General features: G+C 33.2%; 8 protein-coding genes, 1 long non-coding RNA gene and 1 pseudogene across 9 annotated transcripts; 5 read left to right on the top strand and 5 right to left on the bottom strand.

Annotated features, from left to right (window-relative positions):
* LOC134261642 (vitamin D3 hydroxylase-associated protein-like) overlaps nucleotides 1-9,394 on the bottom strand; it is a 16,267-nt pseudogene extending 6,873 nt beyond the window's left edge.
* A 5,624-nt stretch (nucleotides 9,395-15,018) lies between these two features.
* LOC134261230 (angiopoietin-related protein 2-like) lies at nucleotides 15,019-22,192 on the bottom strand. The gene is made up of 6 exons (XM_062743689.1): nucleotides 21,930-22,192; nucleotides 18,186-19,020; nucleotides 17,850-17,968; nucleotides 17,239-17,335; nucleotides 16,419-16,589; nucleotides 15,019-15,652 (listed from the first exon to the last, which is right to left on the bottom strand). The coding sequence occupies exons 2-6, from the start codon at nucleotides 18,979-18,981 to the stop codon at nucleotides 15,384-15,386; spliced, it is 1,452 nt and encodes a 483-aa protein (XP_062599673.1). The 5' UTR covers nucleotides 18,982-19,020; nucleotides 21,930-22,192; the 3' UTR covers nucleotides 15,019-15,383.
* A 7,177-nt stretch (nucleotides 22,193-29,369) lies between these two features.
* Nucleotides 29,370-36,093, bottom strand: LOC134261219 (mucin-2-like). The gene is made up of 11 exons (XM_062743681.1): nucleotides 36,008-36,093; nucleotides 35,607-35,683; nucleotides 35,282-35,350; nucleotides 34,867-34,984; nucleotides 34,241-34,585; nucleotides 33,902-34,087; nucleotides 31,849-32,040; nucleotides 30,306-30,425; nucleotides 29,818-29,895; nucleotides 29,639-29,701; nucleotides 29,370-29,444 (listed from the first exon to the last, which is right to left on the bottom strand). Exons 1-11 carry the CDS (start codon nucleotides 36,030-36,032, stop codon nucleotides 29,371-29,373), a joined length of 1,347 nt encoding a protein of 448 aa, XP_062599665.1. The 5' UTR covers nucleotides 36,033-36,093; the 3' UTR covers nucleotide 29,370.
* A 6,040-nt stretch (nucleotides 36,094-42,133) lies between these two features.
* Nucleotides 42,134-46,152, top strand: LOC134261474 (perlucin-like). The gene is made up of 4 exons (XM_062743913.1): nucleotides 42,134-42,247; nucleotides 45,252-45,351; nucleotides 45,642-45,858; nucleotides 46,128-46,152. Exons 1-4 carry the CDS (start codon nucleotides 42,134-42,136, stop codon nucleotides 46,150-46,152), a joined length of 456 nt encoding a protein of 151 aa, XP_062599897.1.
* Nucleotides 46,153-48,801: 2,649 nt separating this feature from the next.
* Nucleotides 48,802-50,120, bottom strand: LOC134261212 (uncharacterized). The gene is made up of 3 exons (XR_009990766.1): nucleotides 50,066-50,120; nucleotides 49,631-49,766; nucleotides 48,802-48,907 (listed from the first exon to the last, which is right to left on the bottom strand). It is a non-coding gene; the product is annotated as an uncharacterized LOC134261212 (long non-coding RNA).
* Nucleotides 50,121-58,648: 8,528 nt separating this feature from the next.
* Nucleotides 58,649-65,162, top strand: LOC134261464 (amino acid transporter heavy chain SLC3A1-like). The gene is made up of 8 exons (XM_062743904.1): nucleotides 58,649-59,117; nucleotides 61,459-61,638; nucleotides 61,858-62,003; nucleotides 62,140-62,265; nucleotides 63,003-63,122; nucleotides 63,217-63,501; nucleotides 64,373-64,627; nucleotides 64,750-65,162. Exons 1-8 carry the CDS (start codon nucleotides 58,688-58,690, stop codon nucleotides 65,086-65,088), a joined length of 1,881 nt encoding a protein of 626 aa, XP_062599888.1. The 5' UTR covers nucleotides 58,649-58,687; the 3' UTR covers nucleotides 65,089-65,162.
* A 316-nt stretch (nucleotides 65,163-65,478) lies between these two features.
* LOC134261160 (uncharacterized) lies at nucleotides 65,479-71,734 on the top strand. Its single transcript, XM_062743615.1, has 6 exons — nucleotides 65,479-65,518; nucleotides 69,402-69,421; nucleotides 69,743-69,766; nucleotides 70,161-70,287; nucleotides 70,672-70,767; nucleotides 71,549-71,734. Exons 1-6 carry the CDS (start codon nucleotides 65,479-65,481, stop codon nucleotides 71,680-71,682), a joined length of 441 nt encoding a protein of 146 aa, XP_062599599.1. The 3' UTR covers nucleotides 71,683-71,734.
* A 14,389-nt stretch (nucleotides 71,735-86,123) lies between these two features.
* Nucleotides 86,124-93,116, top strand: LOC134261209 (uncharacterized). The gene is made up of 4 exons (XM_062743661.1): nucleotides 86,124-86,263; nucleotides 87,424-87,593; nucleotides 88,066-88,158; nucleotides 92,608-93,116. Exons 1-4 carry the CDS (start codon nucleotides 86,224-86,226, stop codon nucleotides 92,908-92,910), a joined length of 606 nt encoding a protein of 201 aa, XP_062599645.1. The 5' UTR covers nucleotides 86,124-86,223; the 3' UTR covers nucleotides 92,911-93,116.
* Nucleotides 93,117-104,174: 11,058 nt separating this feature from the next.
* Nucleotides 104,175-124,694, top strand: LOC134261633 (putative sodium-coupled neutral amino acid transporter 11). Its single transcript, XM_062744056.1, has 15 exons — nucleotides 104,175-104,293; nucleotides 105,863-106,204; nucleotides 106,803-106,946; nucleotides 110,686-110,833; nucleotides 113,559-113,633; nucleotides 114,081-114,139; nucleotides 114,362-114,437; nucleotides 114,785-114,853; nucleotides 115,349-115,458; nucleotides 117,904-117,983; nucleotides 120,897-120,967; nucleotides 121,077-121,238; nucleotides 121,960-122,072; nucleotides 122,219-122,356; nucleotides 122,602-124,694. The coding sequence occupies exons 3-15, from the start codon at nucleotides 106,878-106,880 to the stop codon at nucleotides 122,890-122,892; spliced, it is 1,461 nt and encodes a 486-aa protein (XP_062600040.1). The 5' UTR covers nucleotides 104,175-104,293; nucleotides 105,863-106,204; nucleotides 106,803-106,877; the 3' UTR covers nucleotides 122,893-124,694.
* A 965-nt stretch (nucleotides 124,695-125,659) lies between these two features.
* Nucleotides 125,660-133,353, bottom strand: LOC134261621 (uncharacterized). The gene is made up of 3 exons (XM_062744046.1): nucleotides 133,085-133,353; nucleotides 129,146-131,049; nucleotides 125,660-128,970 (listed from the first exon to the last, which is right to left on the bottom strand). Exons 1-3 carry the CDS (start codon nucleotides 133,122-133,124, stop codon nucleotides 127,309-127,311), a joined length of 3,606 nt encoding a protein of 1,201 aa, XP_062600030.1. The 5' UTR covers nucleotides 133,125-133,353; the 3' UTR covers nucleotides 125,660-127,308.
* Between the last annotated feature and the right edge of the window lie 10,826 nt (nucleotides 133,354-144,179).

Below are 144,179 nucleotides of genomic sequence, written 5' to 3'. Positions count from 1 at the left end.
CTACAGTGATATTGAGTGATACACATTAGGTATATAATAATAACTGTGATCAGGCAAAATGATGCGTTAGTTTAAACACCAGGATGTGGGATCAAGTGCCTATGAGGAATAAGCATCCCCTGTCAATGGGTCACACACACTGTGGGGCCTATGCTTTTATCATGGTCACACACACTGTGGGGCCTATGCTTTTATCATGCAGAACTCCATATTAATTAAAGGGAAAGATAGACTAAGAGCCCTTTTTAGCCCCTGGTTTGGGACGTTTCGTGGAAAGGTGCATTAATTAGTTCATAATAAAAAATTTGTTGTCATCAATATCCCTGTAACTAAATGAGTATTTATTCCAAATCAATAGATACATGTACAAAGAAAATACAGAAATATTTTTGAAAATATCATCTTTCTTTTTTTTCTCATTTTCACTCAAATTGTCATTTTCATCTATTTCTTTTTTCCACAGTTGAAAAGTGTCTCAATTTTGAAGAAATTTCAAAAGATTGAAAAAAATTGATAAGAAGTTTGACAATGTCACCTTTTGATGGCCTCAATGTAAGCAATAAAAATGTTTCTTTTAAAGTTCTTGCAAACTGTCATAATTTATTTATCTTTGTTTTGATTTCCTTATCAAATAAGAAGCATATGCATTCTATTCAGAATTTAAAACATTTGCAGCTAAAACATGACACTCTTATTATAAGTTTAATTAAAAGTCATTCTTACCTCTTCTCTAAACTGTATTGGAGGGACTGTGGGGTCAAGGTCAAACATATACTGACATAAAAGTGCCCTCATCGCTATGACAACCCCATCAACATCTCTAGCTAGCACCCCAGCAGCTGACCTTACTGAAAAATATTCAATATCAATGAATCAAAAATATTTTGTTACTAAGCATTTTGGTTGATTTTAAAACATTGATACATGTACCTGTTAAATAAGTTAAATTACTAACCACTTTTCTTTGTGAGTTTTGTTTCTTTATGTCTTTTTTTTAAATCAGATTTCTCAAACTTATATTAGGTCCCACTGAGTTTGAGTTAACAATGTTTGACTGTATTTCAGATTTACCTAAAGTTTGGCCTTTTGTGAGCTTGTGAGTACCATTTGAACTGGAAGTAAAACAGAATTTTTTTTTTCTATAAATTATGAAATTTTCATATTTCTTTCATATATTGCTGCATGAGAGATAAATAATTAAATATTATTGAGGTTTTGTTTAGCATTACACATAAATTTCCCCAAGCATTAAAAAAATGAATCAAGAAATGTTTGATAAACATCTAAAGCCACTTTTCTTCTAAAACGTAAACTGGGATGCTAATGCTTTGGTTGAAGTTTAACCTCTTTTCAACTTCACTGAGGTGAGCTAACATTTATTTTTGTTATAAAAAGTCATTCTCTCTTTCTATAAAACTGGAATTATTGTTTGATAGTTTTTTTGCGATTTCCATTTGACAAAGAATTCACATGGTGGTTATCCCCCATCTAAAGTTTAAGAATTCACAAACACATGCCATACCTGCATTGTAGTACCTCTTTTTCATACCAAAGGTGATGCCATTTTATATCTGTATTCCCAAGATTCAACCCCCACCAAACATTTCAGCATTTACAGTACATGTACCTCCGGCCCTACCTGAGTCTTCCTACAGTGGGTTTGAGACCACAGATCCCACACATGTTGGCGGGTATCCTGATGCTTCAAAAACCGATGCACTATATGTCAGTCCCCAAGTTATTTTGAAATCCCTAAAATGGACCCTTTCACAGAAAATTCTAGGGCCCCCTCCAACGTTCATTGAAATCAAAAACCGATGACCCCCCAGGGCCTCGGTCCTCATCCAGAGGGTTAAGAGTCCTGCCGTATATTGGATTGGAACACTCAAAGGTCATCATGGTTTGTGGGACATTGGTACGAACAAAAGGCACTGCTCCCTGTTTCTTCAGAACCTGAAATAAAAATTTGTAAAATTTTGCATGGAAGTATATTTTTATTTCAATAAATTAATCACTAAATGTCATGAACATGTTTGTATATAAGTTTATTTCAATATGAAATAGTATTTTTTGTAACCATGGCAACATTTAAAATCAAAAACCGTGTCACCAATCACTAAAAATGATATACATTTACATGTGTAATGGTTTGGGCCGTGTGTGCCTGGATAGTTATATTGAAATACAGGGGTCCTGGAAAACTGTAGAAAGCCATACGTTTTAAAGGAATTTCCTGTTAGAGATTTGGTGCCATACCACCCCTGGAATTGCAGGTGAAAGTCCTGCCAAAATTAAAGAACTTGGGTTGTGTCTTCGAGGGCAAAGACAATTTAAGGAGGGAGGAATGTAATGGCTTGGGCCATGTATTGGCCTGGATAGTTATTGGTTCAGCACCAAAACTGTAGATAGAGTAGCGTTTTAAAGAAATTTCATAGAAAATTCTATTTTTAGTAACCTGTTACACATGTATCTGCATTAATCAAAAACCGATGCATATAGGTCTATGTATCAAAAGTTTACCATACCTGTGTGCCAAGATAATATTGAAATCAAAAAATGTAGCCAACTTAAAACCAAACCTTGACAATAACAGCATCTTCTGTCACTGGCTCACCTATACACTTCTGCATACCAGCAGTGCAGTCATAGCCCTGTTACATACAAAAAAATACTTACAGGTACATGTAATAGAAATAATAATTATAAAATTATCAATTATATTTCAACTATATGCACTCCCTGCAAATGTACATTGTTTGATTATATAACGCAGGCAGCACATGCATTTTTTGAAACAATACAAGACCCCTATACTATATTCCTTTATACAGACTAGTAATTTTATATGACGTTTGCTACAAAGTCTTGTACAATACCTTGATATGAAACAATGTAGTATAATCTTTCTTTTGTCTATGTACACCTGTGCTCTGATCTAAGTTACAAACACTTGTACAATACTTATATATACATGTACAAATACAATGTAGTATTAATATTAATCTTTCTTTTGTCTGTATACACCTGTGCTTTACCTTGATATAGTAGTTTTCTTTGATACTGACAGGAACCCCGTGGAGTGGCCCCTTCGTCCCTGACCTTTGATCCCTCTCTATGGCCATTTCCTGCATAATTACATAATTTAAAAAGATACATTAAAGATATCCTGATAAAACAAAGTAAGATTTAATTTTCTTCAAAAACATTTTTTCCAATACAGTCCAACTTCTTTATCTCATATCTGATTGCGCTGAGGAAAAACTTCAAGATATCCAAGGATTTGAGATATCAAGGGTAAAATACTTTAAGAATATGTGGTTGCAGGACTTCTAAATTAATTAACATATCTATGGTATTTGAGATATCAGTGTTCAAGATACCGAAGTTCAACTGTATATTTCATGTCACAAATAAACCATATTAATACATCTACATGTAGAGTAACAATGTGTAAATGTTTATTAGACTAAAAAATAATTAAAAAGTTCTCCTTCAAAATGAAATTATCTTTTGAGCAGAAATTTTCTCTCAATATTTGCAAATATTGATCATTATGCAGTTTCCACATGGAAAGTCTAAAAAAGAAAATATTCCGGACATATTTCACAATAAATATACATAGATACCTCATGACCTTAATTGGATAATAATATGAATATATGTATGTATTAAGGAATAAATATACTTCAATCAGATACAGAGTATTTCAATATAGAGATATTTTTTCACCATTCCTTAACTTGTCTGAGGGATTTTTTAAGTTCAATTAGTAGTAAATAATTTTTGTTTAGATTTATTTTGGTAAATTAACAAATGTAAATATACAGATATAAATATATGTATGTATTTTTTGATATTTTTCACAATTGGAATTGAAATATACATGTGTAATTTCTTAGGTTTTCCCTTTGCCTACGTCTTTTTTGTTATGCAGTTTTAGGCTACATGAAGTATTTCAATGAAAAACATAAACATGAATTTCAGCAACATATTTGGGGAACATCCGCAGTTTTATTTTATGACAAAATGGTTTATGAACTCGTTTATTATCTTATAACAGATCAAGTTTTTTACAACACTTAGTAGTAAATAATTTTTGTTTAGATTAATTTTGGTAAATTAAAAAATGTAAATATTTTGTGACATCACACACACATATATAGGACAAAAAGAACCCAGTTCCTTATTTGTTAGGTGAAAGATTAGTAGAGGGCTTTTTCACTGCAATGGATTTAAGAGTGAATCATTTTTATAAATGATATTATTTGATACTACCATCAAACATTTCTACATGAGTGTTAAAATTCTGGAAAAGAAAAGTAAAAACTTTGTGAAAACATTGAAAAGCATTAAAATCTAAGGTACCTTTTTCAAAGTCCAGGAAAGCTTAATAAATTCAGGCTATTAAAAGAATTCATTCTGCTTTATAATTTTAAAAATATACATGATATATGATGCATGTAGGTTAATAGTAGATTTACTGATCAGAATTATTTCACACACAAAACAAGGAAAACAACTAATAAAAAAAATGCAAAAGATTAGAGGATCTAATACATGTCATAAGCAGCTTGTATTAAAATAAGCAAATTAAGCTCTAATTAAAAAATATTGTAGTTCAGCAGTTCTAATAAAAGTAGCATTCATCAGCTAAACATGTATAATTCTGCATAAAATATCATATGCTTTTAACCATTATCATTCTCTCGTCTAAATATTCTATCCAAAATTGAAAGGCAATGAAAAGTATGCTACAAATTAAACTTATAAGAGTTCTCTCCCTTTGACATTCAGTATATGCCCTTAATGTACATGTATTACAAATAAAGGAAAAAAAATACAGATACAGACAACTTAAGGTCCTGACCTCTGCTTCCCAGATGGGCTCCACCACACAGTTAAGTCGTCGATTGACGTCGAGGGCGGCGGCCTGATAACACTCGTAGACGTCCACGGCCTTAAGCTCCCCTGATTGGAGCTTCTCAATGAGCTCCGTGATTGACAGCCTCGTTATGGCATCCTTCTTCTCCTGGGTTATCTGTGTAGAAGGAGAAATCATTTAAATGTGAGGGGAAAAATATCAGTTTTTAAACCTGTAGAGAATAACTTAAAGATAAATACATGGATTATTTGTTTGTGAGGGAAAAAAATCAACTTTAAAAAAAATCTGAAGAGACAGAAAAAAATCATAATTCTGTGAAGGAAAATAAATTAACTAAAAAAAAATTGTAGACACAAAAATCTTTTTTGCAAGGAAAAAATCAGATGAGTTTGAAAAAAATCTGTACAGAAAAAATATGACTCATCTTTATAAATCTTTCAGAATTCCATTGTTATTTTACCTTTGAATTTTTCTTAATGAAGTTTGATATATTTTATTTTCAAAGAAGTACTATTTTCCACGTTATTAATTTATGTTTAAAATTTGATGTATTAAATATACATGTAGTGAATTACAAATCCGCATTTTCTAGTAACAGAAATTTGATCAAATTATGACCCCGGAAAAAACTTATACAAATTATTATTTTAATCATTAGTGAAACTCGTACATGCATATAAGTAACTGATTTGTTCAAATATGAAATTATCAAATTAATTTCAAAATGTAATAGTACATAATCAATATAGTGAAATATTTGAATTGGATATAATTCTTGCATGGCTATAAGGTACATTATATATAAATTAGTTACAAAATTTAAAATACTGTATGCATGATTTCTTCATAATCATGATTAATAATGTTGAATACATACTGCTGCACCTGATATTTCAATAATAGTTTTACTTATTGTAGTGTTTTAACTATACATTTAGTTGAATAAGTTTCTTTATGTTTTTGATTATAAATATACTGTACATTGTCAAAAGAAATCAACCATACTACAAGAAATTACAATAAGAGACTTTATTATTTTAGTTTATTGGTGAATGTTTGGAATCATACATACTAGTACATCATGAGAATTTAACCAGTCCTGTTTCTTGAAAATAAATTCCCTTAATTCTATTAGATAATTAAAAAAAATTAAAATGATTGTACTTAATAAACGGTTTGATATTTCATAAACAGTCTCAATAAAAAAAATATTCATTATGTAAAATACATGAAAGATATTGGACAAACTAGGTTACCAATTAAGAACCTTCTCTTTGAGAATTCAAGAAAAAAAAAATTCTACCCCTTTTTGATTCAGATGTTCTGCTAACTTTTCACATGCTGCTACGCATTCTTCCCTCTTGGCCCTGACCTTTGACTTTGCCCTATAATATTTGTAGATGGCGTGCGAAGCTTTCACAGTTACAAGACTCACAAAAACTACAGAGATATTTCTCGGAGTGATCCATTCCAGACTTATGTCCAATCTTTTCAATCTATCCATGGCTCAGCTTCCTGTAAAATAAATCTGACACTAATAATTATGCAGTATATACTATAAATCACTTTTTAATCACAAGAATTTTATTGTTGGCTATTGGGAAAGACTCTCTGCTTACGCAAGTCATGCATTCACAACTAGTCTCTGTTAGGGCTGCAGGTTTTTTTTCTTTTTTGCTTATGTGTGATATCTCACATATTGACACATTAATAAAGACAAGACATTCATATTCACTCTCCATATAAACTGCCAATATAAATTTGGCATCAAATGGGCATCCCGAACTGATTTTATCTGCAGGTATATTATATGTATTTTTTTACAGCAGAAACTCAACCTGGCTGTCTAGCAATAAAAAACAAAGTTGATCAACAAGATATAAAGGGAAATTTTGCTAGATGATATAATGATGGACATACCTCTTCATATCTAAGGTAAATGTTTACTGATCGAGGCAACATATTTCATCTACAAATGTCAATGGGTCGCTGTGTCATTGGGCTGAGATGTCTGACATTCAAATACCGTAAATCTGGAAATTTTTGCTGTAGATAAATTTTTAGCAAATTTGCATTCGCAAAAATATTTTTCTTAAAAATAAATTACCAATAAGAAAATGTCAACAAAGCAGTGGTCATTCGCAAAATTTTGAAACGTAAAAATTAATCAACAGCATTTTGACCCGAATTCGCAAAATAAAATCGACGTAAAATTTCCAGATTTACGGTAGTCATTAATGCTACAATCAATCTATTTGGTTAAAAAAAGCACCAGCTGAATAATATTAAACACAGCTTAGCAGGAAAAAAAATCCACCAGCTGCAATTTACATCTTTATCTATCTATCTATCTATCTCAAACTGAGTGCTCTGATCATGCTGATAAAGTAAATAGGTCAGTCCAGCTACCAGTCACAAAAATCAATCCAAATTATTATTATTTTTAAAGGCCTGTACTGAAGTTTCGTATTTTGTGGCCCAATGGTTTTTGAAGAAGTTTTTTGAAAGACGAAAAGTGAAAGCCTGACCACTTCTCTTAAAGTGAATCGTGTACATCCAGTTGAGCTAAATCATAAGTATTGCATGTAAATCAAACTTGTCAAATGCACCAAGATGGTAGGGGTGGGACGATACACAGATCTTGCGATACGATACGTATCTCGATATATTAGTACGATACGATACGTATCTCGATATAATGATAAATTATAAATTTATTTTTAAAAAATTGTTATTTATTTCTGTTTTTTGTTTTGACATTAAATCAACATGATAAATTATAAAACTTTTCAAAAGAGTAAGTATTTTATTTCATTTTTGGCCTTGACATTAAATCAAATAATTCTACATCAAATCATGTGTGCTTTGAAATAAATACTTGAAGTTCATTAATATCATTCAATAAAACTTTACAAAAACAATAATACATGTACATAGTATTATTACCGAATTTCTGTTAAACAAGTTGTTTACAAATACTTGCGTAGATCATCAAAGTACACTGACTAAAAATTCACTTAAAAATCATCACATTAACATTATTATCAATTGCTGAAAGTCTGTAGCAAAGTTGCGATTACCAAAAAAGTACGAGATGGACTAACAATTAATAATATCAAATGTTCTGGAAACGATAATTTCTGTGTATAGCACGCTTTAAATACTGGACTTTTCTTGTCCAATCTTCCGAGGCTGCTTAAAAGTGAAAACGTTGTACCTATAATCATTGTCTGATTAGTTCTACAGTGTATTTTCAACATCAACATCATCTCTTCGCTTCGTACAAGCCGCCATTTTCCAAGGACATGTACTTTCATTTTCAATTTTTTGATAGGTCGTTCGTGTATCGTTTCCTACCGATATTTGAATGCTTGTATCGTAAACGGTATCTTAGAGGAAAATATCGGTATGTATCGGTGTATCGGTATATCGTCCCACCCCTACAAGATGGTCTACTCCTTTTTAAAAAATAATCTTAAGCATGTTTAAGTGCAAATGTGAGATTAAAGTATAGAGACATTTCCAACTATTCAGCCAATCAGGTTAGGCCTAACGTATAAGTTTCAAGTTCAGGTGCAATCTCTACCTAGTCTCGTTCAACCAGACCCTCGGCTGTCTCCGTAAATCTCCGACCACCCAGAGGGTCTGGTAAAGATACGTATTATCGTTTGTGACGCCAAAACGATGCTAACCGAAATTCTGGTAAAGTTTTTGATTGGCTGAAAAGAACACACCTACAAGATTTAAACAAATACATGATAAATCAACAGAAAAATAACTTAAAGATGTGAAAGTTATATGTCTTAAAGTTAAAACCGTTAGAGAGGAATTGTTTACGATAATGCCCTTCAGTTATAGGTAAGCGTGTTTTATTATGTCTTGCAAATATTCTGTACGAAAGCAAAAGTGAAAGTAGTGTAGCCCTACCTGCGTAATAAACATTCCTTCGATTGATATTGTAATTTCTCATTTGGTATCCCTAATTAAAGACCAATTTATTAATATAAAGTCACAATCAAGCAGAAGAAACGTCTTGAACGTTTGATTACAAAAAGGATTTTTAAAATGAAAACAAGATAGCGCCCTCTGACGGTTACAAACGCTTACGTGATTCTTTACCAGACTCTCTGCTGGTCGGAGTTCACGGAGACAGCCGAGCGTCTGGTTGAACGAGACTAATCTCTACCCAGAGTTATCGTTCCACTTATTGTTGTAGCGAAGCGAAAGACAACTCTGGGTAGAGATTTGGTTCAGGTCATCAAAAGTGAAAGTACAAAGTCTATTTCATTTTGAACTTCACTAAAATTGCAATGCAATAAAAGTTATCTAGTTAAATTCAAAACCTCGGATAAAAATATACACTAACCTGCACATACATACATGGGGCAAATTGACCGTAGTAGACGCCTCATTGACATAAACACGTACTAATAAATAACACAAAATCGGAGCCGGAAAAGAAAGTACAAAGTAAAATTAGAACCTTCACTCCTTCGACCCACGTCCCGGAAATGATCTATTCAGCAGTGTTCAATGAACAGCCGGTGTGACAAACCTTTTTTCTTATCCATTATATGATTTCATAAGTATGTCGTGAAAGGGATGTATTTCATTGAAAAACACTCTTTAAAGGATGGATTAATGTCGACATAAGCATTATTTATTTTACATTTACGAGGAAATATTTGTGTTATAAGAGAACGCTTGTAGATCATAGGCGTTTGATTACAGAATGGTGTATTTTGTGTATTATGTGTTTTTCTGTGTGTCTGAATACTCTCATTAAAATAAAAAAAAAAATTCGCCGAAATAAACACGTTTTAAAATTTGTCATATTTACTGTATGTATAAAAAGAGTAAAAACACATAATACACAAAATACAGCATCATGTAACCAAGCGCCTATGATAAAACTAGCCTTTTGTAAAAAATCGTACTCTCTGATAGAGTGAATTTTTATAAAAGGCTAGTTTTAATTTAGCTTAAATTGAACAGTTTTGATAGTTGTATTGTTTTAGAAAGATTCATATTAACGTAGTATATTCAAAGAAGGAATTCATATTGGGATCATTTGAGAAATTAGACAAAACTAGGCCTAAATACTAGTAAAGTTGCGTTCCTTTCTGTCAACAAAGGTTCATCCAGGAAATAAATCATCATGCTTGTAAACAAAGGGAGTGGGAAACAAACTATAGATAATCATAGCTTGTGTTCGTCCTAATGGAGCTAACAACGGGGAGCACAACGAAGGTCAAGAGTCGAACACTCCCTTCTGTAAGAGAATCAATACATGCCCTAATGGCCTACTGTATGTATATGTAATTTATTAAAACTCCAATTTAAATTCACATTAAAAAGTCTGTTGAATACTTCTTCCATTAGTCTGAATGAGTTTATAGATTTAAAAGATTTTCAAAGGTTATTTACGCAGAATTTTTTTTAAAAAACGCATTAATTTGCTTTTTAAAAAATGGCCTTTCACCTTATTTGCGATTTAAAAGAGTATACTTTGTGCAATGGTTCAACAGAATGTTCCCAGAAATTCGTATTTCAATCAACAACTGATGTTGTGTTTTTCAGAATTTTCTTATCCACATTTACATTTTTAGTAGCCTAGAATGTTTATGCTTTAATTCACATATATCTTATCATAAGAAAAAAAAGATCCAAAGTTTTTATTGAATATCTCCTAATCCCTAAATAAGTTGTTAGAACTTGTGTTCAAACCATTTGTATAGTATTTATACAATAAAATATGTTCAAACCAATCCCTAAATAATAAAGCATCAATTGAAGGCACGGGCACCTGATGTTACTTATTATTCTTTTGATAAAAAAAATAAGTACATGCACTAATGATTTATTAGTATGGTATATGTAATTTTTAAAAAGAAAAATTTAAATGTGTGTGATTAAAAAGATTGAATATTGAATATACCTTTTGATTGGCTCCTACTAATGAAAACATTAACACATTTTTGTATATGATGATTTGATCTCCGGTATATTTTTGCGCTTGTGTTAAAATAGAAAGTTTGAAATATGCATTAACTCAGCATAAGGTAAGGACTTCAACAAAATCCGAATTTGTAATGGCTTTTCACTTCAACTAAATGCAATTTAAAAAAATATACTCTTTAATAGATCTTAGTATTTGAATGATATACTCTATAGGAATTCAACTAGAACCTAGTATCTGAATGATATCCTCTTTCAAGTTCAACTAATTCGTAATATTTGATGTTCCTCTTTTGGAGTTAAGCTTATTCCTAGTATTTAAAAAAATTAGTCTTTACTAGGTCTTAATTAGTATTTGAATAATATCCTCTTTAGGGGTTCAACTAATTCGTATTATTTGAATGATATCCTCTTAAGGAATTCAAACAGGTCCTAGTATCTAAAAAGTATACTCTTTAATAGATGTTAGTATCTAAATGATATCCTATTTAGGAATGCAACTAGATATCCTAGTATTTGAATGATATCCTCTTTAGGAGTTCAACTACATCCTTGTATTTGAATGATATCCTCTTTAGGAGTTCAACTTATTCCTTGTATTTAAAAATTATACTCTTTACTAGATCTCAGTATTTGAATGATATCCTCTTTAGGAATTCAACTAAATCCTAGTATTTAAAAAATATACTATTTACTAGATCTTAGTATTTGAATAATATCCTCTTTCGGAGTTTAACTAATTCGTATTATTTGAATGATATCCTCTTTAGGAGTTCAACTAAATCTTGGTATTTGATTGATATCCTCCTTTGGACTTTAACTAATTCCTATTATTTAAGAAATATACTCTTTACTAGATCTTAGTATTTGAATGATATCCTCTTTAGGAGTTCAACTAATTCCTAGTATTTGAATGATATCCTCTTTAGGAGTTCAACTAATTCTTAGTATTTGAATGATATCTTCTTTAGAAGTTCAACTAGATCCTACTATTTAAATGATATCCTCTTTAGGAATTCAACTAGATCCTATAGCATTTGAATGATATCCTCTTTAGGGGTTCAACTAAATCGTAATATTTGAATAATATCCTTTTGAGGAATTCACGTAAATCCTATACTTGAAAAATACACTCTTTAGGAGTTCAAGAAAATCCTAGTATTTAAAAAATATACTCTTTAGGAGTTCAAGAAAATCCTAGTTTATGAATAATATCCTCATTAGGGGTTCAACTAATTCTAGATCCTAGTATTTGAATAATATCCTCTTTAGGGGTTCAACTTATTCGACTTATTTGAATAATATCCTCTCTAGGAATTTAAATAAATCCTAGTATATGTATTTGAAAAATATACTCTTTAGGATTTCACATAAATCCTAGTTTTGAATGGTATCCTATTTAGGAATTCAACTAAATCCAAGTATTTGAATAATAACCTTTTAGGAGTTCAACTATAAATCTTAGTATTTGAATAGCACTAATTTCCTCTTTAGGATTCAACTAAATCCTAGTAGGCCTATTTGAATACTTTCCTCTTTAGGAATTTCTCTAATTTCTAGTATTGGTATAGCATGGTATCCTTTTTATGATAATTATCATCGTATAATTGAGTACACATACTGATACACAAGCCAGTTAAGTATTGAATTGTATTAACATCTTAATTATTAGAATGTTTGTTTATCATTGAGTCAAATGCATATGCTAACTGATGTTTTTCATACTAATTATTGTCCATTATTTATACACTGAATTTAAGACGGGTTTTTCAGTTATTTCCCGATCATGACAAGGAGCACACGGCATGTGTGACCGGTCGGCAGGGGATGCTTACTTCTCCATTGCACCTGATCCCACCTCTGATGTTTTGGAGGTGCGCCGTGTTTGCTTTGCTCCTGTTTTGCATTGTTTTATGGACTTCTGATTTTGAATACTGTTCATTATCTCCATAATTCATTTGATGTTTCAAGTCCCATTCCAAAACTTTTTACTCGTGAAGAGGCGTCATGCACCAAATTCCACTGTAGCTGCAAGTCTTCAAATTTGGACTTAGAGCCATTGAGGTTTTAGGTACTTTATCATGCCAAAGCGTCCTCGAAAAGAGATTTTTATAACTAAGGTTTCATCCCCAATACCCAAGACTTTCACTTCTTATGCCAGATGCTTTGCAAAGTAACAGTGAGTACATTTGTTAAAATTTTATAATTCAATATCGACTCGACCAAGAAATTAAAGGGAATAGTACTCTATAACGACTGTGGATATGATTTAAGGGGGTCGACTATAGTTTCCATTGCGCAACATTTCGCGCATCATAGTAAAATGAAGCGTATTTACTGTTTTAATGCAACTTTTTTCGCTAAATTATTAAAATTAAAAAAAATTAAGAAATTATAGGTATAAAAATGTCATAAGAATTTGATATAACTGTTTTTTTAACCGAATTTGCAATTGATAGGTAGGTTGGCGTCGTTGCAGTGTGTTTTTGACGTTATTATAATCTGTAGCTCTTAAAGATAGGGGTATTAAAAATATTATTAAAGAAAAAGTAATAGACATACGCTCTTGAAATTTAAAACATAGAAATTTGAGAACATCTCCAATATTTTTATTATGTTTATATGTGAATCCATTGTGTACGTCATATTTTGTAATACCCTATAAAAATTGTAAAATTTGCTAATTTTTTGCATTTTGAGATGTCCCCTCTTGTAACAAGACGGTAGAATTTTGTGTTTCTTACATATTTTGTATAATTTAGTATTACTCATCAAATATTATAGTTTGAACAAAATGTCTATTGTAGTATTTGTATAATTTGCTTTAAACTGCTAAAATTTGGCATTTTCCTATATACTCCTATAGTAAATGTACCTGTATTTTGAGACGGTCCCTCAAAAATACCTGGACGGTAGATTTCCTCCAAACTTTGCATGTACGCTGAAGTTAATGTAAGTTATATATGGTATAAAAATGAAGAGTTTCGCGATTGTAGTTTTCACACAATAAAACTATAGTCGGCCCCCTTAAGTCGAGAACAAGTTTTCTTTTTACATCTATTGAAGATTTTCAATGAAGTACCGATATTGTAACTGGTGCAAAAATGTCCGTACTTTCCCTTTCGTGCTGTATATGTTGTTTTATCTGCAACTTTTTTTCTGCGGCTTTCCAGTTTTCGTATTTAGAATTACTTGTCTTAGACTTGCAAAACGTCAGACATGCAGAATTTCAACATAGTGAAATCTTCATTGTTAAGACCTTAAGCTTCTGGGTCTGCCGTCACAAAATGTAATCAAGTCTGAGAAAGATAGATTAGTTTCTTCTCATTAGCATAAAAAATATGAATCGGTCTTTCTAAAACCTTTTAGTTTTGCTTCATCATCTATGATTTATCATTTGGAGCTTTTTTCAAATTCTGGGTAAAATCCACCCTTACAAAAAAATTGACACAAATGTGACTTTTTATGATTTAATTAACAAAAAAAAAAAACCAAAAAAAAAAAACAACCATGCAATGGAATATATATTTTAATCATATATATATATTATTATAACTCCCCAGAACACTACATGTAGCAAGGAAGTGTCATTATTAAAGATGGTTCCAGTTTCCAAGAAACTGAAGTGGCAGGCCTCCCAATTCATACATATACATAGGTAAGTATAAAGTCTTTGAAAATAACATAGTTGACGAATTATGGGATAGATAAATATGTAAGTATATTTTTTAAGCAAGTCAATTTTAAGCTTTTGGCTATTGACTTTTTTTAAATCAAACATATATCCTTTCTGATTCTCTTTTGCGAAAAAACACAATCACCTTGGTCTTATCCTATGACAGAAAAAAATAATTATAGGAAAATATTTTTTCAATGTTTTTTTTAAGTTCAGTTGGTGTTTTACTTGTAAAGACTAGATAAATTGTTAATATGTTATCGTAAAGGGATATTTATTTGTTACGTTGAAAGTCATATGACTAGATTTCCGGTAGGTCAGTCTCCAGATTCTCCGGTAATTAAGAAAAAAAAGCTTTGGTGATAAAATTTCTCCTTGTAGCACACCACGTTAACAAAAAAGATGCTAAATAGTATCGAGTGTACACAATTCATATTCTCTAACAAAAATGATAACTATGAATATTTGATAAGAATTATAACCATCAATATCGAGCCTAAATAGTTTATAGAACAATATTTTCTGTATAACGATATCAGTAATTAAATTGTCATGCTAAAAAGTCGAAAAGTTGGTCCATTTGTTTTTAATTTCCTGATGCATTTTAGTATAAAGGCAATATGTTAAAAGCTATAAACGAAAAGTAAAAAAACTACTTTTTAATCCAAGAATAGAGGATCATAAAAAAGGTATTTACATTTACAAGAAAGCTTAAATTAAGGTTCCGTGCCCGGCCGAAAAAGAAAGAAACGATACATCTGATAATTTCTACTAACAAATTAAGTGTGAACCAGTTTCCTCTTCACAGCAGAATTCTCTGATGAGTCCGATGATCAAAAATGGAATTCAACGTGTATTACCCACTAGTTAAGGTTTCCGAATTTTCATTGTGACCTCTTTCAAGGATTCTTGGAATCCTCCATAATCTTTCCAGTACACCCTGTCGTCAGGAGGGTACCGTTCGTGGCTATACTCCCCGTTGAGATTGCAGTCCCCACAATTTTTGTACCACCACCCTCCTCTGAGTATGATTGCGCAATTTCCATTATTTTTTGCCTTGTTTTCATCATTATCTGCATCATATGTTGTAAAAAGCATACCGTTATGATTCGCCATACTGTCGCCTATATCCCATTCTGTGTAAAAAAAATGAAAATGAAATATATGGAGATAATGAACAGTATCCGAGCTCAAAGACCACTAAAAATACAAAATAAGAGCAGAGCAATCACGGACCTCTAAAACATCAGAGGTGGGATCAGGTGCTATGAAGGAGTGAGCATCCCCTGCCGACCGGTCACACCCACTGTGTGCTCCTTGTCATGATTGGGAAATAATGGAAAATTCTGTGTGTTATATTTATAATGAATATTTAGTGTGTAAATAATGGCATAACAATAAGTATGAAAAACTAAGTCAGCATTTGACTCAATGATAAATTGTATTTACTGACAAGGTCATTGTATTGAACATAGAACTTACGAAATGATGACTTTAAACGAGACTGCTGATATTCTCGTTTCATCAACAAGTTTGTCAGAAATTTATCTCGTTTTATAAATTGTTCATACGTAGAGCATGGTCTTGCATATTGAATCAACTATAAAACCCGCATGAAGATCATGATGGTATATTGCTGCATAAGTAAGGGAATTTGACGATTGAAAAGTTTAGAGCTCGGTTGTTAGATTACCATTAATTTCATTTTTCAAGTAAAATATCCAAATATGAAACAAATGTGTCAGACTCTGTAGCGCCTTCTTATCTTTATAAACAGTAAAAAACATATCAAGATACCATGACGAATTAAAATTTGTATTCTCAAAATCCAAATTAATTCTATGAGCATAAAAAACAGGTTCTCAGTCAATGTACTGAATAGTAAAACACTTATATATGTACCTGGAGTGGAAGTATAAACTGGATTCCCCACTTCCAGTATATACTTAGTTGATGAGTTTCCCACTCTGAAGGTGGCATATTCTATAGAAAGAAGTCTTCCTTCAAATGTTAGTAGATCTATACCCAGGTATGTATGTCCCAGCCTCGTCAGCTCGTGAATATATTTGTTACCTATCAAAAATGAATACTAGTATTCATCATTATTCTTATTCTATGTAAGACAATACATGTGCACTATCTCAAAGTATAAATAATTAGCATAAACAACTTCTTTAACGCTCGTGATAATATCTTGATTTTAAGAAAATTATAAGATTTGCCAGTATCAAGTTATTAAAATAACTTTGTGATAATTTCCATCGCCTTTGTTAATATAATTTTCATAATTCTAAACTATAAACTGATTTTAATGCTTATATCGCTTTATACAGTCTTAAGAGTAATTGAGAAAGATTCTTTGATTGATTGAACATTGTTGTTTAACTTTGTTATACATATGTGACTTCACCATATACTGGTGAAAGGCTTCTAGACCTTTATTTGGCACTGTCATCGAGCAGGTAGGGTCTTCAATCTACCAGCGCCTACTGTGACATAAAATTTGTGTTTTGAAGGTCATAAACGAAAGAACCCTTACTTTCACAATTCATATTTTGCGCTTTACAAAGAAACAGTCACTACCTATGTCAAAATCATAGGTTTGACGAGAAACAAACTAATGGCACCCTTTCAAAAAGCTGCATTAAAAAAGGAATATTTTTCATATGAAATGAAATGGTTGCTTGATTATACAATGAAAAAAGCATTAGGTATAGCATACCTAACCAAAATTCATCGTCAATTGACCCGAATCCGTTTTCATAGTCTGACCAATTTCTGTAAAAATTGACAGTGCCATTGATTCTTCTCTGAAAAGTCTACAAGAAATTTGCATAAAGACACATATCAATAAGTTATCAATAGATTTTAGTTTGCCTCAAATATTTATTGTGTTTACCGCTAAGCAAAAATGAATGAGACAGTTTTAATAAGCCGCTTATTAAAACTGTCTCATTCAATTTACTATTTCATAAGATTACGCTCATTGCAATTCCACTGAAATCTAGTCTTTCTCTTTTCATATTGATAATTTCAAGTTCCAATTAAGGAGGCTGGGGGGGTGTTCAAAAAATTAACCAGCAGATATAACTTAACTTTTAATAATAATATCTTAAGCTGTCAACTATCATTTGGCAAAGAAAAATTTCATACATTTTAGTTTAAAAATTTGTTCATTTTTGTATGTCTTTATATGGAGCTCTTCTTCTTAGAGAGTAATACTCTGAAAATGACAACAACCATCCAGTCGTCTTAACTGAGAAAAAATAAGCGTACTTTTAACGGAAAGGAAGGATATTTTTATATCATTTTTATTATCTCTTGTTCAGATACCGTCCAATGATAAAGAGTTCCATCTTCTGTACAGTTGACTTCAATAAATTGGCCCGCCAAAAAAATTGTAAGTTTTCCCGTCATTCCTCTCAGGCTCCAGCAATCACAATCCATACAATCTATGAAATAAGACCAAATATATTAATTAATCATTCATCTATCGAGCACTTTTATTTCGTTTTGACAATTGCATTGAGTGAAATGTCAAGGATAGATAGGTTGTACATCTATTATATGTATCGTAAAATAACATGATTAAAATAACTTTAACAAAACGTAAGATGTAAAATTAAAGTCAGAAAAGAAATTATAAAATTACAGTCCATTCATTCTTACTTGGTTCTGTTGATTCCGGAGTGCTTTGAACAGTGGATAAGTACTTGGTCGTAGAATTCGGTACTGTATTAACCCCTGTTGTTGACTCCGCTAACACAGTTGTCTCCAAGTTTGTTGTTTGATTTGTCGGTAATATACTAAAATTATCTAGAGTTGTCAATGTTGATTGGTTATTACTTATACTCTGAATTGTAACTGTGTCAGTATATAGAGCGGCCTCGGTGCTCTGTATTTCTGAAACATTTTCCATCGCTAGTTCTGTAGTTGTGGATTGGTTTAGAAGAATTCCTTGTGAAGTTGTGCTTGAATTATCCAGAGTTGTCAATGCTGTTTGGTTGTTGTTACTCGTAATGTTATCAGTTGGTTGAATTGTACTCATCATAGTAGCCGTGTCATTATATGGCGCTCCCTCGGTGCTATGTGTTTCTGAAACATTTTCTGTCGCTAGTTCTGAAGTTGTGGATTGATTCAGAAGTATTCCTTCGGAAGTTGTACTAAGATGACCCAGGGTAGTCAATGCTGTTTGGTTGTTATTACTTGAACTGTTGTCGGTTGGCGGAATTGTACTCTGAATAGTAACTGTGTCACTGTATAGAGCGTCCTCGGTGCTCTGTATTTCGGAAACATTTTCCATTACTAGTTGCGTAGTTGTGGATTGATTCATCAGAATTCCTTCGGAAGATGTACTTGTGCTTTGCACTGAAGATGTAAGCGCTTCTACATACATTGTTGAATTCTGGGAGTTTGCAGAGGTGTTACTACTCGACGAGGTTGAATTTTGTGCAAAGGTTGTCATAGAAGGACTTGCTTCCGTGACGTCAGGTGCCCATGTATACTGTCCAATTATAATTAGAATTACTTACATGAAAACAGTATGTCAACAGTAAATAAATAAGCTTGATTCAAAATCTGAACACTTTACAGAATATGATGAGAGAAAATCAGTTTTCTTAAACTCATTTTTCTTTTATGAGAAATCCATTCCGTTTTATTTTCTGTAAACGATCAAGCTCATAGAATTATAACATGGAATGGAAAGCAAAATAAATGATAAATGGGAATAACGAACAGTAATCAAACTAAAAACAATAAAAATCAGGAGCAGAGCAAACAAAATAAACTGAAAACATAAGAGGAAAGATCAGGAGCCATGGAGGAGCGAGCATCCCCCGCCGACTTGTAGCTGCCGCAATGCGCCCCTTGTAAAGTTGGACAAATTGGAAAATTCGTAAAAATGTAATTTGTAACTGATGGCCTAAATACCATGAAAAATGCATTCAGCATTAGATTTATTGATAGATTGTATTTACCGACAACATTATTTTATTGATCATAGTTTATGCAAAATGAGAGAGGGTTACTAGTATTTAATATCCTTGTTTTATCAACCTGTACATGTACGTCTAAAGCATGCCTCTTAACTTTTAACATCATTGTTCGTATGTAGAACACGGTCTTGCATTTCGAAAAAAAATGGAGATAAAAATGCTATAACTATGTAGGTGAAAAACTGCTCTATGAAAATTATAAGCATATGAAGGTAGAATTTTTTTAATTGCCTAAATATTTATGAGTACATGTGAGTGAAAAGTGAAAATAAAAAGAATGTAAAAGTTTGAAAGAACCATACAGACTTTCCGGATATAGATTCTCCTTAAATTTAAGTAAGCTGTGCTTCGCCACAAATACATATAATCTATCTGATATACATAATAATTAAAAACTCAAATACAATTATTCTATTTCTCTATTGTCTTCCTAGCTTATATTTAATACGGTTTGCAAGAGGTATGCAATGTTTCTTTAATTAATAGTTTTAATAATTCAGAATATTGCCAGAGAATAAAAGACCAGAATATACAATGAATTCAGATGAAACGAAGTCCACACATTATTTGATATTGGTTTTTCTCAACACCTATTCAAGGTACTGAATTTCAATCAAGTATTTAATATGAAACTATATATAATCTGCATGTTTTTGATAATCAGATAATCTCATTCTTTGATTAATATATGATCTGCGCATTTGAGAGCAATTATCAGTCACAGTCTTAACGATTGTATGCAAGGCAGTGTAAACCGTAGGTAAGAATACAAAATATATTTGCGGTCTAAAGGGGATGCATATATTAAAGAGTGCAAATGTCCTGCATTAAACTCCCTTACAAAAATACGATTAATACTGACTAATTTTTTAGTAAAGTAATTCGAAGTATTATTACTATGCATTTCATATATGTATATTTTTATATTAAGTTTATATTCACATATTATTTCATAGGTTTACATTAAAGCTGTTATCGATTTTAAGAGATTTTAAGTTTTCATACCGGGTATGTCGAAAATTTTCCATAGTAAAGCATCATAGTCAAAACTAATATCAGACTTGCATTTTGGTGCTTGATCTATTATGACGTCAAAATCATTTTAAGATAAGATATTTATTTAAAGTCAGGTACATCAACAAAAACATTAGCTCTGAAGAGCTATTTTCCGACTGCATCTTTCTTTTCCCCATACTTTAGGGCTCAAATAAGATTATGTTGAAAATATGTTATTTCCATGGCATTCAATTTGAAATCGTATGACCAAGAACATGCAAATTACCGTTTTATGAAAGAGTGAATGAAAACTGGATACATTTCCTTTGCCTGAATTAGTAAATGAAACATATGGAGATGACGAACAGTATTCCAGAACAAGAGTTCATAAAACAATACAAAATAAGAGCAGAGCAAACACGGACCTCCGAAACAGAGGTGGGATCAGGTGCTATGAAGGAGTGAGCATCCCCTGCTGACCGGTCACACCCGCCGTGATCTCCTTGTCATGATCGGGAAATAACGGAAAAATCCGGAATTCGGTGTATAAATAATGGACTAACAATTAGTATGAAAAACGTCAGTCGGCATGTGCCTCAATGACAAATTGTATTTGTTGACAAAGTCATTGTATCGACCATAGAACTTACGAAATGATGACTTTAAATGAGACTGCTGATATTCTTGTTTCATCAAATTGTTTGTCAATAATTTACCTCGTTCTAGAAATTGTTCATACATAGAGTATGCTCTTGAGTATCTCATCAACTGAGATATGTGAACCCCGTATGCTGATATTCTTGTTTCATCAAATTGTTTGTTAATAATTTACCTCATTTTAGAAATTGTTCATACATAGAACACGAGAGAAACAGTAATCTATCGTTAATTGACAATACGTCGTCGAAATATCTAATATCTAAAATATATCTTAAATATCTAAAAACTCCCATATTCATTAATGGTTTTGATTGAAAATGATAGTTTAAATTATGCCCCGAAACGCCTTATTTGAGTTATAAAGAGCATCATTAAAGGAATTTATTTCTCCAATTTTAATAAATCTGTAGACACCTTTCATTGACAAGATTTTGACCTTAACTTTAATTACCTGGTACATTTGGTAAATTTTTGATAGGGCTAGTTTATGGAAACTCAGATATCACAGATAATTGAATTAGACCTCTTAACATATTTCAATCATAACATTGTATACCAACAGTGTTAAAATTGTTGCTAGCTTAAAAATATTTAATCAAATATATTTAAAATGAAAGTAATAATAAAATGCAAATAATTTCAAAAAGAAAATTGAAAAATTGAAAAAAATAAAATCCATACCTTTTCAAAAGTAATAAGATTAAACAAATTTGAATGTTAAAAGAATTAGTTCTAGTACTGATTTGACTATATGTCCTACCTTTTTAAACTGGTCACAGATATTTAAGTTTGGATCAGAAGATGACACTGGCTCAAAAGGATCATTCCATATTCTGCACAATCTTTTGTCATCGTGGCAGATTTCAAAGCCTTGACAGTTTGATTTTCCACATAAAATACCGCACAACAATTTAGAAAATTGCGCATTTGTTTCTACAAATTCTTCTACTGCATGTAGACTTTTGTTCAAAACATATTTTCCTTGAAACCTGAAATTATATTCTCGGATTTCAGACAGTGCTCTCGATAAAGAAAATAGCACTATACAAAATATGTTGACAGGAACACTAACAAACAGATATTTCATCTCGAATTCACATTAAAATAAAAAAAAAAAACGATAAAATGTAGTCACAGGTTATATATAATGTCAATTTAAATTTGCTCTCATCAAATTCCTACCAACGTAAAGAACGTCCCTTCACATTTAAAGCCACGATCTATGAAACAACTGTGGAAGGCTGTAATCTTTTTTCTGTTTATCATTTTTTTAAAAAATTTTAGTTTGAATGCTTTAGAGACCGCTTCAATTGTAATTTGGTTGTTAAGAAAACATTTTATTAGGATTTGTCTTTATACTCTATACTCAGTTTTAAAAATAAATGCGAAATCAAGGTTCTTCATCAATTTAAATTCAACTGTGGCACAAGACTTACGCGAAGTGCTTATGTTTGCTCTTATTTTGCAACCAAATTCGCGAGGGAACCATGAAAAGCATACGATTCCTGAATCAGTAGTTAAATACATGATAATAATGTTTTTTGGCAAAATGATTGATAAAAATTCAATTTATATATCAATTTAATTTCGCATACACGTCACTGTGTGTTGATATAGGGTAATTGTAAGTTTATTTTAAAATATTTGAACTAGTTGGATGTACAAAAGCAGTAGCTTGCGAATGCATCTGAACAATCAACAAATGCCAATTTTCACGAATAAAAGTTCAATTAACTCTGTAAAATGATGACTTCAAACAAAACTGTTCATATCCATGTTTCAACAACTTTTCGTCAAAAGCTTGCCTCTATTTAGAAATTGTTCCTGCAAATCAGCTGAGAGACATTAACTCCATATGCAGGTGGTATTGTTACATAAGTAATGAGAAGTTGACGACTTAAAACTTCTCTTGACATGTTTATCTTTAACTTTGCCATTAAAATACCGGTAACGTTTTTTTTCGAGTAAATTATCCTCATATGAAACAGTTATGTCAGACTCTGTGGTATCTTTTATTTCAAGCTCTCTGTAACAAATCGAGTCGACATACGAATGGTTTATAATTGTTAATTAAGAACACGTCGTCGATATATTTAAGTGTAAAGCTGAAGGCCACAGCAAGTGTTGTCAAAATTTCTTCATTTGATAACAAAAAATAGTTTATCATTACCCTGTGCAAATGATAAGAATTCCAACAGATTATTGGAAGACCTGATCTCCGAAAACTACATAGATATTGTCAATTAGGAACTGCATCATCTTTTTACTATCAACGTCTGAGTATTATTGTTTTGCTAACTGTAAAGTTTCACGTTACGTCACGATCTTTTTCGTCAGATGCATCCAGCGTAAACAACTAACGTGATTGGTCAACTCAAATTATCAACATTGACACGGAAATAGTGTGTTGCACGAGCAACCAATCAGGGATAAGAAGAAAGTTTCAGTCGTAAAGCTTGCGGTTAGGAGGCGTGTACAATTTACCTTGAGTGCAGCTGTCAACTAGATCGTGACGTAACGTGAAACTTTACAGTTAGCTGCAAACGATAATATGCAATCAGTGCAATCCGATTTTTTAAACAGAATACTTTTTGAAAACGACCAGTGATAACGTAAGTATATTTACAAATTCAACTTTATTTAAAACAGCTGACTATGCTGTCAAAAATCATGGACTTTAATAAATCGTGTGAAAAGTTTAAAAAAAGGTTACATAGTCGTATATTTTAATATTATTGATTTTTGAAAAATGTTTTGATTTCAAATTTTTTAAAGGTTCATAGGAGTTTCAAGTATCCACATCTTATTCACACTACTTCTCGAGTGTATTGAAGTTCTTCGACAATTCACTGTTTTGAATATTTTAGTGAGATGTGAAGAAAGAGGCGTGGTTGAACATTTTCTGGAACCTGCTGTGCATCTTTGCTTGTATGGAGTTTTATTGAATCCAGTTTATGTATGGAAATTAAATTATTATATCTATCCTAAATTAACCTACATAATGATACACACGATTTTTTTTTCAATCTATACTTTGATTTTAAAAACAGACGCCCTATTTCCTTTATTCAAAAATTGTAGGGCTAAAATATGTATTGATACGATGATATATCTTTAAATAAATATGAGATTTTACAGCAAATTATACTTGACTATTAGTATGTCTCGTAATAGATGTAGAAGGTATTATTTAGGCAATTTAAATAATTTCCTTTTCTTTAAATATCAATACATATATTGGAATCAAATTATCATTAAAAAGCAAATTTGCATTTCAATAAACGCGATTTCCTTTTTTTTTTAAATTCCATTATGCTTGTCTAGGAACAAAAATTTGGAAAAAAAATCTAACGAGAACTGGTAATGGCACATCATACAAAGATGAGAATAGTTTTTGGTAAACTGAACAGGGCGCTGAAGAACTTACTTATCCCATTAGAATGAACGTCCCTGGTGATATACTTCGTAGATCTGTCGAAAGAAAATACAGCCATGCGTATACATGTAAAATGTTCAAAGAATAAAGTTGTTGACACAGATAAACTATACCATCATTTTACCCAATCATGACAAGTTTCACACGACGAGTGTGATCTGTCGACAGGGGATGCTTACTTCTCTTTGGCTCCTGATCCCTCCTCTGATGTTTTAGAGGCCCGTGGGTTTTGTGCTCGAGTTGTATTGTTCAATAGACTTGCAACGGTTTGTTATTTCTAGACCCTCCATAAATGTTTGCTCTCATGTGGCTTGGACAGTACACGCTATAAGGGTCACAGTTTCAGAATAGGTGCTGCTACTCTGGCTGCACAAAAGGGTTGCACCGATGCACAAATCAGATCAATGGACGGTGGAATTCGAATGCATTTCAGAAATATATCCGATTAAATCAAGTACCTAGCAATATTTAATTGATAGATATGGCTTTTCACCCTTGCTTGGCCATTTCTGTTTATACTTGTTAGGTTTAGTGTATATTGGGTTTACAGTCAAACATTATGACTTGTTTTGCTTGCCATTTACATGGGCTACTTGCTGGGGCCAGTAGTTCAAAGTCTCCATATATTTGTATAAGTGTTACCTGCTGGGGCTGGTAAAACATTAGATGTTTAGATAGTTTGACGTCATAATGCACATATGCTTAATGTTACCTGCTTGGGCCGGTAATATTATTGAATAATGATAATCTGTATGTATATATGTAACCAAACTTACACATGCTTACCTGCTGGGGCCGGTAATGCATTTGAAATTGATTGTACATGTATAAACTATAGTTCACGATTGTTAAGATCAAACTCCGCTGGGTTATCTTACCTGCTTTGACCAGTACCCTTGTTTAAATAAACTATATATATATAGCCAAGTTTCACTCATTGTTACTTGCTGGGGCCGGTAACAGTCATATCCTTGCCGTTTAAGCAATTCTACATTTCATACTATATCACAATGAACAAGCATAAGATAAAATTGTTATATTCAGTGCTATTTGTACCCCCTTTTGAGTTTGATGTGCATGCACTGGCTTTGCTGGGGTCGTCTCAAAGATCATTTTGGGCATGATCTTTTCAACTTATGGGTAATGGACCCCACCTTTGCCCATTATTTGATTATTAACATTTGAACTTATCTGTTAGTCCCATACATGTTACTTTTTAAGTTTACGTATATGTATTTATGTGTGTAAATTTGTGTGTATGTCTGTCTGGTTTTTCGAGACAGATTCAAAGTCAATTTTTAACTTAGCTATGTTCATTGTATGAAAAAGTAAACTCTTGAGTGTTTGGTTTTGAAGTACTGATTGCATTTTGTACATTCTTTTGTATTTGTTTGTTTTTGTGAACCGTATAATTGCATGTAGTTTTTTGGAATATTTTGTTTGATATTTTTATTTGTTTCTACTACATGTTTGGATTGTTGATCAAGATTTATTTGATCAATAAATTACAATTTCAACATATATGGTATTTATGTTATGTTGAGGTAAAGGAACGAGGAGTCATAAATGTCACTATAGGCATAAACTAATTGGAGAGAGGACCTTCGAAAAACAGCTAGATAGAATCGTCGTAGATGTAACCATCTAATCAGTTTCAGTTACATAATGTTATAAAGACGGAAGAAGAATTGCGCGGGAATGATGATTTAATGCAGTCAGGGTAAATTTACATTAAAAGTTTGCCGTGTCATTTCAGTACATTGAAATAATCTTTGAGATGTATAAGATCAGAACTGAACACTCCATTAATACTGTTAAAAGGTTTAACCCCAAATTAAAAAGCTAAGAACAAAGAAGGAAATAACTATAAATCTTTTTGATTTATTCTACCGTACATTGTAGACAAAAGGAATGTAACATTAAGTAATGTAAAACAAATCAGACAGATATGGGTTGGCATTTGATCCATTATATTTATTTTTGTCTGTTTATTCAATCGATAGATAAAATAAATAAAAGAAGCAAAAAGTTGTTTTAGTACTTTTGACGTTACATTCATAATATAAGTTATATTAAGAATTGATCTAACAAGAAAAATTGATCTAACTAGTCCTGATTTTTAGTAGATGAATATTGAACAGTTATCTGGGGAAAAGTTATTGTACGAGGGCTGTTCAATAATGTCCTCGGTGCTCGGAAAGAAACAAAAAAACCTTTTCCAATGATTTAGTCTAAATGATTTCACTTTAATATTCTCATTTAATTAAAACATTACCATACCATTTTTATTCAATTTCTGATTGTTTTTAGAACATATTTTTGAGTATAACCCTTTGTATACTGGAATATGGCAGATCCTATGATTTTATGTACTTGTGTTTTCTTTCTGAAAGGTGTTTTTTTCAAGTTTGGAAAATGAAACAAGTTAAAGGGTGAAAGATCTGGCGAATATTGTTGGTGTGATAAAACATTAACTTTCTGTTTATCCCCAGAAACTCCTTTCCTCTTCATGGCCTGTGGGTTTGGACGCTGTCATGAAGAAATTTAATGTAGTGAATTCCTTATTCTGGTTCCTTCCTCTCAAAAACCTTTCGATTATTTTTTGCGACAAATTTGCTTTCTAGACTTCTCCAGAAATTGAACTGCCTTCCCGAATAAGAATTTGAACAAGACCACTTATATCTAATAAAATGGCATATGAAACTGCCTTTTTGCTCTTGCAATTCTTTGCTCTTCTCAGACCTTTGCTGTTTTTGTCAAGTGCATCTTATTGTACATGTATATTTGTTTTAATTATTTAAAGCAATGGATTCAAGTTTCATAATCTGTATGGATTTCATACAAACATGGATATTGCACTTTTTGATTTTTTAAAAATAATTGTGTGGACATTTTTAAAACGCTCTCGTTTTCACTCATTTTTCAAAACATAGGTTGAACCTTGAGTACTAAGCTTTTTTTTTTTACTGTCAAATGTTTCTATAAAACAGTATGAACTATCCCCAAAATAATGCCTATCAAATTTGCTATGATTTATAAAGTCAATCAAACATCATAAGTAATAATTTGTTGAATTTTGGCCAAAAGTACATTGGTTGTTGTAAGTTTTTGTCGCTAAGGACGGTACCCATTTTTGATACCCATTATATCATTTTTGTTCATTGAAGTCCACCCATGTATCTATAACAGACATTGTTTGTTTTAAATTTCACAATTTCATTTAATTTTTTTTATTCTTAACAACCAGCAGCTTTTCAAAAGCGTTTAATTTCACTATAGTTTACTGATTCTTTACTATTCATTTTTAATGAAGTGTCTCGAATAGCCCTTATTTTCCAGCTTCTAACAATGAAACTATGTGATGAAAAGTGATCACATAAACTGTTATCAATTCATTAAAGATTCAATCACGGGAGAAAATCAAGCTTAATGGCATATGATTTCTATGTTGTATGTCATAGAGCTCAGGACATTATTTATTGAACAGCCCTCGTATGAGCTTTTAAATCTGTAGACACAGACTTACATTATGTCACTTTTGATTTTTGATACAGCAGCGAGATTTGTCCAATGATCAATTTTAAATATTAAATATACATTATAATTGAAAATGTTAAAAGTACGTTAACATGAAGATGTCGTTAAAAATCTTTATGTTTATGTTTACATACAATTAGGATTTTTAACAAAGTGTAAACAAGTTTGCCTTGAAACCTTAAAGTAAAATAATTCTGTCTTTATTAATTAAATTTAAACGATCTGATGAATCAACTGATCTAAAAAGTTATTATTGCGATACCTGTGTTAAAAGATATGTACACATATTTCATAAACATCAATCATCCGCCTAGTGCAGTGTTTAAAGCTTTTGTTCTAGAGTCGAGTAGTAAGAATCGAAGTTGATCCTTACGTTGCGGATTTGTGGGGACGTGGAAACAGATCTTTCGGAGTAAATCGTATTTAAAAGGAAGTTCCTTTGCCTGTAGGTGCTGGCATGAAAAAGATGCCTCATTGCTCAAAGACTGCATATACGGATTATAGGTCTAAGTTTGCAGTCCTCCACCGGAAATTGATGTCATCTCACTCTGAGTCAAACATTCTTTAAATACATTAAACACAAACACAGACAAGCAAATAATCTTAATGGAAATCACATTAATGATAGCCTTCGATATTTATTTTCCTTTTAAATTAAACGATCTCTACAAAATAAAGAAACATATTATTGGAATTTATTGTATTCCCCAATTCCTCATTAATTTCTATTTAAACAATTGATTTTCTTAACGTATATATGTTTTACAAAATACCCAAAACCTTATAACATCTTAAACTGCATTAAAGAAGAATAATTTTAATTTTGCACACTTTGTGCAATGTGAAACTTAGTGCTAATTATAAGTTCGAGGATGAATTAAAATATTTTGAATTCTCACTATAAAAGAATGTAGTTAAGGGTAACATTGAAAATTTTACACCAAGAAAACCATTGTCAACTGAGTTTCAGCCAAGTTTGACAATAGTTTAAGAGGCATGAAAATTTTCATTGTTACCCTAACTACATGCAGTAGAGTGACTAGAACGGATATTATACAGAAAGGGGAATCGAAATCATCTTGGCTCTTATTAAAACATTAATTTTTAGATATATCTTGTAGAATAACATATTCATCATACGTATAGGCAAATCTTATTTTATTAGATACAAACATATATATTTATGATGTCTGCATGGTTATCCATGTTCATTTAACTTTTTTGCATGTTAGCCTACCACCACGACACCGACTTCAGAAGCCGTAGTTCTCCTTGTTGTACGCAAAGTTGTTGTAATGGGTTCTATAAAATTAAAAAAAAATGAATTATTTGACAAAGTGTAATGTAAATTATGAAGTCACAAAGGATATAACAACTATTATTCATAAATATATTCCATAATATTAATGAAATCATACGCTATAGCTAGAGTGTTTCAACACAAATACCGGTATATTAATTTTCCCTCAAAATGTCATGATATGAAATCATCTTACGAGTTGTTATTTTTGAAGTAGTTGGTTTTGTTCCAGTTGTTTCTGTGGTGCCTTGGGAGTTTTCTGAATTAAACGAAATTTGTAATAATCCTCCACAAAGACAAAAATGTTATGGAAAAATTAACCATTTTTGCAAATTACTTGGAAAACTAATTTTGATAAAAATTGTTTAATCATACGAGTTGATGAAGTCGTTGCCTCAAGAGATGATACGGCGACTGGTGTATTGATGGAGGAAACTGCTATAGTATTTCCGTCTAAAAATAAAGAATATATATCTTGAATATATATACAATTGGAAAGCTCGAAATAATCACGAAATCAATTTAATGAGGTAATTGGTATATCAATTGTGAACGAGTAGGTTCAGTTTTCATATTTTATTGATACAAAAAAGGTGGCAGTGTACATGGACACCTAACATGTGCTTAAACAGGCAGTAAAGATTTTTCCATGTGAGGGGAACTATTTAACCATGCCTAAAATTAAAACCCGGGCTGACGGAAAAATAAGTTCCGGTGCACTCTACCATACAACCAATATACAAGCAATCTAAAGGATTGCAACTGGAATGTTTTCAATAAAACTATCCAAGCTATAAAAGGACTGAGAAAAGAAAAAGCTTCTTCAGATTATAAACATTAAACAAGCAAAAAAGAATACAAACCACACAAGTTGCACGTGACTTTACACACTGTCCGTGTGCCTGTCTGTGAGCAGGCGGTAGCAGTTTCAGTAAGTATCCGTTGACAGTCTGCGCTTGGGAGGGTATCTCGACAGGGTTTTTCTTCAAAACAAGCACTGTTTATTTTCATAAATGTTCTGTATTAGAAATGCAGTGTAGCATATTGTGCCAATTTTTTTACCTGCATAACCGAGAATTGCGAAAACTGGTCAGATGAGAATCTGTATGTATGACGTCACCTAAGGAAAGTGTTCAAAAGCCCAAAACGCATCCAAATTGATGACAAGTTTGTCAACACATTTTGTTGTATTTCTTGCACTTGAGGTATACACAATATTTACAGTCGATATGAATTTCTTGCAACCTTGGTACAGCGGACAGAAGTTCAGTAAGGTGTGGTTTATAAACTGCCTAACTAAGGACAAAGGCAACAACAGCCGGGTTGCTGTGGGCGTTTGTGCAACTTTCCCCCCATAAAAAGTCTTAACTGTCATCAGAGAGGACCTGGAATGGTTTTCAACCGACCGTGACGATAACATTGAAGCCTAACAGAGCCATGTTAAGATCAGGCTATTCAGCCTACCACCTGTTCAATCGCCATCTTACTACGAACGTGTACCACAAATACTGATATTAATTCAGAAAACTAAAATCACCCTAAAACTGAAAGAAACCGACTGCTCGATATGGGTTTTTGAGCCGGTCACCTCTACGTTGGTATTCCTCTCTCTGGCGCATATGCCCTTCGTTTCCCTTATCTTTTCGGCGTAGTTACTCCCGGCCCAATGTAGCCTGGTTTTTTAACACTTTCTCGCAAACAATCACATTTACAATCTCGACCGACTGGTCTACGTACATGTAAACTCCATCTTTCTCTCATTGAACATCTTGTGAGACTAAGTGCATGATCGAGTTTGAAAATCTAAGTGCTGCCTTGTTGAAATGCTTGAATAATATCCCTATTTGAAGGATAAACACTCTAATAAACGCCAGGCAACGGATAAAGGATAATCAAAGTTGTGTGAGATGCACAAGGAGACATTCAAGAAAGTTAGATTTTTTTGTTTTCACTTTTGGGTGGTATCGTTATATGAGTTTCAATAACTCATGAATTATAAGGCAAAATCAAATTGAATTTCGGTAACAATTTCATTATGAATCAAAACGACTACTGAGAAATACAAAAGAAAAAAAATTAGCCTGGAAAATTTACCTGCGTTTTTGTTCCTTTCAGTATATAAATGTGCGTAACACACAGACTGTCCTCTTGGGTCCTTAAAGGTTTTGAATAAGGCATTGTTTTTAATTCTTAAAGATTAATGCTCCAATTTCTTAGCATGGTACTGAGAGAAACAAATCGCATAAAGCAACTTTACAATATATAAAGTAGATATACATGTATATAATGAGCAGTATTGATAAGTTTACATCCTAGGATATATTAAAATGAATTAGTAAAAGAATCATTGGAGGGGTATGAAAGCAAATTCAGAGAGAGGATATCACATGTTTTAGCTGCACTCACCTGTTGTAGCTGGCATGGTAGTTGTTGCCTTTGTTGTTAGTTTTGTTGTTTGTTTTGCTGTCTGTGTTGTAGTTTGTGTTGTTATTTGAGTGGAAATTTGCGATGCTGTTCCTAATTCAGTTGTTTGTATAGTTGATTCTTCGGAGGATGTAAGTGTTGATTCCGTTTGTTGCGAAAATGTAGAAAATTCTGCTGGAAAAAACGCAGAATACAAAATGACCAAATGCATCATGGCTTATAGTTAAAATAATCGTACATATGAGGTTTTATGAATGTGTGTAGTTTTTCTATATATAGGCATTCCTAGAGAAGAAAGACACTGCAATAGATGCAATAACAAAACAGTTGATGATGAGAAACATTTTCTCTTTTCATGTAATCACATTAAGGATGAAAGAAAAGTCTTGTATGAATTAATAAACAATTCCTGTAAGAATTTCCACAACTTGGACAGTGAAAATAAGTTAAATTGGCTCATGACTAATGAGGATGTGCAAATACTGATTCAAGTCAGTAAAATGATTATGAGAGCTGAAGTATGAAAAGTATTAGTAAACCTGGTTTTTTTTTTTTTTTTTTTTTTTTGTTTTTGTTTTTTGTTTTGTTTTGTTTTGTTTTTTGTTTTTTTTTTTGAAATTTAATGTGTCCCCTCATTCCCTTCTTAAATGTACAGAATCAGTCAGAATGGGTGTCTTGAATACTTAGAGTACGGGTTTGCCAGTATAATCGGCTGTGCAGAGGCATCGTCCCCTGGTACCCTCTGTATCCAAGTTACCTTTTCTTTACATTAATTGTATGCTACCTTCAAGATCACAGATTTACATTTATACAGGATAGTACCATTTGTTTATATATATACATATATTTGTGTGTAAATTATTATTTTTGTATGCATGGATATGTGTAACAATAAGTGTATGTTTATAATATATACTATACATACATATATTTGTATATAAATTATTATTTTTGTATGCATGGATTTGTGTAACAGTAAGTGTGTGTTTGTGTAAGTGGGTATGCATATGTCAAATATCTATTGAACTAACTCCAAGAGATTAGTTTGCATTAAGTTTCTAATTATATGCTAAGTACTTATTAATTGAAATTACTATTTCTGTTAATACTTAAATGATTTTTTTTTTTTTTTTTTTTTTTTTGAATGACCATCTTCAATACTTAGGGTACAGGTTTGCCAGACTGGCTGTGTAGAGGTATCATCCCCTGGTGCCCTTTGTATTCAAGATGCACTAGTTTTATATTAGAGTACTGCCATTACTACAAGATTTTTTTTTTTTTTTTTTAATTTACCTTATATCTATCATTTTTATTTAATTGTGTTTTCTTTTATCATTCTATGGTTTCTATGCTTTTGATCCAGTGTGGTGATGCACTTCTCAATGTCAAACTTAATCACAAGTCATGTTACATTATCCTTAATATAGAATTGTAATCAATGTTATCATTCTGTAATAATTGTTCATGCCCCCTGTGGGCCCTTGATTGGTGAATAAACATAGCGTCTATTGTTTGATATTTTGTATACTAGTATGTGTTTTTCTAACAATTGTGAATTTGATTTGATTAAAAAAACATATGGATATTGCTAGAGGAACGTGAGGTTTGTTAAAAGAGCAAATATGACAAAAACGATTGTAGTCTCTTCTAAACGTAGTAGTGTAAATTTTTCAAGACGTTTATGTAGAGAAGTACATGACTACTGGACTTTTACGAGAGCGCTGACTTTTACGGTTGACGAATTACTCTCACACTAGGACAGTGTACGGAAGCTCTTTTACGATATAATAATTTAGCTCAACATTTAATTCAACGAAAATAACGGGCTATTTCAAGGCACAGACAAGTTGTCCTTGAAGAAAACGACAACCATCCTGCCCTCAAATCCAGACCTTCACATTCAAATGCCCCTAACACCAATACCATGACCACCAGAAAGGTTTTCTTTTCCATTATCAATCTGTACCTTCGTAGATGTGAATGTTTAAATGTCCAAGTAAACAGTCAGTGCTTCTTGTAGAAGTCCATTACTTACTTGTTGAACTTCCAGTGTTATTTTGACAAATGCCACAGTAAACAGGACATAGTTGTGCTGTCATTGGGTTTTTGCAGATGTTTAGCTCTTTCAATAGCACGCAGTCATGCCCATCCACACACACTCCGGATTGTTGTTGAGTTGTTGAACTTAATGTCGTAAATGTGGTGGAAGAAGAATGGGAATCTACAAACAACATACTTGTATAATCATGGTTTCTGTATTTCAGTTTGAATAAGTGAAACTTAAAATTTATTTAAAAGGGTAACTTTTTTGGCAAATTACTGCAAGGAATTAATAGAATGCCATATATTTAACAAAAAAGGGCCATCATTTTACCGCATAAACCACAAGTCCAAGGACATCTTGTTCTCGCAAAATTATCATCCGCACAAACATTTAAATGATCTGATAAGATCTGGCAATCTGGGTGTGCATCCCTACAGACTGGTTTAGTTGTAGTGACGTCACACATGCCACATGACTTCCGGCACACGATGAGCGCAATATCACTATCGTTACAGGCATGGAAGCCCTGGGTGAGAACGTCACAGTCCGGGTGGTCTGTACATGAGTCTGGTGTGCTTGTCGTGACTTCTGGTGTAGTTGAAGGAAAAATCGTAACCGTTGTTAAAAGCTCGGTCGATGAATTCGCGGGAATCGCCGTAGTTGTTCCTTGTTCAGCTGGAACACAAAAATGCAAATGTCAAATTATGTCTTAATGGTAGAATTTTGAAGGGGACCCCCCCCCCCCAAGCTTCTTTCCAGAGCCAAGACATACTTTTTTTTTTGTCAGAAATAGATATTTTTAATCATTTAGCCTCAAGACTTAATAGCATTAAACCCTACCTGTAAGGTATACGTATGTTTAACTGTTTAATAAGGTTAAACTTCGAGTTTTTATTACTTTCATAACTCGTTTTGCATTGGAGGTAATAATACGAGATATCTAAGGTGTTGCTTACCTGGATTAGACAAATATTTGTTGCATAGATCTGTATGACAACAAACCACGTCCGAATTTGTTCCTCGTCTCCCGAAGATTTGTACTGTCTCTTGTGTTTGATCTGCATTTGAACAAATCTGTAAAAGTGACAAATGAAAAAAGTTACAATTTACTCCACATACATTCAACAGTTAACCCAAAGGAAAACAACAACACCAACAGGAAGATAACTTTGTCTCAAGGATAATGATGCATACTCACATGGAAAACTGTTTTTGAAATCGAAAAAAATCTTGATAACACTGTTAGTTTGGTATAAATACGATATACTATAAAGAAAGATAAATTGGAATTCAAGCAATTTAAAGGATATCAGCTGGATTTTCATTAGTACATTAAACAGTGTATAGATGAATGTAGTTGCTAGAACTTACAGAAGTATCGACACAGTCAAGGTCATAGTGAGAGCCAGTGAAATCTTCATACTTCAGTTTCCCACATGACTGTCAGGAAGATAATGAAAAAAAATCAGAATTACTCTAAATAATCCCAAGGAATTCCAATTTGGAGAAAAAAATCCGTAGCTATATTCATCATTTCTTTTTTCTAATGCTACATACATGCATCTACATGGCTAGTCCTACAATGTACAAACCGAAAACTCTCATCCCAACAACATATTGTACGAAAGGAAAAAGAAATCTTCAGAAAAGATAAAAAAAAACAATGTTTCTTTTAAACATTGCTAAGATAGATAACCTGTCCAGGATTGCACGTGACATGGTGTTGACAAAGAGCTGGATCCTTTGCAAAGTAACATAAATGGCATTCTAGACCTGTAAATTAAGGCTCAGATTAAAATAAAATGTCAGAAAAGAATGCATTTTGCTTTTATAGTTAGAACTTTTATCAATGATGAAAAATATACTAGTAATTTATTTCGCTCCGATGGCTTTACAATTGTTTAATTGTTATTCAGAAATTTTTACTGTTTCTCTCAGTTAAATATTTGGCATGCATACAATAGAAGCAGAAAAACTTTTAGTGGGTTAATTCTAGTGGGTTATTAAATAAAAACAATATTATTAAATCAACAAAATTTTATATATAAAATGTCAATTTACTAAGAAATTACTATCACAAGTAAGTGGCATACTTACAAAGAGCACTAGACAATAGACTCATAAGGACAACGACCTGATAGTCTGAAAACCCAGATAAGAGAAATTCCTTATTGAATACTTATTCAATAACCTTATTTGATCTGATGGTACTTAAATGACATACTTGTTAATATTAACGTACGCATCGACGAAACTTCAAAGGGTTTCAAATTTTGAATCTTAGAGAGTAAAATGAATGCTAACTCTATCATTAAATACATGAAATGTCGGTATATATTTATAAAATAAAGAAAAAAATATTACAAGAAAACTTGCAACCGCATAAACCGAACGGATTTTATAGAATAATGTTTTGACGTGAATAAAAGTAAATAAATAGAGTAATAGAACCCTACCATACATGATTTTGTTCTGGTATGCAGGAATATATCACAGCCACAATTTTAGTTTCTACTTCCGTTCAAGTCACAAGAGATTAAGAAAGAACCAACGTTCACCAGTTGGCATGATAACGTGTAACTGGAAATGGACTAATACTAGCGATTCTTTATTCAAATTTGTGTTTAACTACTTAAAATAACAACAATAATAGTACTTGTAAATACTATATTTTCTCTAAATGATTACAAAATCTGTCTTTCAATAAATGACAAAGAAAAACATTTTCTTTCAAAGATCATGGTTGGATATAGTTTTCTGTCTAAGAATATATAACAGGGTTAAAGTGTAAATATAAAGGTAGTTTTTTTTAATTTAAAATCAAAATACCAAAGTAATTATTATCTCATGGTATACCTAGAGGCATTTTGCTCTAGGATCAAAATAATTTTGATTTCTGATTTCTGAAAATTTAAGCTCATTTATGTGAATTGATAGGGATGTTATTTAATCATAAAAATGTTGTAAGTGAAAAGCGAAAGATATCTAACAGTAATTAATATTTGATGGAAAAAACGATACTTCAGGAATCCAATCTAATTTGCATTTTAAATGAAAAGTGGAGATAATGAACAGCATTCAAGATCAATAAATACAAAGCAAGAGCAGAGCAAACATATCTTCCAATACATCAGAGGTGGGATCAGATTTCATGCCAACGGTTACATCCGCCGTGTGCTCCTTGTCATGATCAGGGAAAACGAAAAAGTCAGTAGACAAATCAGTATGTAAAATAATGGCCTATCAATTAGTATGAAAAACGTTAGCATTTGACTTGATGATATATTGTTGTTTTTGCTGACAAAGTCATTGAATTGACCACACAACCTGCGAAATGTTTTTTAAAGAGACTGTTGACTATATTCTTGTCTCATCAACTTGTATGTCAATACCTTCCTCGTTTTACATGTAGATATTGTGAATCGTACATAAAACATTCTCTTGCTTACCGAATCAACCGAAGGACATAATACCTATCTGCATGTGATAAGGGAACATAAGTTGGGGATGTTGACGATTGAAAAGTTGAAGTCATCACGATTAATATGAAACTTTCTTGATACACGTAGGTTAATTACCATTTATGTCTATTTCAAATGAGTTTATCCAAATATTAAACAGATGTATCAGACTCTGTGGTATCTTTTATTTTTAGGTACACTGGGAAATATCGAGTTGACATATAATTGGACGTAACTTTTGTTAATTGATGTTGCATTGTAGTTATATCTAAATGTCGAGTAAAAGACACAGTCACTCGTAACGACGTATCCAACGTTATTATACCCCCGCTTGAAAAGCCGGAGGGTATATAGTAATCGTTTTGTCCGTCTTTCTGTTACGCTTTGGGGTACCCATCTCTTAATTATCCGCAACTCCTCTCATACCACTGAATGAAATTTGATGAAACTTTCTTAGAATCTTTATTACATATTGCCATTGTGCACCTCCTATTTTACTTTTTGATCTGACACATTTTTGGGGTTTCCCGCAACAAAACATGCACACTCCCATTATATTCATATGGGAGGCGGGGGTATCATTTAGTGAGCTCATTGCTCACCGTACCTCTAGTTGATTATTAATTTCATCTGATTTCATTTTATAAATAGCGTATACAAAGATGTACTTTTGATTTGAATCAAACATCGACTTTACTCGGCAAGAAGTATTTATAAATGTTATATCTTATCTAGTTATAACGTTTCCCTATCTTCCATTCTTGCAGCGAAGGACATGCGTCATTCATTATCTCTGTTTCTCTTTTTTATAGGTAAGTGTGCAGAACTCAAATTATGGTTATGGTATGTAGCATTCTTTGACTTTCGTATGTTATGAAGATTTTTTTTGTAAGTTGACCATCAATGTCTACAGTCAGGTAAACATCAAAGTTAGAATTGGACATATTACTCAATTGTATACCAAAGGAAAAGACTTCAGTACTGTAAACGCTTTCTTTCCATATATATGTAGCAATTTTTCTAAATCATCTACATACATTATAGTGTATTTGGTTTCTATATGATTCTTTACTTAAGATTCATAAAACATTAATATATTTTTTTTTACGCTAAATTATTATCCCTTGAAAACGTAAAAAAATTTTGACTGGATGTTTTTTTTTAATTTTATAAATTATATATAAATTTCTATTTCACGTCATGAAATAAACAAGACCAAATAAACAGAATATGTGTTTGTATGTTGTTTAATGTCCCTCTCGACAATTGTGTCATTCATATGGAGTCGCCAACACTTGTCGGTGGAGAGTTGCAAATTTTGTCCTATACTCGGCACTAAGAGCAGTTGAGCAGGGAGGGATCTTTTTTCCTGCAAGCACCTACTGCGACACGGGACCTCAGTTTATACAGTCTCATCCGAAGGACCAGTCTCCATGTCCTACATTGGGATTCGAAACCGTGACGTACGGATAACTCCTTACTTCGCGGATCTAGAGCAGGCACTATAACTACTGCACCATGCGGGCGACAAACAGAATTTAAAAATAGGTACTGTAATATTTAAATGATAAAAGAAACCTTTACGCAGAAAATTTTCTTTTACCGCAGGAACCCCAGATAGCATGCTAACATTGGGCCAACGTTGGGCCAATGTCATCGGTTACATTGGGCCAATGTTGGCAAATGATATTGGCCCAACGTAAGTTTGCTCATCGGCCCAATGTTGGCCCGATATGTTGGGCCAACGTTGGCCCAATGTAGAGTGTTATTTCTGCAGATATTGGCCGAAGCGGAGTCCAACATTGCGCCAACATTGGCCCAATGAATGCGACATTGGGCCAATGTTGGCCCAACGTCATCAAGAACATTGGGCCGATGTTGGCAAATGACGTTGGCCCAATGTCATTTTGCTCATTGGCCCAATGTTGGCCCGATATATTGGACCAACATTGGCCCAATGTGTATAAACATTTAATTGTTACAAACTTGTATATTAACAAATCCGATCGTCTCTAAAGTCAGAAAAAAAAATCTACCACCAATCCTACTTAATAAATACAAGTTAGCTAAAATAAATTTACAAGGCTTGTTAAACTTCTTTACAATTTATCATAACAAAATACATTATCAGTGATTAAATTTATTGTTTCTATACAAGAAAAGTAAGTGAAAGTATAAAATAACAAATGTGTTTTGATACAGTTAAAACAATAAATAATTTGCCCCTGATTTAGATTGAAATTTGTATCTAGTAGAATAAATTTCAAAAGTTTTCCACTCATTTAACTTATATACACTTTTTGTTAACAGGTTTATAACCAATCACTGTCCTCCATTGTATTTTTGAACGCATTTTCTTCTTTCTTGTCCTGCTTGTTCTTATTTTTCCTTCATGGTCGTACTCAGTGAAATTCCAAAGAAATTGATTCGTCATACAAGCGATAAGTCCGAACAGCTCCTTTAAATAAAAAATTAAATCCATTTTATTAGGCAAATCTCAAAAAAAAAGAAAGACAAATGCTGAAAAATAAATTTAAGCCGTACTTAATTAACACAATTGCAAGTTTATAGTATTTTTAATTGATTCTGTGTATTGGAAACTATTACTACATAGGATATACGATTATTTGTAGATTTAACATGTTTAAATTTGGGTGTTTTTTTTCTTTTAATTTAGATATATTATTTACAATTTTTTCTGCATTTATCATGTTTATTATAATGTATAAATATATCATTTGTAAGGGGAACAGAGCACGTATTTTAATACTTACTTTTTAAATCCTCATCATCTTTGAAAAAGCCGGATATCTTCAATTGCCTTTCAATGAAATTTTTTAAAACATGGCAGCAAATACATGTACTCTCCTCTTCATTCACCAAGTTATTTTCACTAATTAAATAAAATGAGAACTTTAATCATAAGAAATTTGATTTCCCTGAAACATGTGAAACACAAAGTAACAATTCCAGAATTTGTTTTCTTAATGGTAGAAATATAGTAGAAATTTATGAAACGAAACTGACCCAGGCAAAAATTCAAAGATATTCAAAAATAAAATTTACAAATTAGATTTTTATTAAGATAATAATAATTGACATAGATCAATGATACATTTTATTTTATAAGTTTTAAACAGAAAGGATAAAGTGATAGCGACTGATCTAGTTACATATTTAATTTAAAACTAAATCAAGCTTAGAAAAAGATAAAGATGCTGATCAGATCGCATGAAACAAACTTTGCATTTTGTGTTCTAAAATCTGAAATACATGTTATTTGAGGTAAATATAGTACTTACATTTCGATCCGTATGTAAAATGTCTGGACATAGCTCTAAATATTAATCCACATTAAAGAACACACATTCCAAAGCTTTGTTTTTAACATAAAATCTTCAACGTTCTGCTGTAGGAAACATCCGAGATTAAAATGTTAGGCGTGCTAAAAGGATGCAGATTTGACCATCCTGTCCTATCAGATATCACGATTACCATAGAAACTGGCCAGTCTCACGCTGTGAAAAACCCTGGCCTAATTGTTTGGTCAGAAAATGTTCTCTTATCTTAGAATATGCCCCCTAAATGCAACACTTAAATCAGAAAGTGTGTGTCTTGTTCATGTTGTTAGTCTTGTATTTTATATAAAAGCTATATAACTTGATACATCGTCATGCATGTTTTTAGGTATTCATGGTTGGTGATACATATGTATATGTAACATTAAATGTACATAATTTACTATTTCTTTTTCTTTCACTTTTCCATCTTCTTATCCGATTTTATAACAAACATGCAGTTCGCATGTTTCCTGAATTTTGGTTCAACGTTGTCTATACAAAACATTGTATCGAAATAAGGTCGTGACTTACCAACGTTGGCCTAACGTTGGGCCAATGTTGTACTCCCAACAAAATCTGTCGGCTTAGTGGTGAAAAGCTAACAACAGTGGTCCAACGTTGGGTCAACGTTGTGTCCCCAACCAACCTCGGCCGCTGAGTAAAATATTGTAATGTTGACATTGACCCGACATTGGGCCAACGTTGTAAACCCAACATTGTAAACAGTGGTCCTACGTTAGGCCATTGTAGTGTCCTCACCTCAGCTTCTGAGTAAAATAGTGTTATGTTGACATTGACCCAACATTGGGCCAACGTTGTATGCCCAACAAACTACAACAAAATAAGAACATGATTCACCAATGTTGGCCCAACGTTGGGCCAATGTTATACTCCCATCAAAATCTGTCAACTTAGTGGTGACAAGCCAACAACAGTGGCCCAACGTTGGGCCAACGTTGTGTCCCCAACCAACCTCGGCCGCTGAGTAAAATATTGTAATGTTGACATTGACCCGACATTGGGCCAACGTTGTAAACCCAACATTGTAAACAGTGGTCCTACGTTAGGCCATTGTAGTGTCCTCACCTCAGCTTCTGAGTAAAATAGTGTTATGTTGACATTGACCCAACATTGGGCCAACGTTGTATGCCCAACAAACTACAACAAAATAAGAACATGATTCACCAATGTTGGCCCAACGTTGGGCCAATGTTATACTCCCATCAAAATCTGTCAACTTAGTGGTGACAAGCCAACAACAGTGGCCCAACGTTGGGCCAACGTTGTGTCCCCAACCAACCTCGGCCTCTGAGTAAAAAGTGTAATGTTGACATTGGCCCAACATTGGGCCAACGTTGTAAACCCAACGCCAACCATTGGCCAACGGTCCAACCATTAGCCAACGTTGGGCCAACGTAGTCATGCTCTCTGGGACTGTCCTTGTTAATGCAGATTGTCCAAGTAACTGGATCCGCCACGAAGAATCCTGTTATCTGTTTGTAAATCACCATGCTACCGACTGGAATGGAGCCATGGTTGTAATTTTCTCTGAAAACGAATAAATCCCATAAATGTCTACTACTACATATTTTATTCGCCAAAACGATTTTTGCAATCGTATGCGAGAAAGACAACTCTTAGACTAGAAAATCAAATGCAGAAATAGTCCATAATTGTATAGTACGGGACGGGGCATGTCAATATGTTATTCAAAACAACTTATATGGGTACAGTTTCCAATATCAATTAATTCCTCATAAAATATAGAACTTAATAATACAAAATACATGATATCTTAGTGGGTCCGAAGTCTTTTTTCTGAAATATTAAACATTTAAATTTATTTAAGAAATAAAGTCCGCGTTTTCGTGAATGTTGCAGGATAACCTCCGAGGTCGAGAAATGTTGTTTGAAAGATAAAAGCCGAGGCGTTATCCGAGGCTTTTATTGTCATCTCCCTCGGGAGATGACACATTAAGATTGTATGCCGGAAGTGAAGTCCTAGTGTAAGCCTCCATTAATCTTTCGGGAGTCCTCGATGTTTTACAGAGTTCCAAGTAGCCTGTACACTGGTTTTCTTTTAGAAGAACTAGCTTAGGAGTGTGTGATCTACTTTCGGTTTAGGCCTATTTGAAAGCCAAGGAAAATTTAGAAAAGAAGTACAATGCTTATAAATATCTATAGTTTCGGTGTGTCGTATATATATATTGATCCTCAATACTATGCCTTATTAAATTGGTAAGCCACACAAAGAGAATTGACAATGACGTGATTTCTATAAATAGATTTGTTGACGCGAAGGGAAAACTGGTTCTCGCACAAAAGAACAAGCTTACAATAAATGAACGAAGAGTGGTCAACGCTAATTTAATGTTAATTTTTTAGTCTGTAATTAGATTTATTAAATTAATTCCTGTCAAACTATAATGATTAGCTGCTTTTAAATGAATGATAATTATTGTTGATAATTCCGTATTGTGTTAAGAAAATATAGTTCAAGGAATTTAAGTAAATTGTAAACACCCAGAAACACAAAGACCGCTAGAATGAAATTTCACCAAAAATCGCCTTGGGTGCTCTCGCAGACGTCCATGCTTTCCATATATCTACTGCGGCCAAAAGAAACTGCGTACTTTACTGTGGAGTTTGCTGAATAATTAAGTCATTTGGGAACTTCAGGTGTAATAATCCATATATTCATTGCATTAAAATATTTCCCTTTCTGTTTTATCTCTTTGACATTATTGATACCAAAGAGATGACATTTCAGGCTTTCTGGAAAGCCAAACTTGTCATGTTTATATTTCAAACAACTTTTCGAGACCGAGGAGGTTATCCTGCAACATTCACGACAACAAGGACTTTATTTCTATTCTACAAAGATCACGAAGAGCTCTAAAATACGCCTGATAGTTTCCTCTATAGAGAAACGAAATAGGTCACCATGTCTCGATAACGCTGTTCCCTTTAACACCAGAGGGAAAATTTGTTTGCTTACCTGTGTATGGAATGCAGACAATATGAGCTTTCGTTGCATCAGAAATAGCCTTTTTAAATTTCAAATTTGTTCGTTATATGTATTGATTGATTTTAATGAATATACAATAACAAAATCAGGTTCCTGTTTAACTGCTTTATTGGTGTTTAAATATGTAGGGAGGTCCGTGGAATAGCTCCGCATGACTATAAAAACCGACATTCCTTCATCAGCAACTTGATGCAATTTAGTGTTCAGACTGCAAAAGACGACTCATCGATGTGGTCTAAACAAGTGTTTCATTTTAGAGTCAAATATTTATTCAACTGTACAGGTTTGATAAGTGTTTCTGATCTGATAATTTTTGACGATTTATGGAGAAATTTGGCACACATAGATCATACAGATGTTCCATTTTATGTATGGAAATGTTTTTCTCCCTGTTTATGACTTTATTGGAGAAATTTGGCACACATAGAGTCATACAGATGTTCCATAAATAGTGTATGTAAGGAAATGTTTTTCTCCCTGTTTATGACTTCATAATGTATAAATGACGTCAATATGTTGATCACTTGTGACCAAAAATTGTTGACTCCGTCAAAGTCGAGCAATGAACGGCTGTAAAGTTTAACATATATCTTGATATTTCTTGGCAGTAGTTTATGATAATTTGTACAAGGTTTATGAAGGCAAAAGGCTTTCCAGAAGTTAATTCATTAATTGGATTGTTAGTTTTTGTGTAAAGGAAGAGAGGTGTTTAAAAGTAATGTTTGTTCTATTGCCCAGTAAAACCAAGTTAAGGAGGAAATGTATTCTTTGTTAAGCAATTTGATATGAAAAATCGCCAAATTACAGTTAAAATATTAGTTGAATATCTTACCAATAACATAATTATTAAGATCGCAAAATATCCTTTACTTTAGACTTTAAACAAATCAGATATGATAAAAAAGGAGGCACCTATACTTTATCCACAATGAATAAACGACGCTCCGGAGACAAAGGACTCGGGTTATGATGGTCACCATGCTCATTCTGGAAAAGTATATCCTTATCTATACATACTACATGTACTGCCCTGATTTGGCCATTAATGACAGATGAACTGTTTTTGTTATGAAAAATAACTTGCACAATAAGATATTAGAGTTGAAAAATAGTTTAGCTTAGAACTGTGAAACATTGAACGCTACAGAGCATGTCACGTGACCGCCTAGATCGCGTGATTCCCGCACGAGCTGAACAGTTGCAGATGTGCGTTTAAGTTGGAGGACTAACGCTTTTAAAAATTCAACACTAAGCTCGATAATTATCATTTCTTTTATGGAAGTTATTCAATTAGTTCGCCAACTTTTCGATCACCCTTTGTATGTTGAAATGTTGAAATTTTCTGAGAAGAAAGAATTTGTCACCTACCTGTCGACCCAATATTTTAACCTTGTTTCACTCTTAAAATGGCCTAACACATAAAAGGATATATTCACTCATTTTTTTCTCAAATTAACATAACACTTAAATGTAAGCAGTAATAGTTTACTGCTTTCTTTACTAATTTTTAGTTCTTTTGCGCAAACTTGGGCTCAAAATTGGTTGAAATCGAGACACGATCAGAGGACACATTTCTTAATGCGCATGCCCATGACTTAGGAAGAGATCAAAGTAAGATTTTTAAAAATTATATTCAAGATACATTAAATTAATGACGGTTAATACTTATGCATGGGTATTTTTGAAACAGTCAACCGCAAAGCCAAAAATAGTGCATTATACCTGCAGTTTTCAACTCAGTTTATATCACTATAAAGCAAAAGAATGCAGTCAGTAAAAATTTCAAACATTGTGTTTTTATGCATGGTAAAACTCCTGGACTATTTGAAATACGCATGTTGAGATGTAAATGTATGTTCTTCTAGTACACTTACATTTATATGTACATATGCTGTGTACAGAACCATTTTGGATTGGTGGATCTGACATCGTACTAGAGGGAGAATGGATGTGGATGACGAGTAAAACAATCATTGATTACCGTACTTACACTAATTGGCACCCTGGACAGCCCAGTAACTCAGGAGGAAACGAGAACTGCCTCGATCTTGTACCCCCAACTTTCCTTTGGAACGACAATACCTGTTCTAAACAGGAACATTTTATCTGTGAAAAATTGTAAGTATTTAACTACAAAGGCATCTTATCCATTCTGTTCTCTACGTATTTATAACATAGAGAACAAAGTGGGTTTGATGACCCTGTGAATTAACTATAGCTATTAGGTTACCTCTCATAAGTCAAATGCTTTAAATACTATAATTCACTTTCTTATGATACATGTGTATTTTAAGGAGAAGAGGGATTATTTGATGTCAAAATTTTAACATTATAATGAGTTAAATATCGAAATCATCAAGATCATGTCATTTTTCTTTCCTTTTTAGAGCTGGTGACCCAGTTGTTGGATAGATAGTATGAAATATTTATAAAAAATAAACAATTATTTCTGTGTATGCATGAAAGATTTAAATCAAAAATTTTTCTTGTAATTTTACAATATTCTTGAATTTTCGTCGTTTTCGCGATTTTCCATTTTATATGTACATTGTAAGTTGATTTAGGTATAAAATGAACGATTTCATGGGAAATAAGTTTACTTATACAGCAGGTACAGAGTAAGCATTTATAAATAATATCAACATAATGCATTTATATGCGTTAAGAATATCTAAAAAAGTTAAGGAGATGGAGACAGATTACTAATATCCCTTTTAGTTAGTAACTATAAGAGTACAAATCTTTCTGGTATGCATGTTAGCTCCATTTCCTTTTCCTATTTTGATATCAAGATTATGATACAAGTACAGTATTTCACGTACTACACGTTAATCTCTCTGATTTAAAATAGGCCAAGTTGGCTTGGTCAGGCAAAGTTATTATTTGGTCAGTTTAAAGGTCCGTATATCATCATTTTGCCCTTAAAAGGGGTACTAGTAATTACGTATACATTTTATAATGATAACAGTTGAAATCGCTGTTTGATTGATTGATTGATTTTATATTGTTTAACGCCGAGTCGGCAATATTTCAGCCATATTTCGGCGGAGAAATCGCTTTTTTATATGTTTCATCTGGACGCAGAATTACGTTTCATATCTTCTATTATATATATCTTGTTTATAAATGAAAACCTTAACACAAATAAATCCTTTTTCCCACAGGAAGTTAAATCTTTGAAATGAATTTATCTTGCGAATACTTATTCGTAATAAGTATATCAATAAATATTTTAAAATGTTTTTTAAGTCAAAATGTCAACAATAGGAAAAAACTCTTTTATACTTAAAAAAAAACTTTTTAACCAAAATGCACAAACCAAACACTTTTGTTAGTTTACCCAGTGCCACCATGCCCTTCTCAAATAAAGCTGTCAGAACATAAATGACAAAAATTTTTGCTGATTTAATAACAATTTCATAGAATACTTACATAGAAAATCGAACATATTCTAAATTTTGATCATTTTAACTTATACAAAATCATTAAATCACTACACATATTTACAAAAAAAAATAATAATTGCATCTCTTTCGAATAAGAGCTTAAAAATTAAGGCTTTGTAAAACAGCATGCGTTGGCAATTTATCCCCCAATGTTCAGCCACCGAATAAATGTTTGAAATGCTTTTGAAGCCCTTCTTCACTATTTTGTGATGTCATTATATGGGTGAAAATTTTTTTCGAACTGGAGCATTCAATCAATCAAGAAATGGTTAAATCAAGTAAATAATTGAAGAATGCAGAGAGAGAGAGAGAGAGAGAGAGAGAGAGTATAAGGCCAAATTATTTTGTTCCTTACAGTTTGCACACATCTTACCTTCTACTATCAGACATGCTTTTGATTTAAAATTAAAAAGATTAAATAATTTAAAAAATCCTTTGTAAATAGAAGTAAGTATGAAATAAATATACATTTATTTACAATCACCGAAACATGGCTGAAAAATTGCCGACTCGGCGTTAAACAATATTCAATCAATCAATTTACAATCTCTTTGTATATCAGAAAAATGTAAATAATCAAAAAATAAGCCCAAAACAAACATATTTACATTTATGAGATGAGATACATACTCACTAACATGTTTCGGGCTTCTTGACATGAGGAGTTTTTTAAAATAATTTTTCTTATAGTCTATTCATTAATTAGCTATATTAAATCAAGCAAGTTATTGAAATTCACTCACTGGGATTACGTTAGTAATGCAATGAAACAAATGGATATAACGAACAGTATTCAAGATCAAAAGTCCATACAAATTGGAGCAGAGCAAACACGGACCTCCAAAACATAGGAGGTGCCATGGAAGAGTGAGCATCCCCTGCTGAAACAGTGAATTTCAAGTTCTGAACATGAACATCCTTTAGTATTTTTATTCAATTTTATACAGTCTGTTGACTTTGAAAGAAATACGGTGATTACGACAGCTGAAGAGTATATATTAATATTCAATGAACCCTGTCTCTATTCGTTCCTTCGGTTCTATGCGCCAAAAGGCAAGTATAATGTATAGCCAAACCGTTACACAGGGCCCCTATTCCAGCAAGAATAACAGAATAAGGAACCTTTACTTCTCTGTGTGCTTTTATTTCATCGTATGAAACGTAGTTTAACGTTGTTTTTAAATCTTCTTTCAATTTAAAAGTTTTTATAGACACTCCAAAAATAAGGAAAAGTTCGATTAGTTCTGGAATGAATAAAAAATGTTTATTAGTCATTTGGAATATCATAATGAACTGCTTTAGAAATAACAAAGAATGGTGAGAGAGAGAGAGAGGTGGATAGATGAAAAATAAAGCCCAATGATTTTGTTTCATATCTTACCGGCTACGATTAGACATGCTTTTGCGGCGCGAACAAGACGTGGTTTCACCAGAAACATGATCAAACTCACTAGACATAAAACCACAGGTTTAATAACTCCTATTTGCTTCAAAATGATTACAGCTGTAATAGATTACACATATGAGACTTAAATTAAAAAATATCATATTTTGCTCACAAATAATACTTTATTTATAATTACATGTAAATAAAACTTACAGATAAATGGCCAGTCCTTGGAAAACACGTGATTATAATTGTAATTTTCCAAGACACATTCATCTTCTGTACACAATAAGAAGTAAAATATACCCCCGCGAAACGTCCTAGAAACTCTCTCCTGTAATAATTTTATCAAGAAAACAACAATGTTATTCCTCTAGTAGACAATGTCAAAGGAAATCTACGACTGCATTTGTCGCTTATTATGAAATAAATTAAGTCAGATAGTCAAACGTTTATAAATTATTTTGATGAGATTGCCCGAAGCTTCCTAGTGCACTAAACCCACGATTAAGATTTTTAAAATCTTTTAATTTGCTTGATATAATTAGGATAACATGTATTGATGCGATAATTATCACAGAGACTTGTCAAGTAGGTACGGAAGCCGATTTGTGCCAGGTAGGATGTACAAATATTTTATCTGGCGGCCGCCACATAAATATATAACTGGCGGTCGCTAGATAAAAACATATGGCGGCCGCCAGATAAAGTTTTTTTTCTACCTGCTGGGACCAATCGGCTTCCGTATGTAGGCATATACGTATAATTATTTACATATGTGTATGACTTACACTCTGATGATACTAATATCAAAAATCATACAATTTACGTGTTAAAACAAACAAACAATCGTTGACATCATTTTATCATTATAATTACGAATAATTATTTTTTTTATTGCCCGTTTTCCTTTTTTTTTTTTAGATTAGAATCTCAGTTGCCACATCGATATCGTTGCATCAGTTTTACGATTTCATGGTGACTATGCACGAAAATGGAACTCAAATCAAACAGACCGAAAATTGAAATTCATATTGTTTAAATTTACAAGGCTTACCTCTTTTATTTCTTTGAGCGATATAATAACCCATCCGGGTGATACAAGTGACGCGAGCCACAACACCAAGGTCAAAATCATCAAGGACACTGCCTTCCTTTTAGTTGTAATTTGCATATTTTTATCCTAAAATAGACTGTAACGCAGAATTCGCAAATTCTTATGATTGTTTTTAATTGTAAATTTTAATCTTTAGGAATATTAACTTCTAGCTATATAAACAATACATAAGCAATTAGTCATAGTGACTAGCAAGTTAAACAAGTACACATTTTTACATTTTCAAAACCGTCTTATGAAAAATCTTTACACATAAGCTGAAAAAAATTAAAGCTAAAAAAAAGACATATAGATACGACAAGTGTAATAATAGGGCAAAATGTAAATTGTAAAACAATATATAAGATAAATGCTCAGTAATGTTCAAATACGTACTTTCTGTTAAAAAATATGCTCACTAAATCCTCTGTATGCTGATAAATGTTTTGATTGATATGGCTATCATCTCAGTTGTATTTTTAAATGTACTTTAAAATATGATTAGGATATTCCATAGCGTGGCATGCATATGTTTTTATCAGTTATACACACACACACAAATAACCAATCAAAATCTTTTTTGCAAAATAAATACGAATACTAAGTAATTCCGCAACAAAGTCATTTGCATTTATACATGTAGAGTGTCATTTCATAAACTGAAGTATATCTCTGGATTTGTTGTCGCCTAGATTTATGGAACAAAGTGGGACTCGCTAATAGCGTACATTTCAAGCTTTTTAATATATTCAAATTAGCATTAGCTGTTTATATATACATACAGTTTATGTAATTGTTCTTATACCTGCACTTTCCATTGAGTTGAGTATAAATGTTATCCTCTTATCCTCTTCCGTCCGCCAGATCATGCAGATTTGTTTCCTGTAAGTTTTTCTGCAAATATATAATAACCAATTCATCTTTTTGATCATAAAATTTTTTGTCCTGTAGATGTACATATAAAGTTTAGGATAAATATGCATTTTTCCTCTTGGAATAAATGGGTGTCGAAAAACGATGAATTCAGAATTTACAACAATTTTGTTCAACTAGTCAATACATTATAAGCCATTTCATATTAAGATGATTCGAGTTGTCCTGCAAAAAATTAATAAGATTTCAGAACATGGACTTGAAATGCAGCATTTTTATGTTCATGTTTTTTTTTACATGATGAAATTCACTGAAAAATTTCAATTTTTTCCTTTAAATATTAAGAAAAAAGTTTTATTTATAATTTAAAAAAGCAAAATTACCTATCCTATATTCCAACTTGTGTTCATTAATCACTGTTTATACAGTATCTATATGTTTATATAGTTAATTATTTGTTTACACAAAAATTCCATCTATTCCCACATAAAATCTTAACTTTTCTACCTAATTTTTAAAAAGTGGGAATAGGTAGAATAATATGACGATACCCCCCACCCCCCAAGTGAAAATTCTCATTATATCTTCAATGTTTCCTTCGCGCATCTGTCACAGACTTGTTTCTCCTTTGCATGGAGTTCATCAGTGTGTTTATCTTACTAATAGGGATATTTTTCAACAAGATGACCCTTAGTTGAAAGGGACCCTCTTCGGCATTTCGAACTTTATCTCTCACTCAGTCCAACAGAAGTTCAATGAGAAAAAGATGGATTTTACGGAGACTTGTCGAGTGGGTAAATGTAAATGTGTGCTAAAAAGTATTGATAAACCCAGGCTACAATGGGCTGGAGGTAAACATGCCGAAAAAATGAGGCAAACGGCGCGCGCATGCGCCAGTGAGAGGAACCCCAGAGTAAAGTTTACCAACTCAAAGATCCAAATCACACCTGTTACGTCATCGTCACGGTTGATTTAAAACCATTCAACGCCCTCTCTGACGACGGTTAAGACGTTCTATGGGGAAAAAATTAAAAGCTACTGCAAAGCAAGCTGTTGCTGCCTTTGTCCTTACTTTGGCAACCTAAAAGCCAGACCCCATGGAACTTTCGTCAACTGTTACAAGATTGCAAGAAATGCATTTCGTCTACAAATACTGAAAATCAATTTGTATACCTCAAGTGCATTAAATGGTACAAAACGATCGTTGAAAAAGTTGCACGTGTTTTTTTTTTTTTTTTTTTTTTTTTTTTTTTGCTATTTAGCACTTTTCTGACGTGACGTCATACATTTCACGATTGAGTAATTCTGAACACTGATTTTAATGCAAAGTAACCAAAATTCTCATCTTACCAATTTTCGTAATGTAATGGTTAAGGAGCGTTTATTTAAACGCACAGAAGACCCAAAATAATGGAATGACCTGACTACCCTTGGAATAGACCAGTCCAAGGGTATATAAAGCGATGCTTTAATGAAATCAGGCATTCAGAAGTTAGCAGAAGAAGCCGACAGCTAGATCAGAAGTTGAGAGGAAAGAATAAAGTAGTAGGGCTAAGAATAGAATAAGCACCAGTGGCAAGTATTCCTAGGGAATTGACGTTAAGTTCTGGGTGTAGTAAATCTGAAGAAGATTGAGACACCCAGTTCTTATCAATCAAAAGGAACTTAGGAGGAGAAACACGATGCAAATAGTCCCCGTCTCTAGATAAAGAAAAATTATTTATACAGTGTGAATTTCTCTCAGATAGAGCGGTCCTAGAGTTATAAGTCCAATCATTAACTCAGACAGAGTAAGAGAAAAAGCTATATACTGTACATATATCCCTTGTAGAACCCATACACGTTTCATACACGTTTCATACACGTTTCAGTAATTTTTGGTCATGCGGTAAAAAATTTTCGCATATTATGTTACCTTGCTTTTTTTTCCCTTTCAGTATAAAACTTCCTGTCAATCACATATATCGTTTTATGTAGGCAGACTGTACTTTTTCTCATTGACGTAATGCATAATTTAAATTTTTTATCATTAAGACTTTTTGTTATACATGCATGAGTTTAAAATGGGTTATAAAATAAAATTGAGTTTGTTATCTTTTCTTTTGTTAGACCTTTGTTTTCATACTGAATTTGATCACGGAAAGTTTCGTCTATCTGGTCGATACAATGGCTTCTCGGGGGTGACCGGTCGACAGGGGATGCTCACTCTTTCCTCTGGAATTTCCAGGGTACGTATTTAATGCCCTCTTAACAAATTTGTATTCTTTATAGATTTGTTGAGATAGATCGCTTTTTGCTATCTTATATTTTTAAGTATGATAATTAATTCATATAATATATTTGGATTACATATAATGACGCTTAAAATATATTTATATCGAAAATGTATAAAGTATTTAAAATAAGGTATAACGAGTTATTTTAAGTGCCGTGCTTCAACACGGATCTAAATAAAGTGAATTTATAGAATTATGTTTTTTTTTAAAGTGTGCCCTTCTATATATTTTTCCTGTCTTAATTGAACCAATATTGATATAAAATTTCAAAATTTATGTATAATTTTTCGTCTATTTAATATCAAAAACGGATATTTTTCATGTTAAAGTATCTTAAAAGCCATTATAGTCTGGTCCTGATTTTAAAAAAAGGCTAAAAATAAGTTCTAGCGACAAATGAATATTATTTGCTCCAGCATAGTTTTTTTAACCTATTTCGAGTATGCTGAATCCGAAAAAGTATGCTGACCATCATGAAAATGGCGTTAAAAAGGTCAAAATGGCGATTCAAAATGGCGGCACCCAATTTTCCTAATTTTTTTTTTCGTAATGTTGTTCAAACAGGAAAAAGAAAGTGTGAATATCTCAGTGAATGTAATGCAACTAAAAATGATAAAAGAATGCTAATATTATTAATTTAATTTAGAAAATGTACTCGTTTCAACACTTAATTCGAATTTTCTCTGATCTACAAGCATTTGTTTATCGTTTCTCTATTCTGCTTTGTTCAGAATTTTACATTTGCAAATACCCATACACTGCAGATTGGTATTTTGTCCTCCGCTTCTCACTATTCTACAACTGAATGATGGTGAAGCTCTAAGTTATAAGTCAAAATGGCGATTCAAAATGGTGGATATCCATTTTTCCTAAATATTTCTTAAGGGGGATGTACAAGCCATATTGGATCTAGTCTGGTGTAAACTAAGAAATACCAAGAATGCGCTTAATACTCTACTAAACTAGCTCAAATTACTAAAGTGCTAATACACTAATTACCTACTGTTAGAACCAAAATTAGTAAACAATTTAGTAACTTTATTTTGTCTTAAAATTAGAAGAAAATTAATCATGTTAGAACCGCAGCTACAGCATTCATGTATAAAAATGCATTGAAAATGGAGTTAGTTTGATTCATATAATATGGCTACAACTTTGTTTAGCTTTTTTCTTGTCATTATCCATAATTCTAGAAAATTTGATTTTTCATATGGGTGTCTTCCTGAGGCCATGTGTTTATTTCGTCCGCCATTCCTCTGTCACACAGAGTTCGAATAACAATGATTTTAGAATAAATGCGACCATAATAACACCAAGACAAGAAATTACTAAGTAATAATCATTAGGTTATATTACTTACTATTTTTATTTGTTGCATCGCATCGTCTGATTAATGAAAAAACGCGATTTTAACCTCAATCCAGCAAATCGGGAAAAACTGTTTGTTTACAACTCGAAATTCCTCGCTAATATTATTCCACTAAGCACATGGTTGGCATACTTATATATCTGCTAGTAGATAGATGCGTTTATTACCATGATTATATTTAATTTTTCGTGAAACAAGTCTTGAAAATTTGTTGGTTTCTTTAAAACTCAAGAAAAAAAGATAAAAATGTCCTAAACATATGTGTTTATGGTGGGTCTTTTTTCTGTGGCGATAGAAGTTATTTTCAAATGGGGCACTGCAAGGAGGATGCTTAGCATTTAATTTGAATGTTATACAATTACGTTTTTGCATGAAAAATAAATTGTAATTACATGTCTTACATTCGAAAAGTTGATACAAATGTCTTTTTTGTTTATAAGTTAGATGATAAAAAATAGGCAGTTAAGGATTTTTTCATGCACCTCACATAAATAGCTAGAATGTTTGCAATGACCAAACATTGTATGGGGTCATGTTTGGACACAAAAACGCATCATGTCTCATTATGTTGACAACGTTGTAATCTCGCTCATTGAACATACGAAGCTTGATAAAATATAATGAGTTGTTTCTATGAAATTTAGAAGCGAGCACAATGTTTGCAATGAAAGTTCCATTGCATGTGCTAAATCTATCATCGCAAAAAAGTGATGCTAACCCCACCCCCCCCCCCATCCCCCGAAAATTACTTTTTTGTTTTTCAAAATAGTGTCAAATTATAAAAAAAAAATTGCATTACTAAGTATCTGATGGAACATGTACTAGCCTTATAATACCACTTGTTATAAAAATATTTGGTTGCCCTCTCTCCCGATCTAAAAAACCTAGAAATGGTTAAACTCATTTTTTTTAACATTTCATTACACGATATTTATTTCTTTTTCTTCCAAACAATTCTGTTTAAATTTTAAGGATTTTTTGTTCTCACCTATAAATACGGACCCAATAATTTTTCCCATGAGTTGGAAACCACCAAACATCATTTTAAAGATGTTTATAGGTTGATTTTTTCTCTTTACTCTCTACTGATTGTAATTATGAAAATATGGGCAAATAGAAAAAAAATTATGTTCAAACTAAATAAATTACTTCAAGCCACACTGTAACACCTTTCCTCTTTTAAAAGTGTTCATATTATTTGAAATATTTTGCAACTGTAATTATCTTCTACATTTAATGATTGTTATGCCCCTCCGTATTAAAAAGGTCTGTGATAACAAGATTTGTGCTTAAAATAGCCACGTGCTGCTATCCATGAACTACTTTCATGGTTCTTTATAAAAACTCTTTTTGAAGACAATGGTACAAAAACTTGTTTTGAACTTGAAATTATAATTTAAAAGTGCAATATTTAGGCAATTTCTCAAAATATGGTTGTAGAGAGAACATTAATGCACAGTTTGCATATTTTTTTGGATCATAATGCTCTGCTCAATTCTGTAGCTGCGCAGTTCTAAGCAGCATATAAAAACCATATTTCTGCAAAATTATAGATTATATATGCACAACATTCATTCGGTGATGAATATTTATTGTATCTTTATCAAAAAGACTTAAAATTTGATCAAAATATAATGTATTTTAGCCATTTGAAGAAATGTTTACATTTTGCTCTCACTGCACTAAAGGTGGCCATACATCCCCCTTAATGTCGTTTAAATAGGAGAAAGGTTGTGTTAATCTTATGTATACTGAGCGTAATGCAACTATGAAAATGATAATAGAACACTAATATTAAAACTTGAATTTGGGAAATTTAATCATATAATTTCTATAAAATACTTGATTCTGATTGGTTAAAAAAATCTTTTGATAACTTCATCAATAAAATATAGAGTTCGCTTGCACTAAGCAGCCGGAACTACTTTGGCTGTCTTTTCATGTATATTTCCCACGTTCCAGGACTTTTTGAAGGAATAATTAAATACTTTTACTTTAATAATATTTTCCAGAATTTCGAAAAGACTCTTTACCTTTCTTACTTATTTTCACTTTCGGTTCGTTTTGAATTATCCCTTTTGCTTTACAAATCAAATCGTTGCATAACAATGAAATTCAGATGAAAATATGTGCAAATGAAATCCAAAATTTCTGTGACCTAACGTAAGAAGTGTTAAGATATTTGTGTAGCTTCCCCTGACATTTACGGACTTAGATAACTTACGGGGGAAAATATACCCATTGGGATAACACAACAGGTAAGTTTTTTGTGTTAAAGAACTATAAATGATTTCAGAGAATGTTGGTAATGACACGACAATATTTGAGAACTTTTCTTCGTTTGAGGCCTTTTGAATTTCTGCAACGTTAACGTTGTTGTGAAGAATTCGTGCGCACTGTTTTTGATGCGTAAATTTAATAGAAAAGTGAAAGAAAGTTTCATTTTATTAATTTAAAATCATAGTTAAATGATAAGAAATGATTGTAATATTTTTATGCGTGGCGCATTGATGAAGTTTTCCGTCCAATTTTTCTTTAATACATCGATCAAAGGAAAAAATATTACATTTATTTCTTAAGTCTTTTACTTTTGAAAGTTGTGTTAATTAGCTCAAAGTGGCAATTCAATATGGCGAACGCTCAAATTTTATAAAATAATCAAACTGCTTAATTCTGGGTCGTTTTGCATAAAATAAAAGGAAATTAATTACAGATTGCATTTTTAAATCGATAATATTTGAAATAAAAATGAACTTCCCCTTTTCTCTTTTTAAAATTACTTTTAATTCGTATTTAGATTTAATTGACCAATTATATTTCTAAAATCTTATTTGTTTCTGTGAAAAACATGTGATTTCTGAGACGTAAATCAAACTGTTTGCCTGCATTAAGTGTTCTTAAATCTAAAAAACCCAGAAATTGTTAAACGTTTGCTTTTTTACTGTCCATTAAATATTATCCTTATAAATACAAAGAAAGCTTTTAAGATATAAAGCAGGTTACATTAATTGTTCTACCGAGCTTCCTTCTTTACTCATCAATAAAATATTAACAACAGTAAATGGGAACTTCAAGAGTACTCTCTCTCTCTTTTTCTCTTTCTCTCTCTCTCTCTGATTATAATTAAAATATAATTAAAAAAAATAAGTAAAAGAGATAATGAAAATTAGTGTTGACCACAGTCGTTGTATTTGTGTGGTACCATGAGGGCACATGACGTATTTGTATTTTCATCATTATTTTGTTTTTTTTTTAATTATTCCTCTTGTGATAAATTTCCTGTACTGAAAATTTGATGTGATACTTCCGATTTTTTAAAATAGCTATTGAAAAAGCTTTCAACAACCTGGCACGAATATTTTTTATTGATTAAATTACATAAAAACATCATCAATAACAACAAACCAAAAAAAAAAAAAAAAAAAAACCCACAAAAACTAGCAATCATTTGCTGAGGAAATAAACACTCTTACAAAGCATTTATTGGAATACTGGTATGAAACAAGTCACAAGTCAAAAGCTGGTATGAAATTAATCTATCATTTGATATCGTACTAAGTGAATTTTTATTTCTTTCACCATTTAACTGATCAGCAACCCTGAAGCACCAATGTTTTTTTTTTCATGACGTTCCAACTTTTTAAAGTTTTTGTTTAGATTTTATCAGATAAACCGTTTCTTCACAGATTGTCCTCGTCCGATACAGAGTCTCTGTCACTCAAAAACCGCCTGTACCATTTATAAACACATGCACAATTTACTTGTGACATATTGTTTGATTCCTTTAACATTTTTAGAATTTATTCAGGATTTTCCCCTAGTATAACACAAAATTTTTTCAATATCTGCTGCTCCGTGACGTTCAACAACGTAATAATATTTGTCGCTTTCAATTAGGACTACCTCTCTTCTCAAACTGATTTCTTTTCATCGAAGCAAAATATTAAACCATAATTTGGGATGTGAATCAATGTAACAGTTCTTCATATAAAAGAGTAGACTTTATTTTCGTTTTTGTTCCATTTTACAGATAATACGGCAACAGACATTATCATGTTTATTAAGTGTGCTGTTTGCGGATTACTAAATTTAGACCTTCTCCGCGGTCCGTTTTATGCAGTTTTTAATTGTGGACAGGTTTGAAATAAATCCTGATGATTTTAAAATTTTTAATACAAATCATTTGAATTTTTAAAAATATTTCTACAAAATTTTTATAGCATATGACTTAAAAAAAATATGACAGGAGTCCACGAATTTATCGAACAACCCTCGTATAAGCATCTTTTTAAATTTTGTTTTATTTATTCATTATTTTTTTTATTTGACACAAAACATCTAAAAGTTAGCAGGGGTTGCAAAGTATAAGAACTAAAAGCTCATAAAACAAAGACTTTTAAAGGAAACACCACAATGTTCATGCACTAATGATGCACTTTTTTTGTAGCGGAGCCTCTCGATTCCGTTTTAATCTTTCATCTTTGATACGAAAGGAAAACAATGGAGGAAACCAACGCATATATCGAAGAAGAACCCAAATTAAACGGTGCTGCAGTTGAGACAGAATTTCATACCGAGCCAATTTGTGTAAATATAAAAGACCCTGATTCAAGCGCCGCCATAGAATGTTTATCTGGTGGATTCGCGAATTTCGGAGCATTGGGAAAGGAAGAGTTGATGAAGTATGCCAATGATCCTTTCTGGAAAAGGTTGCGTCTTATGCTCCACATTCTCTTTTGGGTGGGATGGAATGCGATGTTGGTAGCGGCTGCTATTATTATTGCTTTGGCACCAAGATGTCCATCAAGAGCTAAACAGAAATGGTATGACAGACAGGTCGTCTATGAAATACTCACAGAATCTTTCCAGGACACGGACCCTGAATCACAAGGCGTGGGGAAGGAAGGTGCAGGAATCGGAGATATTAAAGGTAAAATGGTATATAATTGTCTTGATTATGGTAATTTTTTACTATTCAGGCTTGCATGTCCATTGATTTTTCGCAACTGAATGCAATTAAGGAAGCAACAGATATGCTATGAAAATGAGAATGTGTCCGGAAGTGTACCAGGTATAAACAGTGTACAGTTTTGTCAAAGAAATTATATATTCGCTAAACAGGAATTAACTCCGACAAACTCTTAAAGATATTAGTAAAAAAAAAAACATTGTAATCGAACTAATCATAGAGATTTTTAAAGAAGACCGAAATCTGCGTAGGACAAATGAAACAAACAAAAATGGATTAAAACATTTTTTTTAATCTATTTTGGTTGTATAGTCAGAAAATATAAACTTTCTATCACGTTTAAAATTATACCTTTTTAATCTATACGTCAAGGTCAAGTCTTCTTTTCCTTGACCATCCCATTTTTGTAAAACTTTGGATAAAAAATTAAAGTAAATGTGGTTATAAGGTATTCGGATCCTCTAGTTCCGAAATCAGGAATTGACTTATTGAAAATGCTTACAAAAATGTCTCTGAATTATCAGAGTAATGTTTTTTACCCACGATAATTCTTCAAACTTCAATGTTAAGGTTAGTCATATTATAAAAGAAAAATTAGTAAATTTCAAATAAATTATCGAGGACTGCAAAAAAAAAAACCCACCTACTATGCATTTTCCAAATCAAAGTAATAAAAAACACCAAACTTTTATATTCAATATGACCAAAATTCTAATTGTGACGTCATAAACTCGTGCATTTTCCTGTATTTTCTTGAAAAGTTGCAGAAGACACCAATTTTCAATGGAATTTTCTTTAAGAAAACACACAGCATATGCATTGCCCAAAACAATTTTCAAGTCATTTTACACAATAAATCCGTACATTGAAGATGGTGGCGGTAGTAAACATTTTCGAAAGGAAAATAACCACAGAAATGGTCATTTTGAGGCTCTTCTACAAAAGACTCAGAATTGTACTATATTAATGACGTCATATTTCTACAATGGTCCTCTTTCAGGCCATAATTTTTAATGATTTATCATAATCATCAACTCAACTCATTTTAAAGGCAATTTCATACCTTTTAAAGAGTTTTAAATTTCTAGGGCACAATAAATTTCAAACCACACATTCTTCTTTAATACTTACTGGATCAGTAAGAATTAGTTTGCAATTTTATTGGAATTTCATAGACACTTTAATGAATATCAACTCTATACACACCATAAATTAAAGTCCAGGCTTACAAACAAAGATACGTAGCGGGTTCCAGTAAATGTTCAACCAAGCCTGTTTCGTTACTCCTCACTAAGATATTGACAGTAGTGAAGAAAAAACATCAAGAGTACTGTGCAACAATATATTCAAGTATGTGTGAATCAGATGTGGATACTCAAAAATTCCTCAGAACTTTAGGACAATTTGAAATCACAACATTTTACCTAAATCAACAGCTTAAGAAACTTCCGACTTTTCAACTTTATACGCAACCATTCCCCACGATAAATTAAAGTCCAGGCTTTTTGATATCATTGGCAGCTGCTTTTTCAATAAAAATGGAACTCGTATATTTACTTACTTGGTCATTGGTCATTTGCGAAATTATTTTGTTAAAACACACTCTGATTGCACACACAAGTACTCTAAAGTTGACATCAAAGAGGTGCTTGAATGAGTTTCTTCTTGACAATATCTATGTGGTTTTTGGAGACCAGGTCTTCCAACAATCTATTGGAATTCCCACGGGTACCAATTGCACTCCGTTATAAGCAGACCTATTTTTGTATTCATATAAAGTAGAATTTGTGCAAAATTTTACGCGTAATAGAAGAAAACACTTGCTGTGGCCTTCAACTCGACATTTAGATATATCGACGACTTATTTTCAACTAACAATGGAAATTTCCATTCCTACGTCGATACGATATATCCTTGTGAGCTTGAGATAAACATATACCACAGAGTCTGACACATCTGGTTCATTCTTGGTTATTTTACTTGAAAAAGACGTTAATGGTAATCTAACAACCAAGGTTTATGATAAATGTGATGACTTTAACTTTTCAATCGTTTTTGCAGCAATACACCTTCATCACCTGCATACGGAGTATATATATCTCAGTTGATTCGATACTCAAGTGTGACTCTACGTATGAACAATGTCTAAAACGCTCTGCACCTATTTTTTATTGTTTAATTGAGTTTTGAGCTTGAATACTGTTCGTTATCGCCATATGTTTAAATATTTATTGAGTATGTATTGATGTAATTGATGGATTAATGTATTGAGTTTTTTATGATGTTTTTCGATATTTGGCAGGTATCACTGCTCGGGTGAACTACTTTTTGGAACTTAAGAGTAATGTTCTCTATATAAATTCAATTTATCGAAGTGATGATAATGATCATATGGCAGTTGTTGACCACAAGAGCATCGACAGTGCATTAGGAACGATGGAAGACTTTGATCAGCTCCGTAAAGTCACCAAGAAGAAACAGAGTAAATTGACCTCTCTCCATTACATAAAAAATACAATAGCAAGTAGTTTTACCTGAAAAAAGAAATTCAATTTCAATATCAATTAAAAGTGCCTTGAGTACGATACATGTACGTGTTGCTTTTGGTTCTTGTGTCATGAAAGCACTGACGCTCTTGATCATGCGTTGTGAGTATTCTATTTGTAAGTATTTTATAAAATCCGTTTTGCCCTTGTTACAGTGCGCATTATTATGGACTTCATCCCTAATCATACTGGGAAGACCAGTGAATGGTTTAAGAAGAGTCAGAGGAAAGAAGGAAAATACACCGAGTATTATGTCTGGGCTCAATGTGATACCAAATCGGATATATATCCAAACAACTGGGTAAATTTCAGTTATAATAACAATCAAAAGTATCTATACTTAGTTTCTCTGTATGTTATTTTAAATCCTCGTGTCCCTTTAAGGCTTTTGAATAATGAGAGATTTTATATATCCTTTTTTAAAAAATTGTCTTTAGATGAGTCTGAAAGGCGGTAGGGCATGGACATATGACGACATCCGAGAAGAATGTTACCTCCATCAACTAGAGAACGACAAACCGGATCTTAACCTCTGGAATACTAATGTCCGGCAAGAATTGGAGGTAAGAAGAGCATTCAAATATGAGAAAGAAGTTAATCTTTTTTGAAATTAAGGATATCCGATCCTCAGCCAGGAAGGATAACTCCAAAAATTAATATTTAATTTGAAATGATTCAAAATGAAGCTTGAAAATGAAATTTTTTTCATGCAACAATTTTCATTTTATTCATCTTTACAAGATTCAAGGTTTTTGGAAGTCTTAGAAAAGGTCTTATAAAATTTGACTTTTGTACCCTATAAAAGGGGACAAAATAATACAGTTTTAGAGAAATAAGATTTTCTTAAATCCAGCCTTAGATAACAATGCTTATTAGCATGATATGAAATAAGAAGTGATTTGTGGTGTCTTGCAATGATAGCAAAAGCCTTTTACACTGTGTATTATAGAATACATGTTGGAAAAAAGAGAAAAAATACCAAATATGTATAAAAATCATGACAATTTCTCTGAATGCCTGGATACCTATCGTTTTTTAACCTGAAATATATTTGTTGATCAATTTGCAATTAAAAAATGCATTGCTGATATTCCAATTCGCTTTTTCTGCAAAAATATTGGAGATTTGACAATTTTCCCTATATAATATGATTAAGTTTAATCTTGAACTTTAAGAAATACTGTGGATAAATTTCCATAACTTTGTGGATTCAGAGATACTTTTATGAGTATTTTTGATTGCTTAACTGCTAATTTTATAAACCTGAGGATCGGACTACCTTAATATTTGTTTTCAACAGGACATCCTGCGTTTCTGGTTGAACAAAGGAGTAGATGGCTTCCATATTTTGAATCCTGAGTATTTGTATGAAGATCAGAATTTCGGCGACGAAATACTGATGTCTGGGAAAGAAGGAAATGTATAAATTTGAAGTATATATACTAGTATACAAAATGTTTTTGAAATTCCACAGTTCAAAATAATTACTACTAGTAGTAAAATATATTTTTAAGGCTTATGATGACTTTAAGCACAACCAGACCTCACATCATTCAGAAAATCTGAAGCTGTTGAGCGTGTGGAAGTCCATACTTGATGCATACAGTACCAAGCCAGGTAGAGAAAAGGTTCTTGTAGTAACAGCTAAAGATGATGTAAACTCTACGATGAAGTACTTTGAGGCCGGAGCCACCATTGTACGTGTCACCCCCTTTTCAGACACCGGCTTCTCACTGACTGAACGAATCGAAGCTAAACTGAGTCATATGGATATTGAATCAAACAGATTTGGATGGATGGTTTGTTTGTTAGCTTTTTACGCCCCTTAGCTGACTGACGTTTTTCATGCTAATTGTTATCCATTATTTATACATTGAATTGACGACGGATTTTTCCGTTATTGCACGATCATGACAAGGAGCACACCGCAGGTGTGACCAATCAGCAGGGGATGCTCACTCCTCCATGACGCCTGATCCCACCTCTGATGTTTTGGAAGTTGGTGTTTGTTCTGCTCCTGTTTTGTATTTTTTTTTTATGAACTTTTGATCTTGAATACTGTTTGTTATCTCCATATGTTTCATTAGAGATATGTTTTACTATATTGAGTTGCCACCAATAGCCGGCCGTAAAGGGATGCACCTTTTTAGCTCACCTGAGCTGAAAGCCCAAGTGAGCTATTGCGTTCACAATTTGTCTGCAGTTTGGCTGTCTGTCTGACCGTCCATCTAGCCGTCCTTCCGTCCGTCCGTAAACTTTTCACATTTTCGACTTCTTCTCCAGAACCACTGGGCCAATTTCAACCAAACGTGTCACGAAGTATCCTTAGATGAAGGGATTCAAATTTGTTAAAATGAAAAAATTACATTGAATTAAAAAAAACAGTTTCATTCAAGGGGTAACAAAGAAATAGTGAAAATTCGATGGTTTTAAAAAATCTTCTTCTCGAGAACTACAGGACCAGGAAGGATGCTAAGAGAGATTATCTCTTATAATGTGTAGTGGGGTATTTTTCATGAAACGATTATTTTGGGGTTTTCACGATTTCTGTCTATGGTACACAAGGTGAATAAGCGTGGTAAGTATCATTTGTGAAATGGGGGTCCTGTCAACAAGTATCTTTGACCTGTAATTATTTTCATATGTAAAAGCCAATTCAATGAATTTTAGTACAGTAACAAGGATTCCAGTCGTCTAGCAAGTTTGAAACCCGAACAAGTAAAAGCTTTGATGACTCTTCAAGCTACTTTACCTGGAGTTCCTTTTGTTTACTACGGAAATGAAATAGGAATGACTGATCATCCTTCACTACCAGAGCCGTTGAAGTACAGAACCCCCATGCAGTGGAACATGAACGGAACGGGGTTTTCAAAGAATACAAAGTGGCTTGCACAGAATCCTAACTATGTGGAAATCAATGTTGAGGTAATGACAATATTGATGTAAATTTAAACTTGGCTAAAGATGATAAAAGGAATAATATTGTGAGATTCAATAGAGTAAAGAATTTTTGAATTAATCTATACCTAAAATTTTGTTATTTAAAGGAGGAAAACGCTGTCGGAAATGACTTCACCATCTTGAAGGTGTTTCGAAAACTATCATTTCTTACAGAAAACGAGTCCTTCCAGTGGGGGCACATGAATTTGTTTAGAGAAAAGGATCTTCTAATGTTCACTAGAAAGACCGAGGGATTTCCTGGGTACCTTGTGGCCATGAATCTTGGATCTAAGAGGGAAATGGAGTCCTTTCATGGGGACACTGGAATCCCTAAGAATGTTAAGGTGGTGTTCCATACCCACACGGACAATAACACTGTCATCAATCTGTCTGATAACTCTTCTGTTCTGGAAGCTAATCACGCAATTATTTTGGAATATGAATAAATTTGAATTTCAATGGCAATTTTTAAGAAACCATTTATTTCATTCATACTTTTATACTGTACATATTTTTAAAAAAATCTAGTGACATTATCTTTCTTTTCAATTCTTGTACATTGCAAAAAGAAAAGTAATAGAATTAATATTCATAAAGCTTAGATCAACTGCTGGAAATGAATATTTCGTAATAATGTTTTGTTCTGTTTTTTTAAGTATTGACGCATTTGTAAGAAAGAGGGAAATGCTATATGTTTTTAAGTCACCCGAATCACTCTTGGGTAAAGGGAAACAAAATTATGAATTTCATGCTCTCTATCTTTTCCTGAAAGAATGGGCTAAAAAACAATACAAGCAATCTGTGTTGTTTTGTGTATTTTTGTTCCTAGGAAAAATATGAGTTTAGAAAGCATCATCAAGCCCAATGCAAATCAAGGTACTGAAAGCACTCATGGGAGTTGAACATGGTGTAAAATAAAATCTTTGATCGGGAGGTTAAGTAAGTGAACAATATTATTATTTCAAATACACACAATTGTTTCAGATTTTTTGAGTTGCAAAAATCTTGTGAAAGACATTCAGAGACATTGAATAGCAAAAAAATACATGGGCCATAATGCTTGCCTGCCTACATTAGTCCTTTTTTTATACCCCCTGCTTGAAAAGCGGGAGGGTATTTATTAATCGGGCTTTCCGTCCATCTGTTTGTTACGCTTTAGGTACACCCATATCTTATCCGCAACTCCTCTTACACCACTGAACGAAATTTTCATAGAATCTTAAAGTTTATTACATATTGTCGTTGTGCTTCTTCTATTACTTTTTCATCCTACACATATTTTGGGTTTCTCATTGCAAAACATGGACACTGCCATTATATTCATATTAGAGACGGTTGATCATTTATATAATTCACTGCTCACAGTCTTCAGATTTGTAATATATTTTTCCTTTGCACCTTTACCCATGTGTTATGAAAATTTCAGTTTCGCGGAAATAATATCAATGTTAATAAAATGTGGATTTTAAGACAGCATCTTTTTAAGAGCTAACAGGTTTGTTATATAAAACTTCTCTGTGAATATAAATGTATTTCAATTACACGAACATTATACATGGAGTACGTCAGAACTTAATCTTTTTTAATATTGTGAAAAAAGCAATACCATGTTAAAAACAAATATTTATTGACCAAACATAAAAACAGTGGTATATGTGAGTTTTGTGCGTACAGATTATCTGGTATGTAAATGAGGTTTTCCTTTTATTAAAAAAAAATACTTCATTTTGTTGTTTTTAATCGCGATTTTACGAAAACATCCGTGACCGTTTTTGGTTTTTATATTTATAACAGAGTACTAGTTTTACCGCTTTTGGCAGGTGACACTGCTGATTTAGTAATAAATACGAATGTTTCCTAAAGTTTTTATGCATTAATGAATTCACTAAAAACAAGAAAATGTTCACGAAAAATTTGAATAAATTCTGTGCACCGGTAAAAAAGAAATTGCTAAAGATCCGGGACCGTCGGGCGTCTGGAAGACTAGTCTAGGATTTACCGCTGGCCGTCAGTATGCAGAGTTGTCGTTCGTATCTCTTTCAGTGTATGACGCTACACTTAAAATGAGTTCCATTACGAAAAACTTTTGAGGTTCTTTATAATTTAGTTTTACTTTGAACGAAATCTTGTATTCAAAATAAGATTTCTTTATCATTACATTTACTTACATTATGAAAATTAGATCAATTCAGGAGAAAATGACATGAACTATTTGTGGCGGATGTTTATGCATGTTTTCTGTTGAATATCATCGGAGTAAATCGGTCGAGCAGTAGCCTCGCTTTCGGCTCTATATAATCAACACAAATTACTGCGCATGTTAAATGCATGATGTCCATGGGAGATTGAACATAGTTCAACTCCCAAAAATGTTTAATCCATGAGTCCAGGATTACGAAGTAGAATCACAATCTGACTATATAATGAAAGTTCAAATAATATAAAAGCTTCTCTCACTCAATAGTTTTGCTTTTAAACTACTCGCACATGTATGGAACTATGAAAATGTCGATGTTGAGTTAAGACAATACACTGTATAAATAAATGTTTTAGATTCCGGGAATAGAATGTTGAAGAATAATTTAGTGATGATTTGTATTATACTTAGATTTTAAGATTTCTTAAATTACTGGTAACAGTCGGAACGGGCTGTTGCAGTTAAATAATTATAATGTCAATGTTAAGGTAGCAGAATGTGAATTTTAATGTTATTGATTTCGGAAATACTTGATAGAATGTTGAAAAACTATTTAATGAAGATTTGTAAATATAGTTGACTACACCACATTGAAGGTGTTTAGAAGACTACATGTATATCTTAAAGAAAACGAGTCCTTCCAGTGGGGACACATGGAAGTTTTTAGTGATAGGGATCTTCTAATGCCCACTAGAAAGGCCGAGGGATGTCAAGACACCTTGTGGTCATGATTTTGGTTCAAAGAGGGTTACAGAGTCCTTTCATGAGGGCGCAGGAATGCCGAAGGATGTCAACTTGATTTTCCATACCCACAGGGATGATAACGTTACTTAACATATCCATCAACCTGGTTAACAATTCCAGAATTTTGAAATCAAATCACACACTAGTTTGGAAAACATAAACTTTTAACAAACGATACATTTATTTGCAGTATTTGTTTTAATTTATAATTGGAACCATTTTCACTAAAAAGTTTAGATGTTCCGAAATTCATATTCATGTAATTGATTTTTTTTAAATCACTGATAAAAATGTTGATAATTCAAATTAATTTTTAATGTATTATAGAAAATTTGAATAATATCTCAAAACTACAAGTGTTTCATAATAATTTTATATGAAGATCGTAAAACAAATACAATTATGTAAAAAAAAAAAAAAAAAAAAAAAAAAAAAAATCATTTTTTGATTTAAAATGGGGCAGGTCAAGTCACCTCAGTAGTCAGGTATCGAGTCTAAACTTCAATATCGTGACTTTAAAAGGGAAACTAATAATTAATCTAAAAAGTTGGAATTGTCATACATGTATCTTTCTCATTAATACGCAGGATTATATTTTTATGTTCGTGTATGAAAATGATTGCATTAATTTAATCCTATAGTACATTAAAAAGAGAGCCTGGGGGAGTAACGCTTAAGTTTAAAGTAGAAAATTTCTGTTATCAATAAAACGTATACACGACTGCTAAAAAGGGCTACACTGTATTTAAAAACGTTTCTTTCTTCCTTTAAAATTTTGAAATAAAAAATACGAAATACGATTTTTTAAAATAAAAAGTCAATTTAAGATAATTTTAGGATGTAATTCGAATCCGATTTAATCAGAATGCCTCTGATGTACATATGTAATTATTTTTTGACTTTGAACATCTTATAAATAAAAAATTTGCACATGGTATGGATTTTGGTTAAAATAAGATCACAGGAATGAATAAATACATGTAACTGAAAGCAAATAATAGCTATATAATGCACTTATTTATTGATTTTGCTGACCACAAACAAGGGAAAAATCTCCTTCGTATTATATACTGTCCAGCGCAGTATGACCACTCATGCGCGACGTCATAAAAACGTCAATGCGCATAGCCATTTCATGCGTCAGAAAACTGCCTTTTATTGCACAGGTGTATATTTGATATAACTTGGTAAAATAATATGGAAGTTCTTCCGTATTTCGTAAGTATCTATTTTGTTTTCAAGGAATTGTTAAAATCAAATTCATTTAAATACAAGGAGATTCTTTTCTATCATAGATTTAAAATAATAATAAAAAAAAATAACATGCATATGGATTCAATGCGTTGTCTAGTTGCCGAATCCGTTGTTAGAAATGAGTATTGGTTATTGTTGGGGGGCATGATAATCAATACATCTTCTGATAAATGCATATCTTAGTTTAAACGTCTGGTTTTTTTTTTGTACTCATTATGCTAATATGCCATAAAGTTTCAACAAATACATTTACTAGTATTTATTTCTTGTTTACATGCACATTGTATAACATATAATTTTTCATGAAAAAAAAAAGAAAGTTCTCAGTTGGGAGGGGGGGGGGGTACGTGTCCTTTACAAAAATTTGAATTTTTCAATTAAAATTTTAATTTTCATATACAAATTTTAATTTAAAAATTCAAATTTTTGTAAAGGATAGTAGGACTGACTTGTAACGTACAATTATAATGCGGTACAAATTCTTCTTTTCCAGTCTGTGAGAAAAAAGTACAAGTGTTTTAGCACATAAAAGAAAATTGTGATATTCTCTGTAATTTGTTTCAGGGCAAATAACTACTGTCAAAGTAAATAAGGGAATAAATATTTGATAATTAATATAAGTTAATAATGAGTTCTTTCATGATTAGGCGTGTTTTCACGCTTTAATTTTGTATTGTTGAAGTATTTTTATGATCATCGTAACAGTATGTGCTCACAAAGATGGATTATGCATTGTATCTATTATGGCTATTTGAAAACAAATATTTGCGTTAATGTGCAGTAATTCATCATAAAAACTGTTACCTATTGACAATCTGATGGTAAACAAAAATTATTTTGTTATCAAATGTTTAAATAAATGAAAATAAAATATAATTTTATGCATATGTTTATTTATTTTGCAGGCAGTGATTTGTATCCTAACATTGGTACGTACATGTACTTACCAATTTTTTTACCTTTAAAATATAATGGAAATAGGCCTATATATGATTTATCAAATAAGACGGCAAAAAGTTCTTTTTTTCATAAATACATGTACAATACTTCCTGCAATTTACATACCATTGTGGTACACAAAATGATTTTCATTCACGTCATGAAAAAGAAAGATGTTCCTGCATAAAATCCTTTGATCATAATACTTTTAAACAAGGTTTTTTTTTTTACAAAAAAATTAAAGAAGGCATACATGTTCTATACTCTTGCCAATAATGAACATAATTTTTTATGCCAGAAAATTGAAACTTGCGAAAAAATGCAATAATTTGTTGTCTTTTCTAAACTCGACAACAGTACATAAAAATTCTTTTGCTTCTTTAGACCGAGGGTAAGACAATACCAGACAAAGATAAGACCTGTCATTCCTCCTCAGAATGCGCCAAAGATAGCTGCTGTCGTGACGAGCAGGGAACGCTGGTAGATCCATCCGGGTTATTTGATCACGTGGGTAGGTGTCGCTCTCTTTCCATCACAAATTAGTTTTACATGTCTAAAGATGACTGCTGTTTTGGTACCGACAAACGTAACTATTATGTTTTCCTTTTATCTTCAATAAAAAAATGCGTTTAAAAACAGTGGTTAATTTAACTTCCAGGTCAGTGTTTAATATGTTGTTTTTTGTTCTTCCCGAAAAACATCCTTGCAATTAAATGGTATTAGCAAAATCAAAACTTTTCAAAGTCTGCATGACAAGCAATTCGCATTTTTAACCACATGTAACTGTCTGCGGAAATATTTTTTTTAATACCCCTTATTGGTAAAAATACCCTTTATAATAACATAATCATTCATTTTTTTATGATATAAAGTCTTTAAATAATATTTTCTATAGGACCTGTGACGGAGGTACTCAATGGTACCTGTGTTCCTCTTCACGCCCAGTTTGACGAGAACTGTGGAGATGCGTGCCCATGTGATCTGACACAAGGTAAGTACTGCGTCAAAGTTGAATAAAAAATGTCTTTACCCATAATGTGCTTTTCATAATACTAGATTAAAATATGAATAACACTAACAGAACAAGGATACCGCAAAGTGTAGTGTCCCTTCGCAAAAAAGCATGTCTACATGTCTATCAATCAAAGCAGTATTCTACATCGACTCGATAAAATTTTGTCACTTCAGTTATGCAAATGAGGAGACAAACTAACCCTTTCACACACGATCCATTCTAACCCCGTGGTAAGGAGATTAATATAAATTAGAACTCTTGACAATATCATGTCATGAAAATGTTCTTCGAGTAATTGATCCGTCGGGTCCCAAACAACGATTTTCCACAAAAAGGGAGAGCGAGCAATGAAAAAAAAAACGCGGAGGCTTCAAAATTCTATTCCGTTGGAAGTTTGAGGACACCTTTTTCGATTTTCGAAATGTTTTATCCTTTTTTGTATGGGCAATACTTGTTTCAGAACTTTAATTTTAATGCAACATGATACTACAATTCAATGAACAAGTTTGGTTATACCCAATTTTAATAATATAGTAGCATACCAACTCTTGAAGAGGGAATTATCAGGTACATCCTCCTTACCGATGCACAATTTTTTTAAAATATTGACCCACATTATTTTAAAAAATAAAAAATGAAAAAAATATGTTAAAAACCTCATTCAAGGTTTTGATACAAAAGTTAAAATTAAGAATATTTTTGAGGTGCTTGAAATGTCGTTTACTTCTAAATGATTTTGCCCCTCTCTATGTTTTAGGTCTGGTGTGTGACAGAGTCGTCTCCGACAACAAGTTTACCCCTTCCATCTGCAGACCGAAGGATGTGGTCAGTAAATGGACCAATGATTTCCTGGACTGTTGGAACGATGCCAACTGTGTGCTCCCTTTGTAACTTATAAAATATGCAATATTGAAAAGTACCTCTAATGAAACTACGAATGTTAAGCTGATGATATAAATGATAAACAAACTTTATATCTGTTAGTATTCTAGTAATATTTATTTTATGTAAAATACAGAATTTATTGAGAAAAAAAAGTTGTTTCATCTTTGTTGTAGTAGTGCTAAGAAGGTTTCCATAAAAAAAGCGACAGGATTTTTTTTTAATAATTCTCATGACAACCATTGAATCATTGTGTAAGTTGAATGAAATACATGTATATGGAGATAACGAACAGTTTTCAAGTTCAAAAGTCCACAATAAAATACAAAATAGGAGCTGAACAAACATGGACCTACAAAACATCAGAGGTAGGATCAGGTGCCATGGAGGAGTGAGCATCCTCTGCCGACCGGTCACACCCACCCTGTGCTTCTTGTCATGACCGGGAAACAGTATGACAAAAAGAATGAAAAACGTCAGGCAACATTCGACTCAGTGATAAATTGTATTTGATGACAAGGTCATTGTATCGACATGCAATAGAACTCACGAAATGATGATTTTAAACGAGACTGCTGATATTCATGTTTCATTACCTTTTCATAAAAAAATAACATTGTTTTAAAAATTTTACATACAAAAAACATGCTCTTGTTTATCGAATAAACTGAGATATACAAAATCCATATGCAGGTGATGAAGGTTTTTGGCTGCATAAGTAAGGGAAGCTGACGGTTGTAAAGTCAAAGTCATCATGTTTTTCATAGAGCTTGGGTGTTAAATTACCATTAACGTCTTTTTCAAGTAAAATATCCAAATATGAAACAGATGTCTCAGACTCTGTGGTATCTTTTATCGCAAGCTCACTAGGAAATATTGTATCGATATAAGACTTGAAAAACCCGTAAAAGATTGTTAATTGACAATACGTCGTCGTCGATATGTCTTAATGAATATTTAGATTAATCAGTTAAAAATTCTTGCGGAAAATTTTCTTTGTCTCCCCCTTTAAAAATTTATATACAACGCGTCAGATATATTTCATTTATGTTTTGTGGAAAGAAAAACTAATTAACACTGTTACCATGCTCCGAGTCCATATAATTAAGATATAATTGAGATGAGCTCACTTTTGATATCAGTCTCACTTTTACAAATTAAAGAAATATATGGTGGAGAAGTGAGATTTAGATAAAAAGTGAGCTAATCTAAGTTTAATAGTCCAAGAGCCAAGTCAAGGGTCAAATGACAACTAAAATTAGTTGTGTTTATTGAGCAGGCGAAATGTATCTAATTAAAAAGTATGTATACGATATTTTTGGGTTTGAAAAGATTATGAAAAATGTCCTTATAACTCTTCATTTGGGCACTGATAATGGAATTGTCACTCATTACCAAAATATTTACAACTGTGATGGAATTATTTGTTTAGACATGTTGTGCTTCATTATTCTGAAGAAATGGTGTCTATCAAAATTAAATTCTCAAAAAAAATCTGAAAAGAACTTCTGGAAAAATAAATCTTTTTTATACCCAGGTGTTTTTGGAATGTTCATCTACAAAATGAATCTAAAAAACATTCCAGTTCCGCGTGCAAAAGCTCTGAAGTTTATATCAAGAAGATGCGTGAGATTTCTACATATTTTCTTATTATAAGAAGATCGACCAGATCTTGCAACCATAGTTAGGAATTTTCAAGGGGAACTAATTGTTGCCTTGTATTAGACGACAATATAGATTCATATGAAGCAGCATTTGTAAATTAAGTAAAACAAAAGAAGAAAATATTGTCTTTAAACAGCGTTAAGATTCCGGTATGTCGGTGAATATTGCTACAGTATAAAACACTTTTATTCAACATCGTTTCGATGTATCCCTGGTCAGTGTACTCGACATAAAAGACTGCAGAATTTTTCACTTATGTTATATTTACTACATGTAGCAGTTGTTTTACTGACTTAAGCTTTGGGCGATAATAGCAAACTAATAACGATATTGCACGCGAATAATTCCTTTTGAATATATCTGTATCAAAGACCTCTAGATCAATTAGAGTTTTTGAGAAATATTCTGCATTTAGCATCAAGGTTTTTGAATACATTCCGATATTGTTTTATACGAAGAATATTACTAATGCAAAAATGATTGAATTAAAGCTTTTTTTTCAAAACAATAAAATTAGACTCTTTCAATTCAAAATTTTGCTCGGGAAATTTATACACTTGTAATATATACATTTAAAACAACACAAAAGTATGGTAAAAATTTCAGTATACAATTTTACTATGGGTTTATAAGATTTCTATAACCAGTTAGATTTTGGTCATAAGTTGTAAAAATAATTCCTGGACTATATCCGTTGTTGAATGTAAACGGGGAAGAAGGATTGTTGGCAGGTATAACAAAGTAGTGGCGCTGTGGGGCCGTAATAAAACGTAAAGGGTAAAGGTGCCGTATTCCTTATGGTCTTCCAATATAAAGTCCAAGAATTGGTAAAATCAGGTTTTCGATTTTATTATAGACGATGGTGAATAACAAACATGAATTTTAACAATATCTTACGAGACTTAATCGAGTTGGATGTGGCCGGTAAAACGTCGGACCTCCAAACTGAAGAGATTATAATGGAAATAGATATTTGTAAGATTAAGATTAAACAATAATTGACTTTTGACACTAGTTGAGTTAATTGATGGACAGGTGTGGTTATAAAGAAATTGTACAAATAAAGTTATTGGTAAAGGATTAACAAATCCCGAGGCATTAACACCTAACGAGCAACAATTATTTTGACAGAGTCACAGAGTGTCAAATGAATTGTCTCAATCCTATTTCAAAGGGAATGAGATAAATAAGACACAATTAACTACAAAAAAAAAAACACATATTAAAAACAGATAAAGAATTTCACAAATAAACGTCCGAATTTGGTATAAAATATTAAAAAGTTATATTAATTCAAAAATGTTAATTTTGCTCGGTGATATTTCCATCAAAGTGCATTTCAAACAGATAAAATATTTATTTATTGGACCGTAAAGATTTTGGCCAATATGAAGTCATTTAAACAATAAAATGTTTTCTTTGTTTGTTATTACTGGAATTAACGGAAGCAGCTGTTGCAGAAAAAATACATAACCCGCGTTTTCTTTAATTGCATTGTTATAATAGAATTTTCTTTTTATCTCAGGTCCTCTGATTACTAGACTTGTTTTTACGATTACTTTTAAATTTCATTGACTGTTCACGGTGGCTCAGTCAGTAGAGAGCTTGCTTCGTGATCGGCAGATCGTGAGTTTGAATCTCGGCTGCGACTGACCTAAGTCGATAAAATGGATAGCTACTGTCCCTTCGCCAGCCATGCGCTCGGCACTTTGAGGTGAAACTTGCGGGTCTTCTAGATTATACTGTACCCTTAAAAACCGTGTCCCCGTGTCAAGTCAGGCCTTGGCACGATTAAGATCACTCACTGCTCAATGGCTCTGAGTGCCAATAAAGGGTCAAAATTAAAATATCCCGTCACCGGTATTTGATGGCGTCTCTGGAAAGGATTTAAAACAACATACAGTCAATCAATCATTTATTTAATCAAATTTCATCGTGAAGAATACATCTGAAATTCGTTAAGTGCCTTTTGCTATTCATCTGAAGAGTAAGCTTCAAAAAATTGTGATTTTTGCATTAACAATTCAGCAGTTAAGAACATACACTTACAGTAAGTCATTCTCAATGGTATACTTGTAAAACTTTAAAAAACAACTACATTGTTCAATTAAAATTAGCAAGATATTCTCGTGGAGTCAAATTTTCGTGGTTTGAATTAAAACTTGGTTCGTGGGGATTTGAATTCGTGGATGAAGAATTGTTAAGTAGTATGTACTTAACATTTTACATTTCGTGGTGGACATGAGCTCGGGGGTTTCTTCATACCTCGAAAACAACGAAAATAAACCCCCACAAAAATGTGTGATTTCACAGTATTGAAATTGAGAAATGAATAATGAACATTAAAGAGAATTGTATTTACATTAACCTTCGATTGTGTGTTATTCCTATGCATTATTCTTATAGCTGTCAAGAGTATAAAATATATAGAGAGCATGAGACAAGGGACAACAGAGAAATACATACTGATAGAGTAAACAGAAATTTTATTGTCTTATAGAACTGAAAAAATACGCCACGTCATACACTATTAGATAAAAATATTACCTCATGTCCTAAACAACAATGTTTGGAGCTGCATTCTTGTGCTTATTTCTAATGTTTACATTGCAAGCAAATAGTGAAAAAAAGGATTTTACTCAATGATCCGGACCTGATACACACTCAGGTTCAAGCCTTGGAGAGAAAAGTTCAGGACATGATGACGAAATATACTGAGCTGACAACGAAGTACAACACTTTGCTGACCAAAACGAATGGTTTGAATTTACAATATAAAAATTAATATGTGCAGTATGTTAATATTTCATGAAATTTAATGAAAGTGAAGATAAGTTGATAAATCTCATCAATCACAAATATATATATCACAAAAAGCAAAACACAGGGGCATTTGGAAATACAACAGGTGCCAAGAAGGAGCAACCATCCCCTGCACGAAATGGAGTATTCTGTAGTCAAATAAATATAAATCGAACGCTTAAAAGTTGGCATGTAATATTTCAGTCAAAATACGGCTACATAATTGGCAGTTGTTGCAAACAAGTATTTGATAACAATAAAATAATTTGCGAAATAACCGCCTTAAACGAGATGATGAAAAATTCTTCCACATTAGCTTATCATTTGTAGTAGCTTACATGTACCATGATTATAAAATTTTAGCGTTTTCGAGACTTGCTCTTGCGGATCGAATCAATTTGGCGAGGTTAACATGCAATTTTATCACTATGATGTTTTTCTTTTTTCTGTGTTGCAGCTGGCGGAACATTTGTTCGATGGGGAAGGAAAGATTGTCCAGGAAATAACACTGAACTTGTTTACTCAGGTAAAAAAAATAATGACCATATATTGAGTCTTTTTATAAGTTTGATTTTAATGTTTCCTTTAGGATATTGATATATATAAATCCATTTTATATCATAGATCACTGCAAAAATGAGCGCTAGTATATAAATGCATACATTTTGACGGGAAACTTTTTTATCCTGTGAGGGCTGTTTGTGGTACTCTAGCTTGCCCTCCCTATAACAACAACAGATATCTTACATGTGTTGTCTGCACTAAATAAACAGAAAGGATAAACCGCATTTTCGTGTATGACGACATGTACTATTAATCAAAAAAATATTTTGCATATTATTACTTAAGTCACAAAAATCATTTAAATTTTACCATTTTTATACCGGTAGATATGCACAATGAACGATGAATAAATGTCCATTACTGGTTAAGGATCCAGGGTGGGCTAAAATGAATTGATCCTGCTGCCCAATCCCATTTACGTCAAATTTTTATGGACGTATTCATTTTCTTTGTTAAACCATATTATATTATCACAGAGAATTTTCTTCGGCGTTTCATTTCTTTCCCTATCATGACATTGAGCATACGACAGATGCGACCGGGTCGATAGGGAAGTAATCCTCCATGGCACCTGACCCAGGAGCCATAAAACTTAGACGAGCTTACTTTTAATTTCAGTCTCACTTTTATTAAAGTAATTAATAGTGAAAAAGTGAGACAGATATCAGATTTTGAGCTCATCTAAGTTTTATGACCCTCATGCCTGATCCTAACTCCTTTGCTATAGAAATCCCTGTTTGCGTTGCTCCTGATTTGCATTGTCTGAATGGATTTATAAGCTTGAATTCTGTTCGAGATCATTATCTCAAAATTTCTTTAAAAAAAAAAATAGACACCAATGGTTAAGGAGGACATTTTCATTTCAGGCCAAACTGCTCAGAAGAACTTTCATCCTCATGCCTTATCAATGCTATTAAAGTAACCATGATTATTTAACACGTACGAGTAATAGCCACTTGGTCAGTATAGATGGCACAGTATAGATTCACATTTGTTTAATTACTGATCGATCCCTGAGGAGTGGATGGGACCACATTTGGGATCAAGAGTACACAATTTAATAATATCCTCATGAAAACTCTACAGAAACAATACAGGATATAAATTATAACTTCAGACATTGTGTATCTTTTTGCTGTTACAATTTTCATCTACAAAACATTTAAGAATTACTCATGATTAGTTTTACACAGCTTCCTCCACACAAAGTCAACATATTATCAATTTGCTTGCCTTAAGAAAATTGATTAAAAGTGAATGTTAAGAGTACTTGAGCTGCTACCCCTACGATAATTTTCAATGGTACATATCTTAATAACCTGAACATCCTAAATCCTTATTATTAAACATTTTTACTTCAAATAATATACTACTTGCATGTTACTTTTTCAGATATTAAATTCCTAAAATTAAATCAACAAATAATTGTTCAATTGATAAATTTATTTTTAGAAGCTAGTGGAGCAATCTTATAATTGAAATCTCTTATCGTCAAAATATGGACTGGATGCGCCTTCGTGGGGTTGATTTTTTTGTCGCATTTAACAACTGTGATTTGGAGGGAAATTAAACTCTAACCAAAAATAGAGATCTTAATGACAGTCATATGTTACTATTCTTTTAAAAAATAATAAAATTGATCAAATAACAAAGAATGAAATGTTTCATTGCGAAAAAAATATTCGATACAAACTTTAAAGTAAACATAAAACATACTGAAATATTCTTTAAACACTTATGAAAATACCGAATTTCCGATCTAGTTTATTATTATTAAATTAATCGTTAATTTACATGTAAATATTAATAAAGTGAATATTTTGAATAATTGAAAAAATGAGAACAATATAGAGACGTAACAACATTAGTGAAAAATTGCTATAACATGTATTTGAAGAAATGTTCAATTACAGATTACATTCAATTACTTAGTAAACTATAGTTATCTACAGTCAATAACAATTACTTTTTTCAGTTACCCCATCCCTGTTTCTATCACATCCAATTCTATTCGAATTGGAGGCTTTTATCGAAGAAAGTGTTAATTTCCCATATAATAAAATCTATAGATCCGCCTATAATCCCTATAATCAATAAGAGTTATTCCCCATGAGTCAACTTCCGTTAATCCCTTTTCATTCAAAGACTCTATGAATGAGGTTGGTGCAATTTTAAAGGGCATTTTTTTTTTTTTTGCAAAATTAAGATATTTAGAAAAATAGTTAATGGTTATTATACATATGGATGTTTTTGTTATCTAATCGGTAGTTATTTGCTGCAATCAATTTAGGAGCATTTATTCATGATTTCCCGATGATCCTTGATTTTATAATGCCAATTTTTTCTAGCGTCTGTTGTGGCCATTTTGTATTAGCCGACCACTTAATAAAAAATAAGTTTTTATTAAAACAGATTATATCATGTAAGTATGTGATACGATATAATAATTATTAAGTCAATTATCTCGATCGTTAGGATTTATATCATATTGCCTTGGCTTAATTAATTTTTCTTTGTTTTAAAGAATTTATCTGACACGTTTCTATATACCAAGGGGAGATAATTAAAAAAAAAAGAATTACCCAATAGGCTAACTTTATAAAAATAGATTAGCATATAAGAATGAACAGATTCTTTTCTAAGAAATGAACAAAATAAGATATATATATATATTTATAAAATTAATTGATTTTCTTTTTTTTTTTAACACGATGCCACTGAGAGCTAAGAAGCGTAGAATGGCCCAACCATCAGCGACTGTATCACAGGAGCCACCAAGTGGTAGTCAGGCTACAGGGAATTCCCAGACGTACTCGTCGACGGCGTCGGCAGGATGTCCAGTACCAATACCACCGACTCAGGCTCCATCAACTTCTGTTGTGGCGGAAGCTCAACCCATGTTGACAAGAAGTGCAGGGCAATACTTTGCACCGCCCACGCCTGGAGCATCAATTTCAACTTCAACAGATGTTGGCACTACCCCTGCTCCTGTCCCATCAATACATATGATTGGCACGAATGTTTCTAGCACAGTCAAGCAACGTATTATTAGTGGGCAGTATATTGATTTGGCCACATTGGTAACACCAAAATCGGGGTCTGTTGAAAAGAAGTTAGTTATAAATAGTATGGGTGAGATAATTTCTAAAAATGTCAACGCAAAAAAGGTAGAAAATATAGAGCAATGGACTGACCTTATGTTCATATTTGCAAGTGTGTACTTGAGTGCACATCCCGCCAAGACTCTTGGCCTGCTTAAGTACATACATACCTAAGAATGGGTGTTAGCAGGGGGCTATATCTTGGAAAGAATATGACACGCAGTTTAGGCTGCGCAAAGAGCAAAATCCTGTATCTTCCTGGCGCAAAATCGACTCGGAATTATGGTTAATGTATATGCATTCTGGGCCTACTTATAACGTAACAAATGTACCCAAAACCAACAATGATAAATGCTACAATTTTAATTTCAAGGGATCTTGCGATAAATTCCCACGCATGTATAAGCACAACTGTCTTCCTTGCGGTAGTAACCATCCACTGATACATGGCATTACACAAGTCTCAAACACTGGGTCCGCACAAACATTTCGCCCAAAAAATTCAAGCGGTCAATTCTATGGACAGTCAAGTTTTCGTCCACAAACCACCAATGTAAATACCAACTATAGGGGGTATTCCATCAATGCAAATACCAACTATAAGGGGTATTCCAATAGCAACATCCAGCGCTCAACCTACTCAAGACCAAGATTCCGCACCCCGCAATCTATGGCGTCTAGGTTCTACACCTATTAATGTACACGCCCTTAAAAAATGTCTCGTCAACTATCCTAACAGAATCGTAGCAAATCGGCTAATTCAAGGTTTCTCTCAAGGGTTTAAACTTCATTATCATGGGCCTAGATTACCAATTCAGTGTAATAATTTGAAATCCGCGGACGATCATCCTAATGAACTTAAAGAGAAAATCAACAAAGAAATTGAAATGGGGAGGATACAGGGTCCTTTCACGCAAATACCATTTTCAAATCTTAGGTTATCTCCAATTGGGTTAGTGCCGAAGGGGGATAATGCGGGCTGGCGTCTAATAACGCACCTCTCTTTTCCGAAGTTTAGTAGTGTGAATTCCTACATAGGTCCTTGTGAAACTGCTGTACAATATTCATTCTTTGATTCAGTAATTCAGATGATTGCTAAATTAGGAAAGGGGGCTTTCATAGGTAAGCGGGACATAAAGTCGGCATTTCGACTTCTCCCAATTTTCCCCGGCGATTTTGATCTCCTTGGTTTTAAGTTTCAGGGTAATTATTTCATAGACAAATGTTTACCTATGGGGTGCTCCATTTCGTGTAAGGTTTTCGAGGAATTTTCTACATTTTTGCAGTGGGCTACGATACAGCGCTCTGAAACATCAACAATTGATCACTATCTTCATGATTTTATATTTGCAGGGAGGGATGCCCATTCTTGTCAAGACCTTATGTCAAATTTTCAAGGCGTCTGCGATGAAATAGGTGTTCCTATTGCCGAGGACATATCTGAAGGCCCTACCATGGTTATGACGTTTTTAGGTTTTGAGATAGATACTTATCATATGCTAGTTAAGATCCCCTATTCAAAATGCATAGAGCTACAGGGTATTTTACACCATCTCGTTGTTCAACGCAAGACAACACTCCAACAAATACTATCTGTTTTAGGTAAATTGAATTTCTTTACAAGAGCCATAAGACCAGGTAGGGCATTTCTGCGTCGGCTTTATAATGCTACAACAGGAGTTTCAGAATTACATTATCGCATAAGGATAACTCAGTCAATGCGGCAGGACTTGTACATGTGGATTAGTTTTCTTGAGTCATTTAATGGGACTGTATATTTTTTAGATATTGAGTGGACGTCAGACAACATTAATTTTTACACAGATAGTTCCGGTTCGTCTTACTTAGGTTGTGGTGCTTATTTCAATGGGGAATGGTGTTTTTACCCTTGGCCAGAAACTTGGGTGTCCAATGAAGTACTTAGAGACATGACCCTTCTAGAGTTAGTTCCGATGGTCTTGGCCGTCTATTTATGGGGTTTCAAACTAGCTAATAAAAAGATAATTCTCCATATAGATAATCAAGCTGTAGTCGCTATAATAAATAAGCTCACTTCCAAATCAGAGCGGGTCATGGCCCTACTTAGATCATTTGTACTTGTTTCTATGAAATATAATATTCTGTTTCGTGCAATTTACATACCAAGTAAAGACAATGTAGTAGCTGACTCAATTTCTCGTAAGCAGTGGGCCAGATTCCGACAAGCAGCTCCACATGCCAGGACACACCCTTGCCCAGTACCCTTATCATTCCGCAACATCATCTCCAGCCTGAGCTTGCTAAACTTTTAGACGCCTCAGTATCTGAAAACACACATAAATCCCATCGTGCTGGAATGGCAGCTTATTACAAAGTATGTAGACTCCTTGATTGCACGCCGTGCCCCCCTACATTAAACTCAGTCGTGCAATTTGTTTTGCATTCATCATCATCCGACCTTGCATATGGTACCGTGAGGTCTTACTTGTCTGCCATTTCATTTCATTGTAAATTGCAAAGTGTTCACGATCCAACCCCGGAGTTCTTGGTTACAAAGTTATTGCAGGGCATGAAACGTTTGAAACATAAAGCAGATACTAGATTGCCAATAACGAAAACAATTTTGCTAAATATTATTCAAGTTCTGCCCATTATATGTACCAATGCTTTTGAAACAGCTCTTTTCTCGGCTGCATTCTCCCTGGTATTTCATGGATTTTTAAGAGTTGGTGAATTAACAGTTAATACAAGCAAAGGTGATCAACAAAACACAATTCAAACCGACAATTTGTCCATAAATCACGAAACGCAATCTCTCTTACTGACTATCCAGTATTCGAAAACTGACCAGTTAGGTAAAGGCACAGTACTACAAATATATAAGCAGGTAGGTGTAGCATGTCCATTTCAGCTCATTACCAAATATGTCAGCATCCGTCCAGAGGGTTCAGGTCCATTATTTCGACACTTCGATTTATCTCCACTCACTCGATATCAATTTACGTGGGTAATTTGTAAGGCAGTTAAGCACCTAAATTTGCCTGGTATCTCAGGATACAAATCTCACTCTTTTCTTATCGGAGCGAGTACTGATCTCGCGATGAAAGGATTTTCAACCCATGACATTCAGAGATCTGGTCGTTGGATATCTTATTCTTACAAATCCTACATTCGCATACCAAAGTTTTAATTTAATTTTAGATACACAAACTATATGGTTGGTGGGTTCATCAATTATCAAACACGCCTTTTTGGAAGCTGTATTAAGACCAGGTGGTACAAATTTGACACTAGAAAGAAAACACATCTCCCTGTGGTGGCAGGGTTATAGTGGCCTCCAGTTAAGTAAAACTTAACAAAAGATTACAACTCTTGAAAAGGTGGGCCCTGTACCTAATTTCATTCTTATACATTGTGGGGGAATGATTTGGGCAATGTATCGATCAGAAAAATAAGGGTTGTTGCAAAGCAGTTGGTTTTATTTTTAAAGAATCACTTTCGAAACATTAGGATTATATGGTCATTTATATTTCCGCGTCTTCAATGGCGCTATTCAGCAAATTTAAAAGCAATGAAAAATGCACGCAAACGGGTTAATTCTGGTATAGCTGCAATTGTCTTGCAATCTGGGGGCGCAATAAGTATTATTTAGAGACCTCGACAGGTTCTGTATCGTAGATACAAATTTGGGGGCAGACGAGTGCGAAAGCACGAGTCTCCGCCCCCAAATTTGTATCTACGATACAGAACCTGTCGAGTTCTCTAAATGATTTGTGACACGATCAATCAAAAATAGCTCCGCCCACTTTATAACTTTGCAGCGTCCAAACTTCCGCCAGAGTTCTGTAGATGAGGCCCCGACGGGGAGTACGCATCCGCAGTATATATATATTTCCACGGAAAACGTAAAATTCGGTCAGATTTGTTTTGACAATTTAACGGGGTAGACGTAATCGAGTGATAGTCAGTCTTAATGGATAAATTGGAGGATTTAACCGTAATTGTTGGGATCTATTGTTATGATTGTAGATGGAGATTTATCATAATTTATTTCAGGGATCTTAAAATCCCGGTTTAACTAGATTTACATAAACAGGATTTACAGAAAATTCTTCGATGGACTTTGATGTCACGGATTTTTATTTTCAAATTGAATTGCCACATTAAAAACGAAGTGAAAGAGACGTGTGGCTGTCGTCAGCGAGAAGGATTTTTTCCGTGGTAGCGAATTTTCCGTTTCGTGTGGATTGTTCAAAATTAGGTACAGAGGATGTTTTCCGTTATTGCGATTTTTCTTTTTACTTTCGATCGAAATTACGTGTAGATTCTGTGTGGAATAAGTTTTTAAAAAGTGATTTAGAAATTTTGACATTCTGCATTCTCAGGAAAATACCGGGTATTTCTTAAAAATTAATAATAGGAAAACATCAGTATTTATTATGTGTACGTGCTAGCTTTGCTAAATTGAATCAGATTTATTTTTAGACCGTGCTGTATTTTAGATACAGAATAGTTGGCAAATGCAATACTGTAAACAAGGCTAATGCAGAACGGAAAGTAGCTCCGCCCACCACAGTCCCGTTCTGTATTGCTAATACAGAACAGTAAACTTCAAAGAAAAACACCGCTATCGTGTCACAATCCGCCATACAGACATTAAACCTGATCCAGCTTTGTTTTTACAGGATGGGGTACACTTGTCCTCGTTGGGGAATAACATTTTTCTAAACTCTCTCCAGGGGTGAATTGAGGCTATCGTTGCGAATGGTCAATCCTGCTTTCTCAATTAGCATGGGTCCTGGGTACTGCTGTTCGTATATGCCGCTCTACCCTCACCATGGTGGCGGAATTCCCTGGATGAGTTTCATTCTGATCCTCATCTCAGGGAACTTTTGGCGTATAAGCGGCATTTTGGTAATTATACTGTAAGCGTTGACTTCTGCACCTCCCAGGGTCAATGCTCCCTATATATATGTATGGTGAACTTTGATGTTGTGAACTTTGATCTTATTTGATTGCACTAAAATGTTAACTTTGAACTTTGATGTTGTATGAACTTTGACCTACCCTATATGAACTTTGACCTTTGGTAATGACCTTGCTATATGATTTGCTTTGATGTTGAATGTTGTATGTGCTATTGATTTGGGGCATGCTCGTTGTTGGCTGCCCATTGCCCATATTGTTTGTTTTGTATTTGAAAGCAAAGTTATGCATAACAGCCGTGCCCATAATATCGCCACACTTAATAAAGTTAATTTCAAGTTACCATTTGTTTGAGTTACACTTTTCTGAGATAAAACAATATAAATCAGGAGCAGAGCAAACTTAGACCTCTAAAACTTCTGAGGTGGATTCAAGGGCCAAGGAGGTGTGAGAATCCCCTGCCGACCAGTTACACCCGCCGTGTGCTCCTCATCATGATCGGGAAATAACAGGAAAAGCTGTACACAATTTAGTGGATAAATAATTGTCTAACAATTATGATGATGAAAAATGTCTATCAGAATTTGACTGAAGAACAGATTGCATTCCTGACAAGAGCATTGTATCGACCATAAAACTTGCAAATTGATGACTTTAAAGGAGACTGTTGATATTCTTGTTTCATGAAATTCTTTGTCAAAAATTAACTTCGTTTTAGGAATTGTTCGTCCGTTGAATATGATCTTGTGTATATAAAGGTGAAAACCGTATATTACTTCATAAGTTAGGAAAGTTGGCATCTGAAAAATAAAAGTCGTGATCAAGTTTTTCATAAAGTGTTGCTATTAAGTTACCGTTACTGTCTTTTTCTGGTAAATAACCAAATATGAAACAGATGTGTCAGCAAATCTAATTTTACCTTTAAACGCAAAATTTATTGCCTTTATTCCTTAACTTTTGCGATTGAACGCATTTTTTTTTTGCATTTAAAAGCAATGTACATTTCGATAATTAAAGCAAATCATTTGCATTTAAATGCAAATATAGTTTGCAGTTTGCACATTTCTGTTCGAATCTTTATTCTCCACCCTTTAAAAAAATTAACAGTCGGTGGGCCTAATGTGGTCCTAAAGCTTTAAAGAAAAATACATGTATTTATTTTACTGAAATATATTTGTTTTTCTAAATTGTGAAAATTTTATTCAAATAAATTAACTTCGCTTTCTCGAAATCTTTTTGTTAAGAACATCATATATACATACGTGTATCTACTGTGAGCTCGCCACTCGGTTTATTGGAAAGACAGTTGTTTTTATATTCACAATCGATCTTGTTCCAAGATCCGCCACCAAACCCGTTTTCCTTTAAGTTATTAAAAGCCAATGGCCTTGAACAGCTGTTGAAATGAATGTCGAGAAGACAGCTACATGTAGTATGGCATCTAGCGTCGCAGATTATTTCAATTCAAGCAACTTTTAAATGACAAAGTTGAAGTTAATACTATGTGCTGAAAATGCAGATTACGGAAACAGCCACGTCACCTGAAGAAAAAGGTAAGAAAATCGATTCAAACGTACAGGTTTAACATTGGAATGTGACCAGGTGACGCTAATGTTTACATATGTTGAAATTTCTGATGTACATGTGTACACATTTTCTTCACGTTTTCGAACATAGGGTTTTTGACAAATGGGATATAGCATAAACTAACACGTATTACAAAATAATTATACAATAAAGGGTTTGAATAGGTGATTGCTCATGTAAGAAGTGACCTAATTTATCCCCGGGTATGTAAACATTCCGAAGGCGAGTTATCATTTAAATCCTCATTCTTTAGTTTTCTTAAAAGACTGTTTACATAAAATCTTTAAAGTAAAATATGATTTTAAAGCAATTTAATCGGTCTCTCTACCTCTCTCTCTCTCTCTCTCTCTCTCTCTCTCTCTCTCTCTCTCTCTCTCTCTCTCTCTCAGTTAATTATGTAATAAATAGCAAATATTAAGTGGGTATATTCAAAATTGGTTTTTCGGTATTGATTTTTGTTTTAAATGTAAATAGAAGTGCTAAATTCATACGCAGTAAAATATACATTTAATGGAGATATCTATGGATTAGGTCCAAAGTTATTTTAAAACAAATATTCTCTATTAAGTTTTAGATGCAGCTAAAAGGCTACTGCAATCGTATGAATAACCTTAGTTAAAAGAAAACGCATTCGAATATATAGACGTCAGAAAAAAGAAAAGCGCTACAACGTACTATTAAAAGTTACGCACTTAAAAAAAATTTTTTTTTTCAAAGTGCGTATTTTTTTTTTCAAAGTTCGTCGCCCCAAAGCGCCCATTGAGAAAGAAGAATGAATATTTAACCAAAGAACAGAACTAAATATATACACCTGTAGTTTTTATCTTTCTTTGAACTGTTATAATTGTCTGTTGATCTGACTGCAATAAGATGTATGTCTTTTATAATTGCAAAGTCTAAACATACTTCACATGATTTTCTCACTTTATATTTAATCAGTAGGATTTGGAGCTATAACATAAACGTATTTTTACATTGTTACATTCATAAAGATATCAACTTTAATTGGAATCATATCTTTCATACCTATTTTTTGTATGAAGGTAGACAAAAATGCCATTACAAGAAGTTTTTTTTTGTTCACATGTGAGATGAATACTGAATGGACCTTGTTCTTTTGTCGTAGAGGCACTAAGAAATCGCCGGAATGATTCCTTGACCAAGTTCTTCAGACATTCTGCAGTATCTGGAGTCCTGGCTTTCGTGGGGATCGCTGTGGGTATTGCCAGTATTGTGGTGGGAGTGGATAATGGACCATTTCATCTGGCGGGCGGATCTCTAATTCCAGGAATATTGGTTAATTATGTTTTCTTTTATCTTTTAACATATTGTCGATCCTTTGTTTTACTCGAGTACTTTATTCACTGATTTATTAAGTAATGATTATTTAACGTAAAATTTCGAAAATACACATGTATGTGATTGTCAAAGTGGACTGTTCATTTAGAGAGTTTGAAGTTTTTCAGTGGCGCCTATCGTGAAATTATGCGATATTATATCTTGTATATTTGGAAAAATATTTTCAAGCATTAAATATGTAACAACAGACGATCAAATTCTACAGAAACTGATTTGTCTAAAATCAAAATTCACTTAATTATTTAAAAAAATGCATCTCGACTCCTCAATTATAGTTCAGCTGAAATGCGAAAAGACAGCAGACAATATGACGTCATTTTGTCATTCATGCTCAACTTCAAATTGAATGGAATTTTATAGAATTATGCACTTTTTTCACACATAATTGCGAAGCTTCTTTTCTTTTCAGATCTGCATTTGTGCCAATCTTGGATATCAGATATATCTAGCAGGACAAACTCACCAGCGTGACGAGAATGTCGGAACCAAGGCCAAATGTTTGGTAAATTTGCTAAAAGGGTTTGTAGTGAAAAGGGGGAATGTACGTTATATGTATCTGAAGTTATGCTTTATGGACCTGTAATGACATTGGTCAATATTTGACATTTTCATTCCTTAATTGTTTTAAAACATTTATATAAATACTCAAATTTATGAAAATGTGAATTTTTTCATTCACATTCCAATCTTTGTTTTCACGATGTATTAGATAGTAAAGGGTGTTAACGAAGTTCGTTCTTCGAGATTACCTTTCAGTCCACAATATTTATGACCTTAAGTAAAAGAAATTGACCCTTTTCGAAAGAACAGTCTTGTCATATTGAAATTCTTTACTGACTTGATTAATTTTGCATAGGTACAGTGTATTTGAACAGACATATTGACCTGTGTGCATAGTATATGTCACAAATATGTTGCATCCGTAATTTTACTATACAACTATCATCTAGACTAGTTCAATACATACCGTTCTCCCTTTTTCTTTCAAGAACACAAAGTTAAAACCTTTTCAGTCAATGTCAGTAGCAAGAATGGACTCTGCGAACATGAAATGTAACAAATTTTAAGTATCTTCTCATTCATTTGTAAATGAAAAAAAGATATGGAACTAGAGCAGAGCTCGTTGCAAAGCAACGAGTAGGTCTTCCGTCCTGTTTGACCGGAAGTAGCTTTCATTTTTAACAAAAATGAGAAATAACGCCCAAAAATGCTTTGAATCCTCTAAAGCTATGTCAATTAATGCAAAAAAGCCATTTTTTGCTACTTCCGGTTTGACCGGAAGTGACGACGACGCACCAAAATTTAATTTTTAAGCTCCCAGAGACATATGTTGCCAAAAAACTTGTCAAAAACGGCAAAAATACGCGTTTTCCGACTACTTCCGGTTTGGCAGGAAGTGACGATGCTGGACGTATTTTGACGACTCCATTAGATTAAACTTGACATTTTCAACAACTTTGCTTCTTTGATGTATAACAAATTCTCAATACTTTTTGAGATATCTGGAAAAAACTTTTGGCCCCTCTAGACCCCTTAATTTAGGGGCCAGCCCTTTTTCCGACATATCATTTGAAAGATCTTTTAATTCTGCACAAATTATGTTCTATATATATTAACAAAATATTTTTAGTTTAGAAGATAAGAAGCAAAATATGAGTAATTTTGGGTTCTTTTAAGCGTTCCAATTTTTGACCCCTATATAGCGCCATTTTGAATAGAGAAATCGAAAAACAAAAACCAATGTGCACAACCTCAATCCTTCTATAATCTAAAATCAGTAGAATTTCTGCTCCAGCTTTAGCCGTCTCTGAGCCTTTGTCTGGAAACGAAAGCCTATAAATTTTTGTTTAAAGGGAAATAACTCAAAACCGGAAGTGACTTTTTGAAATTTTTGTCAAAATTCTGATAAAGTTTATAAACGTCTATAACCTCTGAAAATTTGAGCGAAATCCGTTGAGAAATGAGTGAGATATGAGGCCTCAAAGTTGCGGTCTAGGAATCAGAAGAAAAAAAAGAATAACTAGATGCGATCTCGTTGCAAGCAACGAGTAGGTCTTCCATCCGATATCTGATGGAATAAGACCTGTGTTGGGATAATTCCACTGATAGGATAAAAATTGTCAAAAAGGCACAAGAATTCTTCAAAATATGTTTAGAAACACAACAAAATGAAGGATCTATCAATTCCAATCAACTTCCGGTTCTACTTCTTCACTTTCGGTGCGACCGTATGTGCTCAAAACTACTTACAACTCTACATTAAGCATGCAGTAATCATCCCTGAAAGTTTCGATGGAAAATACTCATTTTTAGACAACTTCCGGTTTGAACGAACCGCACTTCCGGTGGAAATATTAAGATGTTAAGCATTCTTTAAATTTCTATAATAACAATTACATTCATTAGAAAATGAAAAAAAATCGCTATACATGTACATGTATTTAAATTACATGTACTTCCGGTTTACAACGGAAGTGTCGATGGAAAAAATGAACAAATTAAAAGTATGCATATTGTTGGGAACATTATTTTGACCATCTTTTGTTCAATATTGCTTATCAAAATATTCACGCTTTTCGAGATATAAAGCGTCAAAGATTTAGCATTCTAGCCCCCTGTGACCCTTTGTTACGTAACATATGATCAAATTTTTAGTGTATATTGTTGCAAATCGTTAAGTTGAATATCTTTGCTTCAGTAGTGTATCACAAAATATTGATCATTAAAGAGTTAAAGACGAGAGAATTTTGGCCCCTCTATGCCCCTAATTTGAAGGGCTAACCCCATTTTTTTCATATCAAATGAAAGGTCTTACTATATTGCACATTTTTTATTATATATGTCTTAACAAAATATTAACCAGTAAAAAGATATCAAAGAAAACGTATCAATTTTTGCGAGATGCGTATGAGCCTATTTTTCGAGCCCAGGCGAGCGTCGATGCCTTTTCACCTGGAAAGCTCTTTATGCAAAATGTCACATCTACTATCCTTCCTCTACCTTCACTGAAAATCTCAAGTCGATATCTTAAGTCGTTTAGGAGGAGATCTCAGGACAAGCCGACCCTCTAAAAATCAGAAAATCGTCCATATCTCACGACCGGAAGTGACGTCATCAACGACGAAAATTTCCGACAAGGTTCAGATTAATATCTATCAGATCTGAAAGTTTGGTGAAAATCGGGCGAGCCGTTTCCGAGAAATCGCGTGCACAAAATCGGTAAGAAAAAAAATAATAATAACTAGATGCGATCTCGTTGCAAGCAACGAGTAGGTCTTCCGTCCGATATCTGATGGAATAAGACCTGTGTTTGGATTGTTCCACTGATAGGATACAAAATGTCAAAAAGGCACAAGAATTCTTCAAAATATGTTTAGAAACACAAAAAAATGTAGGATCTATCAATTCCAATCAACTTCCGGTTCTACTTCTTCACTTCCGGTGCGACTGTATGTGCTCAAAGCTACTTTCAACTTTACATTAGGCATGTAGAAATCATCCCTGAAAGTTTCGATGGAAATACTCAATTTTAGAAAACTTCCGGTTTGAACGAACCGTACTTCCGGTGGAAATATTAAGATGCTAGGAATTCTTTAAATCTCTATAATGAACAATTACATTCATTAGAAAATTAAAAAAAAAATCGCTACACATGTACATGTATTCAAATTACATGTAGTTCCGGTTTACAACGGAAGTGTCGACGGAAAAAAAATGAACAAATTAAAAGTATGCATATTGTTGGGAACATTATTTTGACCATCTTTTGTTCAATAATGCTTATCAAAATATTCACGCTTTTCGAGATATAAAGCGTCAAAGATTTAGCATTCTAGCCCCTTGTGACCCTTTATTACGTAACTTATGATCGAAGTTTTAGTATATATTGTTTCAAATTGTTAAGTTGAATATCTTTCCTTCAGTAATGTATCACAAAATATTGATCATTAAAGAGTTAAAGACGAGAGAATTTTGGCCCCTCTATGCCCCTAATTTGAAGGGCTAACCCCATTTTCTTCATATTAAATGAAAGATCTTACTATATTGTACATTTTTTATTATATATGTCTTAACAAAATATTAACCAGTAAAAGGATATAAAAGAAAACGTATCAATTTTTGCGAGATGCGTATGAGCCTATTTTTCGAGCCCAGGCGAGCGTCGATGCCTTTTCACCTGGAAAGCTCTTTATGCAAAATTTCACATCTACAATCCTTCCTCTACCTTCACTGAAAATCTCAAGTCGATATCTTCAGTCGTTTAGGAGGAGATCTCAGGACAAGCCAACCCTCTAAAAATCAGAAAATCGGCCATATCTAGCGACCGGAAGTGACGTCATCGACGAGGAAAATTTCCGACAAGGTTCAGATGAATATCTATCAGATCTGAAAGTTTGGTGAAAATCGGGCGAGCCGTTTCCGAGAAATCGCGTGCACAAAATCGGTAAGAAAAAAAAATAATAATAATAGGGAAAAAGAAACCGAAGAATAACAAGAAGGTCTTCCGTTGGAGACGGAAGACCTTAATAATAGGGAAAAAGAAACCGAACGAAAACAATAAGGTCTTCCGTTGGAGACGGAAGACCTTAATAATCTTTACCAACAGAATCAGTAGAAGGTCTTCCGTTGGAAACGGAAGACCTTAATAAACTTTCTGAACATTCTTTATGTTTTCAACAATTACAAATATGCAGTGTAATTGGCACGTGCATTGTTACATGCATGATGTGTTAATAATTTCCCACCCTACCAAAAAAAAAAAAACCAAAAAAAAAAAAAAAAACAAACAAAAAGCGAAAAAACTGCAGGCTGACCAGAATCTTACCTTCCTAGTCCAAAGAACCTTTTTTATTTATTATCTATGTTTTCTTCTTGCTTCCAAAGTATTGAGATCACGATGTACATGTGTATTTTAACATGTTTAAATAAAGTTGTCTTTCTTCTTCAACAGTTTGTGGCCCACTACGTTTTAAATTTACTGACAGCTCTGATTTCCCTGGCGTTTATTGCACTCTCAGCTGTTGGCATCGCTTGGTGTTCTGGAGTTGAACATTATTACGTTAGAATTAACCGTATCACCTACAAGAAAAACACCACTTGTCCAGAAAATAGAACGGCCGCCATAGTGACGGGTGGGTTATCCATGGTTGACAGCTTCCTGATAAGTGTGTGGTGCATTCTGGGAACAGTTTTCTTTTGTTGTTACTTTAGAGCATTTGGACTCCGACGGAGGTACAGATATTATTCATATTAACTGGATACTTACCATGTTGAGGAATTCTAAAAGCAACTGCAATATCCCTAGCTTAAATTCAGAAATAAAGGAGAATAACAGTAGCACTGGCAAGGGTATCATATTACATCAATCCGTTTGTTTGATAGGAACTTAAGCAATGGACTACATGTATATGTACTTATGCAGATCTGCAGGTTAATGAAAAATCTAGAATATGTGGAACAAAACACGAACATTTATTGTTGTTGTTGTTGTTGTTGTTGTTTTTGTTTTGCATCGGTTACATTGTGTTTATTCATGCTTCATGAAAGTCCCGATGCACAGAGAAACATTGCGGGGTCAATGAAATGCTCTACTAAGCCCCTATCCTTACCCCTTACGAAAATTAGCAATACTGCTGTTAAAGAGAAAGTTATGGAGATCTGCTGTTTCACAAAAAAACTGTAAACCAACTTTTACTAGGCAGCGTGCAAAAAATATTCGAATGTTTTGCGGTCTTCTTTTACTCGCGAATATTTCTCCTTGCTAACCAATTTTAAGTAGAATGTTACCTCATTCCTCATACCGCAAAAATGATAGTCGTGGATTGATTTCATATTGAAAAATTGCGAATAGTAATTTGTTTATAATATTCTTGAATGAAGCATTTCTATGGTCGATACAATAACCTTGCCAGTAAATATAATTTATACTTGAGGCAAATGATGACTTACGTTTTTCATTCCGGTTCCTAGTGCATTATATACACACTGATTTGGCGACGGATTTTTCCGTTATTTCCCGATCATGACAAAGACAACATGGCGGGTATGATAGGTCGGCAGGGGATGCTCACTCCTCCATGGCACCTGATCCAGTCTCTCATGTTTTGGAGGCCCGTGGTTGCTCTACTCCTATTAAGTCGCTTGAATACTATCTTGTTATCTCCATATATCATGAAAAAACAAACGATATTTAAGCTCAGAAAGCAAAATTAAACAATCCAAAATTAGAGAAGAGCAAATACGGACCTCCAAATCCTCAAAGGTGGGATCAGGTGTCATGAAGGAGTGAGCATCACTTGCTGACTTATCACAACCTTCGTGTGCTCCTCGTCATGATCGGGAAATAACGGGAAAAACGGCCGTCGACAATTAAGTGTGTATATATAGACCTAACAATAAGTATGAAAAACGTTTGTCATCATTTCATTATTTGACTTAATGATAATTTGCATTCGCTGATTTGGTCATTGTATCGACCATACAAACATACAAAATGATGACTTTAAACAAAAAGTGGTGTAAGTCAGATGTGAATTCTCAAAAACTCCAAAGAATGTTTAGAAAATTTTAAATCGTCAATTTTTTCAAACATCAGTACTACAGCGTAAGACTTTTCTTGCTATTGAAATGCACTCTCAACTACTATTGATATAATTATTTCAATAGTGGTCTTTATTTCAATAGTGGTTGCAACACTGCACACATGTACTCTGAAGTTGATAATAAAAGGATACTGGAGTTCCTTAATCACAACATTTACAAAGTCTTCGTAGACCACGTCTTTCAACCAATCGTTGGAATTCCGATGGCCACTTGATATACTCCTTTTTTTGCTGACTTTTCTTTTCCTATGTAGCAGGATTCATTCATAAAATTCTACATGAGAAGGCCATCACGTTAGCACAGTCAGTAGGGCGCTCGCTCCTTGATCCGTCGTGTGTTCGAAATCACGGTCGCGATCGACCTAAGTCGCTAAAAAATAGATACATGTAGCAACTGCTCCTTCGCCATTTGCTCGGCAGTGAAAGTTGCAGGTTTTTTCGGATGAGACCTTAAAAACCGTTGGCCTTGCGTCGTGGTGGGCGTTGGTACGACAAAGAAGCATTACCACTCAATGGCGATGAGGGCCGAGTAAAGTTCTAAATTTGAAGCCATTCACAGGTATATGGTGAGTTCTCTATATTAGTGAAACATTCTCAAACGAGGCATAAAACAACAATCAATTGATCAATCTATATGAGTAGAAAAAACTTGTTGTGGCCTTCTGAACTCGACTTTTAGATATATCAACAATGTATATGTCTATTTAATTATCTTTTATTCATATGTCGATGATTTCAACGTTTCCTTCGGCATCTTGTAATATCCCTCTATTACCTACAAATGCTTTTACATCTACCAACCTTTTCGATACACAAGATCATGTTCCGAGTACGATTAATTTTAAACAGAGGCAGACTATAAAGGTGTAAGATGATGTTAGAATGATTTCAATACTTTTGTTCAAAGGACAGCATTGTAAAAATGATATGCTTTTTACCATGTTCTTGTTAGCATATATAATCTATCATTTGGTCTTATGTAGGACTGAATTGTTTAATACCAATTATAAAGCCTTTGGTTTTCATACTGAATTTGACAATAGAATGTTACATCTACCTGATCAAAACAAAGGGTTCATGGCGAGTATAATCGGTCAACAGGGGATGTTTAATCCTCCAAGGCACCTGATCCAACCTCTGGAATTTGTAGGGGTCCATATTTTATACCTTCTTCACATAATTGCTTTGTTTATAGATTTTTTTAGATCGATCTCTGTTATTTTCACCCGTTTTATTTTTGCTCCATTATACTGTTTAAGGGGTGGATTTCTTTTTTCTTTGATTATAAGGTCTAAGTTTATTTGGATTCATCAGACAAGTAGTGGCCTTTTGTTTTCGTTGTGGACTATATAAAATGCACAATATTTTATTGTGGTTAGATTAAGAAAAGATGTTAGAGCAATCAGGAAGCTTAAATTGAGATAATCGAGAAATTTCATTGATAATTGAAGTACAAAACAATGTACTTGAGATTTAAATCTGTAATATACACAAGAGAATTTTTAAATAAGATATCTCGTTGCAATATCATGTGATCATGGAAAAGTCAGAACTCAATGATAGACTTTAATTATCATTTTTTTTTTCATTTCAATTTATTTTCCAACCAGCAAATGTTGTTTTGATGCCGCTACTTGCATAACTTATCACATATGTGGTAGATGCAGCTGCTGATCGAATATAAACATTATCATGGGCGTTTAGAGACACCACCATTGTTCCAGAATCAGAGTCGTAATCGTGTTGGTTGTTGTCCGTTTCGCCAAATGTATAATCAACCTCGTCATGATTCACAAAGATTATGAATCTGGTCTGTCCATGATTTCCCGTATAAATTGTCCAAGAGAATACGTACACACCAGAGGTTGGAGCCGAAAACATTCCGCTGTGTCCATTATATCCCCCACCTAAATTCGTTTTTACGACATCGAAAACCAGAGTGTGATGGATACTCGGATTCGGTTCTGAGGCTGACATATAGGCATAGAACGCAATAGGTTCAGTCCCAATCCTTATGTTTCGAGTGAGTTTCAACTTTTTCTTTGAGTTTTCCAGAACGGATGTTTCCTCTAAAAAGAATTCATTAGATAAAGTTTCTAGATTCTATAGGAATATATTCCTATAAAACATTTACCCTGTCTTTTTTTTTTTTGGTAATCGCGTAGAGCAGTAGTTATTGCATTTGCTCTGAAGCCGATCCTAACGACGCGGGTTCGAAACATTCGTTTGAACGTGAAACCGGTCCATATAAACCGAAGTCCCGAGTTCCGGTAGGTCATCATCATTATCATGGTCCCTTACACCCTGTGGTGTGTAGGGCAGCAACAAACTTCCTAAAGGTAGTTGTTGGCACGAAAAAGATCCTCCACTGCTCAAGGCCCTGATTACAGGTCTTCATTTGCAGCTTTTCATTGACAATTGTTGGCATCTCAATATGAGTGAAAAATTCTTGAAAGGGCGTTAAAACTGAACATATGAATAGGCGTACGCAGTTTTCGATATTATAATCTACGATATCAATACCAGGATATACTCTTCACATCCGTTACACCTGACTACTTTTTTGTCACGGGTCTCAACATGGAATGGCGACACGTGTTCGTGCTGGTTATCTTGCATTACCTTTGTTCTATATTGAAGTCGCGTATTAGGGGATTGAGGGGCAAAATGAAAACCATCTATCCTTCTGTGTTCAATAAATCAGAAGTGAAAAAAGAATTGGATAGATTACATGATCAGTACGTACTGGTTCCTGCCGACAAAGCAGGTAACAACATTGTCTTCGTTTGTAAGGTTCATTATATAAATTGCATTCTAGAAGAACTTGGATTTAATTCTACAAAGGGTAATTCTACTTATACTCATACTTCCCTTTCTAAGGAAGAAATTCTTCAAAATCACGTGTCAGTTTTGAATACTTTTAATATTCCACAGAGCCAAAATGAATTTGAACTACCTTATATTATTGGATTCCGAAACTTCATAAGAATCCTTACAAACAAAGATACATTGCAGGTTCCAGTAAATGTTCAACCAAGCCTCTTTCGTTACTCCTCACTAAGATATTGACAGTAGTGAAGGAAAAACTTCAAGAGTACTGTGCAACTATATATTCAAGAAGTGGTGTGAATCAGATGTGGATACTAAGAAATTCTTAAGAACTCTTGGACAATTTGAAATCACAAGACTTTACAAAAATCACCAGCTTAAAAACTTACGACTTTTCAACCTTATTCACAACAATTCCCCATGACAAATTAAAATCCAGGCTTTTTGATATCATTGACAGCTGCTTCTTCAATAAAATTGGAACCCGTAAATTTACTTACCTCATCATTGGTCATTTGCAAAATTATTTTGTTAAAACAGATTCTGATTGCACACATAAGTACTCTGAAGTTGACATCAAGAAGATGCTTGAGTTTCTGATTGACAATATCTATGTGGTTTTTGGAGACCAGGTATTCCAACAATCTATAGGAATTCCCATGGGTACAAATTGCGCTCCGTTATTAGCAGACTTATTTTTATATTCATATGAAACACAATTTATGCAAAATCTTATGCGTGAAAAGAAGAAAACACTTTCTGTGGCCTTCAACTCGACATTTAGATATATCGACGACGTATTGTCAATTAACAATGGTACTCGAGTAATTTCCATTCCTACGTCGATACGATATATCCTGGTGAGCTTGAGATAAAAGATACCACAGAGTCTGACACTTCTGTATCATACTTGGATATTTTATTTGAAAAAGACGCTAATGGTAATCTAACAACCAAACTATATGATTACATGATGACTTTAACTTTTCTATCGTCAACTTCCCTTACTTATGCAGCAATATACCTTCATCACCTGCATACGGAGTAAATATATCTCAGTTGATTCGATACGCAAGAGCATGCTCTACGTATGAACAATTTCTGAAACGCGGTAAATTATTGACAAGCAAGTTGATGACTATCAGCAGTCTCGTTTAAAGTCATCATTTCGTAAGTTCTATGGTCGATACAATGACCTTGTCAGCAAATACAATTTATCATTGAGTCAAATGCTGACTGACGTTTTTCATACCAATTGTTAGTCCATTATTTATACACTGAATTGACGTCGGATTTTTTCCGCTATTTCCTGATCATGACAAGGAGCACACGGCGGGTGTGACCGGTCGGAGGGGATGCTCATTCCTCCATGGCACCTGATCCCACCTCTGATGTTTCGAGGGTCTGTGTTTGCTCTGCTCTTATTTTGTATTGTTTTATGGACTTTGAGGTTGAATACTGTTCGTTATCCCCATATCCTTCTTACATTTAATTGCAGTTATGTGTACCTGTGTTTGTTTGTATACTGCACTGACCAGTGCAACTGTTGTAAGTCATTTTGGTATCTTACTTTGCTGCATTTGAAGAAGTATTACAGTTATTTTTGTCACTACCGAGTGCTGCATATAGCCTACGTCCGTCTACACTAGTGTTGACTGATTTCACTGAACAGTGACTAAGTCAGGCCCTTTATACAGGGGTCCTTAGCAATAGCGAGAGTCCGATCGAAGATTCGTTTTACGAATCCTGCTGCGCTTTAAACGAATTAAACAAAGAACCTGGAAAAAACATTACCTTTGTCAAATATTCCCGTATATAACTTTCGAAAACAAAAGATATTCTATATTTTGCGACAGATCAAAGTTAGTGATGTTAGTGAAGAAGCAAAAAGGTCAGGACCTTAAAATTTGCTTACACTTCTATAGGATCTGGTGAAGGGATGTGCTATTTTGCTTCGTCCTCTCCACCTTTATGGCAGAAGTAAAATTTGTAATTATAACTTATGGGGAAAAACTCGATAAAAAAGAATTAAGAATAAAAGAACTCACTAGTGTGCGTCTCGATGTCTTTACTGATGTTTTTGTCCTTGATCAAATCATCTCTAATGACGTCATCCAAATTTTTTAGCTTGTCTACCTCCTCGGTAAGTTTGTTAACATCAGCGCGAAGTTTACCATTTTCTCTTCTGAGTTCTTTAATTTCCATTTCTTGCTCTTTTAGAATTGCACGGATGTCCAAAATTTCTTTTTCAATACCACTTGATGCATAGCTTACTGTTATAGCCCCAAATAACACAAGAACGCAGCTCAGTGTATGTCTTCTAGTACGGGTCATGGTTAAGCACGTAATGACTTCTGTCGCTATATCTTTGGAGTGCCAGTGATAAGAGATCGTTACTAGATTATAATTATACATAAAATTTGACAATTTTTGCACAAGCACATATGAATATTGTCTTCATGGATGTGTATATTTTTAATTAAATATAAAAAAGTATGTATTAAATGAATTTTAAGGCTATGCGCTCCACAGCCAGGAAGGATAACCCATTATATTAATATATTATTTAATGTCTGAAAATTAGGCTTAAAATTGATTTTTTTTGCAACAGTTTTCGTTTTTCAGCTCACCTCGACGAAGTCATTGAGCTTATGCTATACCCTCGGCGTTGGAACCAGTGTCGATGTCGGTTTAACGTTTAATTACAGTTCATTACCAAGTTTTGTTTTAAGATATATATAAAACAAGAGGTTCATGGACCACATCGCGATCGCTCACCTGAGCACACTGGTTAGGGGAAAAAGCAAATCAGTTCAGCATTGAAAAAATTAATTTTTCTTGGACTTGAATTTTAAACTGTATCTGCTTCCAAATCAATCAAGCAAATGCATAGCTTTGCTGTTCTTAGGGAAATTTTTCTCTACTTATTCATTTGCAAACATTTGACACCCATTGTGGGCCAGCCCTACCTACCCCTGGGGGCACTCATTTGAACCACTCTGATTCCACACTACATAAGGATGCATCCATATCAATATGACTAATCATGGTTTCTCTGTTCTTGAGAAAAAAAAATTTCCCTACTATATGTTCCTATGTAAAACTTTGATCCCCCACGGTGGTCCATCCTACACCCTGGGGTCATGACTTGAACAGACTTGCATCAGCTCTATCTCAGGATGCTTCCATTAAGATATGACCAATCACAGCTTTTTTTTTCTCTGTTGAAAAGGTCAAGGAAAGTCCATTTTTTGTTCTCTCAACACCAGAAAATAGGTTCGGATCTGTGCATAATTATGGATATTGCAAATCACAGGCTTTTTAACCCCCACGTTTTACTGAAGAAAATGCAGCTAAAACAACCCGTCTTTTCCTTAAACTTCAATATGCCGATAAAGGAATTAACGCGGTTAAAATAAGTAATATTCTTTATCACAAAAGGGTCTAGTCTTGTATTCCACCATATTTCAAGTTAAAGACTAAACCTTGTATTTCCTACAAATATACGTCGACTATTGCTTCCAAACTTTTTAATTACAAAAACTTTACATGGCCTGGATATCGAGTATCTGAAACATAAATCCTCCATCGTGTTCATATTCTTCTTCACCCTAAAACTATAGTACTACTGGACATGTTATTACAGGTGACGTAAATACGGTTAATAATGAGCAACTTAGATCACTTATTTTCAAAGGTTCGATCTAAATATAGGGAACCCCGATCATTCAACTGGCGTCAGAATTTCATAAATATTATGGATTCTGTTGAAGATTACGCCAGGCGATGGGCCAGGTATGAAAAAGAAAACGTTGACACTTTGTCAAAATGGATTAAATGTATCAGATCCATGATAAAATTTCGTATTAAAAGATCTAGATGGAGGGGCAAAATGAAACCATCTATCCTTCTGTATTCAATAATCGAGAAGTGAAAAAAGAACTAGATAGATTACAAGACCAGTACGTACTGGTCCCTGCTGACAAAGCTGGTAACAACTAAGTAAACATTGTCTTCGTTTGTAAGGCTCATTACATGAATTGTACTTTTAAAGAACTTGGATTTAATTCTACAGGTGGTAACCTTAAACCTATACTGATAGTTCCCTTTCTAAGGAAGAAATTCTTCAAAATCATATGCCAGTTTTGAATATTTTGATATTCCAAAGAACAAAATGAATTTGAGCTACCATATCTATATTGGATTCCGAAACTTCATAAGAAAACCTTACAAAGATACTAGCACATAGCGAGTTCCATTAAATGTTAAAAAAACTTACTTTTTTCACCTTCATACACAACCACTCCCCACGATAAATTAATTATGAAGTACAGGCTTTTTGATATCATTGACAGCTGCTTTCTCTCCATAAAAATGGAACTCACTCTGACGCCGACACCAGGAGTTTAGCATAAGCTCATTGACTTCGTAGAGATGAGCTTAAATGAAAACAGTTATTGCTGCACAAAAATTTCAATTTTAAGTTTAATTTTTTGAGACATTTATATATTAATGAAGGAAATGGAGATAACCAACAGTATTCAATATCGAAGTTCATAAAACAATACAAAATAGGAGCAGAGCAAACACTGGCCTCAAAAACATCAGAGATTTATATATAAGGTGCCATGGAGGAGTAAACAAAATCCCCTTCAATACATATTTTTTTTATGTTTAGTTAAAAATTTACACACTCGCCGTGTGCTCCTTATCATAATCGGGAAATAACGGAAAATATTCCTCAATTCAGTTTATAAATAATGGACTAACAATTAATGTGAAAAACGTCAGCCAGCATTTGACTTAATAATAAATTGTATTTGCTGACAAGGTCATGGTATCGACCATAGAACTTACGAAATGATGACTTTATACGAGACTGCTGATAGTCTTGTTTCATCAACTTGTTTGTCAATAATTTAATTCGTTTTAGAAATTGTTCATACGTAGAGCATGCTCCAGCGCATCGAATCATCTGAGATATGTAAACTCTGTATGCAGGTGATGAAGGTATATTGCGGCATAGGTAAGGGAAGTTGACGATAGAAAAGTTAAGTCATCACTTAAAAATTAATGTAATGGGTTATCCTTCCTGGCTGTGGAGCGTAAAACCTTAAAATTCATTCAATAGACATACTTTTTTTTTGGGGGGGGGGGGGGGGGTTAAATTACAAATTTACACATCTATGAAGACCATGGTCTTATATGCTATGCGCTTGTATATGCCAAGTTGTAAAATTGTGCGTAGTTATATATTCCAGTTCGAGATTACTTAGTATAAGTTAAGCTATGACTTTCATATTTCACATGTGTATTCCTTGTGACAAGACCTTTCTTAAAGTACCACCAAATTTGACCCTTTTACCTTGACCTTGGAGTTTGACACACTGTTACGAAAAAATTCTAAACTTTTACTTTGGCTCTATCTCTTGAACGGTAGATACTTCACATATGTATTCTTTGTGACAGGACCTTCCATTGGATAACAACAACTATTAATTGACGTTTTGACCTTGACGATTTACGTACCTTAAAAAAACTTTAACCTTGGTCATAACTTTTGAACGGTAAGGGCTAGGGCTTTCATACTTCACAGATATAATCCTTGAGAAATGACCTTTCATGTGATACCAAGAACTTTGACCCTTTGCCATTGGAGTTTGACCTACTTTCTCAAAACAGACTTTTACGATAACTTTAAGGGTTAGGGCTAGGGCTTTCATACTTCACATATTTAATCCATTTGACAACACCTTTCGTTGGACACCGAGGACTTTGACCCTTTTTAAAAAAATTAACCTTAATCATAACTTTTGAACAGTTAGGGCTAGGGCTTTCATACTACCCATATGTAATCTTTGTGACAAGGCCTTATTTTTGAATCATTTTAGCTTGACCCCGGAGTGTGAACTGCCTTTAAAAACGTTAACCTTGGCATTAATTTTTAAACAGGGAATGTTAGGGTTATATATTACACATTTGTATTTCTTGTGAGAAGGCATTAATTTGAGTATCAACATTTCTGATGTGCATTTGAGAAATTTTCGCCATAGGCTCTCTTATGGTGTGTAAGGGAAGGTGTGTGGTGGGGGGGGGGGGGTACAAACATAATATATTATGTTAGAAGAATAACTGTCTTACAATAACTGTTCAAAGGTCATGTACAAGGTTAAAGTATTTCTAAGTTAATAAAACTTTAAGGTCAAGGTCAAATATCCATGGAAAGTTCAAGATTAACACTTTGAATAAATATCCGAAGTATGAAAACCATGGCAGCAACTGTTTTTAAGTTATCGTCAAGATTAAAGTTTAGTGAATTGTTGCAAAATTGGGTCAAACTCAAAGGTCAGGGGGTCAAATATTTTGGTACCCAAAGAAGGGCCTTATTTTTTGGTACAAGGAATAGGCGTGTAAAATATGAGAGCCCCGATGGCTCTAACCAATCAATAGCAATGGACAATTTGAAAGACTCTGCAAACAAACAGACATACAGATAACTATCTAGACAGACGGACAAAGCAAAAGATATATACCCCTGAATCTTCGATTTTGGGGGCATAAAAAAACAAGAGGTACTGTGAGCACCGTGACAAAGCTAGCTATGAACGATACCCCCGCCTCTACTTTTCTACATTTTAAGTAAATTTTCTTTAGATAAACGACATTTTTATTTGAATGAACATATTAATTATTCAAACACATAAAATCAGCACAAAACACGCTGTCCTTCATTTCAAGAAAAAAAGTAAGTTGATGAAAAAATCTGCTCATATTATCTTTTCTATATATTAGCAATATACTTTTCAAAATAAAACATTTTTATTTTAATTTTTTCAATAATTTATTAAATATTCCTCTTGTGAAAATCATAGGTCAAGATGTACTCAAGAGCAAATTTATAGCCAGTAATAAACACGTGGAACTAAATTAAAATACCCCCTTAATATCATGATATTTACGAGAAAAACATTAATTTTAAGGGTTTATATATTATATCAATTTAGTTTTTGTACTCCAATAATGCAATCACATAAAGCATTCGTAGAACATGTCAAGTCTTACATTTTTAACTCATAGGAAATCAAGTATTCACCATTCAAGGTCGACGACATCACATGACCATCACCAAAATGCACTGAAATCTACTGAAGTTCACTTTCCACCTGTTTCAGCCGGAGTAATACCTGTATTGTTTTGCTTGCCAAGGTAAGATTCAATGGTCCAGAACGAAAAATGGCCAGGTGAATGATTTATACAAATTAGTTGAGGATCATCTGCTTTGACAATTCTATTGTTTGCGTCTTACCTGAGTAAAGACTTCGAGTTCTGTTTACAGATAACTTTTTTTTGTGTGTTGGAATTATCTTGTGGCTTTGTGTACATTTAATTCATGGTTAACATACGTAGACTACGGGTAGGTGTTTTTCATTTTTGTTCGGTGAGTAATTTAATTTTTAAGTGAACGTAGTTTTGTGAGTGAATTCTTCAGGAGCCTTTGGACTTGATATTAATCAAAAAGTTTTTTTTTTCTTCACTTGTTGGAAAAGACTTAATCTACATGTATGTAGTTTATATTTCGAATCGGAGTTATTTAAATTCAAACTGTGGTTCAGTAGATATATTGAACTGCAGGTGATAAGCGCATTTCTTTCTATAGACTATACTCGCCCGCGTGGCGTAGTGGTGAGACCGTCTGCTCTTTAGTCGCGGAATAAGGAGTCAATTTAATCCTTACGTCACGGGTTCGAATCCCAATGTGGTACGAAGAGACCGGTCCTTCGGATGAGAGCGTATAAACCGAGGTCCTTGTCGACTTTGTGTACATTTTTTCAATGGCACAAGTGCCTGGTATAGGTGTTTGCAGCTCTCCATCGGCAAGTGAGTAATTTAATTTTTAAGTGAACGAAATTTTTTACCCATATGATAAAAAATTCTTCGAGGGGACTTGGTATAAATCAGTATTTTTCTTGTTATATAAAATCCTGTCTAGAATTTTGTGATACATTTCCCATTAAACATTTTACTGCCAGATCCTCAGGGAATCCCAAATTATACCATCTGTCATGATAGCACTTTGCATCTGGACCATTTTTCTTTAAATTGCTGTCTCACTCTCTATCTGTCTATTGTGCAACGGTATTACCTTAAAAAAATAATTCTATATACTTATTACTGTATGTACAGATCAAGACACATGTACAATGTACTTGTAATCCATAACACATTTATCTTGGCTTTTGATATAAGGCTTTCTTTTGATGATATTAACAGGACCTGATTAATATTAAAAAATCTCTCTCCCCAGTATATCTATTTTTTGTAATTCTTTTCCTACAAATTCTTTTAGATGCTGATATTTAAATCTCTCTCTCTCTCTCTCTCTGCAGCATATCTACTTTCTTACTTTTCAATAATAATATATCCTATAGCTTTTTTGTGGAAACCCTAAGACGTATCATTTTACATCAGGGAAGACCATGTTAAATATAATTATCTGCATTCATCCACATAGAAAATTGACCTTTTTCTAAAGAAAATATTTCATTTTTTTTTTCATCTAAAATTTTCTCATAATTTTATTCTTGAATGTACATTTACTGTGTACATTAAACAGGTTATAGGAACAGTAACACAGTGACTTTTTAATTAATAATGTCTCTATTTTTATTCTTAACACTCACAGACTAATCAGATTGATAAAATCTCCGTAAGACTGTTACTCAGATCACTAGATCACCTGAAACAGACCGAGCTAATCCCTTGTTTTTCTTTCAGTGAACACAGTCTCCCAGACAAGCCATTGAATAAGATGTACAAATTGCTCCTAGCTGACTATACATTCGGCACGCAAGGATTTTAGTGTCCCTGTAGATTTCATTGCGTTCACTGATACACTTAAAATCAATATCTGAGAGAGCCCGAATATAGAAAAAACTGTCGTCAGAGTCTTTCTCAACCGCCTAGCAGCTTGCAGCCCGTACTGTAACACAGTAGCTATACAATTATAGGACAGACGGTCTCACGCAACATTGTTAATGTGTGGCTGGTATAATACATTGTGGCTTCTGGTAGAATCTATACAGATTTATACTGGTATTTCAGAGTTAACAAATGCAGGTAATTGACAAAATTTATTTGATGTTTTTAAACATTATTTAGTATAAACAACATTTTGCACAAATTATAAGTTTTCTTGTATTTATCTGTGTGCTAATTCGGATGCATGTTCATATTGCTGATCAATATGTGTCACTGTAATGTAAACATTGATCTTGAAACTTATTTTAGAAATGAACAGCTGAGCTCTGTTCATATAAATATTATATAAAATTACTTGTACATGTATGCTGTTCATATAACATGGCCGTATAGGAATGGGGTGGAGTTAATTATTGAGGTGGCACATTTAAAACGTGTAAAATTACTATGCAATACTAGTACTGTAGCAGTGCTTTCTGTACCAGTATTCTAAATATTGGCAAAGTTATTTGATGCTTGAGTGCATTAATTAAGCTATAAATTGTTTAGCATCTTACCCTAAACAAATTAATCTGAGGAGCAAAGATCATATTTCAGTATAATTTTGATCCACACAGTTTTATAATACAGGAAGGAAGTGTATAGTGTTAAATAACTGTCAAGTATGTATATTTATTGATTTTTTCCATATTTTATAATATGAAAGTATATTTATAGTGTATCATTTTTTTTACAGTGTGAGTATTTTTAGAAAATGTGAATATGACAAATAAGTGAATTTAAAGAAACAGAGATAAAACAGAGAAAAGAAATGGAAGGGGACAGAACTCCAGCTAAAGATCAGAAGGGAGAAAACTCCTTCATACTGGCAAGGAGTCAGGTACATTTTAATTAGATATACTATTTTATAATCAGATTTTAAAATTCATTAACATTGTGACATTTAAAATACAAGAGGCACTTTGACTGAGCATTAAGGAGGAGATGTTTGATTTTAATAAATAGATGGATCTCTAATTTTGCAAAAAATAACTTGTTTCATTAAATGATGACTTGAGAAAACAGTTTTAGGGAACCAATTGTCTGCATGGTTATAGGTACCTGATACTGTTATTCCTGATACAGGTGTACTTTGTTAATTTTGAAAACCTGATAATACATATATGGATAGATAAGTTTAGAGTCCCATCCACTCTTTTAAAAAAAAATATATTTAAAACATGATTTTCATGTAAGATATTGTTGAATTTTTTTCTGGGGAGGGGGGGGGTATGATAACCTGAGTTTATCAATAAGGACCCTTTTTTTTTTTAATTATGTTTGCTGTACAAGTTCTTAATTGAAATTGTTGAATAATTAATAATTTTTTTTCCAATGATTTCTCATAGGAAGGGAATTTTCGTTTCATTTTCTTTTGATGTTCAAATGAAATGAAATAAATGAAATGAAATGAAATAAAAGAAAGATTTTTCATGAAATTAAATCATGAATGGTACATCTTTATCTATTCTTGTAAAAATGTTTAAGATCAATATAATCATCACTTCCAGACATAAATTGATTCATTATGCTTTGGTCGCTTTTAATATGAGTTCACCTTGAGGAACTTTTTTTCAGTGTAAAGATTTATTGAGCCAATTAAATGTTACTTTCAATTTCCCTTTTTTGTCCACAAGAAATAATTGGTTAGTATTCCCCTGATTGTACAATATTCCTCTCTTGTAATTATCACTAATGGCCATAAGGTGTTATGCCTTATTATTATATTAATCAAAATTATAATGAAATATTGATCTCATCCCTGTATTGGTGAATATTTTTGTGGTGCAGACCAGCGCAGTGAAATTGTTGCAATTGGTTTGATTCGATCAGAAAAAAAAATCATTAACAAACCCAGGTATGGAGATGTTATCACTAGAAAATTATGCAGGATTTCAATAAACAATGTATGAGTGCACAGGAAATAAAGAACTTGAGTCCTTCGATATAATCACTGTCCGTTCCATAGAATTCAGAATGATATTGATTTGTGGGGGTGTCTGTCTCAGAGCCAATGTCAGCTCATCATTGCTGGGAAATAAAACTTATAGAAATTACTGATCTGATTAAAATGTGAGGTAGACATTTCTTATGAAATACAGTGAAACTTGTATAAACTGGATATTGATATTCTGAAATCTTAGCTGTACCACGAAAATTTTTAGATTATTAATTATTATATTTCATTGTATAAAATGTTGATAATTTCTATAGAACCAGTAATGTCTGGATTAGATAAGATTAACTGTACTTATACACAACATATTTGTTAAAATACACATGTACAATACACAACAGGGAGGCTTAGACTCCTCACCAGGTAGCCCCCCCCCCCCCCCCCCCCATCTCGTGAATAAATAAAAATTAAAACTGTAGATTAATATACTCAGATATTAAGTTTGTTTGAATAATTGCATACACCTTCTACAATATTAGTATGTATAAATTAAACTATGCGTATAAGGGATATTTTTCGGGGGGGGGGGGGGGGGGGGGGGGGGGGGGGTTCCCCCACCCCAGTCCAATTGAAACAAAAAAAAATTAAAAATCATAAACCACTTTCCCAAACACAAAGAACCTATTTCATGAGAGGGGGGGGGAGACATGTCTAAAACTTCAGTATATTTCCTACAGGTAAGTCTGTATGCCTTTTCATACCAACTTTAACACAGATCCCCATTTTCCAAGGGGGGGGGGTGGGAGAGAGAGGGGGGGAGGGTGTTTCCTGAAGGCCACTTTTACTTGGTTTTGAATATTCATTTAATAATATCGCAAATTTCAATGGGGTCCGGAACCTCCAACCCTCCCTCTCTGCGCATGTCATATACTTGTATAGTTAATCTATAGACTAAATAATTGTAACTTAATTGCTTAAAAGCTTAAGTGTACTACATGTAGGACATGTTCATCTGTCTATTTCCTGGGACAAGTAATACATTACATGTACATTGATACATTGATATTGCTATACAGTGTATTGTCCACTGACTGTGAACAATGTCACTTAGCTAGCATTTGACAGGAGACTAATACATTATTGCATTCTGTGTAAACCAGTAGTGTTTGTTGTCCACATTATTTGCCAGGAAAATTGCTTCAATGGCCTTAAATCGTGATATTATATGTAAATAATTCACAAATAATGGGGGCAGTGATATTTTAAAATAGTTCTTGTTAATACTGGATTAAATTTATTATGAATATGACACAGGCTGGTGAAAGCCAGAATTCTGCAGGAGATTTAGGGAGGAAAAAGGTTTGTTTAGAGTTTTCTTTTTAATGACTTGATAGGTGCATGTGGGTTATATATTGTAGGGCATCTTTAATATCTGATTCTTTTAATTTTTCCTCTATATTTTGTTTTCCTAGCATGTTACTCATATGGGGTCCTTAAACTAAAATCTTTCATTACCCTGCATGCTTTAATATTATATGATGAGTTTTAATAAACAAGTTGATCGATTCAGTTTAAACATTATAAATTAATGGCTGGAGGTATGTGTTAATACCCCCCCCCCCTTCACAAGGACATATTTGCAGGAACTCCCTTGTATAATAAATATGTGTTGAATAAGGGACATGCACCTTAAGTCCTTTAACTATACATGTACACAAATGTATACATGTTTACCTTTAATTAAGAATTTTAATTTAGCTGTGTTATGTATGGTACATGTAACATTATATTACATATTTGTATTATAAATGTACATGTACATGTAATTTACAACTAGTACATATACATGTACAGGTGATGTATCTCAAAACCATAGAATATTAACATCCTTTGAAACTTTATCTAGATAGATTTTTTTATACTATTATGTGTAACAGCTTTTAATAACACCATGTTTTTCATTCATCGATTTCCCATAAAGTGAATAGGGCTTGAAAAGGTAAAATATCAGTACAGGTTGATACACCTGAATCAGAAATTAAGGCATCTTATCCTTCTGGGGTGAATTGCACTTTTCCTTCTTAAAATCTAGGCCATAGACGTAATATGATTTTGAGGGCTATGGGCATGTGTGTTTTCTGGTGGCTATTGTAGAATTTTTTTCATAATTACAATGTATTTTTAGCTAAAATTTTGATTTTATTGATGAAATAAGTAATAGTTTATTTTGAAATTTTTTTAATTTTAGTTGATATATTGACACATGTGGTAAAGGTTTTTTGTGGGTACTTGATGAATAAAAGAATTATTGATAAGATATTACAATACAACCATGCATGACTGTGCATTATTTTTACAACACAGCAAATCTATAATTCACATAAATTCACAATAATACTCCCTAATAAATAAATATTTTCAAAATTTAAATCACCTTAATGAATTGTCTTTTAGACTTCCCTGTACACTCTTCTAAATCTCTAAAAAAAAAAAAAATTCCATTTTTTTAAAAATACCTTTTTAGGTAGCTAGCTAAGTTCATAAACAATCACTCAAATTTCCATTTTCTTAATATTTTAAATCAATTGTAATTGTACATGTATAGTGTAAAACAGAGCTATTACCATGATAAATGTTTGAATTGTAATATTTTAAATCAATTGTAATTGTACATGTATTATAGTCCGAGGCCTCGGAGATGAGTTATACCAGTATGGGTAGTGACACCAAACAGCTGGTAGAACTGGAAAGGAAGGACGATATTCTCCGCGGAGGCATTCCCATGACGAGCTTCAACTTCATCAACTCCATCATTGGATCCGGAATTATTGGTAGGTGATCCGACTCCCCCCACGGAAACAACTAAAGACAGCTTATAGGTGAATTATCTGCCACTTATAGTTCACATCATGGGACACTAAATATTAACCATGCAGTTTCCCCGAGTTCAACAAGATCAAATACAAACTCTGAGTAAAAGAAGTGAAGTATGATTGAAATCGGGGGAATCAAATTTATTATTGATTCACTGAATTAAGTCACACATTTATAGCATGTGAAAAGAGCACACACATTTTATACTGCAATGTACGTGTAACAAGTTTTTTTTCCCCCTGGAATTCAGTGATATTTTATAGTAATGAACCATTTAGTCATAAAGGATGTATAATGCATTAATTATCAGGACCGAGTGGGTTTTAAGTCATTCAAGGGCACTTGCACCTGAAATACCTTATAACAATCAATCAAGTAGGAAGCTCAGGCTAGTCTTAGGAGAATAACTCACTTTATAGAGCACCTGACTAGTGATCACAGGATTCTAGGTTCAAATCCTGGTCTGGTCCATAGAATTTCTCTCCCTCATAGTTAAACAATGGTAACAGTGTCATGTGCTTTGGCTTCCTGGAAAGAGCCTGAATTTATGCTGATCAAAGGATGAAGGAATATTTCGTAAGAACCGGTTCATTTGTCAGATAGCTCCATTACTAGGAGTCACCTTACTAGCGATTCAGGGTGCCAATAAATGGTTCAAATCCTGGTCTGGTCCCAAGACTTGGATTGCATTGATTGAGAGGAAAATGCACACTGGAATAATTATGTCATTAAAAACTGTAAATGTACTTTTTTTCATGTGAAATTAATTTCGCAATTCAAAGAGCACACAACAGGTGTGATTAGTCGGCAGGGGATGCTCACTCCCCCATGGCACCTCATCCCACCTCTGATGTTTTGGAGGTCCGTGCTTGCTCTGCTCCTATTTTATATTGTTTTATGGACTTTTGATCTTGAATATTGTTTGTTATCTCCATATGTTTCATTACATTAAATTCTTTATAAAGCATCTTCAATAATGTTTGGAGTAATTAGGCAAAAAAAAAAAAAAATGATTATAAAACTGGCCAGACAAATCTCAGGGAATTTAAGAAGTGGTGTCTGTAAAAATGTAATTTTAAGGATTATTGATAGGAAAGAAATGGCTTTCATTTTTGAAGATAATTGCAGTCAATTCATTGGAAATGATTAATTGTGCTGACTGTGTTCTATAGCCATAAGAGGGAGAGGAAAAATGTCATCAGTCTTGTGTTAAATCCCGATTAACTGTCAATTGTCAAAAGACTGGATTGGGGAAAAAAAAAGGACAGTTCCCTACATTGATTTATGTGTTGAGAGAAAGCACGGAAATTGCGGTTCAAGAATTGATTTTTGTCAATTCCAGCCATGCTTTTTGTCAATTTCAGCCATGGGGGAAACTATATTTTAGTAGACGCTCCTTTATAACAGGAAAAGCAGATCTGTTTTGCCTGCATTGCGACAGTAACCTAAGAATTTTATGAAGTATATTACACACTAAAAACTTGATTATATAGTTTGTACTTGGGTATGCAATACTTGACATTGTGGTATTAAACAGATTACTTTCAACAGTACCCATACCAAACAGCTTTGTTGATTTATAGACATTCAAGTTTTTTTTTATAAGATCATAGGAATTACAATGTACAATATTTCCTAGAGTAAAAAAATTGACAGAAATTGATATGGGGGTGGGGGCACTATAGACAATAGTCCTATAATTATACAGCAAAACTCGGTTATAACGAAGTCTCTGGGACCTATGTGCAAATTACTCGCTTCTTTTTCCTTTTTTTTTTTTCCTTTATATCCGTAATTCGTTATAACCGTATAAGAAATTCATTTAATTTATATAGCTGGGGATCCAATATGACTTCGCTATATCCGTGAATTCGCAATATCCGTGTTCGTATTAAACGAGTTTTACTGTAATAGAACATTGATATCTTCTCTCCCTCCCTATAGCTTTTGGATGTGCAATTTAATAAGCAATGTCTAATAGGCTTAAAGTTTGATAAAGTGCTAATAAAAAGACTATGAAACTTTTATAATTTAATTTTCTTGTGTCTCCAAGAAAAGCAGTTAATTTTTATGCCCCCCTTTGAAGATGGGAGGGCATATTGCTTTGCTGCTGTCTGTCGGTTGATCTGGAGTTATGCCCCTTGGACTTGGAAAGATTACAATTTTTTGGGGGAGGGGGGCATAAGTGTTTTACAAACATCTCTTGTTTTATCAGTCAGCATAATTATATTGAAGACACACTTTTTTTTCTGAGGAGGATCAATTTATGCAATGGATATTAGTCTGAAGTTTTTATCTTCAAAGAAAAAAAATCTGGAAAAAAAATTCCATCGTCAACTAGAAAAACATGGACCACTAAAATGACAAATCATGTGGTTGAATCCTCTGGTAAGAGAGTTATAATGGGAATAAATGACTAACTATTTAGTTAAAAAGTAGTTCTTTTGTTTGAACACAGTGACTACAATGTTCAATGTACATTGAGTACTAAAATTGTTTGCATTTTAATTGTAATTTTAATAAGGGCAAAATCATTTTGATTAGAGGATTAATTTATACGAGTCAACTGAAGATCAATGCCGAATGGTGAACATATACTTATTGGAAATCAGTTGGATGAGAAATGATTAATTGCTTGTAAATATTTATTATGCAATCTGTTCATGATTTATCTATTTTCAGGTATACCATATGCTCTAAAACAAGCTGGATTTGGTTTGGGCATTATACTGTTAATCCTAACAGCAATAATTAATGGTAATTATGAAGATTGATTGCCTGACCTTTATACAGTGATAAATTAAAACAGTTCAATACTGTGTACAGGAAATTTTTGCCCCCGTTTCATTTTCGCATCTTTCGCTCTAGCCTCGAATTTAAAACAGGGCAAAATGGTTTGCAAGTGTGATAGGGCAAAAATAAAGTAGGGTGAAAGTAACCCTGTATACAGTATATTATGCTTATAATAATAATGGTTATAAGGAAATTGCTAAAAGGTCTTAATGAAACAGTTTACATGTAAATTCTCTTATGTGATTAGGAATATATCAAAAAATTAAATATGGCTCATTTAACATGGTTGATATTATTTATGCTGTATTAATGTAAGTTTGATAGTTAGCATTAATTAATTTGAACATAAGAAATGCAAACATCAAAGAGAAAGCCTACAAGTATATATAATAGTATGTATATGCGTTACAGATTACTCAATTTTATATTTGGTGGAAGCTGGCAGATTATCCAATACAGACAGCTACCAGGTAATAATCTTAATTTTTTGCTCACTAGATCTACTCCATATAATGAATAGGCCTTTATGTTAATGACCCTACTCATAATTTGCCTCCTAACAAGTCAAAAGCATCTCAACATGAACCTATGATGATTTAATACAAATGGTATTACTTTCATATACTTGGTAAAGATTTTAAGGGGGATAACTCTTAAAGAGTTTGTGTATTGTAATGTGTGTTTATTTTTAGGATATGATACTTGTTGCATATGGACGTCCTGGATTCTATTTATTAACATTACTACAATTCCTTTATCCTCTAATAGGTAATTTTTACGTAACTGGTGTAAGTTATGTCTTTTAAAACAATATCTCAGTCTGTTCCCTCTCTTTCGCTCTCTCTCTCTCTCTCACACGCAGATCTGTAGACTAGCTAACATAAATCAAACTTTAAAAATGCTATTGTTATCAACTGATATTAAATTTTCAAATTAAATGATATGTGAACATGCAGCAAAAATTTGCTCATAAGGAATAGTTTGATGAGAATAGAGTAATCTTGAGATTTAAACATCAATTTTATTTTTGAAATTATGATGAAAACATGACTTTGTAAGAAGTTTGAACATGTACCATCTATAAATATAATCACTGTGGATAGTTTCTTTTGCAGCCATGATAAGTTATAACGTCATTATAGGAGATACCGTTACAAAGATTATCCTCCGAATCGGCCAGGCAGGTAAGATTTAGTCGAGAATTACAGGTGTAGGAATAAAGGTATAATGTATGCGAAAAATCCACAGGCACCTGACGTTACTTATTTTTCTTTTAATGAAAAAAATATACCCATACCTAATATTTTTTTTTATTAGAAGAAAAATAAGTAACGTCAGGTGCCTGTGTAAAAATCTTAAATGAGGTTCTACAAAGATTATATAATGTGATGTTAAAGACTATTTTAGTAGAAAATACTGTCAAATTTGATGTCTGTTTTCTTTTAAAATGCAAAAAGATGAGGCAACATAACATCATATTTTTTCTGTTTTTTCCTGTTCTTTTAAATGAAGACCTAAATAGCTAGAACACTATAATGAATATCATGAAAAGCATACTATATTAATTTGACCTACAAAACAATTTGAAATGCAAGTATTTCCCAAAATTTTTTAACCTTCTATTTTTCATGTTTAAAAGCCAAGTTTTTTTTTATTTCTGCTTTATTCCTTCCTTCAAGCTAACCTTGGGGGAACTGTGCTGGGAAGTCGACATTTCATCATATTCCTAGCAACATTGATGGTCACACTGCCCTTATCCTTGTACAGGAATATAGCCCAGCTCAGTAAGGTAGGATGTATCCCAGCTCAGTAAAGTAGTATGTACAGGAATATAGCCCAGCTCAGTAAGATAGGAAGTTCAGGAATATAGCCCAGCTCAGTAAGGTAGGATATGCAGGAATATAGCCTAGCTCAGTAAGGTAGGATGTACAGGAATATAGCCCAGCTCAGTAAAATTGGATGTACAGGAATATAGCCCAGCTCAGTAAGGTAGGATATACAGGAATATAGCCCAGCTCAGTAAAGTAGGATGTACAGGAATATAGCCTAGCTCAGTAAGGAAGGAAGTAATGGAATATAGCCCAGCTCAGTAAGGTAGGATGTACAGGAATATAGCCCAGCTCAGTAAGGTAGGATGTACAGGAATATAGCCCAGCTCAGTAAGGTAGGATGTACAGGAATATAGCCCAGCTCAGTAAGGTAGGATGTACAGGAATATAGCCCAGCTCAGTAAGGTAGGAATATAGCCCAGCTCAGTAAGGTAGGATGTACAGGGATATAGCCCAGCTCAGGAAGGTAGGATGTACAGGAATATAGCCCAGCTCAGTAAGGTAGGATGTACAGGAATATAGCCCAGCTCAGTAAGGTAGGTAGGAATATAGCCCAGCTCAGTAAGGTAGGATATACAGGAATATAGCCCAGCTCAGTGAGGTAGGAATATAGCCCAGCTCAGTAAGGTAGGAATATAGCCCAGCTCAGTAAGGTAGGAATATAGCCCAGCTCAGTAAGGTAGGATGTACAGGGATATAGCTCAGCTCAGTAAGATAGGATGAACAGGAATATATCCCAGCTCAGTAAGGTGAGATGTACAGGGATATAGCCCAGCTCAGTAAGGTAAGATGTACAGGGATATAGCCCAGCTCAGTAAAGTAGGAAGTACAGGAATATAGCCCAGCTCAGTAAGGGAGGATGTACAGGAATATAGCCCAGCTCAGTAAAGTAGGATGTATAGGAATATGGCCCAGCCCAGTAAGGTAGTGTATACAGGAATATAGCCCAGCTCAGTAAGGTAGGATGTATAGGAATATAGCCCAGCTCAGTAAGGTAGGATATACAGGGATATAGCTCAGCTCAGTAAGATAGGATGAACAGGAATATATCCCAGCTCAGTAAGGTGAGATGTACAGGGATATAGCCCAGCTCAGTAAGGTAAGATGTATAGGGATATAGCCCAGCTCAGTAAAGTAGGATGTATAAGAATATAGCCCAGCCCAGTAAGGTAGTGTATACAGGAATATAGCCCAGCTCAGTAAGGTAGGATGTATAGGAATATAGCCCAGCCCAGTAAGGTAGGGTATACAGGAATATAGCCCGGCTTGGAAAGGTAGGATGTACAGGAATATAGCCCAGCTCAGTAAGGTAGGTTATACAGGAATATAGCCCAGCTCAGTAAGGTAGGATAAACAGGAATATAGCCCAGCTCAGTAAGGTAGGATGTACAGGAATATATCCCAGCTCAGTAAGGTAGGATGTATAGGAATATAGCCCAGCTCAGTAAGGTAGGAATATAGCCCAGCTTAGTAAGGTAGGATAGCCCAGCTCAGTAAGGGAGGATGTACAGGAATATAGCCCAGCTCAGTAAGGTAGGATGTACAGGAATATAGCCCAGCTCAGTAAGGTAGGATGTACAGGAATATAACTAAGCTCAGAGGAATAACTCTTAATACTTTCAATATACACAAGAAAGACAAATCTTAATTCATACTTCCACAGTGGTATTGCTGTGAATAAAATTTTAATTTGTTCATTTGATTTAATGAGTGACATAGAAAATAAGAGGTCTTTTGAACAAAACAATTGTAATGACTAGTTGATGTGTTTTGAACTTATTCATAAACACCAGTTGTTGCTTATAGTTTATATACTGTAAACCAACTTTTATTCGCTGCGAGAGATTTTCTTTTAAAATTTCAATATACACAGAGCCAACTTAATATCATATTTCTCACAGTCCTTGAACTGTATTGTCTGTTAACAATTTCCAAATGTCTTGATCGCTAAAATTAGTGGCGAGAACACTATAAATCGCGAATATCATGAAAAGTCTATAAATTTTTACAAAACAATTTTAAATTCCCCAATAAATTTATTGTTTTTAATGTCACTTATATGGATTTTCGAAATCATTTCTATCTCCTAATTATACTTTTCCTGTTATAATGAAGGCAATCTTTTTAAAATTTCTTTTATTCCTTTTCAAGTTTGATGTACACAAATAGCGATTTTCAAATTCCTAGCAACATTGATGGTCATCTGCCCTTATCTTTTTAATTAGATTGTAATGAAGGAGTCTCCCTACGGTAGCTGCAATAATGAAGCCCTCTCCCTTTGTGTGTGTGTGTGGGGGGGGGGGGGGGGGGGTTGCAGATAAAAAAGAAGATGGAGAGGGTTACATTGGTGCAGCTAGAACCTCTACATCAATAAATAATGGATTTCCTCTTTTTTTTTTTTACAGTGGGCGTTCCTGTCTATCATCTTAGTCTTTTTTATTCTGGTGACAATTTGTATAAAAACTGGAGAGTTTGTCCGTGAAATGTAAGAACTTTTTAATATACAATGATATTGATTAGATGTTCATTGAAATTTTTTAGCCACCTTATTTAGCTGCAGTGATTCAAGTGCGGCAGGATTCAGTTCAATATTTAATTTTTATTAACAGATATCAAAAGTGATGATAATACAATGTAGGTAAATCGTAAGAAAAACTGTTAATCCCAGAAAAAATTAAACATGAACTGAATCATGGCAATTTAAAGCTGTTGAATTTGAAAGTGAATTGAATGCCTAATCTGGCATATCCATATTCATCTGACTGCAATTGTTGCAGCCCTATACCTTCAAAATGTGTCTTTTTTTCATTCAGTTTTTAAGAGATATAAATTTCATATGCTTACATGTAATAGCAAGTCAGTGATTTTTTTTTTAGGTCACCTGAGTAAACTCGGGTGACCTATTGCTATCACTTTTCGTCTGTCGTCGTTCGTCGTGTGTCGTGCGTTAACATTTGAACATTTTCAGCTTCTTCTCTGAAACCACTGATTAATTTCAACCAAATTTGGCATATAGCATCTAGGGTAAAGGGGAACGAATAATTGTGAATTTAGGTCCCTGCTCAGGGGGGTGGACATAAACCAGTAAAATTAGTGCGATCTTTAAAATATTTCTCTTTACTCCTGGACATCAAGCAGTCAAACTGTTTGCATGATTGTAATCAGCATTGAGCTCATCAAACTTGTGAATTCATGGCCCCGGGGTCATGGGTTCTAGTGCTACAGGGCTAATATAAGTATATAGTGAAAATGCATTATTTCTTTGAAAATCTTCTTCTCTGTTCACTGGGTATTAAATAAACCTACTAAGTACATAGTTATGATGAGCATAGTGCCTCTACCAAAATTGGAATTTTATGGCCCCAGGGTCAGGGGTTCTGGTGTTACGGGAATCTATAGATTATATATTGAAATTACATGAATTCTTTGAAAATCCTCTGCTCCTGGGTATTAGGATAAACAATAAGTGCATAGTTATGTAAAAGAGTGCCTATACCAAAATTGTGACATGGCCCAGGGTAGGGGTTCAGGTGTTAGGGCAGCTATTGAAATTATATATTGAAAATACATGAATTCTTTGAAAAAAATTCTTTTCTGCTCCTAGGAATGAAACAAACTAATTACATGGTTATGATGAGCAGGAATACCTCTTCCAAAATTGTGAATTTTATGGCCCTAGGGTCAGGGGTTCTAGTGATAGGGCGGGGCTCTATTGATTATAAAGTAAAATATAGCATTAAATCTTTGAAAGGTTTCTTCTCTGCTCCTTGGTATTAAGCAGATGAACTCAGTAAGTTATGATGAGCAGGGTCCTAAAGCTTCCAGAATTGTGAATTTAGGCCCCAGGGTCAGGGGTAATAAAGGAGGGGTAGGGGGGCTGTATATATACTGAAACTGGATGAATTGTTTGAAATATGCTCCTTGCTATTAATCAAGGTATTTTTGAAAAGCAAGGGTGCCTTTTCAAAAATTGTGCAATGTGTGGATATAGCTAGGCCTAAGGGTCAGGGGTTCATGTGTGATTGGGGCATTACTGCTCATGCTGAATATTACTGATTACTTGAAATGCATATTTTGTTCCCCTACCCTGCCTATGGGTATTAAGTAAACAAACTAAGCAACTGCTAAGTGTATTGTTATGATGATCAATGGTGCCTCTTTCAAAATTGTGAATGCCATAGCATCTGGATTAAAACATGAATCACCCTAACAAAAAAATACTATAGTAAACTATAGTTAACTATAGTTTACTATAGTAAATCAAAGTTCCAAAGTTTTCACTATAGTAAATTAAAGTTCCAAAGTTTTCACTATTGTAAATGAAAGTTCCAAAGTTTTCACCATAGTAAATCATAGTTCCAAAGTTTTTACCATAGTAAATCAAAGTTCCAAAGTGGTTTCGCTGTAATAAAATTTTAAAGTCTTGTTCATAGTAAATCAAAGTTCCAAAGTTTTCACCATAGAAAATCAAAGTTCTTTTCAATAGTAAATCAAAGTTCCAAAGTTGTCACCATGAAATCAAAGTTCCAAAGTTTTCAACATAGTAAATCAAAGTTCCAAAGTTTTCGCCATAGTAAATAAATTCCAAATTTTCACCATAGTAAATCAAAGTTTTTAAGTTTTCGCCATAGTATCAAAGTTCTAAAGTTTCAGGATAGTAAATCAAAGTTCAAAATTTTACCATGTTTTCAAAGTTTCAAAGTTTTTACTATAGTAACAAAGTCTCCCTTGTTTGTGTGTGTAATTACTTTAACAACTTAAATATTTCAATTATTAATAATTATTTATAATTAAAATCAAATATATTTAAATAAATACTGCTTATTTATTTTAGAGAGACTATTTTTACTTAAAACAATTTCTTGTACTTTGTTCTATTTGGGGACAATTTGGTTGTTTGAAAAAAAAAATCTGGAAGTTTTAATGAATCTTAAGCTTGAAATTTATATAATATACAGAATGGGAACAAAACCATAATCTTAAGGGTTTATAGTGCTTAATCAAAGTTCCAAAGTTTTTACTGTAGTAAATCAAAGTTCCAAAGTTTTCACCATAGTAAATCAAAGTTCCAAAGTTTTCACCATAGTAAATCAAAGTTCCAAAGTTTTTACCATAGTAAATCAAAGTTCCAAAGTTTTCACCATAGTAAATCAAAGTTCCAAAGTTTTCACTATATATAGTAAATCTAAGTTCCAAAGTTTTCTCTATAGTAAATCAAAGGTCCAAAGTTATAACTTTGGTACTATAGTTAACTATAGTAAACTATAGTTAACTATAGTTTACTATAGTATTTTTTTGTTAGGGCAAATTCAATCACTGGAAAGTTGTTGCATAATGCTCAGGTGACCTATAAGGCCCATGGGCCTCTTTTTTATTATACCTTTTTTTTTCCTTTTAGACCAGCAACAAATGATGCATGGTATTTTGCTAATTATAATATAGCACAGGCAATTGGAATAATGGCTTTTGGTAAGTTTTACTGCTGATCAATGTATTTGACTTCATTCATATATTTATCTTTTCCAATTACCTTAAAGATACTATGAAGTGTATGAACGTGTATCAACTGTTATTTCAGCCTACATGTGCCATCATAACACTTTCCTGATTCACGGTTCACTGGAGAATCCCACTCATCAGCGCTGGAGCATGGTGACTCATCTCAGCATTGGTTTCTCTATGACCCTCATGTTGATACTGGGAATTCTGGGATACGTGTCCTTTACAGGTCACACACAAGGTAAAAATTTGCCAGATCACACACAAGGTGAAAATTAAGCAGGCCACACAAGGTAAAAACTAACCAGGTCACACACAAGGTCAAAAATTAACCAGGTCACACACAAGGTCAAAAATTATAGGTCTCTCACAAGAAGAAAAATTTCAGGTCACACAAGGTCAAATTAATCGATTCACTAAAACATAACAATAAATAAAGAGACTCTAAATGATATGTATGGCAATTACAAACAGTATTGAAGCTCAAAAGTCCATAAAGCAACACAATATAGAAGCAGAGCAAACACAGACCTCCAAAATATCAGAGGTGGGATCATGTGCCATGGAGAATTGATCATACCCAGCTGACAGGTCTTACCTGCTTCATGCTCCTTGTCATAATTGAGAAATAATGGAAAAATGAGCAGGGATGAGAGTTTTTCCTTGCATTGCCCCAAAATATTCAAAAATATGTATAAGGAAAAAAATTTGTATCGGACCTTTGCCAAAAATTGGTTATCATATACACTTTAAGCGTACTAACAGTGTTGAATCATGAAGTTTAACATTCTTTTGAAAAACTGTAACCTTAACCATGATGCCGAATTGGTAAATGAGATTAATAATAAAATAGGTGGATTAGCCATCTGTGCATTAGGAATAATAGAAATTCTTGATTTTAGACTTTTTAAAATGACAATATAAACATGCAGCTTTGTTGAATTACCAGTTTTAAATTACAGGTGACCTCCTAGAAAACTATTGTCATGAGGATGATCTGATGAATGTGGCCAGATTCATGTTTGCTTTTAGTATTATGCTGACATATCCTATTGAATGTTTTGTTACAAGGGAGGTAAGTTAATAGCATTTGGGTGTATTGTCTTCCTGATTAATAAAATTAGCTTTTAAAAGAAGGATTTATTTAGTACTGTGTTGCTTATCTTGTTGAAATATGTCAGAATCTACAGCTAAAACCATATAATATTTTTTTATTTTAAGGTTGTAGAGAATGCTTTTTTCCCCTCCAAGGATCCATCCCCGACATGGCGTCACATCGCTGTTACTATCGTGGTTGTCATAATAACAGTTGGGGTGTCCATGACAACGGACTGTCTTGGAATTGTTTTGACCTTTAATGTAAGTGTTTTTAAGATAACTGAACGTAAAATGGTACTCATATCATAGTTTTTTTAAATACATCTTATGGAATTACTTATCTCTGGAATGCAACATTTTACCTTTCAATTGGCAATCTTCAGCTGACTCTCCAAATAGTGGAGTGAAAAGTTCTCTAGAGGGACGTTAAACAACATAAAAACAAAATAAAATATTTTATTACATGGATGACTCCATTATAATCCAATGTTTTTTTTGCCTTGCAGGGAGTAATGGTTGCCTCCCCTTTAGCCTTCATTATTCCCCCTATATGTATGATGAAATTAAGCCAGGAGCCCATTTTATCCAAAAAGAACATTATCCCTATCCTCATTGCAACATTTGGAACACTTGTAACAGTATTTGGCATTATTGTAGCCATTATAAATATAACCGCAGGAATGTCTTGCAGCCATGGAAAGGAGATGCCCTACTGTGCAGATGTTGACGCTGTAACCAATGGGTCCACCACTCAGACCATTCCATTCACAACTATCAGTTCTACTCCAATTGGCTAACTATAAATTATGGTGCTTCAGTATCCCATTTACTACTATGAGCTCAATCTGATTGGCTGAATAGTTACTGTTCTTCATTAGAGTTATTCAATCATTGAATCTCGTTGAAATGTTTAATTTTGATAGTTTTCAGTGCATTTCCCTATTCTTTGCTTTAAGCTAAAGGACATGTGCATCGTACCTTACCCACTGATAATTTTTTAACATACTCTTAATTTAAGATTATAGCCCTAGTATAATCAGATGTTTGTAAACCAAACAAAAAAAGTTTGCATTACCATGGGTTTTGAAAAGGTGTCAATTAATGAAAACTCTTGTATAATAAAAGAATGAACAAATATTACTAAACATGTATTCTAAAATATCTTTTTTACATAAACTTATGTTTTGAAGAATTGTACAGCAGCATATATATACATAAAAATATAGAACACTTTGTTTAAGTATTGGAACTCCAGGGTAAAAGACAATAAAGTTTGAACTAAATGTATAATGCAAATGTCCTTTATTCATATTTAACAAGTTGTCATATTTCTTGAGTAGAATTTTGAGAAAAGTAAGTATTTATGCTTCAGTAAGTATATTACAGCATAAGACATTTTCTGTTAAGAATTACCTTTGTTTAATGATCCCTTGATGTGAACAAACATTATTGTTAACATCCATTGTGAATCCTCATGTATGCCTGTTCTGTCATTACATTTTGATAAAGTAATGTTCATATCATTTCATATGAAAACCATGTTCATAATTCATATATTTATTTCAATTTTAATGTTACGAACTTGTTGTAAAGGGTCTCTCAAGCTTTGTCATATATATACTTTTACCTTTACTTAAATACATGAATCTGAAAACAGTGCATTTACTGTCAATGTATACATCTATTTTCCTACCTTGTGTAATATTTAAAAAAATGTTTATATTTTTTGCTTTTCATTTGTATAAAAAGATATGTTATGGTGCCGGTTTATTTCCTATCACTGAAGTCCCAAACCTACTTCTTTGCTCTTTTTGCTTTGATTCCTTTTCCTTAAAAATGCTATTACATCTTTTAGGCTATCAGAATTTGGTTGATTATTTGCTTTCTTTTTTGGCCAAGTTCCCTGTTTACCCTATACCCTATCTATGTTCCTTTGTTGTGCAACCAAATCTTTGTTTCTACCATGTTCACCCAATTATATGTTCATTCCTTATATATTCCGCTTTTTCTGTTACTACCCTATTCACTCCATATATTCTCTGTTCCTTTCCTACAACCATATCCATTTTTTAACAAGTCCACAAAGTTCCTACTCTTGATGTTCTTTTTTTAGTTTTCCTAATTCTCTGTTCCTTTCCTGTTCACACTACTCTTTATGCATTTCTTGCTTATCCAATTCATTTTCTATTCTTTCACGGTTCTTTTCAGCCCTACTCTGCATGTTTCCTCCCAGTCGCTCCTTTCCTACTCTGCGTTTTCTTTCTTTGTCACTTCAAGTTCTACTATTTATGTTCCTTTCCCGTCCACCCAATTCTTTTCCCAATTTTTCTACTCTATACACAACCTCCTACATATTCTCCTGTCAACAGTCTAGGTCTTGTATGAATTCGACCATTTTAAACATTGTGCATGTACATCTTATTAAGTTTTACCCGAGGGCTTTCATTTAATCATTTTCATTATCAATCATGCTTTTTTTCTGCTTTACTGGTAAGGATTTAATCTATTAATCAAAGATTGATGTAATATATTGATGTACATGAAAAATGATAATTTGACAGTACCTGCTGATTCGAAATAAATGTTTTGCATTTTCGTCTCTAAGTTGTTTTGAATAATATAGTTTTATCTAGACTATTGACTTTTATCAAAACTGGGACTTGCACAATTTTTTTCTCAAAGGGGGGCTGGAGACTTTACTGGAGAGGTTTTTGTTTAAAATAATATTAAGTCGTTTTTCTAATGAATACCGTTTTTAAATAGCGATTTGTGTTCATGAAATACTTTGAAAGGCACTAAAAAGAAACGATAAGAATTCGAAGAGCAACATAAGAAAACGAAAACTTAAGTCAAGAATTTTTGGTCGTTTATTTTTGTTTTTAATTTATTTGTACAGGAATATTGAAAGAAGAAAATAAACAGTCTCATTAAAAATCATTCCGAAACTGCTGTGATCGAAAATCATTATTTCGCAACTAGTGTGTTCGAAATTTCATATATATATTTCTATCATGACAAAGAGCACACGGCAGGTGTAACAAGTCACTAGAGGATGCTCACTCTTCAATGGCACCTGATCTCACCTCTGATGATTAAGAGCTCCGTATTGGCAAGCTCCTGAGTTATGTGAGCTTGAAACTGTTTGTTACGTGTATCTGACAACAAAGATGGGAAAATAAAGGAATGTAAAAAAGAGTTCCAATATTTTTTCAAACAATTCATATTGTATTTGACGCAAATATAATTCTGAATATCAGGTTTGTTCTCCCCATGTTGACATGTCTCTTCACAATATTAATAAAGTGACTTTTTTCAGCTGTGGGAAAATTTTATGCAATGATTGACCACTGGGACCGAGAAGAAATAAAATAAGGAAATTTTTTGGAAAAGATTGAAAAAAATTTCAATTGCACAATGACCCTCGGTTTTTGTATACATTTTTAGCCTTCCAACGGCAAGTGATGACGTTTCCATATGAGTTAACGGGAGAGGAGAAATACCGGTATGCAGAAGACCAGACCTGGAATCGAACCCGGGCCCCCTAGATCTCAGGTGCTCTACCATTAACTGAGCTATCTGGCCACCGGCGATCGAACCCAGATGCCCGCCATATGAGTAAAAAGTATCGAGAAGGATGTTAGACAAAAAAGTCTTTGTCTTTTGCTGGCCTCTTTAATTTCTCAAATTCTATATTAAAATTTCAATAGAAACATTATACATTGTGACAAAAAGCCAAAACAAACCCAATTCTGGCTTCATTCACCAGAATTTTTTTTAGATCACTTTACCGAATTTATTGTAAGATCTAACTAGAAAAACTAAGGCAATAAAGCGAGTGCCTTAGAATAGTGTTAACTTTATAACAGTTCATCAAACAAATTCCTGGTCATGAGAAATAGGTAATTTTAGGTTTCACTTTATTGAAATTTATACGTAAAACTTTTAAACTATTCAAAGATGAGCTGCATACTTAAGAGTTTATGCTGTGGACAGAAAAAGATAATGTCAAGTAAATGTTATAAATGTTTTCTTGTATCTCAAGGAGTTTTAAGTCATATGATCCTCTCCAGGAATTTTTTGAGAACCCCTCTTATGTATAATGGACCAATCTCTATAAGCTAATGAGTCGAATTCCAAATTTGGATACATTTTTTTTCAAATACGAGGGACGTTCAATAAATAATGTCATTAGCTCGATGACATACAACATAGAAATCATATGACATTAAGCTTGGCTTTCTCTGATTATTGAATCTTTACTGAATTAATAACAGTTTGTGTGACCACTTTTCATCGCATTATTTCATTGTGGAAAGCTGAAAAACAAGGGCTATCCAAGACACTGCATTTAAAATGAATGGTCAAGAATCAGTAAACTAGAGTAAAATTAAACGCTTCATTAAAGCAGCTGTGAAAGAATATGCCGAAAATATATTAACTGAAATATATGAAATTTACAATAACCAATGTACGTTTAATAGACACGTGAACAGGTGGATTTCAATAAACAAAAATTATATAATGGGCATGAAAAATGGGTACCGTCCTTGGCAACAAGGACTTACAACAACCAATGTATATTTGCGAAAATTCAACAAATTATCACTGATTATGTTTTATTGACTTTAAGACACATAGCAAAATTGATAGAAAAACAGTTTTAAATGCTATTTTCTTAAATATTAGCGGTTTTATTGTTCAAATTCATATTCGGAGAGGAAGTTCAATTTCTGGAGGAGTCTAGAAAACATTTTTTTGCAAAACAATTGAAAGACTTGTGAGAGGAAGGAACCAAAAATGAAGAATTTATTACATTAAATTTTTCATGACAGCGTCCAACCCACAGGCCAAGAAGAGTACAGGAGTTTTTGGGATAAACAGAAAGTTAATGTTTTGTCACACCAACAAACTTTGCCAGATCTTTCAACCTTTGACTGTTTCATTTCCCAAACTTACTTAGATAACATCTATCAGAAAGGAAAAAAAACATTTACAGCAAATCATTGGATCTGCCATATTCCAGTATACGAAGGGTCATACTCAAAAATAAATGTTCTAAAACAATAAGAAATTGAATAAAAATGTTATGGAAACGTGTTTTAATTAAAAGAGAATATTTCAGTTAAATCATTCAGACGAAATCATAGAAAAGCGTTTTTTTTTCTTTCCGAGCCCCAATCACATTATTTATTGAACGCCCCTCGTACAAATTATTAAGTTGAACATGGTTGATAAATTCTAGCAAGCTCTGATGGTGCTGCACTTCTATGGGTTAGTTTTGTCTCCCCACTGCTCTGTGATTTCTTTCCATTTCGAAGACCCAGTTTATCAAACCAACCCAACTCCACAAACATGAGTTTGACGCGGTGAGTAAAGACAAAAGAAATCATAATATACACCCCCTGTGAGCCATTTATAACTGTTACCAGGTATGAAAAGGGTGATACAGGGAACAGTCCATCTATGATCTGAAAAACCCATGCTGTACCAGTCAGAAGAAAAAGCTTAAAATAAATTCTAAGATCGTTTCGACATTGTGTATTTTCAATAGTAGGAGCACTGTGGATTTTATAAAATGTTATAGAAAACAAAATAAAGTTTATGAAGCAAATAATGGAGATGGGAAGAATAAAGCTGTAAAGTTGGGTGTCCTTGTCGTCAATAAAACAAGAACTTCCCCCAAACCCTGTCAGAGAAGATTGCGAGAGATGCATATGAATTCCAATGGTTAGGCAAATACATAATACAGGAACCAGAAATGCATAAAGCGAGTATAATATGATGGTATGATTACAAAGATTTTTGTCATAAAATCGAGCATCACACACAAACACACGAAACATATGTAAAGAACAAACACTCGCACATGTAAATGTAGAAAGCCAAAAGTAGTAAATGAATATCCCAACCACGTTACATGCTATCTTGTTATCTTCGAACACACCTTTAAAGAGTAAAAATAGTTGAGCAAAGAACAGTGATCCTACAAAACACATTAAATTTTGACCTGGGATAGTGCGAAGCTTTTTGAGAATGGAATAGACAATGAAAGTAATAACTAGAGAAACAATGGATATGCAAGTTGTTAGAATTGTCAATACTTCAAGAAAGAAATGTTCTGAATGTTCCCCAGATCCTGACTGAGTTTGATTAGATTGTTTCGTAGGTGTATAGTCAGAGGCACATATTCGTACCGTATTGTTTTCACCTCTGGAGAATTCATTATAAAAGAATGTCCGATTCAAAGAAGAAACATATACCTGTAGTCCATCATGCGAAATCTGACACTCTTCGTTTGTTAATGACAGTTGCGGACAAAACAAAAGCTTGGTGATATCAATACCTGGGTTATTGCTGTATTGGCGAAAAGACTGATAGTGTGTATCACATAATTGGAGGAACGGTAATGTTTTCTCTTGGATTGGTAGAAACCAAGCTTTTACATCCTCTGAAAATTCCAACGAAAAGTTTTGGAAGGATCCAGTCTTCGTACAAGCGTTATAAAGACTTTGTTCGATTTCATTTCGATCTTTCACATTATTCTTGCTTTGTATGATTATTTTGATAAAGATGCTGAGCTCTAGTGGATTTGAATCAAGCACCATAATTGTATCTTCACACATTCTTCTGTAGCGCTGTCGATATTCCAAAATGTTAACACTTAGATCGGTTCCATTGTGAAGATCCTCTATCAAGAAGGAAATCATTGTTTGAATTACTTGGTCAAGGTTCATCTGCATATAGCCTTGGTGTACTCGAAGACTTGCTTTAAAGGCTATGTTGTAAATTAAAGGAGATCGGAATGAAATCAGTGGATAACACTTCCCATTCACAAGGGTTTTGCCAGGGAAACAGAAAAGCTGTCGACATTTTCCCTTAAAGTAAACAAAAAAAAATTGATCATATGAAAATTGAAACAAACAGAAACATTAAATGTAAATGAGGCACTGAAACCCATACAGAATGTAAGTGTTTGTAAATAATTATAGAATAATCAAACACATAGAGAGAAACGGTATAAATATGGCATACATGTAGCTATACAGTTACCTTGAAAATGTCGAAAAATTCATTATCTTGACATTTTGCGTTAGGATCTTTAGGTTTTTCTAAGTCTATCTCATCTGTGTTTTCAAATAACGAGAATATTGTACGATAATTAGTAAGTTCATATCTTCCACCTACAGTCGTTCTTGCTTGATCACATAGTGAACAGTACAGACTTCCAGCTACAGAAAAGACACAATCGGGTGGAAAAGAAAGGGATGGCTGAAAATTTAGCTGACAATTCCTAGAGTCAACGTTTTGTATGATAAGCTCCAAGCTGGCTTCACGTTTAAAATTCCAAATTTTGGGACATGCCAAGGAAATTGTCCATGGCACTAGGTATGTGTGGTTTTGAATATAGTTGCTATCTGGTACAACACAAAGAAAACAAAAATAATTTTTGTACGTAACCGACGTATCTTTATCTGTGACTGGAATTAGACTAAGATAATGTTTATTGTCATTTTCACAAAGATTCTTGATTTCAGTGTTATTGTAAGCCTTTGAGCATTTACTTATCATGAAATAAGAATGCTGGTGAAAATCTGGAATTGGCGGGTACGATACATCCACACATGACCATTTGTTGACTTGCTTCATAATTATATTATACTTTGGATCTTCACAACAGTTGTTGGTATTGTTGCACTCAGAGGTACATGAACAAGGAAGATATGAATGTTTATCATCTGAATATTCTGCATCGGCATCAATATGGGACCTGGCTCTTCGACACCATTTCCTTTTTAAAAACCAGCCGAAATCTTCAGTATATGCTTGATAAAAACTGTTTATGTTATATAAACGGATTGATATCGAGGAGTCAAAGGAAAAATTTACATTGCTAACCCTAAACTCAGATTCATAAGTGAGTTTTCCAGGAATTGATTGCCCATGCATGTTTGATGTCATTGGTCTGTTGTAAATATTAATAGACAATGTCGCGTCTTGCAACTTTATATCGGTTCGTCCTGTTTTGACTAAATTACATTCTTTGCAATATTTGTTTTTATATGGATATTGTAATGCTTCTACAGTATCGTTGATACACGCATCATATAAATCCTGAGGAATATAATCAATCTGCCCCGTGACATTACAAGTTGATATTGGTGGTCCAAACAAGTCATCTGCAATGTTACACATTAGGCAAAAGGGATTTTGAAACAAGCCAAAAGGCTGATAGTTTGTCTTACAAGCAGTTTCAACTGTCGAATCAAATGAAGATAGCTTTCCCGTGGCATTGCACTCACCGATGAAATGCTTATTCCAGTCACATACTTTAGGGACTTCTAATTTCTGGCGAATTTCATTTGAAGGGATGAAACTTAAAGAGCAATGCTTAGATTGGAAATATTTCCATACCTCATCAATGGTGGAAAACACGTTTTGACCAATGGAACAATTCGTTTCAATATCCCAAGGAACAAAAATAGATTCATTATTACAATGAGCACAGTAAGCATTGTTATATGACATATTAGTTGATTTCGAGGTAACAGGGTTTCTTCGAAGGAAATTCTTATTCTCGTTTGCTTCTTGACACTTCCTTACAAGTTGTTTATCAGCACTTGGGAGGCAGTCGTTTTTCATAAAGTAAAATTTTTGTTTCCCTTCAGAACCGAACGAGGTTTGCACGCATGTGTTGAACGATATATCAAGGCAACAGTTACCATGAATCCGACACATTCTATCGCAGCTACAACTTGGACAGGAAACGTTGCTTTTCCTGTCGGTGGTGGTTCCTATCAAAGATTGATCACAGATAGCGTCTCTGCCACAAATTGAGGAATATTGATTCATTAGATTCTTCCAGTCTTTATCAACTTTTTCGGTAGTTATAGGAGACATCGACAAATAGAAGACAATTTTGATCAACCAGAATGCTTTGACACTTGATGATGTATCTAAAAAGAAAATAATGTGTTGTGATTAAATTTCATTGCATGCAGTTCAAGGCAAATAGAAATAATATTCCTTACACATGTAGTATATGTATGTTTATGATCATTTAAAATCATTTGAAGAATATTCCAAACCCTCAATTTAAAAATTACCTGCTTATGTGTTCTCTTTACAGGGATCGACACTAACTTTAAATCCATTGTTGCCAGCAGGGCTAGCATATTCTTATATTTACTTGCCCTGTTCATGTATTAGGTTGTCCAGCAGCCAAAGGCTGCTGGTCGAGTCACAAAGCGACAAGCAGGGTACGTGCGGGAGGGGGTATCCCCCTCCTGCTGGTGGGGGTACGGGGGGTTTCCCCCAAGAAATTTGAAAATAGAGAAGCCAAATCCTGCATTCTGGCTGTATTTTGGGTAATATTTTATGTCACTCTACGATTGTACCTACATGTAAAGACATATTTCATTTTGAAAAATTCCATAATCATCTTATTATCATAGGCATAACTTATTTTTTTTTTAATTTACTGAACATTTCCGTAAAATTGATAGGTACTAGCAATTATTTCCTACTGTATCTTGCGTTTATTCTTTCATTTTCTAAGTATATCCTATCAGTATCATATTTTATTTTATTTTGTTTTTTTTTTTTGTTTTTGTTTTCAAGGTTTCCTTTTCCTTCATGTTTTCGAAAAGGTTTTGAAATCATAGTAAAAACCTCATATCATCAATAGTTTTGGGATTATTTGTGTGCATTCGGAAACCACCGCGTTTCAAATGTATCCGTAAAAAAGGACCAGGGGTATATTAATTCGATACGTTTGCTTTGCTGTATTTCCATACAATGGCGCTAATAAAGAGAGGGACACGTGAAAATGATCAAGTGAAAGATATGTCGGAATGGTTGCTTCGGCACCTCAATAGCATCGCCAGTATTCAAGAAGACTAGATAAGGTAAGGCAAGTTAAAATGTAAATTGTTTTACAATATAATCAACACATGTACAGCTTGGAATATCATTTTGGGAAAAAAAGTCTTAATTTTGAAGATAGTTCTTCAATCTTAAAAATATAGGATTTAATTATTTACATCCTTGTATTCAGTTCAATCGTATACAGATTTAGTACAGAACATAGAAACTGTTCCCGGAAAGATATACATAAATATATTAATGAAAGTCACATTGTACTGTTTCTAATAATTATAAATAAAACAGTAACCTGGCCTTGATAGTACTTATATTGATAGTACTGATTAAACTGAAACAACTGACAATACAAGTAGCTTCCTTACAAAGTTCATTTGTTGATGTCATCTTTATATACTTCAAATCACTCTCTTTAAGATAAAATAGGCTAAATTGATCCTAAAATGAACATTTGAAAGCTTTCCACAATCTCATCATTGTATGTAGTAATAAACGCTCTTTATATTTTCTTTGCCTTTCGCGCCATTTTTACAAGTAAGATCTTATTTGAAAGGGAATATTTTTGCGTTGAGTTTAGTTTTAAATAAAAATAAAGAACGGCTTTGGATGAAAAGAAATATGTCTGCATGATTTGATAGGGATTTTTCATTACTGAAGCGCGTTTTTAAAGCATCGATAATAAAAATCTGCAGGTGACATGTGACAAGTTGATGTCTTTTTGTGTATCATATATCCTTCAACCCTCAAAGTTATAATTTACTTTTGTATCAGGGGCAATATTACGAATTATAAATTTTCAACGTGCTAAATCTATTTGTGTTTATTATTAATTTGTGCTTGCAAAGTTTGACATTTTTCGTATTTGTTTGTCAAAAATTATGTTATTATGTTTGTCAAAAAAGTTATGGTTATATAATAGATAAGCTCTATATAATTAAGGAGCAATCCAATTGAGACATCAAAGTTATGGTTATAGAATAAATAATTAAGGAGCAATTCAAGTCATTAAAATTATCAATTCTATCTGAGTTTTTATTATAGTTATATATCTCATTGCTTAAAAATTAAAAGAAACGTTTAGATATCGAATGCATAATTTACGATACTTACAAAGAATTCTTGTTTGAACATTCCTATAATGAAAACCCATGATTTCCGATTCACTAATCCACGTTTACTGATGTAATCATTTGCTGCGTATAATACAATCCTAAATGATAGCTAGATGACCATTGATATATCATCGTCCTCTGCACACGCCACAATTAAACACTTTGAAAGAAATATAGGTTAAAAGGGGATAGTTTTTCGATATTTTCCATTTATACTCCGATCATAGCTGTCCTACCGAACTGTCATTATAGCCAATTGTATTGCTATTTAGTCAAAGAATATGAATTTGGAAGAGAGACACTCAGTATTATTATCGAAACAGATGGTTTATTTGCCTAAGGTCAGCAGCTTTTTAATTTATCTTTCTACAATGATATCATAATAATAAAGACCTGTGATGCTTATATATATATATATATATATATATATATATATATATATATATATATATATATATATATATATATATATATATATATATATATATATATATATATATATATATATATATATATATATAAAGCACTAAAAATGACCAACGACACGAAAAATAAAAATTGTCAAATGTTCGAGACGCCCTGTCCCTTCCTTAGGACAAAGAAAAAAGTTAAAAAGTCATAAGAACAAAGGAAAAATAGACACAAAAATAACTAGCACTACTACTAAACTACTAAACACTAGATATTTACATACTTAATTACATGTTGAATTCGAAATTTTTAAGAACACTAATAAAGAAAGAAATCCGGACCGCTATGAAATGCGTCCGTTCTATCGGGTATACTCGGGTGAAGTGCGATTTACATAATTGAACGAATTAATTATGCTAATTAATTACGACAATCAGTAAATCGTACATTGTTTCATTCTCTCAAAATGGCGTAACTTTGCTTAATAAAGAATAATCAAAGAAAAATAAGATGGCAGGGATATTTAAACATATGAATTATGATCCATTATAAATTTTGAAATATTTAAAGACTTATTACCGAGAAAAAATAATTAACAAAGGTGAAAGCAATACATAGTTATGTGGGTTGTTCGAGAGTTGGTGACGCAAATTGACTGTACAGTTTACACTAAATTGAGAGAATAATCTTGTTTAGTATCATCAGGAATTGGGTCTAGTTTACGTTCATTCTGGTGAAGTCATTCAGTTTGTTAATACCATTAGGGCGGAATGACTTCAATCTGTGCATCCAGAACTTGTCTTTGCTTTTTCTCTGAGCATCTGTCCATCTTGGGTTATGGTCAATCACCACTACTGTCATGTCCTCCTATTTGTGACCCTCAAGGTTGAAATGTTCCCCAACGGGTTCATTGAGTTTTTTGGTCCTAATGGTCGAACGGTGGTTATTGACTCTCCTGCGGAGATCTCCTGTTTCACCAATATACTGTTTGGAGCAAACTTTGCAACTGATGAGATAAATGCAGTTGTCAGTATGACAGGACAAATTTCCTAGTATTTTGTAGCTGCGGCCTGTAACAGGGCTGTTAAAACTGTCTGTGTCAGTACTGTGCTTACAAAGAAGACATCTTCTGTCAGAGCAAGTTTTAAAGCCCCCGTTAGGTAATGGGTTGTCCAGTCTGGTTCTTACTACCATGTCCTTTAGGTTCCTTGGGCGTCTGTATGCAGCCAATGGGGGTTCCTTAAAGACCTCTGCCATTCGTTTCTTTGAATGGAGAATTGGTAGGTTCTTTTGAAGGATACCGCTAAGGTTCTTAAGGACGGGATGATATGTGGTTACCAGAGGGACCCTACCGCTAGTGTCTTTCTCCTTGTAGCGTAATAGGTTTTGCCTATCATGTATTGCCTGTCACAGATTGAAGTCATTCCGCCCTAATGGTATTAACAAACTGAATGAACGTAAACTAGACCCAATTCCTGATGATACTAAACAAGCTTATTCTCTCAACTTAGTGTAAACTGTACAGTCAATTTGCGTCACCAACTCTCGAACAACCCACATAACTATGTATTGCTTTCACCTTTGTTAATTATTTTTTCCCGGTAATAAGTCTTTAAATATTTCAAAATTTATAATGGATCATAATTCATATGTTTAAATATCCCTGCCATCTTATTTTTCTTTGATTATTCTTTATTACGTAAAGTTACGCCATTTTGAGAGAATGAAACAATGTACGATTTACTGATTGTCGTAATTAATTAGCATAATTAATTCGTTCAATTATGTAAATCGCACTTCACCCGAGTATACCCGATAGAACGGACGCATTTCATAGCGGTCCGGAGTTCTTTCTTTATTAGTGTTCTTAAAAATTTCGAATTCAACATGTAATTAAGTATGTAAATATCTAGTGTTTAGTAGTAGTGCTAGTTGTTTTTGTGTCTATTTTTCCTTTGTTCTTATGACTTTATAACTTTTTTCTTTGTCCTAAGGAAGGGACAGGGCGTCCCGAAAATTTGACAATTTTTATTGTTCGTGTCGTTGGTCATTTTTAGTGCTTTATATAAATTTCCATCCGTGACCTTGTATCTACTTGGCAGATCCGACATTTAGGATATACAGTGTTGTTGGTTTTTTTGTGCTTTATATATATATATGTAAGACTCTAAAGTGCGATGGTGACGCCAAAGTCCGATGGTCTCGCCAAACCCCGATGGCCTGCGCCAAACCCCGATGGATCGCTGTCTTTACGGACCCGAAAGTCCGATGGTCACGCCAAAGTCCGATGGCTCATTTCCTATGAGACGCGCGACGCTAAAGTGCGATGGTCTGATACGCCAAAGTCCGATGGTGCGGAGGAACATTTAACGTTTATGACGTCACACTAGTCCGACGTCATGACGTTGTCCTGCATTCAAAATCCATTGATTCAGTATTCGTCTCACATACGTTTTTACGGATATTGCTTTTTGTTTTCACCCACAAGAGGTATTAGGGTTATTCCTCGTACACCACCGGGGTGTTAAGGGTTAGTCCTTGAAAAGTAAGGTGTTTCTTCGAGCCCACCCGAGAGATTTTAAGGTAAGTCCTCGCACACTACTGGGCTGATTTAGAATAGTCCTGCACCTACCTATGATAGTTAGGTTAGAGTTGATACTCACTGTTCGACTGATAAGTCTTAGTTTTTTACCTACATCCAAAAGACGAGGGTTAGTCCTTGTATTTATGATATTTTGTATTTTTTTATTGGCATGGCGTGGCATCGCATTCTTACTCAGTAGTACTATGACGTCATAGACGTTTATTGTTTTCTGCGCCATAGGACTTTGGCGTGTCAAACCATCGGGGTTTGGCGCAGACCATCGGACTTTGGAGTCCCATCGCACTTTGGAGTCCTACATATATATATATATATATATATATATATATGTATATATATATATAGAAAGCACAAAGAAATTCACTTTTACATGGATACCCACTTCCGCCCCAGCCCGGGGTTGAACTCTCGACCTTCGGAATCTGTCTCCTAGCAGTGCAGGAACAGCGCGCTAGACCGCTCGGCTATCTAGGCAAGTCAAAAAACTTGCTTTCGATGCCGATGGAATTCTCGCGGCGCTGCCCTACACTACACGGTCATTGAGAATAGAAGTGAGATACAGTTATTTGGACATTAGTTTTAACAGAGGATTGTTACCAATACATGTTGTAATGAAATTAATTATTATTTATAAAGCACAATTTACAACAACTCTTAAACTAATATAACTGCCCTAAGTGAAGAAATATTAATATAGAAAGCACAAAGAAATTCACTTTTACATGGATACCCACTTCCGCCCCAGCCCGGGGTTGAACTCTCGACCTTCGGAATCTGTCTCCTAGCAGTGCAGGAACAGCGCGCTAGACCGCTCGGCTATCTAGGCAAGTCAAAAAACTTGCTTTCGATGCCGATGGAATTCTCGCGGCGCTGCCCTACACTACACGGTCATTGAGAATAGAAGTGAGATACAGTTATTTGGACATTAGTTTTAACAGAGGATTGTTACAAATACATGTTGTAATGAAATTAATTATTATTTATAAAGCACAATTTACAACAACTCTTGAACTAATATAACTGCCCTAAGTGAAGAAATATTAATATAGAAAGCACAAAGAATTCCATCGGCATCGAAAGCAAGTTTTTTGACTTGCCTAGATAGCCGAGCGGTCTAGCGCGCTGTTCCTGCACTGCTAGGAGACAGATTCCGAAGGTCGAGAGTTCAACCCCGGGCTGGGGCGGAAGTGGGTATCCATGTAAAAGTGAATTTCTTTGTGCTTTCTATATTAATATTTCTTCACTTAGGGCAGTTATATTAGTTTAAGAGTTGTTGTAAATTGTGCTTTATAAATAATAATTAATTTCATTACAACATGTATTGGTAACAATCCTCTGTTAAAACTAATGTCCAAATAACTGTATCTCACTTCTATTCTCAATGACCGTGTAGTGTAGGGCAGCGCCGCGAGAATTCCATCGGCATCGAAAGCAAGTTTTTTGACTTGCCTAGATAGCCGAGCGGTCTAGCGCGCTGTTCCTGCACTGCTAGGAGACAGATTCCGAAGGTCGAGAGTTCAACCCCGGGCTGGGGCGGAAGTGGGTATCCATGTAAAAGTGAATTTCTTTGTGCTTTCTATATTAATATTTCTTCACTTAGGGCAGTTATATTAGTTTAAGAGTTGTTGTAAATTGTGCTTTATAAATAATAATTAATTTCATTACAACATGTATTGGTAACAATCCTCTGTTAAAACTAATGTCCAAATAACTGTATCTCACTTCTATTCTCAATGACCGTGTAGTGTAGGGCAGCGCCGCGAGAATTCCATCGGCATCGAAAGCAAGTTTTTTGACTTGCCTAGATAGCCGAGCGGTCTAGCGCGCTGTTCCTGCACTGCTAGGAGACAGATTCCGAAGGTCGAGAGTTCAACCCCGGGCTGGGGCGGAAGTGGGTATCCATGTAAAAGTGAATTTCTTTGTGCTTTCTATATTAATATTTCTTCACTTAGGGCAGTTATATTAGTTTAAGAGTTGTTGTAAATTGTGCTTTATATATATATATATATATATATATATATATATATATATATATATATATATATATATATGCATCTATTTAACAATATCTTGTTGAAAGTAAAAATATTATAAAAAAAAATTCCTTGTCATAAATGTGCTATAAGTATTACGGGTAATAAGTTCATACTCATATCAATTATAAGCATTTAGTTGAGATAGTGACATATGTTTATAATACAGACAAGACCATAATTAAGTTTTGCCTTAAAAAAACAAACAAAAAAACCTCATCTAAAACATTTCCTGATTCTTTATTATTTAAACAATAAAATGCTTTCTTTGCTTGTTGTTACTGGAATGAACGGAAGCAGCTGCTGCAGAAAAAAATACATAACCCGCGTAAGCGGGTTATGTGAATTTTTTCTGCAATAGCTGCGACCGTTCATTCCGGTAACAACAAACAAAGAAAGCATTTTATTGTTTATATTTATATCTGTTTAAATAATCAATTAAGGTAGGATTAAAAAGATTAATTATTGTATTAATGATGCGAACGTCTTTATACGTTTCATTGATGGAACAGCCACTGATTAAGAAATCTGTACAGGCGACCTGCCTACTGTAGTTTATGCAGTGATGAACGCAATGGGGTTTCTTAAGAAATAAAGGAGAAAATATCCAGTGGATGTAAATATATGACTATAATGTGATGAAAAAAAAAAACATTATTAAATACAAAGTAATGGGAGGTAGAATTCTTTTACCATGAAAATACAATAATTTTAAGTGCTTAGAAAACTAAAAAAGTAATTAAAGTAATAATACCTACACATGATTCAAACTTGAACATCCAAGGGCCAGACCAACAGATTCCAATAAAATACAGCTGCACGGTTATTAAACGATTGACTGTAGTCATTTGCTGTTCGGAACACGCTCGAATCAAAGTGACAATACTTCAAATGACCTTTTATAAAGCATTATTCATTGCTAACGACATGAAAATTGAAATAATCTTTGGACAATTTACTTGTCTAGAACTCACGGTTAGATACATTTATAATACAATTAAATCCCATAATCCTTACAAAGTAGAATGGAATTGCAAATGTGAAAAATTTCGTTAGAAATCTAATTTATAAGAATAAATTATACGTCGTATTGGTATAATTGATATGTCTCTATCCTGATAGAAGCTTCTAGACTGTTGTCTTTACTTTCAAGTTTTTCTTTTACTCGGGATAGGTATTGATGTAATGAGATCGACCACAGTTCGTGAATTACCATTTTTTAGCCCCCCCCCCAAAAAAAACATGCTTTTTAACAGCTGTTAACATAAGACAGCTAGTATATATTAGACAATGCCTTGAGGAATATTCAAAATTGCATGAAAATATTAAAAAAAGAAAAAAAAATATTTGAAGATTAATTTTAAAGACATCTTTTTTTTTTAAATTGACGAATGTACCTTTTTTGTTATGAAATGAACCATAATATTTGCAACGGAGGTAGATGCTTGAACGGCACAACAGTTATCTAATATTGGAAATATTTTCCAATACAGTATTTTAATTTTATGAAACCTTCAACATGAACTCTCGTTCTAGATTAGTATAATACTTTAACATAGAAAAGCGATAAGAAGAACATGAAAAAAAACTAGAAAACTAAATAATATGAATAGATATTCCACTTCTTATCTTACGAAAATATTTTCAACACTTTCATTTAAAGTTCTTTTGGTGAATTTTAGACCTTTACCTTTAAAACCTATATAAACTTATTTTGAAGACTCTTGAAGACCTTTTTCTAGCCAAGAGTATACCATCATCGAAATGATTTTTAATTGCCATTCTCTGTAACCACTTAAACTTCGTTGCCACGCATGGTCACCGATTTTGATGAAACTTCACCCATGCCTAGTACTTGACACCAGAAACAAATATCAAACAAAATTTCGTTGCTAAGTGTCTCGGTTGCTATGGCAACAGCCGGAAAAATTTGAAAAATCGAGATTTTCAGCCACTTTAAATCCTGACTAAAACTAGACTTAAAAACTAGAAAAAGCAAACAAACCATTCTAACAAAAACATGACACCTTGATGTCACTTATACTGTAAAGAAACTGTTTAGAATATATCTCTAAGTAAGTGGTAACCAAGGGTACATTTGGAATACATTTAAAATGCTGAAATATGCTGAAAAACACTCCATATTCACTAATGGTAGGTGTTACATGCTAAAACTCAATCATCGACTTAAGAAAAACAATGAAAATGTTTGATCTTTAGTATACAAGTATAAGCAATATTATTTTATAAATAAATTTTATGGTTGCCATGGTAACACAGTGTAACTATGCAAAACCAGTAACTAAGATTGGGTTAATGCTACTGTCTTGAGGAAAAACATGAAAATTCAAGACTGGCAAATATGCATCCTTAGGACCTTGCAACACCAAAACCATAAGAAAAATTGGGTAAAATTGCTACTTTGCAGTGTTACCATGGAAATAAAGTACCAGTGCTTAAAAGTGAATTATTTTTCACTGCATTAAGAATTAAACTGCCATATAATCAAGAAACAAATTAAAGGATTCAGCTTGAATAGTACTTATCTGTTAGAACTGAAGTTGAATATCATATATTGATAAAAGTTGATGAAGAAAACAACACTGTTGCTATGGTAACCAAGAAGGGAAAATGTTCAATTTTGTGAACTTTTTATCAATATTAAACCCTGTTTCAACTTCTTGCATCCACTTAGAGATTGGATGATAGTCAAAATTAAAAGTCAGGTTATCTGTTAATAAATATCAATCATAAAAGTTTTGGGAATCTACATATAAGAGTACGTATCCAAGGAAAGAAAATATTTTTCAGGTTTTTAAGCATATATTTTCTGCTTATCTCCATAGCAACGCTCTATTTAAAGAATCTAATCTGAATTTTTTCAAATGGGAAAGCTAGGAGCACACCAACATCTTTAAAAATTGATCATTAGATATGAGGAAATGTGCTTTTTTAAAAGATAGGTTCAGATTTAAACAAGCAGAGTGTTACTTTGAAGGCTCTCTGTGGTATAAAAACCTTGACAACCATTGCCAACCAAAATGAAATATCATATTTTGTTCTTGGTATATGTTTCAAGGCTCTTTTTTCTATTATTTGGTCACATTTCATCCTATAATTCTTTTTTATTTTTACGTGTATGACTTTATATGATTCAATGAATATTTTTTTTTACTTTTGAATACTTTGTTACCATAGTAACGTATGTAATAGTTGATTTACCAAACATGTTTATCATACATTTGAGACATCTGACCTTCAACTTTTGGAAACAGTCATTGCCAATTGTTTGCTTTGCCGCAAATGTTAACTATGGGGTTCTAAACATGTTAAAAAATGCCATTTTTCGAACTTTAAGACATGTTGCCATGGTAACTATAAAACATAGCAACCAATTTTTGCCTGATTTCAGTTCAGGGTATCAATGACTTTTATCATAGAGAGTTTGGAGAAATTCTGAGACTATGCGTGCCACAGCTCCTATATAAAATTTCAAATCATTACAGAGAATGGCTCTTAAAGAAGGAAATTTAGCTTACCATCGAGGATCTTTTTTATTCTTCTTTCGTCAAAAATGGTTTTAAAAAGAAAAAAACCTTTTCTTAAATATTTTAAATTTCGTTTACCTTTTGTGACAATGTTACAGTCTTGGAAATAATGGTAAGTATAATATGATCCTTGTACAACCCATGCATGTTTTATCCATCTGATTTTGACTATTTCTTATATCCACATGTATGAATTCGAAAGAGTAAACATTCCTTTTTCTATTTTTAACAAATTGACCTGTCGTGTTAACAATTATTAACACAGATAACTTGATTAATTCAAACATACAATAAATAGGGTAAGCTTGAAATATAATTAAGCAGATTAATTTAATGCGGCTCTTAAGCTTAGCTTTAATGACTTTCATGATCTATCTATATCCCGTGGAATATTTTAATGTTTACATGCATGTGCTAAAACGATCATTTTCTGATTGAATTTCTTTTTCATTAAATAATAGCTAAAACAACTAGAAGGAAAGAAAATAATTTGCTACGTCAAATATATCAAAACTTTACTCAAAAAATAATTTGTATAAAAACTTAAAATCTTTAAAATGTACATATGAAATATGTTTAATAATAAAATAAGCAAACTACACATACATAAAATGTAGGCAAATAATGGTTAATGAAAACTGTCACGCCTACAGGTGAAACCATGTATTATTAACTATTGTTGTGCTATATTACAGATAGAAAATCTGACATATCGATAAATAATGGCAGCAGCTGTTACACAGTCAGTAGTGGTCTGGACATTACAAACCTGTCAACGAGACATGGAAGTATTGTTTGTTTTTTTTAAAAATTTTTTTATTCATATGAGTGGGTCGACCTGGGTTTTCCATTGCTCGATACTTCGCGTTTCATGCTAAAATGAAGCATATTTACTGTTTTAAAGCAACTTTTTTCTATAAAATTAAACAAAATTAAGGTTTCAAGTTGAAAAAAAATACCGGTAAGTACAACTTTATATTATTGATTTTTAAAACGATTTTTCAACTGATAGGTTGATAAGTTTCTAAAGAAGGTGTAATAAAAATAAGAGAAAAAAATATAAATGCAATTCGTGTGAAAATGTGAGCGAAAATGCAACCAAATGATTAATAATATTTGTGACCAAGGTTATCTTCTATACCCAGATAAAATGATATGGAATAATTTCAGTATTCTTAAAAAATGTACTCTTTTTAGGGGGTAATTATTTCAATTGAAAACTAACCTATAAAAACAAATTCAAAAATAATCTATTTACGAGGGTTATTTAAAAAGTTCGTAGACTTTTGTCATAACTTTTTTATTTAACGTCATATTTAAACCAAAATTGGTACATTTTAACAACAGATTCAAATATTTTGAGAAAAGACATTGGAATATATCTTGATGTTTGTCAAAAATATCAAAGATTTAAGGCAGCAAAAATGGGGTTACGGAGCAGGGTCAATATTGAGTTATTGACTGATTTTTCGCTTTTCATATCTATAGCCATACCTCTTTAAAATTGTCCTTAAATGAAATAAAATTTACATACTCAAATTTACTATTGTTTCATTTCTTCAAAAGCAAAAAGTTAATGTAATACATTGCTTTGTTTAAAAGATATCCATTTCTATCGACAGACAGTCTTTATTTAAAAAAGCAAAAAATCATGACGTCGAAGGACGTCACGGAGCAGCGGGTAGCAATATAATTTTGTTTTGCATTTCGAAACTTTTGAAACAAACACCGAAAATGCTGGAGAGACCAGGGAAAATACATAAAATGAGTCGTGCATTTGTTTATAATAGAACAGACAATTTTTGAGGCGTAAAGACTTTAAATTGGGCGATGGGCGTTCTGCAAAAAACAGATTATAGTTAAAAATCTTTTCAAAAGAGTTAGTAACGTCATGAAACGTGATGTGCACTTCACTGTTGCGGAACCTGTAAGAGCAGAGTTACATGGTAAAGGATTTGAAAACATTGACAATCTTATTTAAATTATACTCAAATTATTGATAGCATACTAGGTGTCAAGTGTTCTGGAAACATTTTAATGAATGAGGAATACGATACAAACCATGTATAAAATGAAAAGGCACTGTGAGTTTGAGAAATGATCTTTGACGTATTTTTTGACGTTACACAGTTTTTGACCGTGCTCCGTGGTGACAAAACATGTTGCATTTAAATTTGTCTAGTATGAGTTCCGTTTAATCAAATAGAATGAAACTTCAGAAATCTATAAAATATATCTTTTTACATTTAAAAAAGCACTGATATTAAGATTTGTAAAAATAATATGATGAGAAGGAACATTGTCTACGTATTTTTTTGAATGACCCTCGTACTAATAGCTAGTTATTTACATGAAATTAGGTTCATAAGCTAAGTAAACACTTTTCCCAGCCTATAAATAAAAACAACAACGCAGGTAGAAGGTCACGCAATTATCCATTTGATATGACCACAGCAACAAAGAGGCTAGTACTTGGACCATTTCTCAATTCAAGTCTTG

This window comes from Saccostrea cucullata, unplaced genomic scaffold, assembly GCF_032062105.1.
Source record: "Saccostrea cucullata isolate Sc308-1 unplaced genomic scaffold, CSIRO_AGI_Scuc_v1 ctg356, whole genome shotgun sequence".
NCBI classification, from domain to species: domain Eukaryota; kingdom Metazoa; phylum Mollusca; class Bivalvia; order Ostreida; family Ostreidae; genus Saccostrea; species Saccostrea cuccullata.
This window is presented reverse-complemented; position numbering and strand designations above follow the sequence as displayed.

Bases quoted from the DNA above. Each gene is read 5' to 3' on its own strand.
- LOC134261230 (XM_062743689.1), bottom strand. From the start codon at position 18,981: ATGACAACCTTTGCACAAAATTCAACCTCGTCGAGTAGTAACACCTCT. The intron at 16,590-17,238 runs GTATGCTATACC...CATTTTTGATAG, and splicing joins TGACGATGAATTTTGGTTAG to GTAACAAATATATTCACGAG. The intron at 15,653-16,418 runs GTACATATATAA...TTTTTTACACAG, and splicing joins AGTTTATACTTCCACTCCAG to AATGGGATATAGGCGACAGT.
- LOC134261219 (XM_062743681.1), bottom strand. From the start codon at position 36,032: ATGAGTCTATTGTCTAGTGCTCTTT. The intron at 34,586-34,866 runs GTAAGCAACACC...TTTGTGTTCCAG, and splicing joins CAAATATTTGTCTAATCCAG to CTGAACAAGGAACAACTACG. The intron at 29,896-30,305 runs GTTTGTATTCTT...CTTTATTTTTAG, and splicing joins AGTCACGTGCAACTTGTGTG to ACGGAAATACTATAGCAGTT.
- LOC134261474 (XM_062743913.1), top strand. From the start codon at position 42,134: ATGCTCTCTGGGACTGTCCTTGTTAATGCAGATTGTCCAAGTAACTGG. The intron at 42,248-45,251 runs GTTGTAATTTTC...ACTAATTTTTAG, and splicing joins CCGACTGGAATGGAGCCATG to TTCTTTTGCGCAAACTTGGG. The intron at 45,859-46,127 runs GTAAGTATTTAA...TTTCCTTTTTAG, and splicing joins CATTTTATCTGTGAAAAATT to AGCTGGTGACCCAGTTGTTG.
- LOC134261464 (XM_062743904.1), top strand. From the start codon at position 58,688: ATGGAGGAAACCAACGCATATATCGAAGAAGAACCCAAATTAAACGGT. The intron at 63,123-63,216 runs GTATAAATTTGA...TATATTTTTAAG, and splicing joins TGTCTGGGAAAGAAGGAAAT to GCTTATGATGACTTTAAGCA. The intron at 64,628-64,749 runs GTAATGACAATA...TGTTATTTAAAG, and splicing joins ATGTGGAAATCAATGTTGAG to GAGGAAAACGCTGTCGGAAA.
- LOC134261160 (XM_062743615.1), top strand. From the start codon at position 65,479: ATGAGTTTAGAAAGCATCATCAAGCCCAATGCAAATCAAG. The intron at 69,422-69,742 runs GTAAATAAGGGA...TTTATTTTGCAG, and splicing joins GGCAAATAACTACTGTCAAA to GCAGTGATTTGTATCCTAAC. The intron at 70,768-71,548 runs GTAAGTACTGCG...TCTATGTTTTAG, and splicing joins CCCATGTGATCTGACACAAG to GTCTGGTGTGTGACAGAGTC.
- LOC134261209 (XM_062743661.1), top strand. From the start codon at position 86,224: ATGCAGATTACGGAAACAGCCACGTCACCTGAAGAAAAAG. The intron at 86,264-87,423 runs GTAAGAAAATCG...CTTTTGTCGTAG, and splicing joins CACGTCACCTGAAGAAAAAG to AGGCACTAAGAAATCGCCGG. The intron at 87,594-88,065 runs GTTAATTATGTT...TTTTCTTTTCAG, and splicing joins CTCTAATTCCAGGAATATTG to ATCTGCATTTGTGCCAATCT.
- LOC134261633 (XM_062744056.1), top strand. From the start codon at position 106,878: ATGGAAGGGGACAGAACTCCAGCTAAAGATCAGAAGGGAGAAAACTCC. The intron at 114,140-114,361 runs GTAATAATCTTA...GTTTATTTTTAG, and splicing joins CCAATACAGACAGCTACCAG to GATATGATACTTGTTGCATA. The intron at 122,357-122,601 runs GTAAGTGTTTTT...TTTGCCTTGCAG, and splicing joins GAATTGTTTTGACCTTTAAT to GGAGTAATGGTTGCCTCCCC.
- LOC134261621 (XM_062744046.1), bottom strand. From the start codon at position 133,124: ATGGGTTTTCATTATAGGAATGTTCAAACAAGAATTCTTT. The intron at 131,050-133,084 runs GTAAGTATCGTA...TTTTCTTTTTAG, and splicing joins TGTTCAAACAAGAATTCTTT to ATACATCATCAAGTGTCAAA. The intron at 128,971-129,145 runs GTAACTGTATAG...GTTTACTTTAAG, and splicing joins AATTTTTCGACATTTTCAAG to GGAAAATGTCGACAGCTTTT.